We start from the raw sequence: 144,179 nt of genomic DNA on the forward strand, positions 1-144,179 counted from the left end.
CAGACATCTGAGAGTGACAGTTGGATTTCTAGTCGCCTCTCTCACCAGTTGATGTCTCACTCTGATGTTGAGTTTTGAGGGACAGCCTGTTCTAGTCAGAGTCTGTGTACTTTGATGAACCTTCCACTTTCTGGTGATGAATGCAACAGTGCGCAATGGGACATTCAAACTCTTTTGATATTTTTATAGTCATTCCCAGTCTTGTGCATTTCAATAACTTTGTTTCTCACATCAGTAGAATGCTCCTTTGTTTTAATTTTTGCAGTGACTGTCCACCAAAGATTACGGCCCTTACAAAGGGGGCTGTTTATATCCAGAGAGACAGAAAGGACTCACAAGTAGCACCTCATCATGTTTAATTATGACTGTTAAACGACTGTCACCTTTGTAATTAATTTGTCATTGGTGTAATGATGGAGCTTCCAAAGCACAAAGGTTTAAATACCTATGCAAACATTAACTTTGGAGTTTTTCTTCTTCAGTTAAACGTCTACAGAAAATGGTTTATTTTGTCTTTGGAAATGTTTTGTCACAGCATAAGAAAAATACTGAATGAATAAATGTGTATAAATCTTTTGTCTTGCAGAAAATTATGACTTTCAAGGGGATTGAATACTTTTGTATGCCACTTAATGTTTGTGAAAGGGCTTGGTGATGATTAACGTTTAACATCTGAAATGATCACGGGACTTAAGTTAGGTACACATTCAGGTGGCTTTTTATTCACTCCTAGCTACACATATGCTTGTAGTCAGCTACTTATTCACAAACCAGCTTCTTCTTCAATGTTAAGTGCATGGTAAAATATTATACAGCGTGTACATTAATCTGCAAACTGATACATTATTTGAAAGAATAAATATCCCAGATTTAGCTCTTGAACGGGTTGAAAATGCTACACTCAACTTTAACAAAGGAATCTGTCCTGGACAAGATTATATTATGTCAAATAATATACACATTGCAGATGTGCAAGCATTGGGGCATTGTGGTAAGGGCTTTGCCCTCTAAATCCTACATTTCTCGGTTAAAGTCCTGATAGTGACACTGTGTGACCATGAGCATGTCACTTCACCTGAATAGGCGGCACGGTGCGGGATCGTTGGGCATAAGAAATGTAACCAGTAGTAACTAAATGTTATACTGGATAAAGGCGTCAGTCGTAAATGTAGAATATTTTGCCTTTAGAATAAGTAACTAGCTTGCAAAAGCTGTGTGAAAAAGTACAGTCCGTGGGTTGCAAGCGAGCATGTAGCTGGAAGCGAATAAAAAGACGACCAAATACGTACTTAACTTCAGCTTTGTGTTCATTAAACACTCAATGGCAGATTCTATTAAATAGTAATAATTACCACCAAGTCCTTTCCCAAACCTATTGTGTGGAAAAAAATACTGCACTGTTTAAAGTAAGCCCAGATCCGTCTCCTGTCAGCTTCTCTACACGCTCCATGACACTACCGGCCCCTGAGTTCCTGTTTCTTGCCCCGCCCATTTTCACTGAAGATCACGTGAACAACCAATATAGTTCGTACGCAGAACCGATATAGTTCATACACAGAGTTGCAATAGTGTTCGTTCGCAAACCAGTATGTTTCGTACGAGAAACCGACATGGCACACACATACAACCAATAGAGTTCAAGCGCAAAACCGATATGTTACCCACATGAAACCAGTATAAGACGTGCATGAAACCAATATAGTGCATACACAAATCCATCGTTAGACCGGCACAGAACGCAAGCCAATATAGTTCATACGCAAACCGATAACATACAACCGAAAACCAATAACAAACGTACTGGAACCACTGATATACACACGCGAATCAATATAGTTCATATGCAAACCAGTGCTATGCATATACAAACAGATATAGTTCACGCACAAACCGATAATATACGGACACGAACCAATATAGTTCATATGAATGAAACCAGTATTATACGCACGCAAACCAATTAAGTATGCACGCAAACCGATAGTAAATATTCATAAACCAATAGTGTTGATACGTAAACCAATAGATTACACACAGAAATATATGATTTATGGCCTGTTTGGCCCCTCATAGAAATCACTCTCGCCTTGTAAGTGTCGTTTAAAGCTTCATTGTTTAATGTATACTCTCTGCTATGTGTTGTTTTGTAAATCATTTTTTATTGTCTTTGGTTGTACACCTGTATATACCTGTAGGTTTCTTTTGTATATATTTCAGTTTACAACGAGGCAGTAAAAGCCTTCAAGAAAGCTCACCCCTTGTTGTTTTTATGTGGATGTGCCGAGATGTTTAAGTTCTCTGCAGCCACGTTGCACGGTCAGCGCTGAGTGAGGCAGAAAAACTGGTAAAATCAACTTCGTTTATTCAAGTGCAGTTCTGTTTTGCACGCATAGAACAATGGGCATGTGTGTACATGCAGACTTGAACACATTTACGTCAGTTTTACACTATTGTATGCAGGTGAAATAATTCAAAACTGCCGCACATTTAGAAAGGAGCTGGCTGCCTCAGGGAAAGTTAAGTTAATATCTCATGTACATATATGCACATTAGAAAGTCGTTATACATTTTCTCACTCTTCTCTTTTTAATTCTCGCAGAAGCACAAAGGCATTGTCGGTTAGTGTACGTGTGTCTTGAAACGTTTGGGCTTGCCTTAATCAACACATTCCTTAAATCATACAATAAGTATATTGTTTGATTACCAGTAAGCATTAGTTGATTAGTAATATGTAAAATAAGGAAAGTGCTCTGGGTTACCGATGGTTTGTGGCAATATGCGTTGTTGAGCAAATGCTAACAATGAATTTTCACGGGAGGCAGATGGTCAGAACAGAGGATTTTTTTGGTAAAACTTTAAAAGGTGTGTTTGACTCTCAACAGTTGAAGATGTCAGTTCTTATATTTGCAGCAGACTTAAGATTTAAACATGTAGTGACATTTTTTATAGTTTAAAATACTACATTGTCTAATACTGGTATTTTTTTGTTCTTACATAATAATATACTTATATTGAAATATATTTAAATATTGACTGTGTGCATAGAGAGCCTGTTTGGTTTTACCAAAAATTTTTTTAAGCATTTTGGTGTAATGACTAAGACATTTTCAATACGGAGACAGGATGTTGTCAATCAGTGCCCATCAGCTTCAGAACTGAAGGAAATATGATCAGCCCTGTTTACCTTATTACAGGTAAGATGTTTTTGTTCTACCCTTTTTTTAATGCTGACAGATAAATATTATCAATATTACAACATAATCTTCTTCCTAACCAGCTTATCTATGCCAGGGTCGTGGGGTAGCTGAATTGTATCCCAGCCATTCTAGAGCACAAGGCTGGAACAATCTCTGAATTGCAGAACACACACACGAGCCCAGTTAGCAGTGCCATTTCACCTACCCTGCATTTCTTTGGACTGTGGGAGGAAACCGGCGCACCCAAAAGAAACTAACACGGGAATGGTGAAAACATGCAAACTCCATGCAAGGAACACCCAGGAAACAAACCCCTGTCTCCATACTGATATGGGCTACAACTGCGCCACCATGTCACCCATATTTCAATATTTGTTCCTAAATTCATTAAACAGGGCTAATGCAAATTAAACAGTAGAAATATTACCAATTAAACATAAACAGTAAAAATATTACCAATTAAATAATCTATAAACTACTGTTTAGACATTGGTATGTTACCACCCCGGAGCAGTGGTAAAGCAAATATCCTGGCTGTTTATTTAAATATGTTCTTGCAGACACCTTAATCAGTTGATACTATTACATCATCAATATTAACCTAAATGACAAAGACATAACAAACAGGCTAATGGTTCACTCTTCACTTTAGTTCTACACAGTTGCCTGTGTTTGTTGATGTTTACTACTGTGTGTGTGTTTTTGTTGAAGCCTTTTATGATGTGTTTTACAGGTAAAGAAGGGTTCCAGAGGATAACTGCTTTGAAACTAGAGCCAAAATGTATGTCTTTTGTCGACAAATACACACCAAAGCTATTATTGGTTTTTAATGTCAGGGAAGGTGCTTCAGGCAAAAAGATGTGTGGCATTATAGACTGTCTACACAAGGAAAGAAGAAGCAAATTCTGAAAATTGAATATAATGCTCTTGCAACATGTGGAAAACGATTTTTAATAAAGATGTCTACTGTTTTATAGGATGAAAATGCAACAGAGCAGGGAAGAGATGTCTTCATTCGCTGCTTAATGGAGTTGTGGGCAATAGGGAGCACTATAACCCAACGCAAACAGACGCAGGAGGCACAAGTCCAAGCACACATGATTTATTTACAATTTCAGTGCCCCAACAAGCACAAACATACTCTTTTCTCTGTTTTCTTTCTTCTCCCTTTTCTCTTTCTTTCTTTCTTTCTTTCTTTCTTTCTTTCTTTCTTTCTTTCTTTCTTTCTTTCTTTCTTTCTCTCACCCAGCAAGCATAGTATTCCTTCTCCCAACTCTGGCTCCTGGAGTAGTGGCTGCTGGCTCCTTCTATAATGCACCCAGAAGTGCTCCAGGTGCTTGATGACCTATTTCTGGGTGTGGCTCATCAACTTTTAAGGCGAAACATGAGTCTTTTTGTTTTTCAATGAGTTGTTCTTCCAAGTCATTTTAAATATCATTTATGCGTCTTTTCATTTGACGGTGGGATAATCTTTACTTTTGAGGCACTAGTCTCATCCAGCCCAGATACCATATCTAAGGCTGGGATAAGAGAAGGAGAGAATTAACTCCTCTGTTACTATGTGTGTTTTCTTGGTTTGGTATTCATCATTGCTGCCTTTACAAAGTGACTTTGCTGCTCACACACTTTGTGAATCACTGATTTAAACAAACTTAAGTGGAATACAATGAAGAAAGCTAAGACTTATCTTGGTAAAAAGGTTGTGAATTTATTTTGTGGCATTCCCAATTCACTGAGAATAGAGAAGTTCACCTGAGCATTAAAGGTGATAAAACAATAAAGAGACCAAATCGCTTAAAGGTTAAATTAATAACTTTAGGTGTGTCTTTGTCTCCCATCCTGGTGCTCTCTAAAATGTTTATTCCAATAGCATATATTTCAGTTGGAGAATAGGAAGAAACGTAGCTAATATATAAACTTACAGTAACAACAACATCCAATCAGTCAGCTTTATCTTATGTAACCATGTAATGAGCACAAAATATACACAATGTAAGTAATTATAATAAAAGGCCAATGACAATCTCAAAGAAAATAAAATACTTTGGTACCTTTAATTCTGGTGGTTTTCTCAGCTCCTGTTCTTCTGCCTTCACTGTTTAAGGTAAAATAATAATGGCGCTTATTCTATTAAACAGATCAGGAAGTGGCACATGCCCAATGAAATCTGAAGCCAGTACTGTTCCTGTCTACTAATAATACTCTACACACTGTAATTCCACCCCTTATAGTAGATAGAAGGGGAATGAAAGTCAGTAGGCATAAGATGGAGTACGTGTGTGTAGAAGGAAGGTGGTGTAAGGGTGTGACTGCAAGGAGCAAAGGTGGTGAAGGTAGACAAATTTAAATACTTGGGTTCAACAGTTCAAAGCAATGGCAGAGTGGACTGGGTGGAGAAGAGTGAAAGGAGTGAGTTGTGATAGAAGAATATTTGCAAGAGTGAAAGGGAAGGTCTATAAAATGGTAGTGAGACCAGCTGTGTTGTAGGTTTTGGAAGCTGTGGCACTGACAAAAGACAGGAAGCAGAGCTGGAAGTGGCAGAGGAGACCCCTAAATGGGAGCAGCCAAAAGAAAAAGAACCTATGTCTATTTCAGCACAGAGGCTCTGTGCTGATTTATAAGCCTGTTAGTAAAAGAAGGAGAAGTCGCCTGAAGGAGTTACAAAAACTAAGATAAAGAGCCCGCCTTAAGGCAAGTCAGGGCATCTCCTCAAGTGATAAAATGTGAACTGGTTTGTTGGCAAGAATAGGCACGACTGTTTTTAAATTTTAGTCAGGCAAATCATAACCTCTCATTTAAAATACTCTCAGAAAACAGTACACCTGAAATATGAATTATGGGATCCATTTTAATAGTAAATGCTATAAAATATAGAGCTGTGTGTAACGTGTGTCATTGTGGCTCATTCTCTAGTGGTAGTGAGGCACAGCTGCAGCGAACAGATTCAAATTTCAATGCCCTGACTTTTCTTAACTTTTGTGTTGAGTTTGTGTTTTCTTCACGCTAGTCTGATATTTTCCCTCACATATCTTAAAGACATGTTCACTAGGTTAATTTGCAATTATAGACTTCGCAAATGAGTAACTTTGCGGGTACCATGGGATGGACTGGTGTCCTGCCTAATTTTGTGTCCTGTTTTATACCCTTTAGTTACAGGATGGGCTCTATCTCCTACAATCCTTATTTGGACAGAGTATTGAAATAATTTCAAACTTGTACCGTAGAAGTTCAATTTGGACAACCGGTTTGGTGTGCCCCTGGCATGTAATATGGGTGTGTCGACCAGACAAGAAAAAACAGGTGCATTGCTTACTGGGTTTATGCTGAGTCTGTACTCTTCTGAGCTTATGTTTATAGGTTAAAGTTGCTATAAGTTTAAGCAAAATATACATTTTAAATGCATTAATATACCATTAAATGTCACAGGAATTTCTTGCTGAAAACTGCTTCAAAAGTGGTAACCTGTAGCAGGAAGCATTCATCAAGTCTTTACTTAAGAAACAATTGCAGAATTTCTTCTGGTCAAGTTAGTTTACACCCTTTGCAGGGTTCTGTCAGGTCTACATAAACAAGAAGAAGCTTGTAGTAAGCTTGGGAAGAAGCTGTGTCCTCTGTACGAAAGAAACTGCAACATCTAATAAGTTCATTTCTGCACATACTAACCGAACTTGCAATTAAAAATGTTAAGACATTTAAGGTAACTCTGTTCTGTCATGTCCTGTTAGCAACTAGGTGTAACCAGTGGTATTAGAGCTTATGTTATGAGTAAGAACTAAAGATTTAATTTTGGAGTGTATAAAAGGATGCAGCGTGAAAACCTCTTTGTAACACTTTCATTTTACTGCTTTGCTGATTTGAGTGTTACCCTTGCAAGACATAGAAAATAAAAGAAGACGCTTCCTCCTGCCTGTACTTGTTTTCCTCAATGTAAAGGGAGAACTGGACACCCAGAAGGAATGGCCTGTACAGTTTCTTCCACAATACACATGCCTTATAGTGTGAGTAAATATATATGTGTGTGTGTGTGCATGCATGTGTGTGCGCACCTACAATGAAGTAGAATTCCAAACAGTGTTGGTTTCTGTCTTGACCACAATGCTACCTGGATATCTGAATATCTTTTTTTCTGTAGTGGGATAAGCAGTTCAGGAAAGGGACAGAAAGTGAATTAGGCAATTAATTAATACAGCAGGTATTTAATAATCGTATTAAGGACTTTAACAGTCAGTTAGTCAGTCATTTTCCAACCCGCTATGTTCTAACACAGGGTCCCGGGGGTCTGCTGGAGCCAATTCCATTGATGTAAAATTAAGATCATTGATGACCTCCAGAGCCAAACAGATCTGTGTAAAATTAGAGCTTTCAGCACAACATTTTGTTACTGATCCAGGATTCACGGACCATTCTATACAGTGCACCCTCATTCTCTGCAGTGGTGATGGAGAAACTAATGCAAGGAAGTTTCTTACTGAGGTGGTACGTTTGTATTACAAGGACTACAAAGGGGGCTAATTGGTGATAGTAGCAGTGGTTACAGGGCTGATGGTAGAAGCACTTGAGAACTGCTTAAGATAGGTCATATCACATTGTTTGATTTGTCAAGTATTATAACTATTTCTAACTTAGTTATCGCTTACCTGTGAGGTAAGTTTAAAAAGGCTCCCGGAAAGAATGGCTGAGCAGCATCATGAAGTCACAATCTGAATGGGGGAATGTTTGGTCAGTTGCTGCTTTGACAAGACCAAAGTGAGCTGTATGTACCTATGTATGTACCCAGTGTTACTTTGTGGCTGCAGAGAGAAGGACGTCCCATTAGTTCACTTGTGTCACAGAGGTTACTGGCAGAAAAGAGAGCACAAACATCAGTCATGTAGAGAGAGTTGTAAGAGAGTTAAGGTCTAAGAGAGAGTTTAGGAAGTTACTGGAAAGACAGATGCACATGCACATATGCCTGCAGGTGGCTTAACTTACACACACAAGTGATTGAAGAGGATTTGTAATGTAGTTGGCATTCACCTACAAGAGAGGGTAAGGTAAGGTAGATGTTGTGATAGCCTCACTAATTGGCTGTGCCAGGCAGATGTGAAAGAAGATTGGCCAGTTAGTACCATATAAACCTATAACAAGACCAGCAGGGGACATCTTTCAACCATCTGCTTTTAGAAAGAATAACTGCAGAGCAAGTGTTGCGGAACAGCTATAGGAAGCATTACATGTAAATAATTATTACTGTTTTTTTCCTTTATTTAGATTGTGAAAACATAAAAAGATGTAATTGAACAAAATGCATGTGTGTATAGAAAATAGGACAGAGTGATGAAACTTGTTTGTGTTTGGCGTGCGTGACAAAAAGCATGTATACTTTCTGGAAGTTTCTTTTGATGATGTGTGTGACAAGAAAATATACCTTTAGGGTAATGACTTTACAAAAACTGGAAAAGTACAATGAGTCAGGATGCTATTTTTTGCTTACATGGTCAACGATCAGGAGATTAGAAAGGTATAAAAGAACAAGGACATCTGCGCTCGAGGCAGATGAAGCGCGGTGTCCTGGGACTGTGTTTCTCTGACATTTTACCCTTGCCTGGTATGTATTAATAAAAGGTTTTGACTAATTTTAATTTTCTTCTCTGTCTTCAGTCACAAAAAGTGTCCACAGTTTTTGGCGCCCAACGTGGGGCAAGAGACGGCCGGTCGACTCCTCCAGCGAGACCATTTCAGTGATCCGTCTTACCAGCGGACTGCCGTTAACTTGAGATATCCGGCAGCAGAGCATGCAGCTCCGGCAAAAGTTAGGACTGCCCTGTCCTGAAACAGTTCTTGCGTGAGGAGCCCCTGGTCTCCTCTTTGCTACATCCACGGTGACTGAACGGATTTCCAGACAGAGCTTGCACACTTCCAGGCTGGGGTAAGCACCGGGGGATTTCCGAATATTTTTTATTTTCTAAATAACGGGAGGGCGAGTTTCCTGTTGACCGTCTAGTCATACTCATATCTCAACGGGTTGCTTAAGGTGATGGAGACTTGAACCGAATCGGACACGAAGTCACCTGAGCTGGAATCCGGGGATGTGAGCGGACAGGCTAACGGGACGAGTAACGGGGTGGTATGGAAATATAAACCGAAAAGAGCACAGATTGCAGGATTGCTGTTAGGAAGGAATAAATAAATCTACATACGGAAGAAGCAACAAAACCGTGTTCTCCTGGGAACTGGATCAGTTGATAGTTAGGTGTCTCCCCTTGGAACTAAGAAGGGAACAGTTTAGGTTTAGTGAGTGGCACACTTAATGCCTTGCTGATTCATACGTACAAAGGATTAGGCGAATCAGTATATAGTTGGAAAATTAAATACAGAACCCGGGAGGGCAAGGGAACAAAATGGGAACTTATAACAGTAAGCCTGTTAATCGCCGCACAGGGGGATCAAAATCATTAGTGCTGGAGGGATTATTTTCGGAGGATCAACAGACGCCCCGTAAAAATGGGTCTCCTAGAAAATTTATAGAAAAGAAGACAGGTTTAGATTTATCCTATTATTTTTTTCCCCTCCTCAGAACCGACCTCAGACACCTCTATTATCCCCTCCTCTATTCCCCATTCCGATTGCCCCCCCCTGCACTACAACTAGCAGAAGTTTCCCCTGATGATTCCCCAGGCACAGATCACTATGACCCCTCAACCCATCGTGATGACCCACCCTGTACTAGACAAACCCCCGTCTCCAAATGCACTCGAAGTCAAACCTCCACTCACAAACCAGCTCCAACTTTTTTCTCCTCTAATCCTTCACCTTCACTTACTTGCCCTTTAATAGAAGTTCCCAATCCCCATTATAACCCTGCCCATCCAGCTGGACCCCAAAATCCCACAACAGTTATGATAAATCGGAATTGGGACATCCAAGAACTAAAAGATGTCGTGAATGCACTTCCAGATCCAAAGGAAGTAGGAGGACTAAAATTTGTTGAACAACTTGATCAGTTAGATAGCATGTATAAGCCTAATGCTGCTGAATGGACCCAGGTACTTCGTCGAAAGTTTGGGACCACATGGGCCACTGTTAGCAGGGGTGTCCGCAATGACATTCCATGGGTATGGAACCCAGCTTTAACTCGAGGACAGGGGATAGGTGGAGAAGGCGAATTTAACCCACAATGGGAGGCGTTGAGACAAAATATTGCAGAAAAATATAAAAAAGGAACGGACTGGTCCCTTATTTCTGCTGCAAAACAAAAGAAAGACGAGACGGTTGATGAATGGGCACATAGGATTCAAGACCTTATGGCTAATCACTCGGGCTTGGGAAATGCTGATGACCGCACCCGAGCTGCAGTTCCACCTTTTGTTTCCGGTTTGCGCTTTGATATACAAAACAAGGTCTGCACTTCCTGTATTGAGTGGGAAAGTGCCACGTTTGATGAAGTCAAACGACATGCTGAACAGGCCGAATCGAACTCTCATGCCAAATTATTGGCAGCACAGATGAACTATTATACCAGGAATGCTCCTGACCAAGGTCGAGGATATGGCTTTAGAGGAAGGAGACGAGGAAAAAGAAGGGGACGAGGACGAGGAAGAGGACAAGGTGGTTTTAGAGCTCCTCCTGTTGACCACACTAAGAATCCTTTTATTCCCTCTCCCTTTAATCCCAATGTTAATTCCTACTCTTGTTACGCCTGTGGTGAAACTGGACATTTTCGTCGGGAGTGCCCTCACAGACAGCAACAGCCCCCACCTCCCCTTATTCCACCTGTTTCCTCTGACACCCTTGACTAACAATACTGGCCATAGGAAAACGCTGGGACCTCCAGCCACTCTTTTCAACTACCTTTGCTCACTCATAATTCAGAGACTGATCCTTTACTGACATTGTTCGTTGATGGCACTGAGACTGTTTTCTTAATCGATACTGGTGCCACTCGCTTGCTGGCAAAGGTCCCTGCTTCGAACGAAACTGTTACTGTGCTTACTGCTTCTGGACAACCTCACCTTTTTCAAGTTTGAATCAGCTTTGTTTTTTCTGTTCAACCCCCAAGTTGTTGTGTCAAATTACCCCTTATCCCAAACCCTCTTTTGCAGCATGGACTTTAGATATTTCCCCACACACCATTCTCCTCAAAGCCCTACACTCTTTTTCCCCTTGTTTTTTCCCAATTTACAGGCCCCTGACATTTTACACTGTACTGCCCAATACTTCCCTATAGAAGTAGACACCACCTGGCTAGAATCTTTCCTTACTTCTGGTACTTGCCCCGAAACCCTTCACATCTACTGTGTTTTTATTTCATCCACAAAGGCAGCTGCTTCTGTTCATTTTACATGCTCACAGCACATATATTATCTTGGCAAAATAGTGCCTCATATTTTTCCTTAGCTAAATCACACACTGTTAAATGGGGGGAAATAGGACCATGGGTGGAAAAATGCCTTGAAAGAACAGACTGGTTACAAGTTACTCCGGGTATTTTTGATACTCCTGACCATTTAATAACTAAAGTAGTGTTTCAAAGGATAGCCCATTGTGAGCCTCTGGTGATCCACCCGAAATCCTCCTTCCGCCCGCACCGTGCCCAATATCCTTTGTCTCCCGAAGCAGAGGCTGGCATCTCCGCCGTACATCCCGATCTCGTCAAACGCGGTACCGCCGATGGACATGGACCGTCATGCCTCAGGGATACAGAGAAGCCCTTTGTGTTTCTGGTTAAGCTCTTGCCCAAAAATTTGGACGGCGTCTGGCCGGAAGTAGTAAATTTAAACGGCGTTTGGCCGGAAAACAGTATGTAGATGGAAATCGCGACGGAAGAAAATTGTACAATAGACACCCAGAAATTGTTGCTGTTTCTGTGGGAAAATGGCCATAAAGTTTCTAAGGTTAAGCTGCAGCTAAACAAAACAACAGGTTATGTCTGTTTTAGGTATTCTGGGCTACTACAGACAGTGGGTTCTAAATTTTACTGAAAGAGCACAGCCGTTGCAACAACTGGCTGAGAAGGCTCTCTGTGACCTCAAAGCTACTCTTTTATCTGCGCCCGCGCTAGGTTTGCCTGATCATTCTCGTCCATTCACTTTGTTCGTGGACGAAAAGCAGGGATTTATGAACTCTGTACTCGCAACAACATGGAGATAAACAAAGACCGGTGACTTATTTTTTCTAAAAAACTGGATCCAGTGGCCGCAGCACTTCCTCCGTGTCTTCGTGCTGTGGCTGCAACAACAGAAGCTGTATTAGCAAGCACGGATGTAGTTCTCATGAAATTTCTTCTGTCCTTTTCTTTTTTCTTGTGACGTGTGTATTGAGTTAATAGTCCATTTGTTTCTGTTTCCTTTGCTGCATTGTTTCCAAATATAGTGTAAATATAGAATAATACTGGGGTGAAGTGTGTTGAAAATGGTTTGGGTGATTTTGTGTGTTATAGAGTGTATTAAAGGGATCCCTATGAGTATCAGAATGTACTCTGTACTTTGTCAAATGTTACAATTGAAAAATGGAGCACCCTCAACCAGTTACGCAGTGGTCCAAGGGGACCGCCTGCTGGAAGCAAAACAAATTTCATCAAGCTAAGTGCACAAAACAGCTGAACTCGTAGCACTCACTCAAGCATGTCAGCTGTCCGAAGGGAAGATCGTAACAATTTATACAGATTCCAGGTATGCTTTTGGAGTCTGCCATGATCATGGAACACTATGGAAACTAAGGGAATTTAAGACCAGTACTGGAGAGCTCTAACTAAAAACTGAAAAAGATAATTATCGATTTGTGTAATTGGTTTAGCGCAAATGAATGTCTCCACTTTTGTTTAAGGCTTGTAAATATACAAAAATATTTTTCCTTTTAAACCCTGATCAAGTTTGAAGGAAAAATACTCTTTTAATAATATTACATGAGAAGGGAGACAAGTTTTTTGGCGATAAGCGGAATGTGTCTAATTGTGATATGAATGTGTGTCTAATTGTGATATGAATGTGTGTCTAATTGTAATATGAATGGAAGTTGTGTATTTTAGGTACTATAAAGGAAGAGCATGGTGACGCAGTGGTCAGCACACTTGATACGAATAAAGGTTCAAGCACGTATGTTTTCCTTGTTAATAATAAGCATGAAGGAAAAGACGCGTTTAAGTATGTTGCATAGATAACTTTTAAGCACAACTTAAGATCAGTACTGGCAAACCCATCCAACATCAGAAATTGATCGAATCCCTTTTAGAAGTTATAACCAAACCATCGGAGCTAGCGATTGTTAAATGTCAAGCTCACACAGGAAAACAGGATCCTGCTAGCAAAGGGAATGATTTAGCTGACCACTTTGCTAAAGAGGCTGCATATAATAACACACCAATTTCTTTATTCCAACAGAGAAATGACCAGGACCCTGATAATCAAATTATTTCTTTACAGAATGCAGCCACGGATATCGAAAGGAGAAAATGGTCCAAAGAAGGGTCCCTCTCTGATGGAGTCTGGACTCATAAACACACTAACAAACCTTTTCTCCCAATGATTTTCTCTCTAGTCTTGCAGGTTTGCGAACCTCGTTGAAGGAAATCCACCAGCAGGTTGATCAAGCCTGGAGGACCAGCCCCCTTTCCAAGGATTTACCAATTCCTTTGGGCACCTGGATCCTGGTTCGAGATACTCGGAGGAAACACTGGCATCAGCCTAGGTGGAGAGGATCATTCCAAATTCTTCTATCCACACCACACGCCGTGAAAGTTGAAGGACTGCCTGCCTGGATTCACGCCTCACATTGCAAGAGATGGCACCCTTGATTGCTGTGCTACTATGTTTTTCTTTTCCCTTGTCTACTGCCCTGGTCACCTTGACTTTCCCGTTAGGAATCACCACATCAGTGCAGTTTGATTTCTGCTCTATTATCAACTGTGGGACTGGTCGACAAGCCCAGTGGACCGGATCTGACAAATACGTGTGTATGAGGGGAAGTGACTGCGACAACTGGCAATGGGTTTTTGCTAACACTGGAACTGAGGACTGGGGTTATCAACCTTTTGAGGCCCAAAAATACGGTTTGAAAAATCGGTTTTCTATCATAAAAGGACATGCCTCTCATTGTATGTGCTGACAACCATTGTAACTCAGGTATTTATGTATTAGGGGTATATGTATCTGGAACAGACCCTTTAGGGAGATTTCTAATTAAGATTGACAATCCTGTTACTAACACCCCTCATTCTCTGGCACACACACCCATCTCCCCAACTTTTGGTTCAGATTTTTCTCCTGTTAAGATTATGAATATTTCCACCTTTTCATCCATTTTTTCAGTAGAAACTGGTTATGGGGATCAGAATAGATGGTTGCAGTGGGTTCTCTATTCAGCTAAGCAAGTTAATCGTTCTCATTGTTATGCGTGCGCTGCAGCCCGTCCCCATTTAGCTACAGTCCCTTTCCCATTATCTAACATTTCTGACCCCGTGGGGTTGCCCTGCCTTCTGTATTTATTCACTACTTCCAAGAAACCCCTCTCTAGTTCAAAGTGTTCTAATCTATCTATTCTTTTTTCCCCACCCGTCACATGGATACCCCTATGTTTCAAACTCACGAAGGAAATTAATCTTATGGAACGACATGGGTAGGAGAATTACCATTTTCTTTCTGTTCTCAAACTTTTCAGGTTAACTTTTCTCTGAACACCGTTCTGTCTTCCTTTCTTCTCTCCCAAACCACTCCTAGATCAGATATTTGGTGGATGTGTCGTAGGTCCAAATTATTTGCCACCTTTCCCCCTAATTGGTCTGGTACCTGTGCTCCAATCCAATTAGTTATGCCTTTTAGACTTCTATCCTTACCTCCCTCTCCTTACATGGCCCTGGAGTATACATAGATGCTATTGGAGTCCCTAGGGGTGTCCCAGACAGATTTAAAGCTAGGGATCAAGTCGCAGCCGGTTTTGAATCTATCATACCCCAAATTACTATTAATAAGAATGTAGACTGGATTAATTACCTTTATTATAACCAACAACGTTTCCTTAACTTCACCAAAGACGCTATTGAAGGCATACATGAACAGCTTGATCGTACTTCTCTGATGACTTGGCAAAATCGTCTAGCCTTGGACATGTTACTTGCCGAAAAGGGAGGTGTTTGTGCTATGTTTGGTGATGCTTGTTGTACATATATTCCAAATAATACCGCGCCAGATGGATCAATAACTCGTGCATTGGCAGGCCTCACTGCTCTCTCTAAAGAACTTTCCACTAATTCTGGCATTACAAATCCCTGGGATCAGTGGTTTGCATCCTCCTTCGGATCCTGGGGACAATGGATAAGATCTGTTTTTATTTCTTTGGTTGTGACATTTTGTCTCCTCCTCCTGGTTGGTTGTTGTATTATCCCTTTGTTTCGCTATATAATATCTAAGTACTTTACCGCCTCTATGGAAAGGGCATATGTGCTACATGATGAGCGCATGTCTCGTATAGCTTCTTCCATTTTCTCTCCCCCTTCCCCTTCATCAACCATTTCAAGATAGAATTATATAGGCCCACATCATTTTTGTTCAAAAAGGGAGGAGTGTGAAAACATAAAAAGATGTAATTGAACAAAATGCATGTGTGTATAGAAAATAGGACAGAGTGATGAAACTTGTTTGTGTTTGGCGTGCGTGACAAAAAGCATGTATACTTTCTGGAAGTTTCTTTTGATGATGTGTGTGACAAGAAAATATACCTTTAGGGTAATGACTTTACAAAAACTGGAAAAGTACAATGAGTCAGGATGCTATTTTTTGCTTACATGGTCAACGATCAGGAGATTAGAAAGGTATAAAAGAACAAGGACATCTGCGCTCGAGGCAGATGAAGCGCGGTGTCCTGGGACTGTGTTTCTCTGACATTTTACCCTTGCCTGGTATGTATTAATAAAAGGTTTTGACTAATTTTAATTTTCTTCTCTGTCTTCAGTCACAAAAAGTGTCCACAAGATCTTGTGCTGTTTTTCACTTTTTATTTCAATAACTGTTCTTTTTTGTCATCTTTGATTTTTGTCTTGTGAAGAATTGTTTTCCTGTTTTTTATACACCTTTTTATTTAAGAGTCACTGTAAATATTGCATAGATTCATCTTCCCTTATTTTTGTTTCTTGTTGTAAATACAGTACATTCTGTATCATTGCAGAAGAACTATGTACATTTTTTGGAACCTTAATAAAGAAGAACATTTTTTTGACAAACACTTTGGTCTGTGTGTTGCTTTCATCCCATCATTGATCCATTTTGTTGCAACTCTAGGTGAGCGTAGTCTGAGAGAGTATGTGAGGATTCCAACATACTAGTATAAAAAGGAAAATTATCAAGGATATGATGGAGTCTCAACAAAATAAGAAAACATCCTTTCTGTCAGAAAAATGCAGTGTAACTGGAGGTGGATGACCCAAGATGTGCTGTTACTAATGGAGGCCCAGAATGTACACACACATATACAAACAGAATGTATTGTTCTCTGAAGTGTAACCTATGCATCTCTCAGTCCTCATACAAATCATTCTTAGTCTTCACTGAAGCTCCATCGCTGATGATATACTCAGGTGTCAGACTTGTGCTTAGGAATCTTGGGTAAGTTTCCTGAAATCAATTAATTTTACAGATTAAAGAGCAACTTTACAATATACAGTAAATATGTAACATGTATGCTACACTTCTGTGGTTTTACCAAAACCTGTCTTAATTTGCAACTTCATCAACTTTATTAATGTGCTATTTCATTAACCCTAATACTAAAATTTGCTACAAAAGATCATAAATTAGTGAGTATGTGTTGGTTTGGTGAAATGGTAGTTGGAAAAACTAACACAGAATTTATTGGATATTCGTCTAAGTAGGTTATTATTATTGCAGTCTCATATTCTCCCACTAAATGTACCAGGCTCCAATTTCTATCCTTCCTTTGTCTTTCTTCCCTGTTTCCTCCATAACCAATTGCAACACAGAAAACATCTCTGGCAAAGAATGCTATCTGTAGCCATAGAACTCTGATTGTTCAAACTTTAAAGAACATGAAAATATTGTTAGTTAAGAAATTTGTTATCATTAACAGTGGAAATTATGTAAATTAACTTAACAGTTTATCTGTACGTGTATTCCTTTGATGTGTTTTTTGTAAACAGCTTTTTCTATGAAAAATGTGCAATATAAATAAAACTTATTATTATTATCTAATAATAAAAATGTTGAAAAATACTCTTGTGACCACTGTCACTATGGTTGGCACATATTTAACTTATTCAAGAAAGTTTTTGTTATTAGGGAGTGGGTGAATAAACACAGATTCAGAAGGATTTAAAGTGACATTTTAGTTAGGAAAACTCTCATGACTCATCTATTGATCTTAAGGTGGTGTTTCTAGAGTTACAAAGTTTACAGAAAAATCACCCACGATATGTAATTGGGCATCTTACTGATGTCTGTCAAGCAACAAGTAAATATTGTGACTGAAAACTGGCCTGGTGTGAACAAATGTTTGATTGTATGTGAATGTGCTCTAAGAAAGACTATGACCTCCAACATCCTAGGAAAAGTTAAATGTGTTTAATAGTAGATAAATCGATAGAATGTTTTTAATCTAATATGGGTACACGTGAGACAAAATACAGAAAGTTTATATGTACAATAACGTCTCATGCAGTGGTCAAAATGTGTGCTTAATGAACAGTCTTATGTCCTGTGGATGAAAGACTAGAATCCATTAATTTGAGTGTTAATGCCTTTGCATCTTCTCAAAACAGAAGGGAGAAAAGTGACTGCATAGGATCACTGGGGTCTTCGATAATATGTTTTGTCTGTCAAAGCCAGCATGTCTTGTGTATGTCCTTAACAGAATGCACCTGTGTTCCAGTACTATTCTGTGTATCTGGGCTTTCCTCAGATGTCTAATAAAATAAGTGTTTTGTGAGCCATCTTGATGGTAGAGAAGATGTGTTGTGGCTACATGAAGTCTTCATTGATGTTAACAACAGTAAATTCGAAACTGCTTACTGTCTCAACAGCATCCCCTCAGATGTAGATGGGAGTATGGTGTACCTCCTGCTTCTTGAAGTCTTTGACAAGCTCCTTATGTATTAAAGGAGAGAGTGTTTATTCAGGCACCATTGGGTTAGTAGATAGACCTCTTCTCTGTAAGTTGCCTCGTCATTGATTGTGATCAGGCCTATAATTGTCGTGTCATGGTTTTTGGACAGTGAGTTTTTGTTTTTTAAATCCTCTTTATTGCCTCTTATTTCATACACAGAAACACTGAAGTATGAATCATGCAGTGTTGCAGAAACTTTCATGAGCATGCCTTTGTTATTGTGACCAAAGAGAGTTGAAAAAGCATTAAGATCACCTAGAAGAGAATATTTGGATGCCTTGAATTAAGGTTTACCTTGCAATCTATTTGCATCTGTATGCTTTGTCAGATTTTACATGGATAACGAGCGCTGCTGAAATCAGTGTGCAGTGAATCCTGGGGCCTGATGTACTGTATAAATAGTGTGTATGCACAAAAATGTTGTATACACCCGTTTCCATGCTCACATCATGATGTATAAAAACTAAACTTAGTGTAAAGCTGCACACTTTCTCAAGGCACCACAACACATTGCACACACACGTTTTCTGCTTGGTTTTGCAAACTGGTGGCACCCAGTGTCAAAGCAGTGCTACTGTTCCTGTGTGATTTCCCTTTCTTTTTTATATTCACATCCCTGACGCGGCTTTATCAAATACACTGAAATTAACTGCATATCGTTTATAAATTTAAGGCATCTGATTGTAATCAACCTGTAACAATATAATGGTGCACGGAATGGTCAAACTATTCCAAATACCATAGCTGTTTTAGTGTTGTTACTCTCAGTGCACCACTCAAGAGTATTTTAACCCACTGTATCCACTGTTTCCACTGAGTGTGCTTGTAAAATTTTGAAATGTTATACTAACTACTCTTCATTAATTTGAAGCTCCTTCATTACATAAGCAGGATAATAGCCATTCATTTTTGGTTATGTAATTTAGGGTATAAAGGGTTTTAAAATATCATCAAGTCAGGAGATTTCAACCTTTAAGCCAAAACAACTCTGGCTGCAATATAGCCCAACAAAAGCACTCTCTTCTAGTAGTAATTGAAAGCTCTTTAAAGAAATACTGAAGTGTGCAAAAGAATTTTACACTTTAGTAAGGTAGGCAGCCACCAGTGGGGAGGCTTGGGACATAGAGTCCAAATGGACATTGTTTAAAGACTACATTGCAGAAGCAGTGGCCAAAAGCTGCAACCCAAGGACCCAAAAGTGAACACCAGAGATGAGGGATTTCACCAAGCTGAAGAATGAGGCATTCCATGTAAAATTAGCAAGGGTGACTCCCAAAGCAGCAGAGGGGTACTGACAGGCTAAAAGGGCTATAGCCTTGGTGGTCTAATTTCAAAAACCCAGATGTTTGAGGAGTTCAGAGAGACCAAGTAAAATGACTATCGATCGGTTCAAAGAGATTCTGGCAGACCACTTGGCAGCACAGAAGGTAAAATCAGGGCTTCTCCCAGGCTGCTCTCAGGAAGGGTAGAGAGATGTTTTCCCAGACTGAGGATGTAATTCGGCAGAAGAAGGAACACTTTGAAAAGTTCCCCAACCCGATGGACATGGGGAAGCCTTCTTGGATTCCACAGGTTCCACTAGGGGATGCTGCAGGGATCCATGATCCCTACTTTGTGGTACTTCCATTTGATCCAGAAGTGGTTTCAAGAAGCTATGCCCTAGCACTGGAAGTACTCCTGGGACTAAAATAAATTAAGCCACTTAACCTCATCCAAGTGAGTTGGAGTTGGGAGGAAGAGAGACAAAACTCACCTGGAAGAGTGGAAGGAGAAAGAAAATATGAGAAGAAAAGAGTTTGTGTTTATTATCACAAAAAACAATTCTAGAGGTACCTTATTATAATAAACCTTTTATTTGAAACCGGGACTTGAGTCAGGTCGGCACGGTGGCGCAGTGGTAGCGCTGCTGCCTCGCAGTAAGGAGACCCGGGTTCGCTTCCCGGGTCCTCCCTGCGTGGAGTTTGCATGTTCTCCCCGTGTCTGCGTGGGTTTTCTCCGGGAGCTCTGGTTTCCTCCCACAGTCCAAAGACATTCAGGTTAGGTGGATTGGCGATTCTAAATTGGCCCTAGTGTGTGCTTGGTGTGTGGGTGTGTTTGTGTGTGTCCTGTGGTGGGTTGGCACCCTGCCCGGGATTGGTTCCTGCCTTGTGCCCTGTGTTGGCTGGGATTGGCTCCAGCAGACCCCCGTGACCCTGTGTTAAGATTCAGCGGGTTGGAAAATGGATGGATGGATGGACTTGAGTAATTGTGGTTGTATCTGGAGTCACACATTAATTAATTAATGAACTATGGCCAGCTGACTACAGGGGAAATTAAAATTGTAAAAATAGAAAGTCAAAAGTAAAGTCAGACACAGTCACAGTCCTTGTCCAACTGGGCATTTTATGTTGGAGAATGAATAGGGCCATCCAGTCTGATGAGAGAATCTTTTCATCCAGTGATTCAAATTCCTTTATCCGGGATGACTTTTCCATACGCAGTGCAGCAGTGGCACCAAGTGCCACATCCAGATACTGAGAATAGAAACAGAATAGATGAGGGTTATTAACAGTTCATAAATATTACATTAATTATATTTCTGTAAGAATAACTAATAAACAGAGATGCCATATGCATAGCTAATCAGCAGCTCTAGTCAGGGTATACTAGACCAAGGTAGTGAGTCTTAAGTCAGGATTTAATGCAAAAGCTAAGGCTGAAGAGGCATCTCTCATGTTAGTTGGCAGATGACAACTCAGGTTTGGGGCCCTGTAACTAAAATCTCAACCTTCCACTGCTATTTTGTTAACCATTAGAAACATAAGTTGGCTGGTATCTTGAAATCTCAATGTCTGCTCTGATTCATAAGTAATGATAAATTCAGATAAGTAAACAGAGCCTTTTTATGTTAAAAGAAGGTTGTTGATATCAACCCTAAACTTAACTTGGAGCTAGTGCAAGGCCTTGAGAACTGGAGTTATTTGTTCATATTTTCTGGTTCATGTAATAATTCTTGCAGCAGCAATTTGATTTAACTGAATGCTGCATAAGGAATGATTAGCACAGCCAGTGAATAATGCACTGTAATAATCAATCCTACTGGAAATAAATGCATTAATTCATGTCTCAGTATCCTGCATATTTAAAAAATACCTTAACCTTCAGAGGAAAAAAACAAGTTTAGATTGTTTTGTGATGTGGATTTTAGAAGCTAGCATCAAAGATAATACCCAAATTACATGCTGATTCAGTAAAACTAATAATGATTTCTGTTTTTTCAGTATTCAGAGACAAGTAGTACTTAGCCATTCACTCCTTTAACTCACTGACACTGTTGATTAAGGACAGCATCAAAGGTCTAAAAGAAAGTTATAATTAGATGTCATCTGTATATGAGTGAAAATTAATGTTATGTTTTCTAATGATAGTTCCTAATGGAAGCATGTAAAGTGAAAACAGTAACGGTCCCAATTCTGAGCCCTGTGGGACACCATATTTAACGTCTGAGTATAATGATAGAACAGTGTCAGCACATTTCTGGATGTACTGGAATCAATTTTATAAATAAGAACTAAACCAAGCAAGCACAGTTCCTGAGATCACAATGTAATTTACCAGCCTATAAAGTAAAATAGAATGGTCAGTAGTATCAAACACTGCACTTAAACTAACTCCATAATTTGCATCAGGGACCAGAGGAGATTTAGGGGTAATCACTGCAACAAACAGCAGGTTTTCAGTCTAAAAAAGCTGAAACCATTCTACAAATGTGCTGCCAACACAGAAAAGAGACTGAAATTTTTTAGGCAGTCCAGTTCGACAAACTATGACAAAGGCAGCAACTTATATTTTAAATAACAGGTTTGCTCATGGTCCCTGTGTCAGCAGTAATCAGCAAATCATTAGCCATTTTTACTAACACCATCTCAGTGCAATGACAGGATCAAAAATCCTTTACAGCTTGTTTCAAACAGATTACTTAAATGCACACAGTATGTGCCCACAACATGTGGGTTGCATGGAGGATGAAGTTGCCTGAGAAAGTTAGTGACATTAACTTCTGTGTATGTTTACAGCAAGTTTTTTTTTTTTTAATGCACAAATGTGGAGCACAGTTCTGTATTTGCATGTAGAAATAATTAACAATACCTCTAAAACATTAACAAACATATCTAAATACATGTAAGATATCTGGAAAATAATTTAATATACAGTGTAGTCACATCAAGCACACACTTGACTTATGAGATTGACCTTGAATATAAATGTGTGGATTTTTGCAAAAACAGGTATCTGCGCCCCAACTCAGCTATCTTTTGAGCCTAAACCACTTCTTTCTCAGATAACACAGACACATTTTGCCTTTTCTTGGTTAACTGTTTTCCAGCATGTGTTACTGGGCACACAAGTGGGCCACAGCAACAAAAATGACAAAGTAGCAAACCCTGTAGTGTATGCAAGCTTTGCCTCCACCAGAAGATGAGCTATGTTAAACAGTTAAGTCTGGAAATGAACTCTGCTGACCTTTAATGGTGCTGTAATCCGGGTCTTTGGCCCTGAAGTCTGTTATCTGGTAAAGTGGAGCAGCAATGAGATCACACAGCTTTCAGTCCATTGTCCAAGTTCCATCTCTTTATTTATATTCAATAAAGTCATCATAACCCTGTGTATATATTTCACCATTTTAGTCCCTGTGTTTTTTCCCATTTTTATTTAACAGCATAAATATCTATCACTTACTATTCTATATTCACATTCTCAGGTGTGTCCTCAATAATTCCTCATTTCACCAAGAGTCACAATAGACAGGGTCACATACATACACCCACATACATAAGTAATTCCTTGCCGCTAGGGTAATATAAGAAAATATTACAGAAATACTGTACTTAAAGCAAGTTATGTTAGCTGCCTGGCAAACTATGGGCCAGAACATTTGCCTTGGATTAGATTATATTCCGAGGAACAACTAGTTTCTTTAATGTAGAACTCTTTTTTTTAAATAACATTTCTGAAGGTAGGAAACAACAGTATGAAGCATTAACCAACAACTTTCAATTCAGCTCCATCATGTTTCATATACATACTTCCATAAACTAACCATTTCATATTCATACATATATAAAATAATACAGCTGTAATCACTCATCACATACATCTCCATCATTATATATCTTGTTTGCACTAAATGCAGTTTACAAAAGATCCATCTATCAAGAGCACCAAGTGGTTAGGAGCCAAGTGAGTATTTACAAAGCCAGACTCTTGCCTGGAGCGTTATTCACGTCTCCACCATCTATCTGATGCGAAGTGGTGGTCTTTACAACTCAGCAGCTTGAGTTTTAAACTTTGCATCTTCAATTTGCAATACTCCTCACCCCACTACATTAACTTTTCAAGATTCACATTACAGTATAACTTGATTTACTGTATAAAAGTTCAAATCTTCTAATTTATAGCATACTAACCTGTGGAATACAGGTAAACAGGAGCAGCAATGAGATCACACAGCTTTCAGCCCATCGTTCAAGTTGCATCTGAGAGGCAGGCAGAAGTTCGTCCCCTTAATGCAACCTGCCCGATGGAACCACTTCAGTGTCAAACGTTCCTACCAATTAATCCACAGTCAATTTTCACTGTCCACTCCACAAATAGGAACCAATTGTTTCCCGCATATCATAACGTAGGTGATTTATCAGAATACCCAAAAAAAAGAACTGTTGTGGCCACATATTTTCTCAATATTTTTTTAAGTGTGCAACACATCTCCAAAGGGAGATACAATAGGAATTTAAGAGAAATGCAAATTCATCGTTGTTTTAGGTCTTTTCAGCTGGCTATTAATTTATACATTTTTTAGTTATGCATTTATGGTTATTATTTTAATTGTTTATTTTTCCATATTTAAAACTAAAATTATGACAACACTTAACCAAAAACAGAATAAGGGTGTGAATCTCTTTATCTGACTTCAATTTATTAATAATATTTAAAGATTACTTTTACTTTAAGTTACGAATTGAGTATAAGTTACTGCAATATTTGAGTCAACATTGACTTATTGTTTGCAAAGTTTTAGGTTATACAGTAAACCCTTAGAAAGAAATATGACTATTACTAATACTCACCTTTTATATGTAATATCAGAGGTTAAGTTGCTTTCTTAGTGTGTGTTATAGGAATAACCAGTAACAGCGCACTGCACAATAACGTGCAGTGAATACACTTCACTTAGGCATTCATAGTTTTCATATTCTTTCACTGTACGTTTAGCATTCGTTTGCTCAGAGGTTGATGCACTTGCTGCTTCCGGAGCAGCTCTTCTTTTCTCCACCCTAGCGGCCCTGTTCTTCTCTTCTTTTTGTTGGCATCTTTTCGCGTTAAAACGGATTAAGTCAGTGTTTGTGTTGCAATCACTTAGTACATTTTCTTTAATTTTTCACTTAAGCTGGCACTTAAGTCTTCAATCTGCCTCAAGAATGGTTTCAGATATGAAGAGGTAGGGGAAGTGAAGGCAAAGGTGGTAGGGATAAGAATGACGCGCATACGCATGCGCCACAGAGCCGCCCTGCTGGACGCTGCCGAGAGTTGATTCTACAATAAAATAAAAAAAAAAAAAAGAAGAAGAGGAATAACCTTGGAGGTCAATCATCACCCTGAAAGCAGATAGTAGGCATGACATAGTATATGTGTACCAAATTTCAGGTCAATAGGTCAAATGGTGTGTGAGCTACAGGTGATTTAAAATCCTGGACAGACAAATGGACAGCCACGGTAGTGTATTATATAAGAAGATAGTTCACATGTAACCTCAGAGGCTAAGTGCCACTCCTTAGCATGTATTTCAGAATAAAACCTCAGAGGCCAGGCAGCTTAACCTAACGTGTGTTACATTTAATACAAAGCCTGCCTGACTTTTAAATGAATACTCAGCAATTATGAATATTCAGTCTGTGAACCTCAGAGACTGGGTTACCAGTGTGCGTCTACAGAGAAAAGGGTTATACCTTTACAGCATCATTAATACTCTCAACAGTCAAAAATCAGACATGGTTTACAGTAATTTAAAATTTTGTAACTATCAAACAAAAATTATGCACAGTAACGGGAATAATATTATATAATATTACATATGCACAGTATATGGTGGATAATGCCTAAGAACACACACATGTTCTGGGAGATTGATCTAGAATCTTCCAAATTCACCTTGGGTTCCAACCTTATTAAATTCTGTTGTGCAGCCTAAGGAAAGGCACCAATTGAAAACACAGACTGATACAATTATGAACAATTGGGAAACATGACAAGCTACAGAGACAGAAGTTGAGGATTGACCGCTCACAGCCATTTCTCTCCAGATGAGTTCAACAAATTCTATGCCCGTTTCAAGGCCTTCAACACCAAGTCAATGGGTAGAGAGGGGGCTAGCGAAGGTTCATCGACCCCATTCACAATATCATCTGCAGATGTGGAAACCTCTCTGAGGAGAATAAAACCCCAGAAAGCAGCCGGCCTAAATAACATCGCTGGACGTGTACTCAAAGCTTGCATTTCAACCCTTGCTGATATTCTGGCTGACATATTTAACCTCTCCAATATACAAGCCACAATCTCCACCTGTTACAAAATACCACAATAATTCCACAGACAAAAAAGGGCAAAGCTAACTGCCTGAATGACTACCGGCCCATTGCTTTGACTCCTATTGTGATGAAATGCTTTGAGAGCCACATGCAGACATTCATACCCGACAAAATGGACCCCCCTACAGTTTGCATATGGACCAAACAGGTCAATAGAAGACATAACACAAAATTGCATGAAGTTCTTACCTATCTAGAGAACAAGGATTGTTACACCTGATTGTTCTTTATTGATTACAACTCTGCTTTTAATACTGTGATACCAACTAAGCTCACCAACAAGTGCTCCAATCTAGGTGGGGTACCTTCTCTCTGCAACTAGGTTCTGTACTGTTTAACAGGCATACCTCAGTCACTCAGGCTGGGGAACAACATTTCCAAAACAATTATCATAAATACAGGAACCCCACAAGGATGTGCTTTTGTCCCATGCTGTACACGCTCTTCACTCATGACTGTGTCGCTTCCCAGCATAACACCAGCATTATTAAATTTGCAAAAGATACCACCATCAATGGATTGATTTCTAGGGGTGACGAGTCAGGAGGTAGCTGGCCTTGTGAGGTGGTGTCAGGGCAGTTATCTCTTTCTTAACACCACTAAAACTATGGAGATGATTATTGGCACACGGATGAAGAGAGAACAGCAATCTTAAATTCAATCTCTATGGGGCTTTTCAGCAGTGAGTAGATCTCCTTAGATGCCTCGAGCTGTCACCGCACAGAAGCATTTTAATATTCTCTGCCACTGTAGTACATGGCACCCCTTGAGTTGGATTGCTTATATTAATGAAATAATCTGTCGAGTTCTGTTCTTCTGTTCTATCCATCTCCTTTGCCTCAATTTGGTGTAATGCTGCCTCTTGATCTGACATTGTATCTTTATTTGGAACATGACACAAATAAATATGATTTTGATGTCAACATAATAGTTTCACATTTGTTAGTTTCATTACAGATGTGAGTGGCCTTTGCTTTTTACGGATGATGTCTGGTTTCCAGCAAGGACCACTACCAAAATCACAAACGAAAACAGTGTCATTTGGCTTTAAACACCACTCTTTAGCATGCTGATCATGCCTCATGTTTTGCTTCTCTTGGCAACTTACTATTTTTACCCTAATGTCTGGCAGAAGTAAGTCTGCTTGTGACTTAGATTTGCTCCCCATATGCATTTCTGCAGGTGTCTGTTGTTTGTGGTGTGATGCAGTACTTGAACAGGATTCAAGAAAGCCTGGTTTCCAGGTCTGTACTGCCCTTTTCACTAGACCATTTGCAGCAGAATGAAAAATGGCAATTTGTGTGTGTTGTGTCCCATTTTTAGTGACAAACTCACTGAACACATCATCAGTAAAAGTGGACCATTAATGGTTACAATGACATCTGGCAACCCTTGAATAGCAAAAATATGGCAAAAAGTGTTGACTGTTAGTGGCACAGTAATATTGTTATTTAAACCCTTATCCACGCCCCCCTTGAAGGGCCCCAATGGTCCTAATGCAATTTAGACCAAAGTTTATGTGGCTACTCCCAAGGTTGCAAGGGATCAGTTGGTGATATTTTCTGTGACTTCCGATACTCTGTATATAATTTTATCTTATCTTTCAAGTCTTGGTCAATATTAGGCCACCATACATAGGACCTTGCCAAACGTTTTATGTGAGAAACTTCTGGAGGAGCTTTACAGAGTTTCTCCAGTACTTTGCCACGGTCTACTAAAGGAAGCACAACCCTAGAACCACACATAATGCAGGCAATCTTGAATATTAAGTTCATTCTTTTGCTTTTTAAATGGCTTCAGTTGAATGTTCTCCCCTGATGATGGCTAATCCTATAGCAAGAACCTTTTAACTGCATCTCTCTCTGCCCGTATCTTTATCTGCGTTGAATTCACTGGTGAGCAAGCCAGCTTTTCCAGTAAGAATATGGTATCTGGTGGAAGAGGTGTTGCAGATGGTACATCAGGAAATGCCAGGTGACTTTATCCATCTGCATTGGCGTTATCCATACCACTGTCCACTGTTAAAACTGGACAGGCACTATTATGCATAGCTGCTGAAACCATTCAAGTTCTTCCTCTGTCTTACATTTTATAGCATAAGGCACTGCTATGGGTTTGAAGAATCTTAGAGTAGCCTGAGGATCCACCCAAAACTTCACATTCATACATTTCAAAGTGCCCAGTTCTTCCTCAAAAACTTCTCTATATTTTTTACTAACTGAGGGACTTATACTTAACTGCCCCCACCCTATCTTAATGAACTTTCTTAAGCCAATCACACCCTAAACGGCTCGGGCCTGCACCACTAACAATCTGCCTCCAATCTTCTTCTCCCTTATTTAATGTATACCTAGCTGTGGAACTGCCTCTCCAGTATATGTCTTCAGTTTGATGGGAGAACTGTTAGGAGCTTGTCCAGCAGTCCACATTTTTTTATATGTTTCTTCACTTATGATTGAAACTGATGCTTTCCCATTGACACTAACAGACACATAAAAAGGACCAGTTTGTGACTTTAAGCATTAAAAGGGGCCTCCTCTTCTTCGTTATCAGAACCTGCCAGGTGATGTGTGGCTGGCTGTAACTTGTTCAGGTATTTACATTTTCATTCTTAATGTCTTTTTGCATTACAGTAATCCCTCCTCCATCGCGGGGGTTGCGTTCCAGAGCCACCCACGAAATAAGAAAATCCGCGAAGTAGAAACCATATGTTTATATGGTTATTTTTATATTGTCATGCTTGGGTCACAGATTTGCGCAGAAACACAGGAGGTTGTAGAGAGACAGGAACGTTATTCAAACACTGCAAACAAACATTTGTCTCTTTTTCAAAAGTTTAAACTGTGCTCCATGACAAGACAGAGATGACCGTTCCGTCTCACAATTAAAAGAATGCAAACATATCTTTCTCTTCAAAGGAGTGCGTGTCAGGAGCAGTGACTGTCAGAAAGAGAGAGGAAAGCAAACAAATCAATAGGGCTGTTTGGCTTTTAAGTATGCGAAGCACCGCGGCACAAAGCTGTTGAAGGCGGCAGCTCACACCCCCTCCATCAGGAGAGATAGAGAGAGAAAGAGTTTGTTTTTCAATCAAAAATCAATACGTGCCCTTCGAGCTTTTAAGTATGCGAAGCACCGTGCAGCATGTCGTTTCAGGAAGCAGCTGCACAAAAGATAGCAACGTGAAGATAATCTTTCAGCATTTTTAGACGAGCGTCCTTATCGTCTAGGTGTGCGAACAGCCCCCCTGCTCAATCCCCCTACGTCAGGATCAGAGAAAGTCAGCGCAAGAGAGACAGAAAAGTAAGCCGGGTAGCTTCTCAGCCATCTGCCAATAGCGTCCCTTGTATGAAATCAACTGGGCAAACCAACTGAGGAAGCATGTACCAGAAATTAAAAGACCCATTGTCCGCAGAAATCCGCGAACCAGCAAAAAATCTGCGATATATATTTAAATATGCTTACATATAAAATCCGCGATGGAGTGAAGCCGCGAAAGGCGAAGCGCGATATAGCGAGGGATTACTGTATTTGTGACAGATTCCACAGCTTGTGTAGTTTCCAGAACTCTTTTAAATGTAAGTGTAGCTTCACCCTTTAACCAATGCTGAATTACATCATTGCAAATTCATCCTTTAATATACTGTATGTTCCAGTGCTGCTCTGAACTCGCAGTGCTCTGACAACTAACATAATTCAGTGAAAATCTTTGCTACACTTTCTCCTTGTTTTCTAAAATGACTGTGAAATACGAAACATTTCACTGTTACACACGGTTTTGGGTTGTGATGATTCTGAACGAGAGTGATTAAGTCATTGTTAACCAAGTCAGCCAGCCCAGTAAGCCTCATTATGGTGTGACAGTAGCTATGTGACTAAAAAGGCAAAATAATTGCAATCAAGTGCAAGTTAAAACAAGACATTAACTCCCTAAATGTTGTTCACAATGTAGCACATGTTAATGTTCATGTCAGAAGAAATGTTGAAGTCTTTAAGCCTTGCACTGTGGTAGTCTGCAATAACACATAGTAAAAATTTTTCTTGTTGAAAAAAATTCATTGTTTTTGCCTTGTTTTTTTAACATAACACTAAGGAGGTTAATGTAGTGATGCCCTGGAAACACTTCATATAACAGTCTGAACTGCCTATCATTTACCAAGTTAAGAGTTAATCAGTGTTCAAAACATAACATACACACTTGTGACATGTTTATGGTTACACTGAAATACACCAGGCATTTATTTTACATTTTGAGATAGATAGATACTTTATTAATCCCAAGGGGAAATTCACATTCTCCAGCAGCAGTATACTGATACAAAAAACAATATTAAATTAAAGATTGATAATAATGCAGGTAAAAACAGACAATAACTTTGTATAATGTTAACGTTTACCCCCCCGGGTGGAATTGAAGAGTCGCATAGTGTGGGGGAGGAACGATCTCCTCAGTCTGTCAGTGGAGCAGGACAGTGACAGCAGTCTGTCACTGAAGCAGCTCCTCTGTCTGGAGATGATCCTGTTTAGTGGATGCAGTGGATTCTCCATAATTGATAGGAGCCTGCTCAGCGCCCGTCGCTCTGCCACGGATGTCAGACTGTCCAGCTCCATGCCAAGAATAGAGCCTGTCTTCCTCACTAGTTTGTCCAGGCGTGAGGTGTCTTTCTTCTTAATGCTGCCTCCCCAGCACACCTCCGCGTAGAAGAGGGTGCTCGCCACAATCGTCTGATAAAACATCTGCAGCATCTTATTGCAGATGTTGAAGGATGCCAGCCTTCTAAGGAAGTATAACTGGCTCTGTCCTTTCTTACACAGAGCATCAGTATTGGCAGTCCAGTCTAATTTATCATCCAGCTGCACTCCCAGGTATTTATAGGTCTGCACCATCTGTACACAGTCACCTCTGATGATCACGGGGTCCATGAGGGGCCTGGGCCTTCTAAAATCCACCACCAGCTCCTTGGTTTTGCTGGTATTCAGGTGTAGGTGGTTTGAGTCACACCATTTAACAAAGTCATTGATTAGGTCCCTATACTCCTCCTCCTGCCCACTCTTGATGCAGCCCACGATAGCAGTGTCATCAGCGAACTTTTGCACGTGGCAGGACTCCGAGTTGTATTGGAAGTCCGATGTATATAGGCTGAACAGGACCGGAGAAGGTACAGTCCCCTGTGGCACTCCTGTGTTGCTGACCACAATGTCAGACGTGCAGTTCCCAAGACGCACATACTGAGGTCTGTCTTTAAGATAGTCCACGATCCATGCCACCAGGTATGAATCTACTCCCATCTCTGTCAGCTTGTCCCTAAGGAGTAGAGGTTGGATTGTGTTGAAGGCACTAGAGAAGTCTAGAAACATAATTCTTACAACACCACTGCCTCTGTCCAAGTGGGAGAGGGATCGGTGTAGCATATAGATGATGGCATCCTCCGCTCCCACCTTCTCCTGATATGCAAACTGCAGAGGGTCGAGGGTGTGTTGAACCTGTGGCCTCAGGTGGTGAAGCAGCAGCCGCTCCATGGTCTTCATCACATGTGATGTCAGAGCAACAGGCCGGAAGTCATTCAGCTCGCTACGACGTGATACCTTTGGGACTGGGGTGATGCAAGATGTTTTCCAAAGCCTCGGGACTCTCCCCTGTTCCAGACTCATGTTGAAGATGCGCTGTAGAGGACCCCCCAGCTCCGATACACAGACCTTCAGCAGTCGTGGCGATACTCCATCTGGACCCACTGCTTTGCTGGCACGAAGTCTCCTCAGCTCTCTGCTCACCTGCACTGTTGTAATTATGGGTGGGGATGTCACTCCTATGCTGGTATCAGCAGAAGGATGTGTGGAGGGTGCAGTAGTCTGAGGTGAGAGTGAGAGTGGGTTAGGGTGGTCAAACCTGTTAAAGAAGTTGTTCATTTGGTTTGCTCTCTTCACGTCTCTCTCGATGGTGGCACCCCGCTTCGAGCTGCAGCCAGTGATGATCTTCATCCCATCCCACACTTCCTTCATGCTGTTATTCTGCAACTTCTGCTCCAGCTTTCTCCTGTACTGCTCCTTCGCCGCCCTGAGCTGGACTCTGAGTTCCTTCTGCACGCGCTTCAGCTCATGCTGATCACCGCTTTTAAAAGACCTTTTCTTATGGTTCAAAAGGCCCTTAATGTCACTTGTAATCCATGGCTTGTTGTTAGCATAGCAGCGTACAGCTCTTACTGGAACTACAATGTCCATACAGAAGTTGATGTAGTCGGTAGTGCAGTCAACAACCTCCTCAATACTCTCACTATGTGATCCCTGCAGGATATCTCAGTCTGTAGTTCCAAAGCATTCTCTTAGAGCCTTCTCTGCCTCCGGGGACCACTTCCTGAATGAGCGTGTGGTTGTAGGTAGGACCCTCACTCTTGGTTTGTAGTGAGGCTGAAGCAGAACCAGGTTATGATCTGCTTTCCCAAACGCAGGCAGTGGGGTGGCGCTGTATGCGTCTTTAACGTTTGCATACAGTAAATCAATAGTCTTATTTCCCTGGGTGTTACAGTCCACATACTGGGAGAAGGCAGGTAATGTTTTGTCCAGCGTCACATGGTTAAAATCTCCAGCAATTAGCACAAGCGCCTCAGGGTGCTGCGTTTGTAACTTAGCAACAGCAGAATGGATGATGTCACTCGCTGTCTCCACGTCCGCCCGAGGAGGGATGTAAACGATAACAACAATGACGTGTCCAAACTCTCTGGGTAAGTAATAGGGACGCAAACTTACGGCCAACAGTTCGATGTCCCAACAGCAAGTGGAGACTTTGACATTAACATGTCCAGAGTTACACCACCATGTATTAACATAGAGAGCGAGTCCTCCTCCTTTGTGCTTCCCGCAGGTACTTGCATCTCTGTCCGCTCTAACTGTGCTAAACCTGGGTAGCTGCACGTTAGCATCTGGGACGGTGGTAGTTAGCCATGTTTCGCAAAAGCACAACAAACTGCATTCTCTGTAGGTTCTGACATTTTTCACCAGCGCAGCCAGTTCATCGATCTTATTTGAGATAGAGTTCACATTTCCCAGAATCACAGAAGGCACCGAGGGCTTAAAATGCCACTTTCTCGCAAGCCGCTTCATTTTTTGCTTAGGGCTGGCTCTGCTGCCACGATACCACCTTCTTACCTCATCGGGTAAATAGGGAACCACACCGGCACTGGCATTTGTTCTCAGCGCTCTAAGTTGAGTACTTGAATAGATGAGTCTCGGCGTGTAAAAATCCATGCCCATGTTGTAAAAGTAAGTGTGTCCAGGGAATGAATCCACATAAAATAAAGTGATAGGCGTGATCAATAAAAAAAGAGAAAAATAAAAGTAGAAAAATAAAGTCGTACACGGAGCTGCTGAAAAGGCTGCCATTCTCGGCGGCGCCTGAGTCATATCCTATGAGGTGTTGGCTGCTAATCATTTTGATACTAGCACTGAAAACATTGTTCTCCTCACTTCAGCATCCTGCACTCCTACTAAGGGAGGATTCAGGCTTTCCATTATGCAACTGTTTTAAGCTATGGCTACCAGAACAGACATCTATTTTTGACTAACTCAATGTTGCAGAGTCTACAAGTTGTAAGAACTTGTTATAAAAACCAATGATTTTTCATGGTATTAAGGCAGCAAAAATAAAAAGTACAACAATGAGAACAGCCATGAATTTGATTTAGTGGTTATATTCTTTTTTTAATTATTACAAAATACTTTTGTTTATAGTGTTTTTTTTTCTGCTGTTCTTATTACAGGTTTCAGTGAACTCAGCCACCTAGATTTCTATTTGTCCTTGTCTGTCACCACAAAATATTTAATGCCAGTGGTAAGGTTTAATGATTTTTATGTTGTAAGGCATAGCTACACTGAAATGTTGATGTGATTTACAGAAGCACAGAAATTTACTTCAAACAAATGTATTACAGGGAAAAGAGAAAGCAGAAAGTCTGTGGGGATGTGCAAAACAGAAGTAGGAAGGCTTGGCCCTGAAAGAACACAGGTCTTCACTGCTGTCTCTTCTGCAAGCTCTTCACTTAATGACACATTCCTTTTGGCTAGTTTTGTATTCAGAGTTTTGTATATTAACTGACTAAACAAACACATGTTCGGATAGATTTATAACACATTCAATCATTACAGGTAAAGGAAAATATTTGCTCAATTAAAGACAGAAAATTAACTTGAACTTTTGAAGCCAAATACAAACAGTATCACCGTATTTTTGTTCTTATTGAAAATAACTACATTTCACATATAAAAAGTCCTATTTATCTTTTTACAAAATGATGTATAGTCTTGGGATCTCTCAGTGTTTGTAGAACTCCCACCCAAAATGGCTTTTGATTCAAAGAAATTCGTTTTTTGTTTTATTTGTATGCAGAAGACTTAATTTTTAGGACATTTGGAATGAAACTGTGTAAATGTATGCCTACATTGCAGAATTAGTCCTGTATTTGTGAGGCAAGCAAATGTCTCATTTATTTTATGGAATTAAAGACACATCAAAAGTTATGTTTTTAGTTTTTGCTAAACCAGTAGATGTGCCAATATCTTTAATGCTGGAGCCCTCGCTGCTAAAATGGAAACGTCAAAACTAAAGGTGAACACATACACAGGTCTTGCAGTTTTGTCCTGCATTTCAGTTTGCGTTGGAACCCATGCAACACGTTATGATTGTGGAATATAAAAAAGTGGAAAAATATTCAAATGGCAGAAAACACAGTGTCTTCTTAACACAGCTGATAGTATTATTTTAGCTCAAACAAAACACACATACAAAAGAACATTTTTAAGAAATGGATGCTAAATTTTAGAAACGAGTAAAAAAAACAGAAAACTCAGTGCAGAGTGCATGCAAAAAAAATGAAAATGTCACCATTTTATCTTGTATATTTTAATTTGCACCAATATAATTTTATAATTAGCATTTGTTGTAAATAGCACAGATTATTCCTAGTTTTTGATAATAGTTTGGATTCACTAATTCTTTTTTTTTTTTATTGTTTTTGTTTTTTTATTTTTGTGCTGATCACTAATTCAATAACAGACATGCAGAGGGTGTCATAGCATAGGATTTTTATACCAAAGTACTGCATTCCTACAAGTGAAACCACACATCTAAGGCTAAGGGGGCCGTTGCAGCTCTGCATTCCTTCTGTTAAATAAAGAGGGTTATTCTGGTAACACTTTATAATTGGTATCCATTTTAAGCAGTGTGAGACGCTAGGGGTCACTGTTGCCCCTTTAAACCCAACAGACAGACAGACACTCTGGACACAGGTAAAAGCAACAAGATCTTTTAATTCTTTTCTTCCTGTAATAGTGTCCTCAAGCACCTCTGACACAATAAACAGGCAAAATCAATAATAATCACAGTAATAATAAACACAAATCTCTCCTCCACACTTCCCAGTAAGCTCTGTCCTACTCCTTCCGACTCCGGCTCACTTGCTGGGTCTTCAGCAGTCCTTTAAATAGTCCATGACCCGGAAGTGCTTCTGTACTTCCATCCATGTGACTTGCTAGTACTTCCAGGTCAGATGGAGAACTGGCTTTTTCTTTAGCTATGGATGAGGCATGGCTCCTCCGGTCCTTTCACAGCTCCTCCTGGTAGCACCCACTGTACCCAACAGAGCAGAGAAACCGAACTCCAAATCCCAGGATGCCCTGCGGGAATTTGGGTCACCGCTACACTCCAGGGGAGCTGCCATCTAGTGTTTTGGGGGAGGCAGTGTCCAAAAGTAGCTGCCTACCCCCATCCTTTCATCCTCAGGGCATCCCGGCCGGGTTCAGCTGCCGGCCATCTATCACAGTAGCTGTTAACAGTCTACATGTTATAACAAGATATTAGATGAAAATGACAGTAACATATTTCAAGAGTCTTATTTTAATTTTAATACATTTAATTAAAATGCATTTCAATATGAGAATTAAAATAGAATTGTAGAAAAAAAAATATTTTTAGACTAATTTGTAACTATTACTCCTTCTCTAATGTGGAATATATTTTTCTGGGTAAACAAATGTTAAAGAGATACTCTCAAATAAACTAGCACATGTGGAAAACAAACATACTGATAAATACTTCCTGTAGTCCATACTAAAAAGACAATGTATGTGAACACTGTATTTATTGATTCAAATAAAACATACAGAAATACATGAAAGTTTTTAAATCCCAATATTATTCTCGAATTCTTTTCTTTCAGGTTATTATGTGAATTTCCCCATGGGATTAATAAAGTATCTATCTATCTATCTATCTATCTATCTATCTATCTATCTATCTATCTATCTATCTATCTATCTATCTATCTATCTATCTATCTATCTATCTATCTATCTATCTATCTATGTACAGTATTATTTTTTATTTGATATCCACAGCTATAGCAAGAGGAGTTTCAAACCTATACTTAGAACAAATCTAAATTTCAGTCCACATGCTGTAGCCTCTTTTAAAACCAATTATTATATAATTACAGGATTGCCTTAAATCAGTAATTAGGAATTCTTCTATTCATGCTGGTACAATGTCAACAGTAAAAAAAAATGTAAATGATAAACTAATGGGTCCTTATTCTTTAGATGAAGACATGTGGCTTTGCTGGATGCTGTTGATTTTTATGCAACAGAAAGCTATACAGTGGAACCTCGGTTCACGAACGTCTCGGTACATGTAAAAATCGGTTTACGACCAAAAAGTTCGCCAAACTTTTGCCTCGGTTCACAACCACACACTCAGTATACGAACAAGCCAGTTTCCCTTTCGGTTTGTACATGTTCAGTCTCTCCCTGTGCATTTCCTGTGCAGCAAGCAAGAGAGAGAGCGCGTGACACACATGCACACACACAGGCAGCACGAGAGAGAGAGCAACGCACACACACAAGCAGTGCGAGAGAGAGACAGACACAGGCAGCGCGAGAGAGAGAGCCGCGCACACACACAGGCAGCACGAAAGAGAGACAGAGGCAACCACACAGGCAGCGCGAGAGAGAAGGGGCTAGACGCATAAGATAGGAAAGCAGTTAAAGAATGCACTGGGCTTGATTTTGTTTTCACTTCTGTTTACAGCGATCGGTTCGTAGCGTGCATTGTTGCAATGTTACTTTTCTTGGTGGTTTATTAAATTATGGATTTTTTCAAATATTAATTTTTTTCCCTGTGCTTAAAACTCATTAAAAAAAGTGTGTTTAGCCAGCGGTTGGTAGCGCTATAGCGCGAACTATTGCAGTGTTAGTTTTCTCTGTTGTTCAAGGTTTACTCAGTGTTTTTTAAGGTTTTTACATTTAGTTTACTATTACGCTGTGCATTCTATGGTTTAATAAACTATATTTGTGCTTAAAAACTAAAAAAAATATATATATACATACAGTTCATATGGTCTGGAACGGATTAATTGTATTTACATACAATCCTATGGGGGGAAATGCTTCGGTTCACGACCAAATCGGTTTACGGCCAGAGTTTTGGAACGAATTATGGTCGTGAACTGAGGTTCCACTGTACTTATAATATTAATGAGCTATCATAAAAAAATGACCACATGAATAGGACTCCATGAAAGGTTCCCGGTTTGATCAGAAATATTAAAAATTTTAGTAGAAATACCTCTGCCCATTTCAGATGTTATGTTAGCTGTCAATATACTGGCACACAGCAGAGTATGTGCAGTGATATTTCAGTTCTGATATTAATTGTAGTTTTAGTTTTTATTTTATTTTATAAAATTAATTTTTATTTCATTCTAGTTTTCGCTGGAGTCAACAATTTTTACTTTATTTAGTTCTGTGTTTAAAATTGTAGTTTTTATTCTATTTAGTTCTGGCCTTTTTACAAAATATTAGTACTTTTTTAGGTTTTTTTCTGTTGCAAGACCACAAATGCTGGCCTACACATATTTCAATGCAAGTTATGTTTCAGTTAACAAAATACACTCACAGTTCATAATGCCATTAAACACAGCTTGACTATCAATGATCAAACGGATTAAGTGGCCTAATAAGCATAGTCAGCAAGATCAAATGTTTCAACCCAAGAAACCAGTCTGTGCAAGCACATTGCTGTTTAGCTTTAAACAAGCACACATTTCGAGACTTGTTCATGTTGCAATGACATCCGTTGCACAGTTAACCATACAGTGAAAATATTCACTTGACAAGTACCTTTAATAAAGGTGCACAGACGAGCCAGCAGACTATATTTGGACGATTTCTGTTGCCAGTAATGAAGCAGTGACGTGCGTTAAGGTTCATGGCTGGTGAGGCACTGACTCCTTCAGAGTCAGATTTACAAATATATGAACCCAAAAGAGTAGCTTATTTATTATTCAATTGGCAGCATGCACATTGACTACTGGTCATGTTTCATATTTCACCAGCATTCTTTACACACACAAAGGTAAGGTACATATTTGGCTATGAAAGAATGTACATTTATAGAGGCAAGTCAGAGCTGCACCCTCCATGTGTTCTAAGTTTGCCGCTGCAATTCTACAATTCATGATGCTTTAATCAATTTTAATACAGACTGTTCAACAAAAGAATAAGAAGAAAAACAAAAGAATATTTTATTTAAGGTTAAAATTTAGTTTTTATATATTGGATATTTTTTCATAGTCTGATCCCATTTTTTACAAAATTGAAAACCATTTATGGTCTTACCTTAAGTCCATGTGCCTATTCTTCTCCACAAAAATATCCGTCACTTTCTTGTAAAAGTCCTCCATATTTTCCATTAGTTTTAAAAGTCTTAATCTTCCATTTTGGCAGACAGTCGGAACAAAAGATAAAAATAAACGGACCGTTGCAGTGAACTTGACTTCCTGATATTGCTAACTTATTGGTGCCTAGAGTGTCTGTGTAGAACAGCAGCAACAAGCACCTCTTGGGCTCACATGTGCCCCCCTTCAGGGCGGCACGGTACTGTCTGCCTCACCTTGTGCCTTTTCACTGCGGTTTGGTGTCCAATCAGTAAGACTAAATATGTCACACACATTCATTAAAGATATTAGCCAGACTGTGGAAAGTCAGGATGTATAATAAACGTGTCTGCAAACATTATATTAGTGACATACAGAGAGACAGGAACAAGTACGCGCCAATTGCAAGGACCGGCTTGTCTTGTCGCTGCCTTGCCTCACGTTTCTCCCCTGTATTTTATCAGGAAATGTACAAATTCAGTGATTTTCACTATAAAAATGATCAAAATTATTGGAATCATACAGAAAGCAAATGTATAGCACAGACCAGTAGACAAATTTATTTTATGTTATCATTATTAGTTTTTTATACTTTTCATGATGACAGGTGAGGCTCTGCCTGCCTCCCCTGACTGCACGTCCCTGTACTGAAGTGCAGTCATGGTGCCAGAGAAGTGCTGGACTTCCACTAAGTACTGATCCAGCACTGAAACTCCAAGACTCTTTTCTTCTCATTGCATACTACATTTGCTTTTATTATCATCTGCACTGCAATTAAAATATTTACGCACGTTACTTTCTCGCTTTCTACACATAAACATCTGTGCAAAACTCACCATTGTCAACCACAAGTGCTTACTGCTTCAACCCGACAAGCCAAATGTGCTCAACAAACAAACACCGGTCCTTTACGGAACTTGCGCCACGTGACTATAGTAAGCCCAAGGTACAAGGTCAAAGCATAGTGAACAGTGCAGGGTAACTGAACGCTCAGGACAACCTACAAACAACCCCTTTGCACGACTGAACCGGATTCGTTCTTATATCACTAATTTCTGTTTGTATTTAGTTTTAGTTTCTCTGTTTGCCTTAATTTCAGTTCTCATTCTTGTAAAATGAAAAACAATATTTTTAGTTCTAGTTCTCGTTTTTGTTATGAAAATATCACTGGTATGTGATATTCAAAATTCACTACAATACATATTATCGGACGGCGTACTTAATTATTACTTAGATAATTATAATGGTTTAAAATTCACATTAAGTATAATGACAAAACAAAAAAGGGAATATATATTTATAAATGGTAATCACATTTCATTTCAAACAGACTTGATAAAAAAAACAGTTAAAATAAAGTAAAATATCCAGCTAAATTGATTATCTCATTATAGTTGAGTTGAATTTGTCTTCAGTCTTCTTTGTTCCATTTAAAGCTACATCAGCCTGTAAACAGAGAAAGGTTCTGAATCAAAACAATGCAAATTTGTACTTTTAATAGAAATAGCAAAACAAAAAATAGTACTAATATATGTAAATTATGTAATGCAGGGTACTGTACTGTTGCATTTGTCCATGGCTGCCAAAAGCTTTAGAATGAGGAAGAATGTCTGTGACGCTGATTGGCATTGGCCACAGTTAACTTCCACAGGTAGCCTGTAGGTGACAGAGAGAAGGAACCACAGAGGTACAGCAGATACTGTGTTGAAACATAGCGACCACTAAGTATGTCATGTATGTTGTCTATGTGCCCTAGAATGATATTACTCAAAGCTTCAGCATGTGTGTCAGAGGGAGGTAGCCTAAGTGAATGTATATAACGCTCTCCTAATACACTAAAGGGAAAGTGACATAGCAGTGGGCTGGTTGCCTGGCCATTTGACTAGCAGGCAAAAAAGGAGAGTTCAGGTAGTAGACATCAGAGGTGTGCAACAACTCCATGTCTTGGCCAATACTGTACATGACACATTCCCATAAGAATATATCCAGAATGAGATCTTGTTGAGATTTAAAGCTGGTTCATGGCAATGGACTTTTTGAATGCAGAGAACTGGGATGAGAGAGCTGTGAACCTTTAGCTGGCCGAAGGGAGAGAAATAGAGTGACAGAGCGGATAAGAGATGGGAAGGAAGAAAGAGGTGTGCTTTCTTCTGTTACTGTAGCATACTTTAATCTATGGCAACCAGAATAGACTCTGGATTTATTCAGTTTAAAGTGCAATTTATCTCAACTTCTCAAAACTAATAAGTGCTGTTAAAATATCTCTTTTCCTTACTTATGGATAAAAGTACAAATTGTCAAGTACACTTTCTACTGCAGGTTTCAAAAATGCTACTGCAGCAGTGATCAATATTACAATACTTAAAATGAAAACAATAGTTGGATTTAAAAAAAAAAACAATGAGTATTGGCTTAGCCTGGATAATGACAATAAATATGAATATAAATACATCTATTTCTGATTAACTCAATGTTGCAGAGTCTACAACTTGTTAGAATTTATTATAAAGACCAGTGATTTTCCATGGCATTAGGGCAACAAAAAAAGAGTACAACGAGCACAGCCATAAATTCGATTTTGTGGTTATATTCTTTTTTTATTATTATAACAAAAGACTTTTATTTACAGTGCTTTTTTCTGCAGTTCTTATTACATTCGGTATCAGTGAACTCAGCCACCTAGACTTCCATTTGTCCTTATCTATCACCAGAAAATATTTAATGCCAGTGATAAGGTTTAACCCTTGAGAAATAATCAAAAGTTTTTTATGTTGTAGGGCATAGCTAAAGTAAAATGTTGACATAATTTACAGGAACACAGAAATTAACGGCATTCATACTTATTGCAGGGAAAAGACAGCTAAGCAGAAAGTCTGTGGAGACGTGCAGATCAGAAGTAGAAAAGCTTGGCCCTGGAAGGATGCTGGTCTTCAATTCTGTCTCTTCTAGCAAAGCTAACTGACGTGCACAGATGAACTCTTCAAAGACATGAGCAATAGCCACCCACCAAACAGACTGGAGTTCAAGACTTCAGGAGGTGTAGCAGAGTTTTGGTTCTGTTGAGTTTTAAATGCACTTTGAGATCTTCATTTACCTCCTTTTAGTATTTTTTATCAATAAAGCTATCTTTTTCTTGTTTGTTCATTTTAAGCCTATTTCATATTACTTTGGTATGGAGGTCTGCCATGAAGGCCCTCTCTTATCATACATTATTATATCACATTTTTTAAGCAACAACAGTTATGATTCCACAAATTACATAAAATTAATCAGGAAAACTTCTAACGAATTATTGACAAAGGCCATATATAAACTAAACCTGAATTTTATTTATGCTTAATTTTTGTTTTTCTAAACATGCTTGGGAAACAATATGCAGTACAATTTTAGAAATATCTACAACAGTATGTTTTGTGATCATTGTAGTTATCAAGCGTCTCAGAATTATTCCTAGGAATTTCACTAAAAGTCTGACTAGGATGAGAATTTATCCTAACTCAAAGTAGGACATTAGAAGTACTTATGAAGCATCCTACACACACTCCCATCAAGGAGTAGGAGGTCATTTTGAGAATAAATGATGTCACGATTTTATGGCACCCTGAGACGCAAAATGGCACTCATGATGACATTTTGTAGTTTTGTGATAGTAACCCTAAAGCTTTATCAAAAAGATAATAGTAATAAAAATAATATTCAAAGTAGTAGAAAAAGAAGACATAATAATGTAGGATACTGCACTAAGCTGCAAAAACAGTAATTGTTTGCATTTCGGAAAAGCATCAAAATAATAATATAATGAGCACGGAGATCAAAAGATTGAGATGCACCCACCAAATGAGAGTAAAGCCTGATAAAAAGCATGTTGATTTAACAACTCTGGCAATGTTCCATGCCTCTCTCCCTGATCCCTCCTTACCTTCTGCAAGGCTCTATTTATCCAATGTCTTGTGAGTCTCTGCCTGCCTTCTTAAACCTTCCAGGGCTTGTAAAGTGTAATGTAACGGAATGCAGAACTCAGTGTGTCTATGTGACATTTTGCTGTCAATCACCCATCCAGCACCATTTATCTTCAGGGTAATATGATGGCTACTACACTACAGTTGGCATGCATGACTACCGGTGTACTGATACTATGATATCTCTTGAGATTCACCTATGCATGTTCATCCACACTTGGGGCAATGATCTATATGTTCATGCCAATTTGTATGAATGCAGCTTGCTTTAACATTACCTTACATGGAGTTGAGGGGAAATGTATAATTCACATGCTGTAAGGGCATTCGGAGTTTGGTGCAAAATTCAAGAAATGGTTGGTTGTGACATACTTAAATCATCACTATTATGACGTTGCATTGTCACTGTGGTCAAAAAACATAATGATACAAACACTGACTTTGGCTGACAACTCATGGCTTCTCTACATAGATAAAACAATTACATAATATACACGATTTGTTACAAATACTGTATTATCCCATCTCTGTCAAATTGATATCTTTATACAAGTTAATTGTTTCAAAAACATTCAACCTTTCCTGGGATTTGCATGCTGATCTATGCCTAAACATCATCTTTTGGCAGCTGGTAGTGAGTTAGGCTGCGGTGGGTTGGCACCCTGCCCAGGATTGGTTCCTGCCTTGTGCCCTGTGTTGGCTGGGATTGGCTCCAGCAGACCCCCGTGACCCTGTGTTCGGATTCAGCGGGTTGGAAAATGGATGGATGGATGGATGGATAAAATTCTTTTACTCCTACTCCTAAGAGCAGGACCAAACATGGGTCATTCAGAGATTTTTGACTCACTTTTATTCCATTTTCCTACTCTGAGATGATTGATGGGCACTGGTCATTTTTAACAAAGCTTTTTAAAATAAAATTGGTCTGCATTCACAATATTTTATGCAACTTTTATAAATGTTCCATTTTATGACTGTGTCTTTACATGCATTTTATTTAAACTAAATTAATTATTAAGTTTTTTAAATTTTTCATTAATATGTGCCAAAAAAAGAACTGGGTGGTAGAAGTTTTGTACATACCAAGTGTGATAGACGGCCAGGAATCCTGCCCCACCGGGACGCCTGGAGGAAGAAGGGACCGGGAAAGCGGCATTTCTCTTCCCTGGGGGACAGCGCTTCTGGTACACCATGAAGTGCTGACGGACCAGAGATGGTGTACGTCCGGAGTGCTTCTGGGTGCAAGGGCAGCACTTCCGCCACACTGGGGAGTGCTGCCAGAAGTTCATCATCAGGCACCTGGAGCACATCCGGGGCGTTATAAAAGGGGCTGCGTCACTCCATTCGAGGAGCTGGAGTCAGGTGGAAGAGGACGGAGCTTGCGAGACAGGAGTGGAGGCGGCCCAAAGGACCAAGGGCTGAGTGCAGTTGTGTAAATAATCATTGTAAATAGTGGAATAAACGTGTGTGTTGTGGACATTGTGGTGTCGTGTCTGTCTGTGGCCAGTCTAGCTCTTACACAAAATAAATAAAAACATGTACAATTTAATAATTACCATTTTTATCATTTTATCCAGCTCTTTGATTACTTTTAATATTTCTTCTTTTTCTTTAGTGAGGGTCCCTGCCATCGGTTTCAGAACTGACATTGTGGTCTGCAGTAGCCTTGGTGTTTTATTATTTGATTTTGGATTAACTCTTCTATGAAAGATATTCCATCTAAAATGATAAAAATATTATTAACTCTTATCTACACACGTGACAAATACTTCCACTTTTTCTGAAAAAAAACACATTCAATTTTGCACACTTCAATAAATTTGCATTGCATACATTTGTTTAGGGAACATTATATATTAATGTTAATGATGTTGGGAATAGTTCTATACTGAGTAGTCAGCAAAGATCAGAATATGTATGCGTATGTAAGCACATGTTCTCTGTTTAATGTTCTATTCAGAGTTACTTGTGATGATCTTTGGGCATAGCTCAGATGCTATATAAATACATCATATACATGATTAAATGTATTATTATTACTATTATTATTATTATTATTATTACTACTATTATTATTATACAGATTTTGATTATACATCATATTAAAAAACAACAAAGAGAGATGATTATACACCTTTTATTCTGGATGGTTTTAACCCCTTTGCAAAAAAGTTATCAAAGCGTAAAACACAGGACATACTGTATCCCACAAATACGACAAGACTACATTACTGTACTGCTCACCTTGAAGAAGTTCTTGGAAAGTTATAATTGAAATGCGAGCATGCTTCATGGGCAAAAACGTTAATATACTGCATTATTTGCCAGGAAAAGGATACATAAAGAGCAGGGGTCTTATGGATAAACAGTGCACACTCACAAAAATGTTGCATACGCCCATTTCCATGCTCACATCACAATGTATAAAAACTGAACTTGGCGTAAAGCCACACACATTCTCATGACAGCATAATACATTACATACGCACATTTTCTGCTTGGTTTTACAAACTGGCAGCACCCAGCGTCAAAGCAGTGCTACTGTTCCTGTGTGGTTTCCCTTTCTTTTTTAGATTCACATCCCTGACATGGCTTTATAAAATACACTGAAATTAACCACATATCGTTTATAAATTTAAGGCATGTGATTGCAATCAACCTTTAACTATAAAATGGTGCATGGAATACCAAAGCTACTTTAGCGTTGTTACTCTCACTGCACCACTGAGTATTTTAACCCACTGTATCTAAGTGTGGAATCACAGCTGTACAGCAGCCGATTGGAAAGCTCTACGGTGGAATGTGTCAAGAGCACAGTAGATAATCGGGAAACAGCAAGCAGCCCTTGAGAACATTTATAGCACACGCTGCCTCTGCCATGCACACGGTCTGTTTGAACTTCTCCCATTCTGCAAATACTTCAGATCCTTTCCTGCACAAACCTTGAGGTTCAGAAACAGTTTTATCCCAAAAGCTATAAACACACTCAATTAGTCCATCAAGTGCTCCTGGTAGAACTGTTTGCACTTAGAATTACAATTACCTCACTGTAAACTTGAACTACAGTTGTAATACAGTAATCCCTCCTCCATCGCGGGGGTTGCGTTCCAGAACCCCCCACGAAGGTGAAAATCCGCGAAGTAGAAACCATATGTTTATATGGTTATTTTTATATTGTCACGCTTGGGTCACAGATTTGCACAGAAACACAGGAGGTTGTAGAGAGACAGGAACTTTATTCAAACACTGCAAACAAACATTTGTCTCTTTTTCAAAAGTTTAAACTGTGCTCCATGACAAGACAGAGATGACAGTTCTGTCTCACAATTAAAAGAATGCAAACATATCTTCCTCTTCAAAGGAGTGCGCGTCAGGAGCAGATAATGTCAGAGAGAGACTGAGAAAAGCAAACAAATCAATAGGGCTGTTTGGCTTTTAAGTATGCGAAGCACCGCAGCACAAAGCTGTTGAAGGCGGCAGCTCACACCCCCTCCGTCAGGAGCAGAGAAAGAGAGAGAGAGAGGAAGACAGATAAAAACAAACAATGAAAAATCAATACGTGCCCTTCGTGCTTTTAAGTATGCGAAGCACCGTGCAGCATGTCGCTTCACGAAGCAGCTGCACAGAAGGGAGAAACGTGAAGATAATCTTTCAGCATTTTTAGACGAGCATCCGTATCGTCTAGGTGTGCGAACAGCCCCCCTGCTCAATCCCCCTACGTCAGGATCAGAGAATGTCAGCGCAAGAGAGAGAGAGAGAAAACTAAGTTGGGTAGCTTCTCAGCCATCTGCCAATAGCGTCCCTTGTAAGAAATCAACTGGGCAAACCAACTGAGGAAGCATGTACCAGAAATTAAAAGACCCATTGTCCGCAGAAATCCGCAAACCAGCAAAAAATCCGCGATATATATTTAAATATGCTTACATATAAAATCCGCGATAGAGTGAAGCCGCGAAAGGCGAAGCGCGATATAGCGAGGGATTACTGTATTGCATAACCTGAGCCACTTTATGAACCATTTGCACTATCTGCACTATATGTACATGTATATTGTACTTATGCTTTCATATTATATAATTATCAGTTTTTATTGTATTATTATTATTGTTATTTTATCATTTTATAGGAAAATAAGTTAATGGAGGATTTGAATATTGAATCTTTTTGTACATACAATAACAATAAAGGAATTCAACTGAATTCAATAGAAGAGAGCACGTATTTACAGATGATGATGACAAGCTTCTAAGTCGATTTAGATTTCCAAGAGCTATCTTCTTGGAGCTCTTGTTATCATTTTAAGATGTAATGCAGTATGTAAAATATGTAAAGTGGTAGATTTTTAACTTTATTTAAATAAAGTAAACTGTTAATAATTAAACGTGTGGGCATGGTGGCACAGCGGTAGCAATGAGCTAGCTCCCCGTCCAGGGATTGTTCCTGCTTCACGCTGTATGTTTGCTGCATATTAGTATTTAAATTGTTCAGAGAGGTGTACTATCATGAATGTAATGTATTTTGTGTCCTGTCAGGGTAAGAGAAAGCCCATTTAAGAAGCACGTAGTGATTCACACACATACTGTACAGCACATAGAAGAACACATACAATATGAAGCATTTAACCTGCTACTTTAGTTACAATGGGATCTGAGAAACTCTAGTAAATTTAACACTGATATTAAGATTAACTTTATGATGTTCTACTTTAATGACGAAATAAACTACGAGATTAAAGTGGATATTTCAACCTTTTTTTTCACTGTGTCCATATGACACTGAGATGGTGGGCTATGACTCGCCTTTTCACAGCAACTTTGATATCCAGCAATTTCTTTTTTATTTCAGGTACTGTGCGACTTTCTGAACTTGAATTTCCGAGTTTCTCCACCACTCTGTATCACTCGATCAACTTCCTTTTGTTGTTTTTACCACTGTTTAGATCAACGAATAGTATGTTTTTCCTTGCCTCCACTGTGCAATTCTTTTTTTCATGTGCTTTTGCCATTGCCTTTTAACCAAATACTGAACAGGGAAGATGATATTTATATTGATTTGCATATTAAAATATCCTGGGGTGGGATGGCAGGAATGTGCATGTGTGCTACTTTTCATGCTGACAGGGATTTATGGAGCTAAAATGTGTGGAAGTTGGCTTACGCACGGTTTTGTGCATCTGATTTTTTTTGTGTGTATGCACATTTCCACATTTGTCCATTTACCATGTGTTAGTGTGAGTTTTACACACTGCATTTTGCATGAGGCCCCAGGTCCTCAAATTATTTTATGTGTATCATCTACATTGTAATCATTAAGCTATATACAGAAAAAACTACTTGAAATAGCTATTTCTTTAAAAACAAAATATTTCTTTGCAGTCCCGGGTCCTCCCTGCGTGGAGTTTGCATGTTCTCCCCGTGTCTGCGTGGGTTTCCTCCGGGCGCTCCGGTTTCCTCCCACATTCCAAAGACATGCAGGTTAGGTGGATTGGCAATTCTAAATTGGCCCTAGTGTGTGCTTGGTGTGTGGGTGTGTTTGTGTGTGTCCTGCAGTGGGTTGGCACCCTGCCCAGGATTGTTTCCTGCCTTGTGCCCTGTGTTGGCTGGGATTGGCTCCAGCAGACCCCCGTGACCCTGTGTTTGGATTCAGCGGGTTGGAAAATGGATGGATGGACAGTGTCATTTGTGAAGGCAACATTTTTTTACATGTCTGAATCTGATAAGCATCATCCCTCCATCCACCCACCTTTTTTTCTGGGCTTACTTAACCAGGTTGCAATACTGTAAATGTAATCCTTAACATATACCTCCAATACAAAGCAATAAAACATCAACCAACATTGCATGGGATACTAACTTGTTAAAACCACCCACATTTACTCACGCACTGTAGTTTTATTTTCTTTGTATCTTTCTATGTAAGTACTATTTACTGTTTTTCCATTTTTCTCTGGAGATAGAAAATATAAGTTGTAAGTTACACAGATATATTTATTCTTCAAATGTGCAATTACATGGTGCTTCCCCTGACACCACACACAAATACAATCAAAATTCCAGGTTCTGTTAGAAAAAAACAAAATAGACTTTGTTTTGGGAGAAGTAACAGCCTATATTTCTTTAAGAAATCTTACACATTAATTTGTCAATGGGCAAAAAAAAATATTGCAATGATAAAGAAACATTAAAAAACAGAATTTTGCAGTGCAGACAAACCAAATAATTCTTTAGTAGCTTCAACTATGGTAGAGTTCAATATGGATCTGTAAAATACTGTACCTTTGATGATGAAGTTTTTTTTCAATGTTTTCTTCAAAATATTTTCCAGCCTTTTCAACATCTGCTGCTATTTGTTTTGTCACCTAAAGAGTATAAACAGAAAATTAGAATGATATTTATGTGATTGATTTTATTACATTATTAGTAATGTAGATTTAACATTTTCGGTTTCTTTGAGTTTAAAGCATTTAGTTAATTACTAATTACTAATTAAAAGTAATGATGATGAATTATTAAGCCTGCCTGCCACAGGTTTATTTCTCCACCATTCAAATTTATAAAAACTTTTCAAAAACCCAAAGAAGAACTTCAGCATTCATGTTCATCTTTTTAAATGTCCAACAATATACTGCATCTTTTCATATTTGGCATTATAGTCTCTGAGTAACTAGTGTAAATGATAGCACACATGGGTTGGTGTCCTGGACGGGACTGGTTCTATTCCCTTAACCAGCTGGGAGGTCAATATAAGAGGGGGGGGGGGCTTTGGGGGGGGTATGGGGGCTCAGTTTCAAAGCTGTGTGTGCTGGAGGACCAAATTTGCAGTGATGTTACTGGATACCCATTGGCTAAATCTAGTCATGTGGGGAGTCGCAAAGCATTCTGGTAGAACCAATATAGCGTCCAAAGCCCAAAGCTATACCTGGAAGGTTAAGGCATTGAGGAGAATACTTTAAAACACTAGATGGTGAGTGGAATAAATTCTTCCTCCAAAGAAAATAAAGAAGGTCAGGAAACGTGTAAGATTTTGGCCAGATATCTATGTCGCTGAACCAGACTAGTCCTCACTACATCTCCCATACTGCACCTGAAGTTATGACTGGACATGCACAGAAGAAATACAAGCCTGTCGCCCCAGAGAAAAGTGAAGAAAATGAAGAGGGCACAACACAAGCAGTGAATCAACTTTGTAGACTTGGAAATATTATTAGCACCAATATGTATGCTGTTGAAGTTATTGAAATTCCATACCTTAACAATAACAGGGATAGAAGATACTGCAAAAGCTCCAGTCAAAGTGATAGAAAAGTATTTGCAAAGTCTTGGACTGTGGCCGGTTTTAATGGCCATTTCAGCTGGGTGATGAAGTCCTGTGCCATAAACTATAAAGAAATACAATGCGAAGAGGTCCCCTGTCTGATCCTCAAGTTGTAGAGGCTACTTCTCAGACTGCTGAGATTAGAAAGGGCATACAAAAAGGGATGCAGTGAGAAGGGGTCATGGACATATCTAAAGGGAAACGTGTACCACTCACTCTGATAAGGCTGAAGGATTTGAATCTGAAACATTCTCGCACTGTAATAAAGGCCACACACGATAAAGGCACCAACTTTAATCAACAGAGGGTCCCAAACTGCCAAAGGCCACAAAGAATAATGGGGAGTCTACACAAAAATAAAGACTCACCCAACAACAGGAATTTATCCAATCGTATAAGCCCATTGAGGTCATGTGACCTGCTCTGGCTATGTCTGTTTATGGCAAGCAGGAGCAAGTAGAAGAAACCCTTTAAAAAACTGTTAAAGTGCCAAAAGTAAAGGGGTGTGTCAAGTTCCCTCTCTGCTTCAAAAGAACTAAAAAGTGCACCGAACCCGAAGTTTTGAGTGTCAGGAATTGGAACACTACTGAAGGCACTGTTGCCTGCAGTGGAGGTCAAGGGTTCAGGTTTCCAGACAGACAACCTTCATGGACAATAGGCAGTAACAAGTCTCAGCAACCTTGTCTGCCAATTAATTGTACTTTTGTTTCATACAGGTAAAGGGTGTGTAGATGGTTCAAAAACCCTCCTCCTGTGACTCGGACTAAAACCCTTGTGGGACTGGCCGCTGGCCTCTATGAGGTTCTGCTGAGGGAGAGGTATTGTAAAGGACAGCATGCATGGGCTGGCATTCTGGATGGGATTGTTCCTATTTCCTTACTGGCTGGGAGGCCAATATAACAGAGAGATCGGGGAAGGCTCCATTTTAAAACTGTATGCTTCTCTGATACACCAGATGGCAGCACCCCTGGGCTTCAGTACCCATTCAGATACACGCAGAGAATGTTGGGAACTGTAGTGAACCTCTTTATTACAACGGGACTTGTGTCTGTGCAGTTGTGTCTGGGGTTTGGGGTGCTGCAACACCCGCTAGTGTTCATACTAGCAAATTCGGGTCATCATCTTTTTGTCTAATTTATATTTATTTAATAATGTATGCTCAGGTTATTTTAGATCAGTCATACGACTACTCTGGATGAATATGAAAAGAGTATAAAATTAAACTGACATTATATCTGAATTAATTTTTGCAAAATTTCAAGCATTGCAACTGAAATTACTATATGTATAGTACATGGGATTTAGATTTACATTATTACTTTGTTTTATAATAACTGTCATCTCAGAAAAATGCAACAGTGTGTATTTCATATTTTAAGGAATTATGCACATTTCTGTGTACTTTCCATAGAAGACTGTCTCTCTGGAGCTTCATAAGATTTTAAAATTTATTATTTGATAATTTAAAACATCTATTTAACATCATAAACATGTAAGTACAATTAGTGTTTGCTGTTAGATCCTATTAATATTGCCTTATCTTATAACTGTTAATTATTTATTATTTTGCCCCTTTAGATGTGCACACTTTCTTAACAATTGCAAAATGGAAAGTGTAAAACTTCAAAAAAATATTAAAAACTGTATAATACAAGTTTCAACAGCAATGCAATATATGTGTATATATATTTTGCTACTGCACATTTATTACAAAATAAGAATGTGCAGTTGTATTTCTAAATAGAGAGTAACACCAGAAAAAAACTATTAAAAAAAAATCAAACAGAAATACATTTTCTACTGTACTGTGTACTAGAAGGATATTGAAAGTGTACCTGGGGGATTTAAATGTTACATTCATTCATTTTTCATAACTTACTTATCCAGGGCAGGATCTTGGCACAGTTGCGGCCTAGCCCAAAAATAATTAGACATAAGGTGTAAACAACATTAAAAAGAAAGCTATAGTAATCTAGTGTGGCTACAGTGTAAAGTTATAAAAAGGTAAAAGTAACAAAACAAGAAACATTGATTAATTCTAGGGAAAACTGTAAAAGCTCACTGGCCACATCAGTTTGCTGTAATGTGGAAGTGACATACAATCTCATTAAACTGGTCAAAACATGGAAACGTATAAATGAAGAAACAGAAGTTAATATGCCAGAGGGAACAAGTATGTCTAAGTCTGGATATGAATGTTAAGACATACAGTAGGGCACAGAGCTAGATGAGTGTTTACGGGAACCTTGAGGCCCCAATGTTAAATGAGCATTTGCTAAATGTTGTGTAAAAAGTTTCTTAAATAAAAAGATCAGTATCAGAATATCCCCGCTGTGATGTTCTAAGAAGTTTATACAATGTAAGAAGTATAAATAAATATTATAGAATGTGAGAAGTAAAGCACAATAAGTCAGTATCAGAATTTTACACAGCATTTGTAAAAGTTAAACTGTAAGCTAATACAAGTGGTATCTTTAATTAGTTCAGTGAATGTTTATAAGTTTTACTTTACTAAAAGTTTACAACATAAAATATGCACACATACCTGTATATAAATTAAATGTACAACAACTTACCATTTCTTTAGCATCTTCAATAGTGATTTCAAGAAAAGCGTTTTCTAGGAGATTATATTTCAGACAATCAACCAGGCTTTTCTCAAAAAGTTGTATTAACCTTTGTTTGTCAAATAGCATTTTTTTCTTTCCCATGTACCTAATTGAAATATGTATATTTATTCAAATTAAACACTTAAATAAAATTAATTTAATTCAAATATCAACACATAAAATCTTGTAGCGATAACAAAACTGTGAAACTTAGCAATAAGTAAAATATATTTCAAGGATTTGTCATAATATTGCTCTGTTTATTTTCTTTAGCACTCAATCCCTTATAATAGAATATTAGTGCAATAATATCTATGTGCAGATAATGTAAGCAAAGAAAAAAACTGAAAGGATAAAATTTTGTAAGATATGCTAATAATTTTACTATTTAAAATGCTGCTAAGGGTGCATTTTTCTGAAGTTGTTTTTGTTCCTAATTTAGCTCATATTAAAATAAGATTAATTACGAATAAAGATGAATAGATGTATGTGTTTTACATGTTGAAATATAGTTCAGGTTCACTTTGTTAAAACTGAAGAATAAATGCTTTAAGCATGTAATACATGATAGGAAGAATGCTGGCTAAAAATTACATTTTATTATTTAGAAAAACAATTCTTTGTTTTATTATGAATGGTTTTACATTTCAGGCTCTACATCAAAGCACTTTGTTTTCTCATCCAATTGTTTAATCTCCACAGCTACGCCCTTCACTACATTTAAGCAGTTTAAGTCCAGTGAATAATCTTAAATGGTACAAAGGTAAGTGGTAAACTGTCAAAGGAAAAAAAAGTTTAGGTTACCAAAAACTGAAAAGTAAAGTTATATTATACACAAAGGCCTTTACAGAGAACAAGTAATAAATTAAAAATGTAAAGCTTTTCTACAGCAATGGAAGTTAGTTAAAGTTGATGCAAACAATTCCTAAAGGGGTCTCAACTTCTGCTGATTACTTAAAAACCCTGTGCCTCTATAAAAATCAGTGTTGGAACATTCTTTGAAGCATATTTGGACAGTATTGCATGGTATAATTCTATCATAATGTTGAAAAAAGGTAATTAGCAAAGGGAAACAGACAGGCCATTATAATCCTTGAAAGTGGAGGTCTTTCCTTTATAGAAATTCCAAAGAAAGTCAAATTGTTAGTGTTCAGTGTACAATTTTTGACACATTCAAAAGGAAATTGGAAACAGGAGGAAACAAATAGAAGCAGGTCTGGCAGGCCAAAAGCCTCAACACAATCAGAAGACAGTTTTGGACAATCAACAGCTTGCATGATAGGTGCCTCACAGGACAAAAGCTTCAGTCACAGTATAACAGCAGTATCCATATCTTCTACTGTTTATTTCTCCTATGCTTTTACTTCTGAGTACATTGAAACTGGCTCAGACAAGCCTTTTTCTTACTTTGCAATTTTAGCAGTGGCTTTCTAACTGCCATTCGACCTGTCAGACCTGCAAATCAAAGTCTTCTCTTCACAAACTTGTGCTTGCTTTGACTGCTGTCCTGTGAGGTGCTGGTCACTCTCAGTAAATTTTCTTCTGATTTTTGTGGCTTTAGATCTGCCAGACTTGGTCCTTTCAGACTTTCCTCTAGTTTTTAAGTTCCTTTTGATGGTGTAGGAAACTGTACTCACTGACACCTTGGCTTTTTTTGTTATTTCTTTACAGGGAAGACTCCCACTTTTATGGGTTTTAATGGTCTGTCTGTCTTCCTTTGCTAATTGCTCTTTTCTTGTGATTATGATAGCAATAGACTACTTCCTGCAGTGCCCCTCCTGACTTCACATATGTATTTAATACAATTTTTTATTTTAATTTGAAACTATAAGCTTGACCCAAGGGCCATTATTGTACTGTAAATGCTATTAAATGTAGCATAAGCAGAAAGGCAGTTAGTGTCTATAACCATATAGTATACGCAATTGACAATATTTAGCAATTGCATATTTCTGAGAGGTGGTCACCACATACAGTTTGGCATCAGCAATGTGGGCGATAAGGTTACTTCTGGCCTCCAATCATTCCAAAATGTTGTTTCACTTTGGTATTTCTTCCTGTCACTTTTTCTACTCTCTGCCACTTCATTCAGTACTAAGAGCTTGTGGGATCCCATTCATATCTCTTTGGCCCATTTGTCTTCTTTTCTCTGTTCTTTGCTGAATAAGTACTCAATGAACAAATTCCACTCCTTATACTTGAGTATTTGCAGGATACCATTTTTAAAAATGCTGGATATTCCATGAGAAACCCTATTCATCAGTTTACTCAATTTAAATATATGCATATTTAAGTGTAGCAAACTACACCTAATTGGTTTTTGGTGTTAGCACCAAGATGAAAAGAATGGTAAATCTTAATCTTGGTAATGGTAAATCTTGCGATGAACTGATACCCCGTCCAGGGATTGTTTCTGCCTCGTGCCCACTGCTAGCTGGAATGGACACATCCCTGGAGTGATGGATTTAATCATTAAACCATATTATCACCGTGATAATATCTTTCACTGCCACCTGGTGGATTCTTCCAGCTTTATGTAAAATACGCGTGCAAGTATAAACAGTAAAACGCTTGCGTAGCAAGAGCGTCCACTGGAGCATGTGTCGCGTCGCATAAAGTATAAACCTGGCCTTAGAGGATCTGTTCAAAACTTTAATAAAGAGTAGATAGATTTAATTAATGTAGTCATAGAATAAGCATTCATATTAGGGTTAAAAGAAATTTTCCTTTTAATAATTTTTGCCCATGCTTTTGGCTCTCCTCTCTTACTCTAAGGTGGGGGTTGAATTCTGTTTTATTAGGTTTTGCCTTTTTAATTTTAATTTATTCATTTAGTCTTTTTTAGTTTGAATATTAACTTATTTTTCATTTTTACTGGATTGAAGTCAATATTATTTTCTTTAAATAAAATAAATTAAAAAAGCAGGAAAATTTTGAACTTTAAGTATAATAGGAAATCAACAAATGAATTTATGTATCCTCTGTTGAAATCTGCCTTATTTTAATTTCCTGGAAAATGATTAATGCAGCCAAAGTTTAGAATTTTTAACTACTGGAAATGTTTAGCTTGAACACTTTTAACATTCAAGTTGTTACTGTCACTGCACATTAGTCAAGTGGAGTGGCTTTTCAAACTGAGGCTGTTTATACTAGAAAAATAACCTAGTATATTTGATTTGCTTTGAAGAGTTTCAGCATCATGATATTGGTGGACAAAATATTAGCCCTATGTATGGACATCCGATATTACCGGCTGAGCATTAAAAAAAAACCAAAGCATTTAACGTGCTACTTTAGTTACGATGGTATTTGAGAAACTAGTAAATTAAACGATTTTAAGATGAAATTTATGATGTTCTACTTTAATGACAAAATAAACTACGTGATTAAAGTGGAAATTTCGAGACTAAAGTTGACATTTCAAGCTTTTTTCCCACTGTGTCCCTATTTTTTTTCTTTTCTCTGTACCCTAATAAGCTTTCATATGACACTCAGACGGTGGGCTACGACTCGCCTTTTCACAGTGACTTTGATATCTGACAACTTCTTTTTTTATTTCGTGCACTGTGCGACTTTGTGAACTTCAGATTTCGAGTTTCTCTGGCACTCTATGTCACTCGATCAACTTCCTTTTGTTGTTTATATCACTGTTTAAACCAACAAAGTTTTTCCTTGCCTCCACTTGGTATTCGCTGAAATTCTCCTATTTCCCCTTGTGCTTTTGCCATTGCCTTTTCACAGAACGCTGAGATTAAGGGCTATTTATATTGATTTGCACATGCAAAGAGGCGTAATTCTGGGAGGAGTTTGGGGATTGGCAGCAGGCGTGTGCACTACTTTTCTCGCTGACCAGGATTTATGGAGCGGAAGAACGTGGAAGTTGGCGAACACACAGATTTATGTATCTGGATTTTTTTGTGCATACAAACATTTCCGCTTTTGTCCGTACGCCATGTTTTAGTGTGAATCCTACGCACGGCGTTATGCATGAGGCCACAGGAGATGAATGGATTGAGAAAAATGCTAGTGAAGGTCAAAATACAAGAAAGTCAATAGATGGAGCAACAGAATCAAAAAGGGACAAAATGAAATTGAACTTAAAAGAATACTGAAAGGAAGTCAAAACCGGAATAACAAAACCTAATGCTAAAGTATACTTGAAAATAAACCTAACTAGCATTAAGGACGAAAATTCTTGAAATGGTTCAAGAATTATGGTATTGAATTAAGTCAGTGTGGAGGACAACTTAGTTACCATTTTTAACTAAATTGTGTTTGCAATGACATAGAAAAATCCACATGCAACTAATTGCAACTACACCACCTGAAATGGTTACTTGAGAAAAAAGCTTACCTACCCATTAATTTATCTCCTTTTCATGGTGACTTTGATATATGACCTCTTCTTTCTTATTTTGGCCACTGTGCGACTTTCTGAACTTGAACTTTTGAGTTTCTCCGCCACTCTATGTTACTCAATCAACTTGCTTTTGTTGTTTATACCACTGCTTAAGCCAACAAATACTACTTCCTTGCTTCCACTTCACATTCTTTTTTTCACATGCTTTTGTCATTGTCTTTTAACCAAACTCTAAATGGAAGACGATATTTATATTAATTTGCATATTAAAATAAGCACAATTCTGGGAGGAGTCGGGGTAGGATGGCAGGCACGTGCATTACTTTTCATGTTGATCAGGATTTATGGAACAGAAGTGCGTGGAATTTGGCTTACGCACGGTTTTGTGCATCTGTATTTTTTTGCGCGTATGTACATTTCCATTTTTGTCCATAAGCCATGTTTTAGTGTGAGTACTATGCATGGCATTATGTTGTTTTCACCTTTCACTCACATACATTGGTGTCATTTTAGTGTCACCAAATCTACATATCTTTGGAAGGAAACCAGAGCACACTGTGGAAATCCAGCAGGAAAACATGTAAACTCCAGGCAGGGAATACTAGCGATGTGACTCCCTGCGAGACAGCAGCACTACCACGCTGCTCCCATATGTGTAATTTAAAAGTATTCATTATTTAAACAAAGTTAACGATTTATCTGTAAAATGTAATATACATAGTTTAATGCATTTCATCATGAAAGTAATATCAAGTATAAATATAAGGATTCTAAATGTGCAGAGAGTTAGAATATCATACATTTAATGTGTTCTGTGTGGTGATCCATTGCTGTTTGCCGCTGCTGTTAGGTCATTAGGAAGCCCCAGAAAAAAAGACGGCACAAAAGATGGTATGTGAGACTTTTAAAATATATTGTGTCATTATGATCGGGAATATGCGACGAGTGAATATAAAAGCACCACGAATGCATATGTATGTCGGCATTTTGCTTCACCACATCGAATCATTCATCAAACATTGAAGTGTGCACATTAATCCCATAGGATCTGCAAAGCGGCTTTCTGTCACATGTAGATAGTATACAGACACTCTGATGTCACATTACAACTTTTATCACACTGCACCCCCCAACTTTTTGCTGGTACTGCAACTGGCGCATGAGTCATGTTAATTTCTGAGGACCTGCTCAGAGGATGCGTCAAATGAATGCTGGGAATGCGTGGCAGCCATGATGCGTGCGCATATGCATTCTGAGAGTGAAGTATAAACAAGCCCTAAGTGGGAATTAGATTTTTTCCTATTTCAAATAGTATATAACATCAGTTACACACTGACTTAAAAGAGGTGGGCTTGGATTCTTCAAGCTTAGAAAAATAAGTGTATGTGCTAATAGTGAAGTAAAGGCATTTACAGTTTGTTTGTTTGACTTTCTCAACTTTAAGCCAATCTGGGAGTACATCAAACACAGCTGTTAGTGGATTAGGAGTGATTATGACACCAAGGCTGTCTGATAGACATTTAAAGATTTTGGTCCAGAATGATGTTAATTTAGTGCATGCCCAAAACATATGGCCCAATGAGGCGGGAGCTCGATTGCAGTGTTTGCAAGTTGGACCTTGCCTTGGAAACATTTTGGACAAATATAAACGAGATTGATATGCTCGAAAAAAGATTTTAAGTTGAGTAATTGTATGCTTTGTGCATATGGAGTTAGAGTGAATTCTGTGCATGGCTGCCGTCCACTCCTTTTCTGAAACGTTCAGTAAGAGATCCTTTTCCCACTGTACCCTGTGATCTTTGAAAGCAAGGAACTGTTTTTATACATTATAGAAATGCTATCTGAGTTCTCAAGACTGATCAGTATTTTTTCCGGAATAGAAGTAGGTCACAGATGAGTCCAATTGGGCAGATTTTGTTCAGTAAAGTTTCTAATTTGGAAATAGTGTAAAAATTGTGTTGATGGGAAGCTAAATTTAGAGTATAATTGTTCGTAGGATGCAAAGACGTTATCTATGTACAAATCTCTAAATAATTTAATCCTGTACGTTTTCCAAACATTTAAAATTGTGTAAGTTTGAGAAGGTGGAAAAAGGTGGTTATCGTGCCAGGCTTCTCTGTCTTGAACTACTTCCTACATTGGTTTCAATGAAAGTGAATGGAGCACAATTGCATTGTTATATTGACGATAACTTGTATTTACTGGGACACAAAGCAACTAATATAAAGAAATACTGCAGGATTTTATTTCTATTTTGCACCAAATCTGTGTGTGTTCATCTTTTTTGTGTCAATGTCCAAGTTTTTATAGCTTGTATATTTGCTGCCCAGTAGTAAAATTGAAAGTTAAGTAAAGCCATGCCACCTTCTGCCTTAGGTCTTTGTAGGGTTGCTCTTTGGATGAGTGGATGGTTTGAATTCCAAATAAACAAGGTTATGATTGAATCTGATTTCTTAAAAAATGATCTCTTAATCTGTATGGGGATGCTTTGAAATAGAAAAAGACACTTGACAGTGTTAATCCTCTCTGCTAAAGTGAGATGGAGCGTATACCATCTATACAAGTCTTGCTTAAGTTTTTTCCATACAGGCAGCAAAAGTTTGTTGAAAAAGAGCTTCATGTTTACCTCTAGGTATTTAAACTGATCTACAATGATAAAAGGGAAGTTGTCCAATCTAATATTGTGCGCTACACTTTTCACTAGACAGACCACACTTTTATTCAAATTAATTTTGAGTCCTGATTATCTTTTGGAATTCTGCTAGTGCTGTTAGGACTGCAGGCACAGTATTTTGTGGATCTGATATATATAGTACAATATCATCTGCAAAGATGAATATTTTCTGTTCAAGTCCTTCTCTGATTATCCCCATTATCTCAGAAGCATTTAGAAATTGAACTGCCAATGGCTCAATGATGATTGCAAATAGCAGTGGTGACAGGGGGCATCCTTGTCTAGTACCATGTTCTGGTTTGAAGTAGTCTAAAACAATGTTATTAGTACCAACTGAAGCTTCTGGACTGGTATACAGTAGTTTGATCCATGCACATATGTTTGGGCCAAACCCAAATTTGTGCAGTGTAGTGAATAGGCAATCCCATTCACCCATATCAAATTCTTTTTCTGCATCCCATGATAATAAGATCTTCGGGATGTTAGACTTTGTGGTTGAATATACTATACTAGCAAAATACGCGTGCTTTGCAGAGGAGAAGTAGTGTGTTAAAGAAGTTATGAAAAAGAAAAGGAAACATTTTAAAAATAACTTAACATGATTGTCAATGAGGCAGGAGTCACCAGCAGGAAGACGTGAAGGAAGGCAAACAATAACAGGCTTGAAGCGGTGGAGTAAAGAAAACGGGAGCAGTGAGCATGATGAATAGCTGTGGAAAGTAAGGAAGCAAGTGAGGAGGCACATGAGCGTGGGATGTCGTTAATGTATATAGGCAAGGAGCCAAGCACGTGGTAGGTGCGCGGACAGTGGCCTTGCGGAAAAAGGAAGGGGGACTGGGGGTGGTCTCTGTCATGAAATAAATCCTCTGTTTTATGGAAATAAGGAATGAAAATGCCAAAAGGAGAGGTTAGTTCTGAAAGTTCCTTACAGCATAATGGTGAGAACCGCCAAAAAGAAGACATTATTTTTGAAAGTTCGTTACTGGACATGGCACGAAATGAAACATACTTAACGTTTGTAAGTGCAATGTAAAGGATGAGAATGGGAAATCTGGGCTTTCTACGTTGCAGAAATAGTGACGAGGGGTTCCCCCTAGCTATATATACATTTTAGGGGGTACACCCATTTCCCCCCCTTGGGTGTTGCAGTTGATCATGAAACATGCCTAACTTTTGTAAGTACACTGCAAGGAATGAACAAGCGAAATTTCCACTTCCCATCTATATGGAAATTGGGAGAATTAGTGATGAGTCAGTGAGCGCTTTGCCTTTTATATGTATAGATTAAACAGGCATCGAAGATTGGTGATATTATCGAAGGAAACACTTTCTCAATCCTAGCTAGAACTTTTGAGAGTACCTTAACGTCATTATTCACAAGTGAGATTGGTCTGTATGATGCACATTGTAATAAGTCCTTATTTTAGATGGTTATTAATGCTTGACGAAAAGTTTGAGGTAAACTTTTATTGTCTCCTTCTTCTATAAATGCTGTTAATAAAAGGGAAGCTAACCTAACTGTTTTTTTTTTATAAAATTCAGCAGGGTATTCATCAGGGCCTGCTGCTTTCCCACTCTGAAGTGAGTTTGTAGCGTCTAGTAATTCTGAGAGTATCAGAGGTTTATCCAATTCCTCTGCACTGAGAGTATCTGGCTGTGGTATCTGTAATGCATTGAAAAACACAGTAGATTGTGTCTCGTATTCTTTAACCTGAGCAGAATATAAGAAGTTATAGTAGTCTGTAAATATGTGCATTATATTTTTATGGTCAATGATTTTGTATCTGTTTGTGTTGGTAATTACTGGTATTGCACTGTCAACTTCCTCCTTGAGGATTTGTTGAACTAAGATCTTATTGACTTTCTCTCCATTTTCATAGTAATGATGTCACTATTTAAAAATCAGTTGTTCCATTTATTTTGTTGTCAAGAGGTTGAGTTCTGAATGCAAAGCCTGTCTTCTCCTATAAAGTGCCTCATTTGGGAGTCTGGCATGTTCTTCAACCTTTCTGGTAATTTCACTGATTAACTCTGATGCCTTCTTGGTTTCCAATTTATTTTTGTGGGAGCAATATGAAATAATCTGTTCTCTTAAAAATGCCTTCAATTTCCCAAAGTATTCCAGCAGAGACCTCTGAGGATGTATTTGTCTCTAAAAAATCAGTCTGATATATAATTCTGTATAGTTCTCGTCAGCTAATAAACGTGGGTTAAGGCACCAGCTGTATGTGAGGCATATTGATTTGAGCTCCATGATCAGAGGGGCATTGTTGAAGATAACAATAGTGTTGTACTTGCAAGATTTGATCTTGGAAAAAAATTGTTATCTATAAAGAAATAATCAATTTTTGAGTAACAGAGATGTACTGGTGAGAACAAGGAATATGCTCTTGAGTTTGGATTTAGAAATCTCCAAGAGTCTGATAAGTTTTGATCAATTAGAAACCGTGTAATTGTTTTTGCATTGTTAGATGTTATCGCCCCTGTGGCTGAAGACCGATCCAGGTCTGGATTTAAAACACAAGTTGTTCTTGTCTGTTTCAGGAGATGGGCGTCTGAAGCGGAACTCTGTTAGCAGCGGTGTTATTTTACTTTTTTACCATCATCCCGAGGTATCCTGTATTTACTGAACCTGAGGTGCTTTAATTAAAGTAAATGCAATGAATATACAAGCATGAATAGCAAAAAAGGGCTCAGAGAGATACAGAAAAGACAGCTAAAGCTTCATCTTAGTCTAAACAGGCCTCAAGTTAATAATAATAATAATAATTATTAATAATAATTTATTACATTTATATAGCGCTTTTCTCAGTACTTAAAGCGCTATCCACACAGGGAGGGACCGGGAAGCAAACCCACAATCTTCCACAGTCTCCTTACTGCAAAGCAGCAGCACTACCACTGCACCACCTTCAAGGTACGGGCTGCCAAAGTCTAACCTGGAACACACAGGCGAAAGAACAGATCTCCTGGGACCTGATGCCACAGCATCGCCTCCAGCTGAGAGCGAAAGTGGGAGCAAAAGTGCAAGTGAGTTGGGCCAGGAAAACATGTCAATTCCAGAAGGTTAATTGAAAATGGCCTTAATGCCTGTGCTGTCAACTACCCCCTGCAAATCAGCATTGCTGACTACAACTGGGCTTGCTACTCCACGTGCGGAGCATGAAGATAATTAAAACAAACAGTTTGAGCTGAAGGTAATGATCACTGCAATAACTACCACACTTGGGGGGACAGACTAGCTGCAATGGAAAACAGATACAGAAGGAATAATATCAGAATCAAATGTCTCCCTGAAAACTGTGAAAGTCCAAATCCAATGAAATTCATAGCTGAACTATTCTCTAAAATAATTGAAGAGGACATCAAATCAGAGACTGAGATATCAACAGCTTACCAAATACATGGATTGAATGCCTCAAAACCTAGAAGCTTCATTATACATTTTGACAAATTACAATCTAAGTTAAATGTAATGTCACTTTTGAGACTGAAACAAGAGATTATATTTGAAAATAACCGCATTCATATTTTCCCTGATTACTTATCTTCAACAGCTGCTAAACGTACCACATTTTACAGCCTTAAACAGTGCTTATGCAAAGCCAAAATCAGATACAGCCTCTTGTATCTCTCTAAATTGAAAGTGGATTTTCAAGGCAAGTTCTACATTTTTAGTTCTCTGGATGAAGCAGAAAAAGATCTAAGAAAACGGATCCCAACACTTTTTGAAAACTATTATGACTTAAATTGTTTCTTGGCAAGGCAAAGAAGATTTTACCTACTATTTGGTCCATTCACAATGAGACCTTTGCCATAAGTATACATTCTATTTCCAAAGGGGACTGTTTAACATCATACCCTTGGTTTTTGTATTAGGACTGTACTATTATATGTTATTTGCTTATCTATGGCTACTGTTTAACATCATTCCCTGGGTTTACTCTTTCGGGACTGTTTAAGATTATATTCTAGATTTATAGCATTTGGACTATATTGCCAATAGATATCTCTACTTTAATCCTTCTACACCGCTGCTGGGGGGGCTTGTTTTGCTTCGGACGTGCTCTGTCTCTAGATATGTCAGAGAACTGGGACTTTGTGAAGTGTGGTCTAGCATTACATGGGGAGGCAAAATCAACACATTTCTGCAGTTGAAAATCAAAGTAGTTCCAGAGCTTAATGATCAAGAAAGGAAATGGCACCTCGCCTCTTTAACAGAGCTACTAAATGGTTTCAACATGCAGCTTCAAGGGAAGGAAAAACTCATCAGTGGCATGCATTCACATGTAAAAGCATTTGAAGTAAAACTGGGTCTCCTTCTTAAACAAGTAAGGAAAAGTTCTGCCATCTTTCCAATACTCAGACACGATCAGCTGAAAAAGCACCAGTTGCATTCTCATTTGACCAATGTGTAGAAGCCTTAGAAATGTTACAAAATGAGTTCCACAAACGATTTTGGGAGCTTCATGTACATGCAAAAGAGATTCAATTGTTTCAGAACTGTTTTGCCACAGACATTGAGATTGCTGAACCCATTTACCAGTTGGAACTGGCAGAATTGCAAAACTGTGACAGCCTGAACAACTCATTCAAACCAATCAACCTAATTAATTTCTATTCTTCTTTCCCATCTGAGACTTACCAAGCAAGCAAGCATGCTTTTTATGTTTCACACATTTGAAATTTCCTTGAATCATGCTTAACATGCCTATGTCACTGTTCAGAGGCTGCAGTCAATGCTGCAGAACTGCTTGTCTCATCAGAGATTCTACCTTTGTTAAGAGCGTCTGCCTATGTTAAGGAAGGTTCTTGTTCTTTTTATTTTTAACTTTTATTATTAACTAGATTTTCTTTATTCAGGTTTATATGGATGTCATTATTCATATGGATTAGTTATCGTGATGGATTGCACACGTTGGTTTGTTGGTGGATAGATGGCTCAGGGTGCTGTTTTTCCATGATGTCAGGTCAGCACAGGTCTGGTTTTCAGCCCTGTTTGATGTGTCTAGAAGTTTTATGTTATTTCTTTTAATGAAACTGATATCAGACCTTCACAAAAACTTATACTATAAAAAATGATTTAGGAAGGGAACAAATACAGTTAACAAGATTGTAGAATCTTTCTTTGTGCCCAAACATATCTGTGGAACTGTTATTCTGATTAACCAGAAACTTCATTCTAAAATACTAGATACTTACTGCAACAGCAGAACTAGTAAATTATTTTCACTTTTATTTACTTGTTTCATCCAATCCTTGTTTTAATTCCTTTAAAATAAATTGGTAACTTTTTTCCTAATTAAAAAGATGGTATTGGCATCAATGTTAACACTGTTTCAGATTTTAATCTAGACTCAACTAAAGTGTCTCTATTCTGCCTTGTAAAAGCAGCCCCTAAAGCCATGCAATTTTTGCACCAACTTTTCTCTTAAGGACTATTTCTTACTTATAAGGCTAACTATCTTGACTTTGCATGTGCATGTGCATTTGTGTGTGTTTTTTTTTTTACCATATGTAAAATATATATTTTTGAATGAGGTAATGTTTAACTAAATACAAAAAATTCACTGCAATAATTACCAGACAATAGCTTCATCTAATTCAAGATCAGCTGCTTTCATAACCAATGCTTCCATATCTGATTTATCAATTTCAGTATATTCTAGTGTTCTTTTGAGCAACTTTATTGTGTCCTCCTATAAATAAAAAAAAAAACATATGCATAAGACTAAACGGAAACAACCTTAATAATAGGACACAACCGTGAATGTACATTTCATTTGCCTTATTTTCAACAAGTCAGATAAAGCACATGGTAAACAAGGAACAGATTGAATATCTGCATAAATTAACTTAGGTTTGAATTAGAAAAACAGCATGACAAGGTCGATTAAAACTAAGTTGGAGAGAATGATAACTTGGTTCAAAATGAATAAGACAAAAGGTGTGGCTGTTTTAAAATTGATTTTAAAATACAAGTACATTACACATGTTAAGATTCAGGTCAGGTCAGGCTGGGGAGCATGCACTGGTACAGTGTATTGCCACACCCACCACATGACGAAATACCTTGGGTTCCCAGTTGGCAACCCCCCACGCAGATATGTGGTCCAGTGCCACCCTCTGGAAATGACCATTTATCTGCCACAGCCATGTGTTACGTGGATGGCCCCTTGGCCTGGCCCAGCTGCTCGGGTCTTCAGTAATGATATTTCTGTGAGCCGGATCACCCTCAGGGAATCCCACCACATGGATGTAGTGCGGTAACTGATGCTCTATCACAATGCAGATAATGTGCCTCATTTGGGACTCCATGAGCAACTGCTCTTTCGACACAAAGGTACCCAAGGAGTCCAGTCTTTGTCTCAAGTCACTGGATACTGTCCATGTCTCGCAACCATATAGCAAAACAGGAAGCACCAGGACTTGGAACTTCAGTCTTCTGCAGAGATATCGGGAGTGCTACACACCCCTTTCCAGGGACTTCATGATCCCCCATGCTCTCTCAATCTGTCTACTGACTTCATAGGAAGAGTCACCAGAGACATGAATGTCACTGCCGAGGTAAAGCAAACCTCTCGACGAAGTCGACATTCCCTCCAAAGACAGACACACTGCTAATAGCTGTGCCCAACAGGTCAATAAATGCAAATAAGTAAGGCAAATATAAAATACATTAATTACTCCATCCAGTCAATCATATTTAAGTATCCCTTCTTCACCAAAAGGATACAAAAAGAACAAAAATGAGTATAGTGTAAAACCTTATTTACAAGATGTGGGAGTAAAACAAGAATAACCAGAGAAAAATCCAGATAAATGCAACTTGCAAAGTCTGTGCAGAAAATTAAAGGGTATAGGGTTAATGGAGCAGTGCTAACTAGAGATGAGAATGTCATCAACAAGGGGCTATGAAATTTGAAAAAAACACTGAATTGTTCCTTGCAATATACAGTTAATTTCAATACTATTAATAATAATACAGTATATTTAATAATAATTTAATTGTAATAATATTTAATAATATATAACAGTATTTTCCTATCATCTAATAAGAGACAGGTTTGTATTCTTGCACTGCACAAAATAATGCTGAGTGAATAATGTTGTATATGTTGTCATGACAGTGTCATAAAAAAATTTGCATGCAGTGTTAAAAAGATTAAATTAACATATACTAACTAATAAAAAATGACATTGTAACAGTATATTTTCACTAAATAAAGCCTAAAAAGAATAATTAAAAATCAAGCATTGCCAGACAATTGGTAAAAATCTATACATTTGTTAGTCTGTATAACATTTACACTAAGTTGCCAGTTTATTAGGGTCACTGACCGCCTTTACACAGATTCAACATTCCAACAAGTCTTATATCATGTGAGTGTGGTATATGAAATAATTCATGCAGACAAACATTTTTAGAATTAGTTGTTGTTCAATTGAACTTAGAAATGGGCAAAATGTGTAATCTTAGTGATTTTTAAATGTGATATATGAGTTCACTGGAGAAAAACAGCTGGTGGATTAGGGGGTTCTGAAAGAGAATGGCAACAGTCATACAAACAGATGAGTCTCAACCATGCAAATTACATCAGAACTCAACACTGGTGTGCACAAAACTATCCAGAAAGGGTTACAACAGTCAAAGGCTATGTTGATGTTGTCATTAAAAAATAAGAAATCACATTACCAATGGATACAGAAACATTAAAGCTGAATCTTTGGGAAGTGAAAAATGTTGCTTGATTGAGAGTTCCAGGTTTCTTTTGCATCATCATTATGAAAAGGTCAGAATTTGGAGTAAGAAATATGAGTACAGGGAGTTATCAGTTATGTGTCAATAGTACAGGCTGGAGATCTTAGTATGATGATGTGGGGAATGTTTTCCTGGCACACATAAGGGCCTTTGATACTGAGTGAAGAATGTCTGAATTGCATTGCGTATCTGAACATCATTGCTGTAGCCTTCATGGTTAAAGTTTGTCCTACTAGGACAGACATTTAGAGCAAGATGACACATCCTGTCACAAGTTGCATATTGAAACTGAATGGATCTGGGAAGAAGACAGCAAGTTTTCATTGTTTCAGTGTCCTGAACCATCCCTGTACCTTCCACCCTATCAAGTATGTTATAGAGGTATTTGTAGCAAGACTCTGCAGGCTTCTAGTTTGCATCAACTGCACCAATTGCTATAATTTAACATTGAGCCTCCTTAACAATGTATCCCGCATCTTGTAGAATTTATGCCCAGATTAATTCATGCTGCTCTGAAGGCGAATGTAGACACAAAATGTTATCTATTAGGTAGGTGTACTTAATAAAGTACCAACTCACTGTAGGGGCTAATAGTTAATGTCCTCTATGACTCTTCTTTAATATGAATAAAATACTTCATTCACTGTTCATTCTGTGTCCAGTCTTTACTTAGATCAAACTTGTCTAATTTTAAATAAAATTTTCATAATCTCTGCAGTTTTCTGTAAAAATAGATGTGTCTAATTGCAAGTGTTACTTTAAGTTTCAGCCAGATAAAGTCCATATGTATTTCTTAACTTTTACAAACATGAATGCCATGATCTTGAACCCATCATCTTCATAAAGAAAAGTTCTGTTCTTTCTGATGTAGCACAGTACTTTATCTCAAGGCTGATAACACACGTGCCACACCAGAAGTACTCTTGATTCTTCCATGAACAAGGCATTGTTTAACAGGTAAATAACGAGTCCTATCAATTTCCATAATCTCCGGAGTGTTGTTTTCAGGTTTACCAGGAAAAAAGCAAAGTAAGATTATTACTTTAATACATTCCAGAATATCAATATTTTGTACATTATTTCTAGAGTGTTTTCCATATCTTTAACTTGTTTCCTTCACAGCGTTGATTTTCTATTTGATATTTTGTTTGCATCCATATCCATACCTGCTCACTCAAGTACCATGATACAAGTTAGTACAGAATTCTTGAAACGCATCAACTTTTGCTAGCTGTAACTGTTATTAGTTTTCTATTTCTTCCATTCATTTTCTTTTTAGCTCCATTTTAATCTACAGTTTTTATGGCTGAGCTGGAAAATGACAAATCAAAAAGACTCTAATTAATTTTGTTTTTATTAACAAACCTGAAAATGACAAGGAGTCTTAGAAGCGAAGCAAAGAAAAACGTGGAAAAGTGGTGATCACAATGAAGTTGAGAAAAAACTAAAATGCAATGATGTCAATTAATAATAAATTAAATATATATGCAAATAACAATACTGATATTAAAATATTTCCATATGGAAAATTTCCATATTTTAATGTCTACCTTTACCAACTCAAACTGTACGTTCTTAGTTGTAAGTGGCACTTTAACATTCATGTGTTGTTCTTTTATCTATCCCCTCTCTGAACTGCTGAAGTTCCTTTTTACACTCTGTATTGAGCACAATTTATGGCTTAGTGAAGTAGATGTAGCAGGGTCCAGCTCCTAACATTGTGTCACCAGATTCCACAAGGCTTCCAAAAGTTACCTTAGAGTTTTTTCCACACAGAATTTTCCTTATATTAAGACTATATTGTGTTCTGAAATGTTGCTGTTTGTGTCTCATTTCTGAATTTTATGTTTTCCATTTTTCAGACTTTGTCGTTGTTTTTTTCTGAGTTATTCTCATTTATTTTGAAAGTTGTTAATTTACTTTCCATTAAACAAAAGAAGATTAAGTGTTTAAAATCATGAAGGGAAAATTAGTTCATCAAGAACAAGGGGACACAGTTGGAAACTTGTTAAGGGTAAATTTCACACTAACATTAAAAGATTTTTCTTTACACAAAGAACCATAGACACTTGGAATAAGCTACCAATTAACGTGGTAGACAGTAAGACTTTAGTGACTTTCAAAACTCAACTTGATGTTTTTTTAGAAGAATTAAGTGGACAAGACTGGCGAACCTTGTTGGGCTGAATGGCCTGTTCTAGTCTAGATTGTTCATTATTTTTCCCTGTTTAATTATGTAATTGATTATTTAGTTCTTGTTGATGTCAGTAGGATAAAGCCCATAAATAGACAACAGGCCCCAGGTGCTTTAACAAAAAGTTACATATTTATATTTTCAAAGAGATGGGACTCTTTAGCATGTGTACGAGCCATTCAGATGACCTGTTATACTGACAGAACTTACAGAGGTGCTATGAAAGAAGGGCACAAATGAATAAGACAGTATTTTACAGAAATCCATTAAAAAATGAAGTAACCAGAAGATTTGACCACACTAACAATAGTGACTATCCTGAACCAGGAATATGATAGTAGATGGTTTAATGTTTTTTCTCCTTCTTCTTTCAGCTGCTCCTGTTAGGGGTTGCCACAGCGGATCATCTTCTTCCATTTCTTTCTGTCCTCTGCATCCTACTCTGTTACACCCATCACCTGCATGTCCTCTCTCACCACATCCATAAACCTTCTCTTAGGCCTTCCTCTTTTCCTCTTCCCTGGCAGCTCTCTCCTTAGCATCCTTCTCCCAATATACTCAGCATCTCTCCTCTGCACATGTCCAAACCAAACTGTTTTTCTCCTCCAATACATTTTTCTCATTAATGGCTATTTTATGTAATCTTTGTGCTATGGAGATTAGCATTTCATTTGCCCTTTGCTAGTATTTAATTTACTTATGTAATATTTGATTGTTAATAATTTATACCATCCTGCCTTAATGCCATCTTGGAGTTGCGGCCATCAGGACACAATGATGGGTTCACTAGGGACAGATATAAGAAGTTGGGTTGGAATGAGATTGAAAGGTATTTAAACTAGTGTGACGTTACTTTTAATCATCCGAGTTTCATGGTTCAGCCAGAGCTATTGACCTGGATCAAGTTTACTATTTATTTAATCTTTTTGTTATATTTAAAATATCATTTTTATATTGTGATAATAATTCTGTCCAAGCTGTGTAAGAAAAGCTCAAAAAACAATTATTTGAGAAAGACTCAGTTATGGCTAATATTTTTAGGGATATTGTGGAATTTGCCATATTTTAGAGGTAATTAAATAACACTGTCAGGCTCTTTAATGGAAAAGAAATGAAACTATGTAGAATGGCACAGACAGTTAAAGGAGAGTTGTTGTTTTTACTCTAGTGACACTTGCCATTTCTGTCCTAGGTTGGCTATTCTAAGATTTAATTACAACATTCTGATTAGTTTTTCTAAGAGTCATGGTGACTTAAATGAACAAGCAAACTCTTTGCAAAAAGCATTATTAGTTCCAGTTAAAACTAGTGCATTTAAAACTTATGCATTTATTGACTTGGATGCTGCAAAAAACTTTATCAGTTCACAAACAATATCAGACCATACAATAATATATTTTCCATTGCAAATTAGCCAAAAATTATTTCAGTGGCTGGAAAATCATTGGGAGGATAGTAATATAAATTCTGTCTTAACCTGTTAACTTACAAAATAAAATTATCATTTAAAAACAATACATGAAATGTTGGATGAATTTTAAAGTGAGCAGGTAAGTTCAGTTCATAGGAGAAAGAACTCACCTATCTCCAAATATCATATTGGGAATATAATTTACACAATGGAACTCTCAGGTGATTTCCTATTTCACTGTTGGGTATATATGTGTTTTATTGTTGTTTTTGAATAATGTTTCATATTTATATTTTCTGTGGTTTGTAATTACATACCATTCCTTTAATAATCCTGTTACTCTTTGTGCTTTGTAATTGGAACCCCAGGAGATTGGGCTACCCTGAAATCATTATTCTAGAGACCTTGCTCCAACTATTTAGCCAGAGCCGGGCAGACTTAGTGATAGAAAAAATTGTTTGTGAAAGGAGTTTTGTGAGTATTGCTGACATTGCTGCATTGTCTGATTTTCATGAGTTACTTTGCTTCTGTCCTTCATTTTCTCTTCTGGATTGTGGACTTGGACCTGTTTGCTCAGAATTGCCTTTTAGGCACCTCCTTTTTGCCTAGTTTTGCTCCTTTGAGCATTTGGCTGGTATTTTTTCTATTAAATCTTCCATCCATCCATTATTCAACCCGCTGAATCCGAACACAGGGTTACGGGGGTCTGCTGGAGCCAATCCCATCCAACACAGGGCACAAGGCAGGAACCAATCACGGGCAGGGTGCCAACCCACCGCAGGACACACACAAACACACCCAGCACACACTAGGGCCAATTTAGAATCACCAATCCACCTAACCTGCATGTCTTTGGACTGTGGGAGGAAACCGAAGCGCCCGGAGGAAACCCACGCAGACACGGGGAGAACATGCAAACTCCACGCAGGGAGGACCTGGGAAGTGAACCCAGGTCCCCAGGTCTCCCAACTGCAAGGAAGCAGCGTTACCCACTGAGCCACCGTGCCGCCCTCTATTAAATCTTTCATTTAGAAATATTATTTGGTTGCCCTTTGTACACAAATTAAGGATTTATGGTTATCCTTTCACTTTTGGCTTCTTTGCTGTATTTTGGGACATTTCTAGTTTTTTAATCCAACTTCCTATTTTTGAGGTCTGCTTGGTCGGAAGCCTGTAGTTACCAGTTTTGAGGCTAGCTGGATCTGGGGTGAATCTCCTTGGACTGGCTATTTAGGTTGTTGCCTTGTATTTATGGTCCATTTAGGAGGCCTCACATCCATTTTGCTATGTTTGGGACTTCATTTCATAACGGTCAAGAATCAGAACTGAACTAAACAAAGGGGCCACCGTATGGTCCACAAACCGATTGACAGAGATTTTCATTGTCTTTTAATTACTATGTGATAACTCCCACACCACTTTAAATGTTTTTAAATATTTCAACACTCTGGGTTCTGATTAACTAAATTCTAGTAAAGGGGCTTTGCATACAGATAAACTGCTAGATACCTATCTATAGATATATCAGCATTCAAAAGGGACCACACCAATAACTGACTGGAACATATCATAATCCGCCTAGTTCAATTGGCAAGAATCAATAGTACATCTGAGATGTATCTCTTCATCTTAGTTAGCCCTCTCCAGTTATCCTTTGGTCTTCAAGTGAGAAACCAATGTTACGTTGACCTCACAACCCATTTTGGAACAAAAGAATTGTCAGAAACATGACAAAAATTAGGGCCCATGATCCAATATCATAGAGGAAGGAACACCGTGCCACCCAACTCTTTCCTTAATAAATATCAGCCAACTCTTTGGATATGAGGAGCTTAAGTAGAATTTTAAATTGTGCACAACACGAGCATTTATCTACTACCGTTACAATGACTTTATTTGCCTTTGAATTTGGGTAAATCTATAATAAAGAACATTTTTAATACCTCCCAGGAACAGCTAGAACATGGAATTGGTTCTATGTATTGGCAGTCCCTAGCTGGCTCAGTCCTATTACAAGCCTAACAAAAATATGGCACTAGTAGTTCCAATGTTTGGGTAAAAACTGCTTGACCAAACATGATGGACATGTGAGTCCAGGAAATGTGAGTGCAGCCTAAAACTTGTGTCTTAAGTTCTGGTAAAATAAAACATTTTCCCTCAGGCAACTTATCATGGTTGGAGATATGTGACTAAACGTCCAGTACTTCCTCCACTAAACTTTCTGTACAGTCTATGACAGTAACTTCCAAAATTCTATTAGGTGGAATACTATTTTTAGTTTCCTTTGCAACTTCATCCCATCTCCCATTTCTTCTCCTTGTACTGTAAGTTACGGAAAAAAATGAATCTGCTAAATCTGTTAAAAAACAGAGCCTGTCTTGCTTTGTCAGACATATAAATCAGACATTTATAATCTGTTAAGATCTTAATTGGATAATTGTTGCCAGTTTCTCTGTTCTTCAAGTACCAATTCAATGATCAGTATTCTCAATTACCCACGCTGTACTTTTAATTCACTGGATTTCATTTTTTTGAAAAATAGGTGTAAGGGTTTCAGGGAACTCCTGACTTAATATGGCACTTACCCCAGTATTATATATGTCTATATCCAAAGTAACCTACAATGATGTATCAGGATGTCTCCGAACTGTCAGTATAAATTGTAATTAGAACTGAGAGATCTAGCAAAGTCAGAAAACTACCTGAAGTTGTTTAAGAAGATAAAACAAATCCTTTGAACAAACCCAGAGATGTGATACCAAAGTTGAAGGAAAGAAACAGTCAGATGGTAGATGAATTTCACATAACCAAAGCCAAAAAAGACATAAGTCATAGTCAAAAAGGAAAAGGACTGTAACCAGAAAAATAAACAGAATAACAACAAACTAGCGTTAAGTACTTTAGTGAGTAGCCACAAACTTGGACAACCAGGAAGTGCATGACCCTGACCTTTATACTTTGACCTTGCAACGTCATTTGCTGCACACTTTCGGTTAATCTTCCCTAGCAACTGCTGGGCAACAAGACCAAGCAAATTGCACAAAATGGTGCCATCTATATCAGAAACAAAATGGCACTACAAGGAAAACATTGTGTTCCTTGGCCTCTTAAATCTCTAAAACAATGCCTTGGCTATTTTTAAAGACCAGGGAATTACTATAGAAAATGAACAAATATGAGCATCACAGGTAGCAGCGAGAAATATTAGCAATCAAGTTAGTACTGGTGTAGTGATGATACTAGTTGGTGGGAGTCTAGTTCTCCTTCATCATAGTATACTAATCACAAAAACATCTTGTATATTAAGATCACAAACAGACTGAATACTATTGTTTTTCCACCTGCTTGCTTTTGATATTTATTTTTGCTCTGGGAGTAGGAATGGCAATGCAGAGGCTTTGTCTCAGCAGTTTCAACCACATGAGGTCGCAAAAACACCAGACAACACAATATTCTCAAAAAACTTTTATATGCAACATTCAATGGATTTAGTTGGAAACATCTTGCATAAGGAATACAGGAAGCTAGATGGGGCACCAGTCTTTCACAGAGCTTTCACTCCACAAACACACACCTATTTGTACACACTGTATCAGGGAAACATTGAGTCACTAATTTAGCTAACGTGAACACTTCTATAATGCAGGAGAAAATTTGAAGAAACACCATACAGACATGATGGGAACGTGCAAACTTCCTATGGTAACTGATCCAAGCAATGAACCCAAGAGCCTGGAACTGAGAGGCAGCAGCAAAAATTTGCCCTACTGTGCATTTCACTTCAAAGATTAGAGGCCTGAAAGATCAGGAAAAAGGAAATTGTAAGAATTTAAAATGTGTTTAGGCAGGCAGTGTTATGGTGGTTAAGGATTTGGTCTGCGGTTGTGGGTTCAGATCCCCCCACTAATACTGTGTGACTATGAGTAAGTCAATTCACCTGCGTCTGCTCCAACTGGAAATGCAAAAGAAATGTAACCAATAGTATCTCAAATGTTGTAAGTTGTCTTGGATAAAAGCGTCAGCCAAGAATTAATAATAAACAATAATCTGTGTATGTGGAGACACATGGAGAGAACCAAGTTACAGAGCTACATGTTAAACCTTATACAGTGGATAACAGTCATTAGAAGTCTATTTTAGACTTAAAGAATAAGAAATAATAGCCAGTGAATAAGATACTCAGAGACAAGTCAGAAGCTGCAAGTTCATGGGGGTAAACAAAGAAAAATATAGTTAAGTAATACAGAAGAAAATTACAAATACTATACACAGCCATTCATCAAAAGCAATAATCAGATGGAACCTGAGAAAGTTGAACCTTATTCCATCAAAATAGTAAATAATAACAATGTATGACTTCATTCAAGTACTTTATCTAAAGTTTGTAGGTGGAGTTAAATATACTGAAATATGTAACTTACCTTGTACTGGATCATTACTTTTCTTGTATTATCCAGAAACTGATTCATGTCAAGCTCATCAGATTTTCCATAAGCAATATTGTAGAGATTTACCTTTCAGGAAATAATAATAAAACACTGCTAATATATGAATGCATTTTTGTTTTTTTACAGATTAGGCTGGTCTGGAAACCAACTGGTAAGAAACAGTCACAAAATTAAATGCAAGTTTCTCCTGGATAAAATAAGAAAGAAAAATAATCTACCCGTCATATATGAGTATGAACTACTTTCCTGCTATTATTTTGTTTCACAAAAGAATAGTGAAGTTGAATTTGTGGAAGGCTGAATTGTGGCTTACTTCTAATGTAGTATATTCATTTTGCTTAGTGATATTGTTCTCTGTGTATGCTACAAAATTAAGTGTTGACTTCCCCATTCTTGCCTATGATGAAAAGCTCTGGGTAACCTCCAAAAGAATAAAATTGTGAATACATATTGACAAAAAGGGGTGCTGGCTTCACTCAGTAATAACATAAGGGTGTTTTTGTCGGGCGTCTCCTGAGGCCAGCAGCAGGAATTTAGATAGGATTCGAGCTGAAGATGATCAAATAAACAGCATAGGGCTTTTAAATATAGCTGTTATCTGTAGCAATTCTTACCCATGTATTGGGCCTTCATAGTTACATGATGGTAAAAGCGACTCAATACATGACAAGCAACCACTTAGACCAAACAAGTGCTGGAAAGCACTGCTCTACCTTTTCCCACTTTAAGATGTAAGCCACACTTGAAAAGCTTAAAAAATGTTAATGATTTAAAACTTTCACATTCTAATACACACCCAACATCACAGCACAAGAGAAAACTGCAAATTCTTAAAAGTATATTGCTTTAATGTTTAGCACATAAAGTAAACAATTGTATATATAGGAAACATACATCATCATGCAAATTATTTTGTGATTTAATAATCCTTAAAGAAACAGAAGTCAAGATAGTTTATCTGACCTTCACATAAAACAGTTAAATGGGTGCTTATGAGGGATACCGGTCTGTAAATTCTGTTTGTTCCTTAATGCTTTGGGAAAATACAGCTATATGCTGGTGAATGTTTAAGTTATAAATTATCAGTTTAATTTATATTAAGCTCAATCTCAATATATACTCATAAATTACAGCAATTGCTTCTTTTTTACCTGAAGAAAGAAACTGATCTCTGCTAGCAACTTGTGTGTTTCATTCATTTGTGTCTAAGGTGTATATTTGCTAATGTGTGCAGCAAATTCTTACTAAAGCTTAGAAAAGAGCAAAATATAAATGTATTGCATTATGTTCATGTACTCTGTTAAGACAAATATAAACAGAAAATACATACCTTGGGGTGTTTTCCATTGGAGTAAGGATTAAATATATTTAGATTTGTCACCTTATCCTTATTTTCTTTCCACTTTTCTGAAGCACCTCTTCCCCATTTTTGCAGCAATTCTGCAACCTAAGAAGTTTTAGAATTTAGACAATTCATGTCAAAAAAGATTTATATGAGTGCTTAAAATATTATGACTCATATTCACATACCTGTCCATTAATGAAGCCTTTTCTTGTCACTCGAAGCCTCCATGTTGTTGCTTCTAATATTTTTTCATGTTCTTTGGAGAATCTCTCAAATAGAGGTTCCTTTAGTCTGTGACAAATAACTTTAATGTAGAATTATCAACCCTAGATCACCATTGCTTTATAATATCAATAGTCATAATATAAACTATAGTTCACATTGTCATCACTATCACTTGATTCAATTAGTGGTACAGTTACATTTTGTTCTAAAACTAGCTTTATGGTTTTTCATTTAAACACAAATGAAAGGATTAACTGTTTTTACATAGAATTCCAAGCCTGAGTGATGCTCGGGGTTAATGCCAAGAAGGTTAAAACACCCAGTAAAATAGAATGAATCGTAATCATTACTGCAAAAAATCATGGCAACATACATCTTGCTAACATTACAACTGAGATATAGCCAGCACAGCATTTCTGAAAAGAAAAAAACCATGGAGGGAGCATGGTCAGTTATAACAGTCAAAATAACACAAAGTGGCCACCATCCCAATCCTGGTCATTCAACAACATCATAAGTCCATGCTTCAATTCATTGCTGTAAAAACGTTTGTAGGATATCGTTGAATCTCAAGGCTCCCAGTATCTCTGGTGTCACTTTCCATTGGTTATAGGTGTTATAGTTTGGCAATGCAGAAGCAAAGATTTTTGTTAAAGTATCTATATATTTTTATGCACTGCTAGGGCAGAAATAATGTAATTAAGTAGTGATCAGAGATAATCTAATTTTTACACTTTTCACATCAAAGCCACGAGTGTTAGGTTTGAGGGTGAGGGTAACATATTTTACAAAAATCTACTGATATCAGTATGGATTAAAGGATGTGCTAAAATTGTCTGTTTTGACAACTATTTATGTATTTTTTCATTGATTTCAGGTTCTTTTTGTAATATAAACAAAATGGAGAATCAAAAAGTAAATAATTATTTAGTTGTGGGGCTTCTAAATGTATAACATTACCCAAACTGCTTAAGTTAAAGTTAATAATATTAATAGAGCTCATACATTTTTTGTTTAACTGTTTGCAACAATTGCCGTTTGTGGTGCATGGTTATTTTTCACTTTCACAGTCAATATCATATTTGAAGATAATTAAAACTTTTGCCATTACAATAGACACTTTTTTGGGTGCAGTTACAGATAATGCAAGCAGTACCTACTGCAATAGCCATGGTTTTCTTTTGTTCTGTCTGTCCATTTGTAATGGAACTAGTAGTCTAGCATAATAAATATTTTTATAGTTTGTCTTTATTTGTATTTGCCTTTATACTTTTATGTTTAAAGAAATACTCCACCCAAAATTATATATTTTTTATATTGTAACAACCTGGGTGGTGTGAGAAATGGAGCAATGAAATGAACCTCTTTATTTTATTACTGATGAGAGGCCCTAAAAAGAACCATTGGTGCATTTAATGTTTCTTCCACAATGCTGCACAGATGTCCTGCAGCTAAATGCATTCCTAGCTGCTACTGTATGTCCCTCTGTCTGCACACAAATGCCAATTGTCTCTGACTCAGCCCACTCACCCATAGTTATAAACAACTGGTATGTCACACTATCCTCTGGCTTTGTGAGCTGACACAAGGCCAGGGTCCACAGCCGAGGCTTGCCGGTGGCCACACCTTAGGGCCAATGGACTTTATCAGCAGGGTAGCATATCTGAAGTGCTTTCTATGTGCTTTGATTGCCCCTGCCCTAACCCCGCTGCTTTTTCTATCAGGCTTCTCCAGGTATTTCTGCTTCCTTGCACAGGTCTTAGCTAAATGAAGCACATATCCTTCACAGGTCCGGACCCAAAATCGTTACGCTTCCCTCTTCTCAGAGCCCATGTCCTTGAGGGTAACACAAACTGCATTCACTGGGACTTTCAAGCAGCTGTTTAAAGTTCCTTGAAATGACTGTTTATTGTCTCTTTAAGGAAGAACTCTCTTCAACTACTGCTTTCAGCCCCTGGAGACCCCACTCTTGGTCATCAAGGGGGCGATCATTAACCTCATAAGCCTTCATTCCACACTTCTTTTACCAGGTTCAGGCTCCTGCACTGTTCATCACATCTCCTTTAAAGCTGCATTAGCATACACAGCTCCATATCTCCTCTACAGAGTCTCATCTGCCGATGTGGAGTTTCGTCTGCCTGTTCTCTTACAGGCTGAGTCACTATGCTATGTTACTTACCCATGGAAAGCATGCTTATAGTGGTAGCGAGACATCTCCAGGCAGAAACAACATGTCATTCCACCCTCACTTTTCGCCTAGATTTCTCAGATCAGTCCAGATGCCTTCCCTACCATCTGACCCAAATCACTACCAGATGGTGATCAGTTTGCAGCTCATGCACTGCTTTTCACCCAGATATTCAGAATATACGGCCTCAAATCTGATATAGCCACTAGAAATCGGATAAATGGAGTTTAAATTAATTTAAATATACCAACAAAATGCAATGCATGAAACCAGGGTTTACCTGTTTAATGCATCACTGTGATTGTGACTGCTAAGTCAGAAGTTTTTTCTTCTTTTTGTTTTATTTCTTTTTTAGTCATTCTGATGTGTGTTCAGACTATAGTGTGTGTGTATATATATATCTATCTATTTTTTTTTAAAGAGCATCTGTACAAAGCTAAATTTCCCCCTGGGAACAAACCATGCCTGGCAATAACAAAACACCACTCAGGCAGGCTGTTCCTCTCAGTGATTTCCAACATTATCCACATTGGTGTTGTAATTGCCCAGCAGAACTATGGAGTCCCCAGTTAGGATCCTTTCCAGGACTCCCTGCAGGTGCTCGAAGAAGGCCTGGTACTCTGAGACACCATTTGGTATTTAGTCACATATGGCAGTTAGAGATATGACGTCCCGAGAGTCAGTTTATGTGTCTAATTCTAGTCTGCTGAAACCTCTGCTTTTAACCACTACCCAGGCCACATCTCGCTTGGCCCCTATTCTTCCTGGAGGTTGTAGGGCAGTGCCACATCATGATTTTGGGCTCTGCCATCATGCACTCACCTGAGGGCACTCCACCCAGGTATGCCTCCAGGCAGAGGCTCCAGTAACCACAAATCTGGAGGGATACTCTTTTTATATTTGTAGATCTGCATTATTAGGGACTGTGAATCGATATTTGTCTGACCCCTAACCTGTGATTAACTTGCTTTGGAAGACCATACCAGGAGCTCCTGTTCTGAACAACATAGCTCCAAGGATCACACAAAATCTCCACCATTGTAAGTTGGTGATTTCTGGAGAGGATCTTCTAATTTAATACAAAATAAAAATAAAAGAAAATGTTTGGTTTTTTTTGGCCATAAAATAAGTATTTACCTATCATCAGGTAATTTGTTTTTAAGAACGAGTTAGTAGCAATGATACCTGAGCTAATTCCCCAGTGTAAGTCAGCTGTCTTTTTATTACTCAAAGGCTTATTAAGCTCCCTCAAAGCCTCAAACCCAACCTCTGCACCCAAATTTTCTCTCTATGGTGCATCAAAAACAGGAACTGAATCATCCTCACAAACTTAACATCCAGAACTGAAGCCCATTATCAATGGATTTTAAATGATTGCTTATTTTCATCATTAAATATTCTGTATTTAATCAGTAAAGCAATAAAACTATTAATTTTCAAAAGCGGACATGAGAACAGAGAATAAATAATTAAAAGCTCATTGTGCAGTCAACCTGATGTACTAAATCACCCTTGTTGATTTTAGGTAAACCGAAGTGGTCCATTTTGCAAATGTCCATCACAAAAAGTTGTTTGTCAAATCCAAAACTTTCCACCTGAAAAAGAAACTGAGTGCCAAATTCCATCAAATCAGATGACGAGAAACAAAATTTGAAGCTTTTGAATTACTTGAGTTACAAAACCAGCAACTTTTGAAGGAATATCAATGGGCCCCTGATCTTCTTGTTTCACTGGATAAAACTTTTGTTGCAGTAAACCGTCCAAAAAAGTAAACCAGCAGTTTCTGAATCTTATGTGAAATGCCTGGAGGAGGATCTCCACATTTTAACATCATATCAGATTTTACAAATATGGCCACTGTCACACACGTGCGCATGGGAGGCAGCTAAATGGAGCAGAAGTAGGTAATTCCACGCCAGGCCAGAGGGTGGCAGGGTGCACTATACCTTCCTTTTTTATCTCTGCAGACCAGACACGGGAAATTCTGCCTGATTTCGGCCTGAGGACATCACTTCCGGTTCCAGGGCCAGAAGATGTCACTTCCAGTTCAGACATCAATGACATCACTTCCACCTGCCTGCCTTAAATACAAGACAACTTCCTCTTTAACTTCAGTTCTGTTTTGGAGTCAACTCTGTACACATCTGTGCAACTTATTTTGCCTTTTTGCAACCAGGCTTCAAGTATACGGGTGGCTGCCCCAAACCTTTCTTTGTGTGTCAAGACTGTTCTTTTTCACACCACATTGTCAGCACAGGCCAAACATTTAACAGTGAAATTTGGGCAAGATGTAAATTCTACACCCTGTAATTTCTGGGTCATTTGATTAGGGAATGGCTCAATTGACAAAGAATACAGCATTGCTGGTAAGGCACAACCCTGTTGAATACCTCTCTTAACCAGGAATGGGGTACCCAAAGTTCCATTAACCTTTAAAACACTAAAAACAATGGTATAACATTAGAAGACTTTGATGAGAACAGGCCATCCAACCAAACAAAGTGCGCCAATTCTATCCTCCAAAATAATATCAAGTCTAATTCTTTAAGCAATGTATTTTTATGGTTTAACCCTCATTAATATATTATTACTACAAATGAATCAACCTGATTTCATACATTGCTTAAACTTGTAACAAGTCATGTGTTCTTATGTCCTTTTCTCTATTCTGCTCCTGTAACACTTGTAAAGGACAGCCGGGCAGGGACGCCTCTGCTGCATCTGTTCCGGGGGAGCCACCACGGGCAGCTCAAAACCTCCCCCGGGACGCTTGGTGGTAGCCTCCCTGGCGGATGATGATTCCCCAGCCTGGCACATGGCTCCATGGGACACAGAGTCCTCCACAACCTGGTTGGGGGCTTGGATGGCCGCCAGGGGGAGCTGCGTGGACTTTCCAGCCCGGCTGGTCAATTCCTCAGCCCCACCCGGAAATGCAATTAGGCCCAGGTGACCAAGCACCTGAACTACGTCTGGGTGGGGTATAAAAAGGCCAGCCACCACCACTCGAGAGAGCTGGAGTCGGGTGAGGAGGCGGATGAGGTCAGAGGAGGCGGCAGGAGAGGCCCTGAGTGAGGTGCTGAGGTGGATAGAGAGAGTAATTGTGAGTGTATTTGGGACTGTGTTGGGCCTGTGGGACACGGGGAAGGCGTGCCCCACGGCTGAAGAAATAATAAAGCGTGTTTTATTTAAGTACGTGCTCTGCCTGAGTCTGTGCCGGGTCGGGCGCTATATAGCGCCTTTTACACACTCTATGTATATAAATGAGAGTTTATGGTAAGCAGCAGTATGGCCCAAGTACAAGAAGGGGTGGAGCCTATTTAGGAGGCCCCCTTTCAAAAAGAAAGCTGGGTTACAACCTAGGTTGCAAAACTGCAACCTAGTAATTAATGTGTTTAGTATGGTGTATTTTGTTTTCAAAGTAAGATGCATGCTACAATCTCATAAATAATTACTTCAATTGGGACATTTAAAGATGAAAAATTTGTTCCTTGTGAACTGCATAGGTATAGTAAGTCTAATCACATTGTCAGAAACACCACAAAAACTTACTCTCTCTTTCTCAATGATCTCATTGCTTCTTCTGCTTGATTTGTTACCCTTTCACACATCTTTAAATAATGTTCTGCTCTTTCTTTAAGAAGAATTAAAGTATCTTTTGCCTGAAATTAAATATTAAAAATATTTCACATAATTGCACAGTAAACACAAAATAATAAAATACAGCCAGTAGTCAGTAGCTTTTGCAAATGAATTATAAAGTCTTGTAATTAAAGGGATTTACAAGACTAAATTAAAAAGTAAGATTTATGTTTGCAAGCATTGCATGGTGGTTAAATGGTTAGCAGTAGCAGTGCTTACACTTCATAAATCAAGCATCCTAGATTTTCTATGGGTACTCACACTTTCTACCCACACTGAAAAGACTTGGTTATTAACTCGTCAGATGATTCAAAACTGGCCTAGTTCAAATGTAAGAGTGTGAAAAAAAGGGCCCTGTGATTGTCTAACATGTTGTTCAGGTTGACTCCTGCTTTCCACCTAATACTGCCAAGATGGCCCCTAGCCCCATTGTGACCCTGAATTAGATTAAACAAATTGGGGAATGTTATGCTAGATTTTCTTGGCAATAAAAATTGTATGATTGTATGCATAACCTCAGTATCCAGATATTGGCATTAATTAAAACAAGCACACATCAATATTTGAGTGTACTACTGTATGTCATGTCCGTCATTCTCCAACCCGCTATATCCTAACACAGGGTCACGGGGGTCTGCTGGAGCCAATCCCAGCCAACACAGGGTGCAAGGCAGGAAACAAACTCCGGGCAGGGCACCAGCCCACCACAGGGCACACACCAAGCACACACTAGCGACAATTTAGGATCGCCAATGCACCTAACCTGCATGTCTTTGGACTGTGGGAGGAAACCAGAGCACCCGGAGGAAGCCCATGCAGACACGGGGAGAACATGCAAACTACCACGCAGGGAGGATCCGGGAAACGAACCTGGGTCTCCTTACTGCAAGGCAGCAGCGCTACCACTGCGCCACCGTGCTGCCCTGCTATTGTATGTTTAGTTTGATATGTTTTTTAGAATCTGCCTCATAAAATGGGTTTAGCACATTTGTAGAAATCACCCAGTTTAAGCAGTGATAAATGTAGACCTTGAGTACTGTTGCTTCATACAGAACAAAGGGAAAAATAATAACATTAAAATAATAAATCATAATAATAATGTTAATGAATTTATGTTATCCAGTCACTTGGAGAATCCCCTATTACCATTTTTACATTAATTTTACAAATAACAATTACCAACCATGAAACTTGTAAATCCTGTTCCTGTCTTTGCATATATTCCACTATCTTCTCTATTCAATGATTCTAACACTATTACTTACCAAGCTAACAGTCTCAGGGACAAGAGAACATAAACACCTAATTCTGAGAAAATCCTGTTGTCTTTAGTGTTGTTAATTATGGTGTAGGGTTCACTGAAAACCGCTGTTCGCAATTCTTCACCCTCTGAACTAAACTTTAAATCGCACACTAACCAGATTATTAGGACTGAATTTTTCCATTTAAGGAAGGACTGTCATTTAACTGTGTTGACATACTGCTAGTGGTGCACTTATCAATAAGTTTTCCAAAAAAAAAGTGAATTATAAAATATTATATGAGACACAATCTAAACTTACTTCATCTATCTTTGGCTTCAGATTTGTAAATCCAAACTGATCAAGTGTTTCCATTACTTTATATACTCCAGTATGCTGAAGATTATTTTCAAACGCTCTTACAATTTCAGTGGCATCTCCCTGTAAAGAAAAATGTGAATTGTAATTTTGGAATTAACACAGCAGTACTTCAAAAAATAACAAGATTACAAACAATTAACCTAAATTTAATGTATATTCAGGTAGTCAATAATTAGTTGATTTACTGAAGCCATGAGTAAAATTGCCAGAAGTCTGGCAAAAGGAGGAAATGTCCGCCTTTTAAAACCTCATGTCCTCAGCCCAGCAGAAAAAGCTAAAAACCTGGGAAATGCCTGGTTTTGCTTGGCATTCCAGCACTTTTCTGTTAACGAGGCGTGGGTATCGGCAGTAAATGGTTGTGTACCAATACTTCAGGGTTTGTCAGTGTGCTCAAAAATGTAAATGGAACCAAACAACCTTGGCACTCCTCTTTTTGATTTCTGCACAATTGAACCAGAATGGGGATGGGGACAGGGCATGGATGGGCCAGGGATCCCCACTCCACCCAACCCTTAATCTTGCTTTCCACTGTTATGAGACCTCCTGAGTAAAACTTTCTTTGCTCCCTCCTTTGTCCTTCTTTCCTGTGTTCTCGTAGGTATCTGGAAACTCTAGCCATGAGCATCGACAACTAAAGGTATTATTAGCGGTTCAAAACTGCATTCTTTCACTTCTGTGTGTATGTATGTATGTGCAAGAGACAGAACAATGGAATTAGCCTCTTAATGGTGTGTTTCTGCCTACCGCTCAGGTCTTCAGCAGCGCAACATGCTCCCATGCTACATAGTCAAAGGCAACCTGTATGCCACACTATTCCCCCATATCCCTGCAAGCCAAGTCATATTCAGGGTCCAGTCTGAGGCTTGCCATCAGTGAAACATCTGAATTAATGGGCTTCAGCGGGTGTGAAGGCTTTGCTATGCCCGCGACCCACTTAACAGCTGCTCATGGGCTGCTTAATAGCCAGCTTCTCAAGGTATTCCCAGCTATAATTACAAAAGTCTGCTAATTTAAAGTGAGGTAAATGATTGCTTTTAGAACACTTTTTTTTTATTCTTAATACAGAAACATAGTCTGAAACAAGAATTACTACATATTTGACTTTTTTTTAATTTAATAAGTTTGTACATTGAGGAAAAACAATATGTAATAAAAGAAAGTTGACAATTAAATTATAAATATGTATATAGTAATGATAACCTTTAATAATGTTTAGTTACCTCTTGCATAAGAAGTGAACAATGAAAAACTGGAAAAATCACAGACGAGTTTACACTTTTTTTCACATTCTCTGGTAGTTGTTTCTGTAAAATTAAAAATAAATGACTATAGCAACACTCTGCTAAAATGTATTAATATAACCTGATAAAATATGAGAAACAGTAACAGAAATGCATTTCAACACAAATTTAGACACTTGTATAAGAATTACTTCATCCAAAAATTATATTTTTTAATCTGTTATTTACCCCATGTAATTTGTAGCAATGGGCAAGGAAAAAATTAATCTGTTGTTTTCATTCAGAACAGAGATTACAAAATCTATGGTGACCAACACTGGAGGGCAGCAAACAAAATCAAAAAGTCCCATGAAAAAAAATCTCTTATTAATCGTGTCACATAATCCACATGATAAGTCATTCAGTTTTATGATCACAACATCCGAAACACATTTATTGTTACTAACATATTGTTAAATATACCACTTCCAGAATAAAGCTGTGTGAAATAAAATAGAATACCAATACACTCAGACATGAACAAGAACTGAAACTGAATACCAGCCTCCCTCCTTCATTCACTGGTTACAAGTCCAGCACAGAAACAGCTTATTCTTGCCTAACATTGTGCTTCATGTTATACCAACAATGCAAAGTGTTCTGATAGAAGAGTACAACTCAAGATTAAAAGTTAAAGATAAAACAAGAGAGAACATTATCAGGAAAAGAATACTGAGTGCCTTGAACCCACACATATGTGAGATGCTTCAACAAGCAGGTTAATTCACCCATGCAATTTTATAGACAGTGAGTAAATAATCCAGAGATACTCAAATTGTGAACGTAAATATAAATGTAACAGTGGGAGGTGGGGGTGTACAATTTAAATACTCATTCATGTTTGAGTGTGTTCAATTTTCATTCACAAAAGCATTTTTTATAATTTATTTCTTTAACAATATTTTTGTAAAAATATATTTTTTAGGAAGTGATGAGCATATGACTGGATGACGTGACATGAATGTTAAACAAAATTATTAGAAAGCTAAATGTTCTCTAAAATTGCAGTCATGACGATGTAAAGATTAGCATTTTTTTGTATTTCTAGCAAAATAATGATTATTGATTGCTCCTTTTTCCTCATTTTAGTACTTTTTAGGCATTAATGTATGCATACATACTGTAGATGTTACAAAGAGGGTCTTATTATTTGAGCGCATACCATAGGACAAAAACAAACCAGTGTTGGTTTTTTAGAAGTAACACACACTGACAAAATCAACCAGTCAGAATGGCAGAGAAAGAACGAAGAAAAGTCTTTTTAAAGCGATGAATCCAATGTTGCTATACCTTCTTCAAAGCATCTTGCTCCAGATTAAATTAGCTTTACTGAAATTACTAATGGAAGGTTACTAATGTTAAATTTGTGTGAATGTGTATACCCCTAACACATGAAAAGAGAGGCTCAGTTTTTTTTATCTGCGTTAAATGATGTAATTCTGCAGTGTAAAGATGAGGAGCTGGTGATAATTGGGGGGATGAAATTTTAACTGTACAGCAAACATACGTTTAGATTGGAACATGTTGGATCCATACTTTGAATCAGTTGAAGAGCTCGTGTCTACTGTTACAAAAAATCATTTCACTAACATTTGGAGGACTTTGCATCCTGGCGCCAGGCAGTACATGTATGTGATGGGTTCTGCAGGGTTAATCTAATGTAAGGCTCAACAAGTTCTACGTTCTGAAACACCAAACAAATCTTAGCTAACTTCTATATTTATCCAATTGGCTTTACTGATCATAGGTGTTGTGCTTTGAAATTTTGCATACAAGTTGATAAATAGAAATGGAAAAAAGGAGTGCCAACCGGCCATGGTAAAAGTAAGGGCAGTAATAACAGGATCTGACTGGAACTCTAAAACATGTGTGGGTGACTTACCCGAGACCAATGAGACCTCAGATAAAGAGTGGGAATGTGAGAGTGTGCAAAAGGAGAGGGTTGAAAGGAAGGAAAAATAGCAAGGGTGTTTCCTTTCATTATTCTCCACTGCACTGCATTCTTCATGTAATTCTGAGGTATGCCAAGTATTTAAAGAACATGCAACACTGATAGCTATTTTGCTACTGTTGGGAACGGTAATCAGTGCTGCACTGAAATTTGATTTGGAAAAAGTAAATCAGATAGAAAGCAAAGAAGCTGGTGAGTTTGAATGGCCATTGTTGACTGCAGGGCTGGAATTGGATAATGGAATATGGGAACTGAGTAAAGAAAGTGTGGAATTAAAACAAGGAACAGTGCAAATGAAAGAAATTCAAGTGCTTGTGTGTGAAAGGTCTAAAAATGCTAGTGAAAGAATGAGTGAGTTGGAATGAAGTGCACTGATTCAGCAGCAGTTTGAATGAAAGAAAGTAAGAAGGCAAAAGGAAAACGGGTCCTGTTTCATGACTGAAGGTGTGTGCTGTGGTAGATGATATAAAGAAGTATTTAAAGAACATGCAATACTGATAGCTATTTTGCTACTGTTGGGAACGGTAATCAGTGCTGCACTGAAATTTGATTTGGAAAAAGTAAATCAGATAGAAAGCAAAGAAGCTGGTGAGTTTGAATGGCCATTGTTGACTGCAGGGTTGGAATTGGATAATGGAATATGGGAACTGAGTAAAGAAAGTGTGGAATTAAAACAAGGAACAGTGCAAATGAAAGAAATTCAAGTGCTTGTGTGTGAAAGGTCTGAAAATGCTAGTGTAAGAATGAGTGAGTTGGAATGAAGTGCACTGATTCAGCAGCAGTTTGAATGAAAGAAAGTAAGAAGGCAAAAGGAAAACGGGTCCTGTTTCATGACTGAAGGTGTGTGCTGTGGTAGATGATATAACCAAGTTGAAGGATTGTGTGAAATGGGCCTCTTTGTCAAAGAAGCAGCAGCTTGAAAAACTCACTGCAACTAAAAGGGAGAGAAGTGAGATAATGCTGAACAAAGAACACAGGTCAGTTTTAGGAGAGATGCTGGACTTGGCACTTGGAATTTGGAGAGGTTTTAACCCACATTTTCAGGTAGCAGCTACAATACAATAAAAAAAATAAAAGGATACACAGGCATTGAAAAAAATGGAAGGATAGCACAGGAATACAGGAAAGGAAAAAGAGTTGTTTCTAACTATTTCCATTTTCTGATCTTTTGCAATAATGTTACTTTTGTTTTGAGTGTTTATGGACTTTGGCTTAGTGCAGGTAATGAATAGTGAAGGTGATAGATAGAGTAAAATCAATGCAGGAGACTGGGTTACAACTGGAACATTGGAGTGGACTGGCACTAGTGGTCAAGCTGTTCCAATGAATGCCCAGAAACAAAGTTGAGTGTTGGCACCAGGTCAACAACCAAGAAGATAAGATGGACAGAAACTGCTTTGTCACTTTCTATTTTGCAGACCTGCCCACACAGCAGAAGAAAGACAAAGAAAAAGACCAAAGGCAAAGACTAAAGACAAAGACATGAAGAAGAACTGTCGAGAGAGCAAGAAAAAGACACTTACAGGGGTTCAAGTGAGTAACAAGTCCACAAGTCGTACAATAATAGGACGAGTCACAATAGCTATGCAGTTTGGCACTCAGGACTATTCCAGTATAAGGTAACTGCAGTAAATTTATATTCCAAGAGGTGGAAACTGTGCAAACAAGTTAGGAATGCCAAAAATGAGGGCATTAATTTTGGGCTCATAAAGTATAGAAGTTGGGAATTAATTAATTAGTCAGTCAGTCATTCTCCAGTCATTAGCACTAGTAATATCCATCCATCCATTCTTTATCCAACCCGCTATATCCTAACTCAGGGTCACGGGGGTCTGATGGAGGCAATCCCAGCCAACACAGGGCGCAAGGCAGGAACAAACCCCAGGCAGGGCGCCAGCCCACCGCAGGGTACACCCATACACACCAAGCACACACTAGAGACAATTTAGGATCGCCAATGCAACTAACCTGCATGTCTTAGGACTGTGGGAGGAAACTGGAGCACTTAGAGGAAACCCACGTAGACGCAGAGAGAACATGAAAATTCCACACAGGGGGGACCTGGGAAGCAAACCCAGGTCTCATTACTGCGAGGCAGCAGCGCTACCACTGCGTCTCCGTGCTGCCATTAATTAATTAATTAGGATAAATAATATAATTAATACTATCAAGGAAAAGGCATACTGAGAAAATTAATGAACTTTTCAAGTAAGCAAGTACAGCTGGTACATTTGCAAGTTCTATGGGATCCGATGTTTAAGTATAGTCTAATTGGGAAAACAACGAAGCCCTGTTGCAGTTGTCAGCTGTGGTACAGGCACAGAACCAGTGGGACAATTCTGAACCAAGGTGTTTAGCACAGAGAATATGCATATGGTGATTAAACGATTCTAGAGGCAGTTACCGCTATATGTACTGTAATTCATGCAAGCGCGTTTTCATTGCCAGAAGCCTTAGACGGTGCAGTTAGTTTCGGCGGCGTCTTGGAGCTTTAATTGTTAAACTGCCACATACTTGGGGTTAATGCATCCCTGGACCCCAAATACTTTTTTGCTGCATTTTAAGTAAACGTCACAATTAAAGAAAATGTGAAATTTTAATGGAACATGTTTTTTTCATGCAAAGAGCATCACAATTACTACACAATTACACTGATCATTATACACACTGCTAATGAACTGTAAAAACTATTTTAAAAAACTATTGGAACAATATGTATAAAGTGCAACTGACGCCATAGATGTAAATCACTGAGCCAACTGCGCTTAAACTGGCTGCACGCAAGCACACAGAGGTAAGCGTCGATGCTTGCAGGTAATTCTTAGTGCAGCTGGGGTCACAGAATTGCACACAAACACAGGAGATTGAATAAAGTTCAGGTCTCTACAAACACTTCAAACAAACATGTCTCTTTCAAAAGGAAAAGGTGCTCAGCAGGCAGTTAGTTAACAATTAAAACAATAGACAAACATCATAGGAGAATGTCTGGGGGAGGAGAGAGAAAGAAAGCAATCAGCCAAAAAGGACAAGTACGTTCAGGCTTTTAAGTAAGCGTAACGCGAGAAGCGGCAATCGAGAAGACAGTGATTTATTTGTTTTTATGGTGGAAATTCCAGCCTTGACCTGACGCGTGCACAAACAAACAGAGACAAAAACAAAGCAAACCGGTAATCAAACAGCAAATAAAGAATGTAATGAAAACAAATTAAATAAGAAAACAACGACACCACCCCTGTTCCCCTTACAGCGATTACACATTAAATACAACAAAGCGCAAACAAAACACACACAGTAAATCGTGAAAAAGTTCATGAAAAATGGCAATGGATGAAATGTAATGATGAAAATAGATAGTCCAGAGATCCGCACGTTGAATGGGAATGTACAGATAGTACTACCGGTAGTTCCGGAAAAGGTGAAGAAAGGGTGGACAAGTTCAGGAGCGCTCCTTTCTTTGCAGGATGGCCATGAATCCGCTTATAGACCTCATGTACATAGGCAGACGGCAGACAATCCAGACGCACGAAACGATCCAGGGCAAAAGGAATAAGTACAGGTAACCCAATAGAAGGCAGACAGACAGTAACTTGAAACACAAATTGCAAAAACTGTTTTTTTTTTTTTTTTTTTTGTTTTTGGTCACCGGCCCCATTTTTAAAAGCCGCACTGAGATCCTTTGACCTCAACAGCCCCAGCACCATCAGCAGAAGACCAATCAAAGCCACTGCAGGGACTGCTGGGAGTTGCAGTTTCAAATTCTATTGGCTACTTTCACCATCCCAAGTCGTGGTTTTCTCTATGGCTGCTTCCTGTTCTCTCTACAGTACAGTATTGCCACGAAAAAAGGCATAAAAATTGCGGAGGATATTTGTGGTTTCCGCTAACAATTATTAGTTAGGTTCTAAGGAAAAATCCATGAATGACTGAGGCTGCGAACTCTGAACCACAACTTCGCGGAAGTCTACTGTATTAGTGTTTGTTTTATTTCATTGATAAGCTTTCATGTCTAACTAACCCTTGAGTGTTTAGGACTGACAGGGTTATGGCAGGGTTGGGGTAAGTGCCTCAAAGTGGTTTGGCAATTGATTCTCTGCAGGACATACTCGCTGGCAAGCTTCACTCAACAAGTGGTATTTGAGGTTAGGTGTGAAAATAAGCCAGTAAATGGGGGATATGTTGCATCAGAATATTATTGGTATAAAGTTGACTGTTTGGTTTTGAATCAGAAGCCATTCTGTACTACAATGCCCTATTGGCTGTAGGATTTGAACAGAGAATGTATAAATTCATTTGCTTTACCCCTCCCCCCCTCTCTCTCACACCATTACCATGAAAAGGACAACCCACTAAAGAGCACAGCTCAGCAGCCATATTGAGATAGGCATGTCCTGAAGAAAGCAAGACATGATGATTTAACTAGCAACATTTAAAGTAACTAAGACTGTGTGCTGCCTGAAAACTACACATCAGCATTTATCAGGTTGTATGTTGTCAATATTCACATGTACTTAGCTTATTGTTATTATTTTATGAATATTATCAATAATACATTATGTAACTTGATTCCTACTTGTCTTTTACTCTGTATAATTGCCTGAGGTTATAAATGTAGAAAGGAAGGTGTGGAGAAGTTATAAAGTACAATAAATTATAAACAGTGGTAAGTCTATGGGATTCGAGGCATTCTGACTAAGGCTACACAATAAAGAATACAAAAGGGCAAAGTAGAGTAATATCAAACACTACCGAGACAAAAAAATAGGCTTGCCTCTCTTCAACTTTCTTTTCCCTTTGCCACTTTAACACTAGACCACTTAAAGACTTCCAGTTCATTAAATGCTTTGATCACTTCTGTAGCCAAGGGAGATGAATGAAACAGAACTTTCTTCACTATGAAAATATCAGAACATTTCTAAAACAGAAGTATGAGTGCTATTTGAACAATGTACTGAAAAGCCCACAAAAAGAGTAGGAAAGAGACATTCATGCGCTTCATGCAACACTGACCACAAACTTTGAGTGGTGCATTGATGAGACACTGAAAACAAAAAATCAACTTCTGATGGACCGGAAAGTCTATGGTGCCCTCCTCTGCTATAGGACACAAACACTTTCTCAGATGGATCTGTCCACTCAGTTCTTTTCTGGATTAGAAAGAAAAATAGGACAGAGAATGAAAAATCACAAGAACTTCTGCATAAAGCACCAAGGATTTTTGAGGCATTGAGTTTTCTTAAAGGATTTGCCACAGATTCCTGCTGGGGAGAAGGACCTTCAAAAAGTTAGCCTCACTCGGGAAGAAATGACTGCAGCACTAAATGGTCTCAATACTGAAAAAATACTTAGGACTAATGATGTATTTGTGGAGTTTTTCAAAGCCTCTACACTCAACAGCTGCAAAAAGCAAGCGCTGCAGTATCTTTTTAAATTATTTATCAAATAAATAGATCATGGTAGCTAAACAAACGATATTACAAGTGCTTATTTGAAAAAGATCTTATAGCCGTACTTTACAAAATATAGGTACACTAACAAAAAATGTAACATCATCTCTTTGTGTAGATGACATTTAATATGTAATACATGAAAACTTTGAAAAATTCAGACCTTAAGAAGCCTTTCAAGACCTTGAATTTCTCCTTCCTTTTTTTTTTGCTCTTCTTTAACAAATTCCATGTCCATAATTTTGTCTTCCTTTGTAAAGTGCAAATTCTTATTCTACAAAATCAATAAAAAGTCAGTTAGTTTATATGGAATTAATAATTTTATAAATTTATAGTTTAAAATTATAAATTAAATGACATGTTCCCTTAACAAAAACTGGAAAATTCTCCCTTTTAGTAGTAATAATAATGAAAAAAGTTGATGCCAAAAGCTGTAGTAAATGTAGCACTCCAGGAACCAGTCTTGTGACTGTCACACACGTGCGCATGGGAGGCATTCTGTGGGCTTAACTAAGGGTAAAACGCTGAGTTGGGGGTTAATGAAGTGCATGCCTCCTCTCCCTCCTCTGCAGAACCACAGAAGAGAAGACTGACTACAGCCTAACTAATTTCCAGTTCCCTCTCCAGACCACGCCGTCCTGCTGACCTCACTTCCTCCGGTGCCCTGTTGGACCCTCCTCTTCCTTTCCACCACCTATAAAACCAGTCAGTTCCATTCAGGACTCAGTCTTTTGACATTACTCTACAGAGATCATAATTTATGACAATACTGTATATGGGGTGGATCCCTAAACCTTTTTCTTGTTTCTGTGTTCTCTTGTACAGACAATACATAAAATGAATACATAAATCTAGAAACTCCTATCAAATTCACTGAAAATCCTTACAAATCATACAATATACTAAAAGATATCTTTCATGTACTTTACTATGATTTCACATTTTATTTGTTGCTCAAAGTTGACATTTCAGCAATATCTGCATTATTTTTCATAAATATATCAAAAAATATGCAACACATTTATTAAAATATATATACTGTTCAATAAAGTGAACACAAAAATAAAATTAGTTTATTACAAAAAAGCTTATTCAATACAATTATCAATTACTTAAAATGTCCCTAATGAAATCCAAACAAATATTTACAAATGCAACTCATAGTTATATCCATATTACTCATAGAAATATGTGCATTAGACAAATTAAATTGTCCTGATTTTCTCCTTTTCCTGTATCTCATGCCCAGTTTCCAGTGATACGTCTATTTTATTTGTACAATTAGGAGTTAACCTTTCTAATTTGGTTTTCAAACTAAGTCCAGGATAAACAAACAAAGGTAACTATAAATAAGCATATTTAAATATTCTAATTTTAAAGTAATATCACATAAAATTTTAATTTAAAAGGAAAATGAAAACCTTCTCCTGATAAGAGATGAACATCAACATGTATTCTTCTGGAGATTTTACAAAGTTGTGAAGGAATTTACTGTCTCGAAGAATTGCCTTTACATCAGCTTCTCCAATATTGAAGGAAGAGTCTGAGAAAAGTAAGGTACCATTCGCCTATTGGAAAAAATACAAAACTCTTTATCTTCAGGTGTGCTACATAATTAACATTAAACCACCCTTGTAGCTTCTAAGTCTAAATGCCTAAAATTAACAGCTTATTTTATTTGAAAGTTTTATATAGATATACTACGGTGGGCTGGCGGCCTGCCCGGGGTTTGTCTCCTGCCTTGCGCCCTGTGTTGGCTGGGATTGGCTCCAGCAGACCCCCGTGACCCTGTAGTTAGGATATAGCGGGTTTGATAATGGATGTGTATACAGATATATAGTACCTAAAAAAGGTATTCATCTCCTTGGAAGTTTTCACATTTCATTGTAATATAGCATTAAATCACAGTGGATTTAATTTGACTTTTTTGTCACTGACCAACAGAAGATGATTCTCTAATGTAAAAGTGAAAAACAAATCTCTGCAAAATTATCTAAATTGACCACAAAAACAAAGTAATTGATTGCATAAGTATTCAAGTCAGCTTTTAGTAGATGCACCTTTGGCAACTATGAGAGCCTTGAGTCCACATTCACAGGCCACTCCCAGGACATTAACATTGTGTTTTTTAAGCCATTCCTGTGAAGCTTTGACTTTATGCTTAGGGATATTGTCTTGCTGGAAAACACATCTTCTCCCAAGGTGCAGGTCTATTGCAAATTTCATCTGGTATTCCTCCAAATTTCCCTGTGTTTTTCTGCATTCATTTTACCCTCACACCTTCACCCTCGCCTTTCCAGGGCCTGCTGGGAGAGGTTTCTGCCGTTTCTGCGGGCGGTGGGAGGATGGGATAGCAGGCTACTTGCTGCTTGGGCTTATCGACACATTTAAAAGACAAAAGATGCTGACGGAGAAGTGCAAACGGATTTAAGATGGGCCGGATTTACGAGTCTTTTCGTAGGCTTTGGTAATTCTGGTGGTAATGAACTACTTCTTTGCATGTCCCGATCAACATGCGAAATGTCTCAGCTCTACATCACCATTATAAACAAGAATACATTCAAATACACAGCTTAATTTCATTTAATAAAACACACAAATAACATAAATTAATAGGCAGGCATAATGCATCTTGTATTATTCACTTACTTTATCTCAGGAAATCATTAACATTTCAATTTACCTCATTTAGTATGTTACCAATGTCATGAAGAGCAAGAGGGTCAGACTCATCTGTCCCAGGCATTTCAATTAGTTCTTTTTCACCACAGAGAAGTTTGCAGGGAGCAAAGACTACTATTTCCTTTACTGCCGCAATTTTCATTTCTTGAAGTTTCTCCTGGTCAGCAGATACATTTGTCAAAGTAATCAACTCTCGCAGTTTCTCCTTTATGAAACATTAAAACAGACAATGTTTTAGCATTAATTTCTTATCTACGTTAATAATACAGTCTTAAAAGTCAACAAAATGACTGTAATGTTTATTTTGTAATCATCATCATCACCACTATTTTAATGGACAATTTTCGGGTTGTCTCAGGTTAGCAGGTTGCATCCAAACCTTTCTCCTCTACTCGCCACAGTCTTGAGCTTTCTTTGGGATGAGATGCATTCTTTTCATGTTATCTGACACCACCTCAAAATTGTCCTGTTTGGCCACATCTCTTCTCCACCTCTATGGTGTATCTCTACACCCAATAATTTTCTGCCTTTTGCTCCACATATCAAAACCCCCTTACTCTTTTCCTCTACAGCACAACACCTATGGTTTCTCTTAACTCAGCATTCAGTTTCCTCTCACTCCATGACACTTCACCCATCCTTCTGATCATTTCTGTCTTTGATCTTCTTGTTTTGCTTCATGTTCCAATTTCATCTACCACATTTTATTCCCACAGCATACTTTTCTCACACAGCTTTCAAAATATGTGCCTTTCAGGGCCAGAGAAACTCTCTTAGTATTCACAATATGGGACAGATGCCAGAATTTCTTCCTTTGACCTCTCACCATTGTCCATCACTGCTGTACTCACACCTCGGTCTGCACTAAATGTGTCTTCTAAATAGCAGAACTTCCACAACTTCTCTGAAACAACTCCACAGTTGTTATCTAAACTTACAATTACTGTATCAACATCCTGCACCACTTTCACACACTTTCTACAAACAAAGTGAGTGTGTCCAAGATGTGAACGGTGATTTTCTGGTAGCAATTGGAACCTTTATTTGTAAAGAATTTGCTTTATTAACCGCATACAATAATTTGTTTAAAATATGGTACAATACCATTTGACTAAACCATGACCTGGTACCCTATTGTATTTAGTGTGTGTGTGTATATATGGAGGCGAAGGACTGTGACACAGTTTGCATATTTGTAGCTGAAAATCCAAACACGATTAACAGACATTTGGATATGAACCCAGGAAAAAAAGTTGTAGGGAAACAGCAAATGTAAATATGTAAATAAATAGACAATGAATGTAATAATTAGATCTGTCCTGGCCTAAGTGATTCTCTCTTTATCTCATCACTAATACTTACATTATTAATATTAAATACTATATATATATATAGATGTGTGTGTGTGAATTCACAAAGAAACAGATTTTTTTTTTATTGAAAAGCACCCTTCTTGTAATCATGATTATGTTGTTTGCCTAGATTGGTTATGTGCTGCTGGTGGTAACATAACATTATATTAGGAGGTAGCTTGTGCAAAGTTGTTAATGTAGATCATTGATAATTACGTAGCAGAGTGCATTGTTTTTGAAAAATTACCATATGGCTATTAGAAACTGCTACTAAAAAACAACATTGGAAAAGATTCTGGCTCTTAATCTGATATTACAGCAAAGATTCCCACCCTGAAGTCATTGGAATGTGGTTTATGCTAGTCTTAGTCATGAAAGAAGCACCAGACAGAGTCAGACTAAACTACAAGTGCCGAGTTTGTTCACTGTGGATGAGGTGCACACAGACAATCCTAAACATGTTATACTGAACACATAAATGGGAGGCTCCATACCAGGAGAGTTACCATTTTCTTTTCTCTCTGCTGTGTTGCATGTGTGCATGACCTGCAAATGCCCTGGGATTTGTACTGCTTATATTGTACCTACATGTTCTCTCCCACTTGGTAATGCTTTAGTCTGGTGTCAAGGGCAAAGTTATTATAGAGTATGGTATTCAAATAATATTTAAATAAATCATTTTGTATATTATGCCTCCAGCATCAGCTATGTGTTCAAAATGTTTAATGTGTTCATTTGTGTTCTGCTCTTTAGCTAACTCTGATATACCTTCAGATCTAATCTGTTGATGTTAGATGTTGTATGTATTCAATATATATTCCTCTTTTACATGACTGATAGCCACTCTTGTCTGAAACCAGATATTCAGTAGTGATCTACAGAAACATCGAAATATCAGCAGAGTCGCATGCATGTCTGTTGCGTATTCATGAATGGGCTGTGTTGTTTAACTAGAAGTGTGGTGGTCTGAACAAATAGTTCCTGAATTCTCCTGAATGTTACACCAGGCATACATTTTCAAACTTGTTTTAAATATAAGAAAACTCTTATTTTCTGACAATTACAACAAGTAGGCAAACAAACTAAAAATGTTACATTTCCTGTCATTTAAATATCATTACTGGTATGTGTGTATGTTTCTGTAATTTCAAAGTTTTAAATGTATTCATGTAAGTGGAATTTAGTTAAAATTGTAACTTTAAATTATGTAGCAGCATGGTTGTAACGGTAAAAAAATGCAATTATTTTATTGTTTTTCTGGCCCCTACAAATCTGAAAGTCAATCTCTGGCAATGCTCTGAAGGTTCATTTAAATTTCATGCAAAGTGGAATTTTGAATATCCCTGTGCAAAGAAACTGATGTCATGAAAAAAATAATAATTAAAAAAAAAAAACAGACAAGGGCACACGTAGTACTAGGATTGCCTTTCTATCATTCTACCTGTTGTGCAAAGTTGGGCTACAAAACATTTAGCACAGAAGAAACCCCTTAGCATAATCATACTTTCAAGTCCCATCAGACGTTTATTTTCTCCAAGGATGCAGCTCCACGGTCAACTGGCCACAGTTCAGTGATTAACTAATAGACAGATACTGCTGGGCTTTATTTATGTATGTTTCAAACTACTTTGTCTTTATTAATTCACTAAGTAATTTGTAAAGTTTATAATTGCATTTTCCTTGAAAACTTTGGAGGTTCTCTGCATTAAATGAAGAGCACTATACAATATATATAAGTTGAACTGAATTGAATTGAAAACTGAAAATATTAATAATAATATATAATATATAATATATGAAATATTCTAATTACAGATGCTGGTTGAATCTCCTACTACAAACGTTAGATTTCATTTCACAAGGCATTACTCTGAGATACATTTAGACAATGTATGGATGTGTGCATGTGTTATATACTAGACTGCTAAGGTACTTGAAACTTACTTTATTTGAATAATAAATTACTATATTTCACAGTTGAATTACAAACTTAATAAATTGTGAGGATGAAAAAATTTCAATTTTCTTGCATCATATCCCTAGTATCTTGATAATATTGCATTTTGGGATCACTTGAAATTTAGTTTCAATAATTGCTCCAAAAGGGTAATAAAATTGCTCTCTTTTGCTAAACATTTTTCTAAATATAGCATCCTTAGTAACTCAGCATTATAATTAGTGTCAGCAAAACATTACAGTATGTTTGCCTTTTTTTAAAAATGTTTTCAGTTGGTCTCAGGTAGACCTTTAAAGAAAGACTACCTGTATGACTAAACATAATGTGCTTTTCCTCTGTCTGCACTTTCCCTGCTTCTACTAACCACTGCTTCAGTCTAAATCATTCAAATTAGTCAGAATTATTCAATTGTCGTTCTGGTGGGCTGCACAATATTCTACTGCAACCATTCACCTAATCTGAGACTGATGTGTGTCTTTTATTGAACTTTACATTTAATTAACTTCCCTTTCCTAAGTTTCTGCACTTCCTAGATGTCATCTCTATGAGCCTGCGGAATGCATTATGTGCTGTTTTGGTGCATTATCTCGTTTTATGTATTCATTTTATTTATGCTTTGTTAGCTCACTGTTTGCATTCTGAATTGATAGTTTAAAGGCCTACATTTTTCAGTATGTTTTTTTAATGTATGCTGTTTCCCCATATTACTGCCTCTTTTTTGACTGGTTATTTAGAGAATTTGACTATAATTTAATAATGTCCTGTTTTTCTTCATTAAAATTATAATTTTCACTTTCCAGTCCCAATATTGTCTGCATGGAATTTTTATATTTTGCTTGCATTAATGGGAGTTTTCTCAGGTCTGATATTATGGGGACAGTCTTGAACCTTTCCCAACTCCAAAATATACCAAAGAAGTCAAAGCATTAAAAAGTGAAGATATCATTGTGCAAAGAATAAACACAAGGGGGAGATAAACAAAATGTACCAAAGCAATGAACAGAAAGGAAATACCACTGCCTTTCTGAACATTTCTAGCAGTCATCTAATGCAATCAAGAAATTATTTTTTGATTATTGTTGCACAAATTTAATATTTAATACAGCTGTTTATTTTATCAGTTTTCCAGTGACACAATGTTGAGTTGTCTTTTGCACAATCACCATCATTTTGTGACTTGTCTTTGCAGGACCATGGCCATATTGTTTGCTGATGCTAGTCCCATATTGGTTAGGTTATGAGAGGTCAAGTGACACATTGCATCATTAGGCCCTCCTTGAAAACGTGATGGCACAACAGAGTCTGTACCCTAGCTCTGGGATGATTTACAAACTTTTCTTGCATTTCAGAAACTATTTTTGGTTAGGACAAACTCCCTTCTAGTATGACTCTTTTTTATCCAGCTACTCAGGAACAAGGGCATGTTTTTGAGTTTGCAGTCTGACTACATGTGTGAGCCAAAAGTGGCCATAACTATGATAGGCATAACTCAGCTCAGCAGTAGGACAGTAAGTGAAAAATTAGCCAGCTTCATCTTTATTAGTAGGAATAAAGCAAGTGAGGGACACATAAAGAACTAGTCAATAATATCGGACAAATATCTATTGCCAAACAAGATAAAAGATTAATTGTAAAAAGTAAACTAAGACAAAAATGCATTGCCAAAGTCATTAAATTTGACTAGAAATTGCTTTCCCTTACTAAAATCTGATTTTTAATTTAATATATGTTTATCCCTATTTCCTTGATTTTTAACACACAGTGCAGCCGCCGAAGTATAAGGCGAGTTCAAGCATGGGCAAAATGCGTGCCGAAAGAAATCTCTCAGTCCAAAAGTTCGTTTTAAAAATATCTTGTGAAAATTAAAAGCAAATAATCCACACAAGAATAAAGAAAGAAGTTGTTACACACATAGAATAAAAGGCAAAAAAAAGGAAAAATATATCTTTTCTAAACTTAGCTTTTCTTGAGAAACTTTAGTTGTTTCTGTACTTAAAACTTATTTACTTCTTCTTCTGTATGCTTTAAGCGAAGGCTCAGCACTTAAATAAGCGCATTGTCTTACATGTTACTTCACACACTCAAAAGGCACATAGGCACAGTTTAAAACCATGTGCCCTCTACACCTTACACATGGCAAGGCTGATCACTAACTGAGAATAATGTTTAGTCAGAGCTGTTAGAAATGGCTAGAATATACCAATTCAATTCAACTGATGGCGTTATAGGAACCTCCCATAGATTATGCGCTATCTTCTAGTAAAATATTTATGAATCTTATGTAACTAGGAAATGGCTCTTACACACAGTATGTCCTAACTTTATGCTTTGGATACTGCAGCATATTCTCTCATACACCTGTTAAACCTGCAAATTCACGTACATACATCCTAAGGGTATAATGTGCATCAGTAGTTGGAATTTTAAAAATAAAGTTTGTTTACCCTAATGAACAGCCGATCTTCAGTTGCATTTTTTCCAAGTCCCATAAAATATGCTGTGCTCCCTTCAAAACTATTTACTGCTTCATTCAGTAGTATGCAATTTGGGTTTTCAATTTTCAGTAGATCCTCCTAAAAAAAGACCACTCATTGAAAATACAAATAGTAACAATTTTCTTCATAAAATGAATTTGTAATTTATTGCAATTCCACACTTTTGATATAGGTAAAATACTTCACATTCTACACTACATTGCGCAGATAAAAATGAATTAATTCTAATTAAAATAGTTTTGAATATTTCGGTCACTCATCCACATTAAAAGATAATGTTTAATATTAGATATTATTTATCTGTAAAGGCGAAAATGCCATTGTCTAAAGTGCATTTTTCCAATAATGTTTAAAATTTCTGAAACTGTGACTTGTTTAGCTTAATAACTTTAATATTTTTAATTCAAGATTTTGAGCAGTTACAAGGTACACTGAATAACATTTGGCAGCGCTGTTCTTTCTGTAAGAGGCATGGTTTGACTTCCTGGATGATGGAGACCTCTTGTTTTTTAGATGGGATAGTCTGCAGTCAAGGCTTCCCTTAGATAATAAATAATAATAATAATAATAATAATAATAATAATAATAATAATGCATTTTATTTATAGATGACAAAAACAACAAAGTTAGAAAGTGTTTTCGACTATGTAACTGTGCCGGCACCATCCTGAAGATGCAGACAAGGTGATCGATTCACAAAAACCAGGAGACATAAGAGAAAATGAGAACTAAAAACAAAATCATGGTCAAATGCTAGTATTCTAATACTGAGCGCCCAAGCCCAAAGCACAAACCAGAAAACAAAGTCAAAAATAAATACATGAAAAGTCCAGACTTCCTAAAAAGAGTTTGAACAACTAAATACACAATAAGTTGTTTAAAAAATATGAAAACTTGAACACAAAATGTAGCACATTATCATATGATGAGCAACAGGCACAGAAATAGTGAACACTATGTGCACAGCCATGCTAAAAAATACAAAACTGTGGCAATTGCTTATGTGGCCTGCAGAGGATGCACAAGCTCCCCAAACCTGATACAGACAGACACAAGGCACAAGTTCAGCACAAAAACAGGTTTTTATTCAGTGGGAAACATTTTCCAAATCATTTTCCACAACACAGTCATGGTACAAAACACAATATAGCACACAGCAATGCCTTTCTCTTCTTTTCTTTGTCTTTTTTTCTGCCTCCACTCCTCCTCTAGCAAACTTCGTCCCTCTTCATCCTGACCTTGGCTCTCAAAGTAGTGGCAGGCAGCTCTTTTTAAGTAATCCCTGGAAGTACCTCCATTGTCTCCAAGGCTTTGCCCAGGATCACTAATCACTTATTATTCATTTTAGAGCAGTTGTGTGTAAAGGTGTGTATGCGTATGTGTGTGCGTGTGTGTGCGTGGGGGGGTGGATTTTGGAGATGGGTGTAGGTTCTGAGAGAAGAACATTCTGACTGGCCTGTTTGTCTCCTACTCCAACAGATTAGATTTAATGAGCCCAAGTGCTTCAAGCCTCTGGATGGGAATGAAATATATTGCCCCTAGTCAGTTACATGAACCTGGCCACATGACTTGAGTATATAGACCCTCCACTTCCTTTAATTTTCATAAACTGATTAACATAAAGTTAATGAGCCCAGGAAAAGATAATAATAATAATAATAATTCATTTCGTTTATATAGCGCTTTTCTCAGTACTCTCTGGGACAAACAAGAATTAAAGCTCATTAGTCCAAGTCAAACGAACTGGGTGTAGTTAATAGTTAAAGGGTGGCAGAGTGGTATCACTGCTGCTTTGCAACAATGAGACAAGGGTACCAGGTGCTCCCTATGTGGACTTTTCATGTTATCATCATGTCTGTATGAATTTATTCCAGATGGTCTGGGTGGTCTTCCAACAGTTCAAAAACAAGCAGGTCAGTTGGATTGACAATTTTATATTGGCTTCTGATGTGTGTGTGTGTGTTTGTTTGACCTGCAATGGGCTGGCATCTTGTCCATGGATTGCTCCTGCCTTGTGCCTGATGCTTGCTAGTACAGGCTCCCGTTTCCCTGTACACACTATTCTGGATAAGTGGGGTTAGAAAAAGGAAGGAAGGATGGATGGATAATAGTTCAAAAATCATACAATTATCTGAGGAGAAAGTGGATTCATGCAGACAGATGCCTGCAAAAGAACACTGAATGGCATGTTATTATAAATGACTGAGTTACCAGATTTATCATAATGCAACACAAGCTCTGTGCTGCCTGGACAAATGACATTGGGTCCCTGCCTATGTCCATATTGTATTCCATTTTTGTCAGCTTTTGTGTATGCTATATATCTTTAAATACCACATTTAAATAAAAATTAATGACTGTGCAGATTCTTGTCAGGGGAATAGGAGAATCATTGGCTCTTGTTTGGAGTCAGTAGAGGACAAGCAGTGGTACACCTCTGAGTAGTGTCTATGTATGGCCATCCTGGCTGATGTCCCCATCTTGGGTAATAACACCAATGAGTAGTAGTATTGTGCCTTCATGAGTAGACTATCTGTTTCTAGAGGCCATAGAACCAGCTGCTTCAGTACAATACTTAGACCATCCTCTAGTCTAGTAAGTATAAACGTAACACAGGGTGAGTGGAATGTTTTTTGTTTGATTGGAGAAGTCACAGCCTTTTAGGAAAGAACCTTTGATACATGGTACATTGGGGGGCTGACCTCCTTCCATGATAATACAGCAATCTAGCTCTGTTGTTATCATATCAACACCAGAGTGTAGCATTTAGCATTACAGATTCGAATAAAACAGAAAATTTGCCGTTTTCTGTAGCTAATTGAGGGTAATAAGGCAGACTGAATCTTAGCTTTGTTTCTTTTTGACTTTCAATTAACATTTGGGTGTTGATTATTGAACTTCCTTACCTTGTTATTTTGACTTTGGTTCATTTAAAGACATAATTTTAGGCTTGCCCTGTTTGTTCCTATTCCCCAGTTCACGTTGCTAAAATTAGTCCTTTGGGATATGATTTATTTCATTAAACCACACAACTGTGACTTACCAGATATACTTTAATGTGTAAATAGGTATGAACTGAGAACACTAGCAAAATTATAAAGTTAACATTAGAATTAGGGATAAATAAAGCAGAATCAATACAGTACACTGTATTTGGAACTCACTTGGTCAAAGTTGCGCTGCTGAAAATGTGTTGTAAGGATCTCAAACCTTTTTTTTTAAAGCCATATGATGCCTTTCTTCTTGTTTATTTTCCTTTTTACCACTTCTTTTGTTTTCTTCACCTTAAATTATAACACAGATAAACAGGGGATCAAGTGAAAGAATAATAACCAAAAGCCTCTTTTGTATTCTGGAATACAGCAGTTTATGTCTGAAAATGTATATGAAAATACCAGAAATTTTCAATAAGTAATTTTTGATATTAAACATGGAGAAGAGTGGGAGTAAAACAAACTAAAAACATGCTCTTCAATAATGTATTTAATCAGCTTTAGATCTACCTCTTGAAATGATGCAGAAAACCTTAAGGCTTTTCCAGTCGTTAGCAGGGTATCTGCAGAATAGTCTGACAGACAAATACAAAGTTCTCCTGCTCCTTTAATTTATTGCTTACATGATCACCTTGTACTGCTCTTGAATTGTCAGAAACTCCTGGAATATATTAATGCTATAAATGAAAGTTTCAATGGTTGTTACAAGTTGCACATTTTTGGGGGCAGCAAGTTTAATATTTATTAACTGCATCAGATCAAATTTGTGATTGCTTTGGGAAACATGATAAGGGCAAAAGGCAAGGCAAAGAGTTAGTTACTGGGGTTGTGCATATGTAATTGAGAGAGGGCTTAGGAATACAGGAAGATGAATCACTCAGTGTTTATTTATTTTTAATCCTTTGAGACCTAAGCCTTGTGACAATTATAACACCACACCCATACATTTATCGGCCATTACAATGTATAGTAGATCAATTATAACAAAAGTGAAAAGCTAGGAAATATTGCGCACAGCAGTAGTATTATAGTAAAAGGTAGGTGCTGGCATGAGCAATGTTTTTTGTTTTTGGTGGGGGGACTGACGGTTAATTGAGTGATGGATAATTGAGGTTTTACTGTATATGAAAACAGAGAAAAAAAAGAGAACAAAAAAAATCACTAACAAGAACTTACTCTTAGAAAACAAATGCCATTGGTTATTCATAAAGCTTGAAACTGCAACAGTTTAAAATCCAGTGTTTCAATTTGCTCTACAAGCTTTTCTCTGATTAGTAGTGATGGGCATTTTGGTTCATTTTAATGTTTCAATTTTTTTGAACTATCGGATTAAATGAACTGATTCATGTGATTTGTTTGATTCATCAATAATAAAAAAAATAAACCATTCCTATGTCCTGCTTCAATGAATCACAAATTTTAATTATTATTAATTTGATTTTAATATATAATTAATACTTATTAAATTATATATTTTTAAACATGCTGGTAATTCATATTGTATAATATTAACCTTTTTGAAAACAAGAAACATGATAATACAGTAAAAATGCATAATTAAAACAAAACAATAAGTTTAAGAATCGTAAGTGAACAAGAATCATGTGACTCATTCTTGGGTAATGATTAAGTGATTCAGATTATAAATTAAATGAAAAAGAATTGTGTGACTCATTCTCAGGTAATGATTCAGTTTGAACTCAAAATAATCAGTGAATGGTATATGCTTGATGCATTCAATTAGTCAAAAAAAGTTATGATAAGCTGAAAGCAAGTAATTATTATAAATTACAATGCCATTTTTATATGGCTCAGTTTTGTGTGACTAACTTGTTGAAAATGCCAAGGGAAATAAACAAATGAGTTTACTATTAGACATATGTAAACAAAAAACCTGTGTGTGTATGGAGCAGTTCACTTTGCTTATGCTCAACCACAACTACTAGATGGTGCATGCATACACTTTTACATTTTTTCGGCACTTGTATGCACTTCACTTCTCACTGCAAAAGACCAAAAAAAAAACATCAATCACAGACTAAAACTATTTTCCTTGAGCTAAGAATACATTTCCTGTTCACTTGTCTGCTCACAGTGGAGTGGGTGAAGTTGTTACAACCGTAACAAGCCCCTAGCTCCAGGTTGCATTCGGCTAATTTCTACTTAACACTATACACTTGACACTAGAATTAGCAAAGCCTATGAAAAAACTCGTAACTCCATCCCTCCTTAAATCCCTTCGCACCTCTCCGTGCATCTCTCTCTCAGTGTCTTTTGTCTTGTAAATGTGTCGATAAGCAGCAACAGTAAGTAGCCTGCCAAAGTGGAAGTTTCTTCTAAAATGTTATTGATTAGGGCAAAGAGCAGGGAATATAAAGAAGTACAGCTATATTTTATTTCTATTGCAGACTAGGCTTTTGTAAATTGTAAATTGATTAGTGTCATTGTCCAGTGGCCTCATGCATAACGCCGTGCGTAGAATTCACACTATAAAATGACGTAAGCACAAAAGCGGAAATGTGCTTATGCACAAAAAAAATCCAGATGCATAAATCTGTGCGAACGCCAACTTCTATGTTCTTCCGCTACATAAATCCCGGACAGCGTGAAAATTAACGCACGTGCACGCGCCTGCTGTCCCGCCCCAACTCCTGCCAGAATTGTGCCTCTTTGAATATGCAAATCAATATAAATAGCCCTTAAGATCAGCCTTCTGTGAAAAGACAATGGCAAAAGTACAAGGGAAAATAGAAGAATATCAGCGACTACCAAGTGGAGGCAAGGCAAAACATACTATTTGTTGGTTTAAACAGTTGTATAAACAACAAAAGGAAGTTGATCGAGTGACATAGCGTGTCGGAGAAAGTCGAAAGCTCAAGTTCACAAAGTTGCACAGTGCCCAAAATAAAAAAGAAGCTGTCAGATATCAAAGTCACCGTGAAAAGGCGAGTCATAGTCCACTGTCTGAGTGTCATATGAAAGCTTATTAGGGTACAGTGGAAAAAAAAAAAAAGGCACACAGGGTTTGCGTGTCCCAATGATCCTAGGAGCTCTGTTGTCCGGGGCTTTATGTCCCTGGTAGAGCCACCCAAGGCAAACTGGTCCTAGGTGAGGGATGAGACAAAGTTCGGTTCAACAGACCTTCTATAATGAATAAAAGATTTGGACGGCATTTTCCCTCGCCTGGACACGGGTCACCGGGCCCCCCCTCTAGAGCCAGGCCTGGAGGTGGGGCTCGATGGCGAGTGCCTGGTGGCTGGGCTTGCACCCTTTGGGCTCGGCCGGGCACAGCCCAAAAAGGCAACATGGGTCCCCCTTCCCATGGGCTCACCACCTATGGGAGAGGCCAAGGAGGTCGGGTGCAGTGTGAGTTGGGTGGTGGCCAAAGGCGGGGACCTTGGCGGTCCGATCCTCGGCTACAGAAGCTGGCTCTTGGGACGTGAAATGTCACCTCTGTGAAGGGGAAGGAGCCTGAGCTAGTGCGCGAGGTTGAGAGGTTCCGGCTAGATATAGTTGGGCTCACCTCGATGCACAGCTTGGACTCTGGAACCAATCTCCTTGAGAGGGGCTGGACTCTCTACCACTCTGGAGTTGCCCCCAGTGAGAGGCGTCGAGCGGGTGTGGGCATACTTATTGCCCCCCGACCTGGAGCTTGTACATTGGGGTTTACCCCGGTGGACGAGAGGGTAGCCTCCCTCCGCCTTCGGGTGGGGGGATGGGTCCTAACTGTTGTTTGTGCGTATGCACCGAACAGCAATTTGGAGTACCCACTCTTTTTGGAGTCCCTGGAGGGGGTGCTAGAGGGCATACCTTCTGGGGACTCCCTCGTACTGCTGGGAGACTTCAATGCTCATGTGGGCAAAGACAGTGAGACCTGGAAGGGTGTGATTGGGAGGAATGGCCCCCCCCCGATCTGAACCCAAGTGGTGTTTTGTTTTTGGACTTCTGTGCTTGTCACGGATTGTCCATAGCAAACACCATGTTCAAGCATAGGGGTGTTCATATGTGCACTTGGCACCAGGACACCCTAGGCCTCAGTTCGATGATCGACTTTGTGGTCGTGTCGTCAGACTTGCGGCCACATGTCTTGGATACTCAGGTGAAGAGAGGGGCAGAGCTGTCAACTGATCACCACCTGTTGGTGAGTTGGCTTCGATGGTGGGGGAGGATGCCGGTCAGGCCTGGTAGGCCCAAACATGTTGTGAGGGTCTGCTGGGAACGTCTGGCAGAGCCCCCTGTCAGAAGTAGCTTCAACTCCCACCTCTGGCAGAACTTCAACCACGTCACGAGGGAGGCGGGGGACATTGAGTCCGAATGGGCCATGTTCCGTGCCTCTATTGTTGAGGCGGCTGACCAGAGCTGTGGCTGTAAGGTGGTCGGAGCCTGTCGTGGCGGCAATCCCCGAACCCGTTGGTGGACACCGGCGGTGAGGGATGCTGTCAAGCTGAAAAAGGAGTCCTACCGGTCCCTTTTGTCCTGTGGTACCGGCAGGCTTCTGTGGTTGCTGAGGCAAAAACTCGGGCATGGGAGGAGTTTGGGGAGGCCATGGAGAACGACTTTCGGATGGCTTTGAGGAGATTTTGGTCCAGCATCCGGCGTCTCAGGAGGGGGAAGAGCAGTGCAGTGTCAACACTATATATGGTGGGGATGGTGCGCTGCTGACCTCGACTCAAGACGTTGTAGGTCAGTGGGGGGAGTACTTCGAAGACCTCCTCAATCCCACTAACATGCCTTCCAATGAGGAAGCAGAGCCTGGGGACTCGGAGGTGGGCTCCCCCATCTCTGGGACTGAGGTCACCGAGATGGTCAAAAAACTCCTTGGTGGCAGGGCCCCGGGGGTGGATGAGATACGCCCAGAGTTCCTCAAGGCTCTGGATGTTGTAGGGCTGTTTTGGTTGACACGTCTCTGCAACATCGCATGGACATCAGGGACACTGCCTCTGGATTGGCAGACCGGGGTGGTGGTCCCCCTCTTTAAGAAGGGGGACCGGAGGGTGTGTTCCAACTACAGAGGGATCACACTCCTCAGCCTCCCTGGAAAAGTCTATTCGGGGGTTCTGGAGAGGAGGGTCCGTCAGATAGTCGAACCTCGGGTTCAGGAGGAACAGTGTGGTTTTCGTCCTGGTCGCGGAACAGTGGACCAGCTCTACACCCTTAGCAGAGTCCTGGAGGGTGCATGGGAGTTCGCCCAACCAGTCTACATGTGTTTTGTGGACTTGGAAAAGGTGTTCTACCGTGTCCCTCGGGGAATCCTATGGGGGGTGTTCCGGGAGTATGGGGTACCAGACCCCCTGATAAGGGCTGTTCGGTCCCTGTACAACCGGTGTCAGAGCTTGGTCCGCTTTGCCGGCAGTAAGTCAAACCCGTTTCCAGTGAGAATTGAACTCCGCCAGGGCTGCCCTTTGTCACCGATTCTGTTCATAACTTTTATGGACAGAATTTCTAGGCGCAGCCAGGGTGTTGAGGGGGTCCGGTTTGGTGGACTCAGGATTGGGTCACTGCTTTTTGCAGATGATGTTGTCCTGTTTGCTTCATCAGACCGTGATCTTCAGCTCTCTCTGGATCGGTTCGCAGCTGAGTGTGAAGCGGCTGGGATGGGAATCAGCACATCCAAATCCGAGACCATGGTCCTCAGCCGGAAAAGGGTGGAGTGTCCTCTCAGGGTTGGGGGCGAGATCCTGCCTCAAGTGGAGGAGTTCAAGTATCTCGGGGTCTTGTTCACGAGTGAGGGAAGAATGGAGTGTGAGATCGACAGGCGGATTGGTGCGGCGTCCGCAGTGATGCGGGCTCTGCATCGGTCTGTCGTGGTGAAAAAGGAGCTGAGCCGTAAGCCAAAGCTCTCAATTTACCAGTCGATCTATGTTCCTACCCTCACCTATGGTCATGAGCTATGGGTAGTGACCGAAAGAACGAGATCGTGAATACAAGCGGCTGAAATGAGTTTCCTCCGCAGGGTGTCTGGACTCTCCCTTAAAGATAGGGTGAGAAGCTCAGTCATCCAGGAGGGGCTCATAGTAGAACCGCTGCTCCTCCGCATCGAAAGGAGTCAGATGAGGTGGCTTGGGCATCTGATCAGGATGCCTCCTGGACACCTCCCTGGCGAGGTGTTCCGGGCACGTCCAACCAGGAGGAGGCCCCGGGGAAGACTCAGGACACGCTGGAGGGACTATGTCTCCCAGCTGGCCTGGGAATGCCTCGGGATTCTCCCGGAAGAGCTAGAAGAAGTGGCCGGGGAGAGGGAAGTCTGGGCATCTCTGCTCAAGCTGCTGCCCCCGCGACCCGACCTCGGATAAGCAGAAGAGGATGGATGGATGGATGGGGTGTGAAAAAAGCACGAAATGTCAACTTTAATCTCGAAATTTCCACTTTAATCACGTAGTTTATTTTGTCATTAAAGTAGAACATCATAAACTTCATCTTAAAATCGTTTAATTTACTAGTTTCTCAAATCCCATCGTAACTAAAGTAGCACGTTAAATGCTTTGTTTTGTATTTGATCTTCTATGTGCTCTGTGTGTGTGAATCACTACGTGCTTCCGGGCTTTCTCTTCCTCTGACAGGACACAGAATTCATTACATTCATAATATTACATCTCTCTGAATAATTAAAATACTGAGAAGTATACGTGATATAATTTTCATGATGATAGGAGATAAAGCATGTTACTAAACATGGGAACACGGAGGCGCAGTGATTGTTCATGTCTCACGCAAGATGCTTGCTGCGCCATGCATGACCTTCGATGAAATACTTTATTACAGAAGTACTGTCTCTTTCAAACGTACTAACACCCAATTCCTGTCCTTACTTTTCCTTCTCCAAATACCCAATCGCCACACAATCAGCTCTGTAATAGATGTTAAGCCATCTATAAGCTTAGAACACCGATTCTTCAAAACTTTTAAGGAACACTGAAATATCTTCGTAATGTTTAATTATTCTATCCATCTATCCTTCCAGTGTCTTGCCAGCCACAGCAAGAATACAGCGCGAGACAGGAACAATCTGTGAACAAAGTTCCAGCTCCTCTCTAGCGCTGTGGCACCATATAGTTAAAGTTTTATCTGTTTAATATAATAAACATATTTTGCTGCATTTCATCTTAAAAATGATATTGTCATCATATGTAAATACGCGCTTTATAAAGTGGCTCAGGTTGTGCAATATTATAACTGTATCTCAAGTTTACAGTGAGGTAATTGTACTTATAAATACAAACAGTTCTACAAGGAGCACTTGATGGACTGATTGAGTGCCGTTTAGAGTTCTTGGGATGAAACTGTTTGTGAACTGTGAGGTCTGTACAGGAAAGACTCTGAAGCATTTGTCGGATGAGAGCAGTTCAAACAGTGCATGGCTGAGGCAGCGTGTGCTTGATGCTGTACACCAATAATTCTCTTTCCGATCAGCTGCTGTACAGCTGTGATTCACACTGAGTTACAGTAGGACAAATACTCCGAGTGGTGCAGTGAGAGTAATATGGAAAAAGATGATCCGCTGTGGGAACCCCTAACGGGAGCAGCTGAAAGAAGAAGAAGAAGGTGCAGTGAGAGTAACAACGCTAAAGCAGTTATGGTAATTGGAATAGTTTGACCATTCTGTGGACCATTATATTGTTACAGGTTAACTACAATCAGATGCATTAAACTAATAAACAATATTCGGTTAATTTCAGTGTATTTATAAAGCCGTGTCATGATGTTGATCTAAAAAAGAAAGATAAACCACACAGGAACAGTAGCACTGCTTTGACACTGGGTGCCGCCAGTCTGCAAAACCGAGCGGAGAACTTGCGTACGACAGGGTATGAGCTACCGTGGAAATGTGCGTGGCTTTATGCCAACTTTAGGTTTTATACATCGCGATTTAAATGTGGAAACTTTCTTACACAACATTTTTGTGTGTTCACAAATGAGGCCCCAGGTCTTCATTGCTTGTATATTTGACACCCAGTAATAACACTGAAAGTTATGTAGTGCCATACCCCCTTCTGCTTTAGGTCATTGTAGAGTCGCCCTTTGGATCCGTGGATGTTTCATATTCGAAATAAATAGTTATAATGGAGTCTAATGTCTTAAAAAGATTTGCCAATGTATATGGGGATGCTTTGAAATAGGAAGAGAAGCTTGAGAAGGATGGTCATGTTTGCAATTTTGATTCTCCCTGCTAATGTAAGACCGAGAGTAGACCATCTATTCACATCTTGTTTAAGTTTTTCCATGCAAAATTTTCCAGCAAAATTCTGTTGAAAAAGAGCTTTATATTTGCTTGTGATATCTACCCCAAGATATTTAAATTGATCTGCTAAAATAAATGGGAATGTATCCAGTCCGACATTGTGAGCTAGAGAATTTACTGGAAAGAGCACACTTTTATTTAAATTGATTTTGAGTCCAGATGTCTTTTGAAAATCTGCTAATGTTTTTAGGACTGTCGGCACAGAATTTTGTAGGTCAGATATATACTGTACCATATCATCTGCTTATAATGATATGATGCATTTCATAAGTAGACAGCCAGTGGTTCACTGGTGATTGCAAAAAGCAAAGGTGATAAGGGGTATATTTATCAAGCATCACTTTCTAGTTTGAAGTAGTCTGAAATAATGTTAACACAAACTAAGGCTTCTGGACTAATATAAAGTAGTTTGATCCATGTACATATGTTTGGGCCGAACACAAATTTGAGCAATGTGGTGAATAGGTAGTCCCATTCAACCATATCAAAGTTCTGGCTAGAACTTTGGATAGTATCTTAATGTCATTATTCAGAAGAGAGATTGGTCTATATGATGCACATTGCAATGTCCTAATTTTTATTAGTGAAGATGGTAATTAATGCTTGACAAAAGGCTTGAGGTATAATTTTGTTGTCTTTAACTTCTAGAAATGACTTATATAATAGTGGAGCTATATTATTTGAAAATTCTTTTTAAAATTTCACTGGGTAGCCATCAGGGTCGGCTGCTTTCCCACTTTGAAGTGAGTTTATAGCACCTAGTAATTCTGAAAGTGTCAGAAATTTATCTAGTTCCACAGCACTAAGAGAATGTAGCTGTGGTAGCTGTAATGAATCAAGAAACTCAATAGATTGTGTCTTATTTTCTTTATGCTAAGTAGAATATAAGGATTTACAGTATAGTACTCTCTGAATGTGTAGGTTATATTTTCATGGTAAATAATTTTTCTCCGTCTGTGTTGTTAATTGCTGTTATTTCATTATGGACTTCATGCTTGTGGATTTGTTGTGCTAAGATCTTATTGGTCTTCTCTCCTTGTTCATAATAATGATGTTGAGATCTAAAGATAGGCTGTTCCGTTTCTGTAGTAGTCAGAGGTTAAACTGTGATTGAAAAACCTGTCTTTTCCTGTAAAGTGCCTCATTTGGAGATCTGCCGTATTCTACATCTATTCTGGTAATTTCACTGATTAACTCGGATGCCTTCTTGGTTTCCGATTTATTTTTGTGAGAAAGATATGAAATAATCTGTCCTCTTAAAAATGCCTTCAGAGTTTTCCAGAATGTGCCTACTGAGACCTCAAGGGATGCATTTGTCTCAGTTCTCATCAGCTAATAACAGGGGGTTAAGGCACCAGCAACGAGATGAATATGTAGGACATTGTAAGCTAAGCTCCATGATCAGAGGGGGATGGCTGGAGATTACAATAGCATTATACTTACAAGATTTGCCTTTTAGATTTCCTAACAGCCTTTTTAGCTGTTTGTCTTTTAAGCCCTACATTTGGAACCTCAGCTATACGCATTTTTACAAATTAGATAGCTGTTTTTTTCCTTTGCAGCTTCTGCTTTACCTCCTTATTTATCTACAGTAATGTGCTGTTTAATTTCCTATTGCTTCTTAATTTTGGGATAAACTTTATATGTATATGCATTATATGTAAAACACTTTTAAACCTGCTCCACTGCTTCTTGGCTGTCTCCACACTTAAAAGGTTTTTCACTTTTCATCTTTTTTGGCTTTAATATATCTGCTCAAAACATATTCTTCTAAGGATAAACTTCAAAGTTTTAGTCTTTACATCTGCACTTTGTCAAAACAATATCATGCTATAGCCACTTGACCTATACACACTGAACTTCATCCTGATTATTACAAAATACTAATTTCATACTTGCTTCCCTTCAATTGATGATTTAACAGTGTGTTAAAAACAGAAACTGATTACATCTAAAAACTGCTGATGTTCTGCTTGACCATTTCTAAGATTAGTTCAGTTAATATCTGGGTAATTAAAGTCCACAGTGGCTATAATCCCCCTCAAATAAAGATGTACATTGAAAGTACATTTCCATTATCTAGCCTATATCCATGCTGCTTTCTGGTCAAATTCATCCATCCATCCATCCATTTTCCAACCCGCTGAATCCAAACGTAGGGTCACGGGGGTCTGCTGGAGCCAATCCCAGCCAACACAGGGTGCAAGGCAGGAACCAATCCCGGGCAGGGTGCCAGCCCACCACAGGGCACGCACGCACACACACAAACACACACACCAAGCACACACTAGGGCCAATTTAGAATCGCCAATCCACCTAACCTGCATGTCTTTGGACTGTGGGAGGAAACCGGAGCACCCAGAGGAAACCCACGCAGACAGGGAGAACATCCACACTCCATGCAGGGAGGACACGGGAAGCAAACCTGGGCCCCCTTACTGCGAGGCAGCAGCGTTACCACTGCGCCACTGTGCTTCCCTGGTCAGATTCAGATATCCAAATTAAGATTTGTCTCATCATCAGATTGAAGAAGACAAGCGTTTAAATTCTGTTTCACATAAATGGCATCCTTCTCTTTCATTTTTGGCTATTAACATTAAAGGTATGTAATCATCTATGCTATACTCATCTCCATCTCTATTGTTTATTCAGTTTATTGCTGTAATATCAAAATTACGTTAATAGGCAGTGTGGTATAGTAGTTATGGCTTGGGACTTTAAATCCTGAAATTGTGGGTACAAATCTGTTATGTCCACAGGGCAGACAAGACTTGTAGTGATCAGGATAAGGATGTAAAAACAGAATAGGACAAAACTGGGAGATCAAAGAAAATGGTACGTCAAGTCCAAAGTGAAGAGCAAAAAAAAAAATAGAACAGTTTGTGAAAAGAACCCAAAAGCTGGCAAGTCCAGCCAGTACTGACTAACTGTCATTAACTTGCCATGCCACTTGTTTTCAGAATTTGTAGCAACTATAAACCTGGAAATACTATGCTGCATATGAATGTCACTTTGTTATGGCGTTCAACACATAAAACACTATAAAAATATTGTATTGGTTTTGTATATGTAGTATAAGATTGATAAACAAAGCAATAACTTACGATTTCTTGCAATTTCTACAAGTTCATAAAGCAGGTTTTGAAGATCTTCTTTGCTCATATATTCAATTTTCATTTGATAAATCCGCCCATAACGGAGACGCACAACAGTCTTCGTAGTTGCCATATAAGCTCTCTGTGTTCCTTTTCTTAATATGGACAGAACACCAATAATTTCAATTAATTACCCCTTACATAATATTTCAAAGAAAGTAATACATTACAGAATGATATTAAACATAATTATCTTCATACCAGTTATAGCAAAACAAATTTACATGTCACTGCTCAATTTCAGTGATATATAAGCAATTTTTCAATTCCATATGGTAAGTACTGAGAAAAGCATAAAACTGACCCACTCCAAGCAACAATCCAAGCATATAAACATGTACAGTTTATAAGCACACTTACATATTATAGTTCTATCTTGCAAATGTTATACTTACGCTAATAGAATTCTTGAGAGAGGTCAGGATTTTATAGTCTTAATTTCTTATAAGGATTACTTTAATTTACTTACTCAGGAAGTAAATAGGATTGAAAGTGTCTGAGACTATGACCATTACAATATTGTTTCAGAGCAGAAAATGACTTCTCTTCAGCTTTGATCATTTCTGACATCTGAAACATTAAAATTATAAAATCACAATTAGTTTTCAACAATTCACCAGTCAAATACCAGTTCACCAAAATATAGCATTAATCTTTAAATACAAACATAAAGAAATATGCCTTTACCACTAACCAAATCAATTATCTAGAAGATGTATGGCAAAACTTTAAGTGCAACATTTCTGTAGTATGAAGAAAGTTAGTTAAATAAATAAAGAAACAATCATTGGGGTGAGGGGAGAGGTATTCTCAGCATTTCATTTTTATTTGGTTAATTACATTAAGATATTACAAATTTCTGGGTTTAGCATTTCAAACTTTGCAATAGTTAATTGCAAGCAGTGTTTACAGCAAAAAGCAGAATATTGATGAACGCTTCGGCCTGAGGTTGCAAGTCGGTACCAATATGTAATTGTAACTTTGCCATGCTTGCTGAAAATGGAGTGAAGCCTTCACATCAACAATGTGCTTTTTTTCCTTTATGTTACTTGATATCTCACATTCTTTGAATCATCATTTTTTCAGACATAGTTTGTATACTGTATTTCATGTGCTAATAAGATATGTTACTGAAAAAACAGTGTTTCTGTATGTTTAAGGTAATCTTTAGATTTTGTTTCTCCTTTTACTTAGTTTTAGTTTATCAACATTTCCTAGCTTTACTTTTTCTATTTTTTAGTTTTTCAGCAATAACTTACTTTTTCTCTCATTTTATTAGTTTTCCTTTACTCACCAAAAAATGCTCAAAACAGACACAGCCTTGCAAGTCTAAAGACAGATTTCTTTATAGTTGCTAAATTGTGTACCTGTCAACTTCATACATGAGCACAGAATTTTACTATCTGTGACAGTCTCTGCTGTCATTTGCTACTTTAACCTGCTATATGTTTATGCAAATTGTTATTTGATTTTATTAACTCTTTCAACCTTACCTATTTATCGTTTGTGATTCTGGTTTAACATTTCTGAAACATATTCCACTTAAGGTAATTATTTTCATTTGAATACTTGCATCCTTTATGAACAGATATAGTCACTGCTCACCAGTCACAAAAAACAAATATAGAATGAAAGCTCTGCTGTCTTTTGGAAGCCTATGAAGACCAGCTAATGCTCATCAAGAGGCAGCACTACAAGAGTCCTTAGTTATGTCCAGAGGCCTTTTGGAACTTCTTTAGAGATGGTATACTGTAGCTTGAAGCAAACAATTAAGCATCAGAACAAGGTCCGATTTCATTTTCTCAAGAGTCATCATTGCAAACACGAAAATAGTAATGGTGTTCTCCAGTTTCCTTTTAAGAATATTAAATGATACATTGGGTATTTTTCAAGTCGAAGTTGTTTGTTCACAATCACGGTATATATTTGTTTGCCACATGAAATTGTGTTTTAAACTGAGGCATTTAATTTACATTGTAAAAAAAAATACCTAGCCTGTTGTTGCATTTTAAAATGGAAGACATGGGACAGGAACCCAAAAGTGGAAAAAAAGGCTTATAACTTATTGAATACATTCATTTATCAAGCTAAGAGTGTTACCGAGTATTGAGCCATGTCTTGACATTACACATATTGAAAAATGTATTGAAACACAAATGAAAAAACAGTGTCCATGTAATTTTAGTAAGGAAAAAAAGCAAAACATTTTTGTGAAATTCAGCTATTTTAATAGGAGACTGGCTGTTGTGCTTCACCTTGGTGAACGTCTTCCTTTATGGCAACTTTTCAGCCCCCAGGAACATTGTTTCACTTTTGTTTCATTTGAACATTTGTTTCACTTTTGGAGACAGATGTCTCCAAGCCCTGTTATTGATGGTACTGTTGATACTCAGATCTGAATTACTGTCTCTTTCTGTTGACAACCAGATAATGAAAAAAAAATCCATAAAAATTATTAAAATTTATTGAAATTGCTACAAATCACTCACAACTACCTATTATATTATAGGCTTAAGTTTACTGTGAAGAAACAGTGACACTTACTAATTATGCTTACTCACTCAAAAATGTGCTTTAATTCAATAACTGGTTTATAGAATTTCACTCTGTTTCATGTTATCTACTGTATGTTGCGTAATCTCATTTCAAGTATTTTTTAATTGTGTGTGCACACAACACACCATAGAAAGTGCTGAATGTTGCTTGACCCAGTGAATTTAATATTGGTGTATAGGTGGTCTTTGCTCTTTTATTAATCTAGGGCTTTTATAAAAAAAGTAATGTAATCAGGTTTTTTAATGTGTACAAAATATAATGAAACTCTTATGCTAATGCTTCACCATCACACACTACACAGCCACTCAACATGAGTCTCTCACTGTAGTCTGTGGATGTGATTCAGTATATATGCTAGCATTGCCTATAAAAAATGATTTGACTACATATGGCATAAGAAAAATAAATAACAATTTAAGTAGCATGTACCACTGGTTGCTGGCTCATGATTTGAATCATTGCAAATATATATTCAAATCAGGATTTTAGGGCACACTGACTGCTCTGCTGTTATATCAGACATGTATCGTGGAGTTTAACCTAAACACAAGAAAAAGGCATCAAAAATTTGCAATAAAATGCATTACTTACTGTTTCTTTTGCTGTCACAAGCATGTGTCAGAAACCTGGAAGGCAAGTTTTTCCTAAATTAAAATCTTTGCTGCTTCAAAGTGAATATATTCAGTAAGTTTTAAGGTTTTTGTTTTCACATATGGATCTCTGTTCCATGACTTCCATTTTAAAATGAAAGAACATGCCTGGGATTTTTTAAAATTAAAACAAACAAAATGCTTCCCTTTAGAATATAATTGCATGTGGCAAATTAACATAATTGTGAAGAAATAATTTTTCATTATTTATTTTATAATTTGATATGAATTTTGATTTATTTGATTTCACAGCAATTTTGTGGGTACCAACATGTTCTTGCTGTCATCACATATTGTGACATCACGACAAGGAAGCTATTTAAAGTGGTGACGTGATTCTCCTGTGGGATACTATGGTATGGTGGGTCCACAGCTCATGTCAAAAGGGCCAGTTTTAAATAAACAATCGCCGCGCTCACGGCTTAGAGAGGGGGCATGGTAAGTGTGGCGAATAGTTTCCCGGGGTGAATCGTTGATGCAGGCGATTCTCACTTAAGTACACAGGTGAGGAGTCGTCCGCATCCGTAATTGTTCCCGGGAACTGTTGATTGCCACAGCTGATCCACATCCCCGTAATATGTAGTAGCGCGAGGCGGCTAGCAGGGAAGAATGACAAAAAGTAAAAGAAAAGGAGGTTGCAGGAGTGAGAAAGCAGGAAGCAGTGTGGAGGAAGCCGGTGGGTGGGTGTGTATGTGTGTGAGAGAGAGAGAGCGAGCAAGCAGGCAGCTGGACAGTTGAGCCCTACCGGGGTGTTTGGCCAACACCGAGGGCAGTTGGTAGTGGTCACTCCCGCTAAGCATTGGGAAGAACGGGAGTGACCAGCGAGAATGATGGCTCACCGTGGAAGACAGCGGGAGTCGGGAGGCTTGTGTGATGGATTCCCCGATGTGAGTGTCCTGGTCGTTGGGGAAAAACCTAAGTCTTGGTCTGGATACTGCTAAACTGAAATCTGTTATCGGGAAGCCTCCAAACCAGATGAGTGGAGAGAAGGTCAGCTGCAGGAAGGGCGACTTCCCTGTTGAGAAGCCCGATGGGAGAAGCAGGGGAGCCGCCAGGTAAAAGAAGAAACCGGGCTTTGTGTTTTCAAAGGACTGCTTCCAGCCATTGTTTTAACCTCGTTTTAAAGGATTTATTGTTTTTTTTACCTCCACGTTTCAAATTTTATGGCATTGTTTATTTAAGGAAGAAACTGTGATGCACTGCACTTTATTTAATTTGGACACTGTTTTTGTTGTTGTTTTTAATAAAAGCACTTTGAACTTTTTGCACCATCCCCTTGCTCCATTTGTTATGCCTCACTGCCAAGCTCATCGGTGACATTACCGATGGTGTCGGGTTCTGAGCTCCCGAAAGCAAGATGGGAGCGTGGAGAGAACCCGCATCGTCACAGATACCAGATTAAAATATAATTTTGCCACATTAGTAGTTAGTTTCTTTACATATTTCAGAGCCAAAACACATTCTGCATGTTCTAATTTGACTGTAAATTTTGGGGAATGTTTCTGTTTTTTTGTTTTGGTTTTGTTGTAGATTCCCATCTCCTCTGACCCTTGTTCTCTCTCTTGATTTGATTATTTTCTTTCTTCTTCTCTTGGGGCTGTCCTGTTGTTTCCATCTGCCTTTTTTCCAGGTGTGGCTGAACAAAAAATACATTTTGCTGAAAGCACATTAGCATTCAAAAGGAACAGTAAAGGAAATCTTAAATCCTTAATATGATTAAATAATGAAATGGTGGACACCATCAGTATATCTTAACTCGAGGGTTAATATTTAACTTATGGTACATAACTTAAAATTCAAGTAATTATGAAATGAATCACCTTATTATTTGAAACTGATGATGTATAATCGCAGTTTTGTATCATTTTTCTAATTATCTCTTTCTTCTGGTCACTGTCAATTTCATCTTCATACTTTTCAAGTTCTTCTGCAAGCTATTAAAGAGTATAACTAAATGTAACAAATTATGAAAAAATAATTTATTTTCATTAATCATCTTCATAGTAACAGGCTCAAATTAACACACCCAACTTTAATGAACTGTCAGATCATTATATGTGATTACTAATAGTTTAAAATTGATCTCCGATTAACATTCACACTGGAAAATATTTTACCTAATAATCAGCAGTATTTCTACACTTTCATTTTAGGGTGAACACCCAAACACACATTAGGACCAATTTAGCATTGCCAATTCATGTAAACCTGCATGTCTTTGGACAGTAAAAGAAAGCCCATGCAGACTCAGTGAGAACATGCAAACCCCATTCAGTGTAGACCCAGGACGCAGACCCTGGTCTCCTTATTCTGAGGCAACAGTGCTATCACTGCACCACCCTGCCACCCAAAGCTACATAATTTTACAGGTAATTTCCAGCTAGGGTTCAAAGTAATCTGAATTGCAAATATTGGAATAGGCTGTTCAGGTATCTGTTGTACTAGAGGTGATCAGGGGTTACAAACTGAAGGTAGATTTATTGAAGTCGGCATACCCACAAAGAAAAATTACATAAATGTTTGTAAATTAGGGCTTACTTCTTTTGCACTTGGCCATTGCCAGTTCAAAATTTAAAAACTCCACAGATATATTTTAGAAAGAGCTTTTGAAATACCATTCCCTGTTCTTGCTGTCTTTAATTGTTTTCCACCGAGATATCAACTTCATTGCATTACTTTATTTGGTTTTCAGTCCTTCAACATACAATGCCTATAAAAAGTATTCATCCTTTCGGATGTTTTCATATTTTATTGTTATACAGCATTGAATCACAATTGATTTAATTTGGCATTTTTACATGATTTCTACAGACCATGCATTATGAGGACCAGGTACACGGCAAGGAAGGGAATCAGCCATTCAGTAAGAGATTTTAATCAGTCAGTCATTTTCCAACCCGCTATATCCTAACATAGGGTCACAGGGGTCTGCTGAAAACAATCCCAGCTAGCACATGGCGCAAGGTAGGAACAAACCCCGGGCAGGGTGCCAGCCCACCGCAGGACACACACACCCACACACCAAGCACACACTAGGGACAATTTAGGATCGCCAATGCACCTAACCTGCATGTCTTTGGACTGTGGGAGGAAATCTTAGCACCCGGAGGAAACCCACACAGACACGGGGAGAACATGCAAGTTCCACGCAGGGAGGACCTGGGAAGCAAACCCAGGTCTCCTTTCTGTGAGGCAGCAGCGCTACCACTGTGCCACTGTGCCGCCCCAAGGGTTTTTATTTTAGAAATATTTTTATTTTTTCTTCTACATTCTGTTCAAATTTATAGATTATCCTACTTTTTATGGGTAGATATTGTGATTTGCCTTATTCTGTTGATTTCATCCAAGACCTGGAAGTGAGGTGACCAACTGTACTGATATACAGTCGACCCTTGATATACGACCGGCCTGACATGCGAACAAATTGCTTTACGACCAAAATTTTTGTTATGAATTACGACCAACATCTTGCGTTACGACCCGAATGCGGTCACGTGTATCCGCTTGTACGATTGTAAACAAACAGCCGAGAGCGTTTGTAAGTGTCAGTCGGAGCCCAGATACATGTGTTTGTGGACGTAATTTCGGTCAGTGCAGTGATTTATATAATTTATTTCGATAATTGCTAAGGAAGAAAGCGAAGGTAACGAAGGTAAAGAAAGCGATCACAATCGAAACGAAGAAGGAAATTGTGTGGAAATATGAGAGTGGCGTTCGTGTGACCGATCTCGCTAATATGTACAGCATGTCGAAATCCATCATCTCGACAATTTTACAAAGAAAAGATTTGTATAAGGAAACTCCTTCCAAACAATAACCACCTTCCATTTCATTCTCCTCCTCCTTCCTTCCTGCAAGCCAAAGATGTCAACTTAAATGGTGAGTACAGTATGAAATTGTTGTTTCTGGTAGGCTAGGCACTTTTTATAACTTTTTGGTTAGTACATTAGAAAAATTATTGTTGTTTTTGGTAAATTATGCACATTATACAACCCTTTTCTATTAAAAAAAGTTAAGTAAGTGTTTCTGTGGGTGGTTTGGAACACATTAAGGGCATTTCCATTATTTCTTATGGGAAAAATAGTCTTGAGTTACAACCAACTTGAGTTACAACCAGCCCTCGTGAATGAATTGAGTTCACAAGTCAAGGGTCCACTGTATGTGTATGTATATAAATGCTAAAGACTGAATGTCTGTCAAGCAAGCAATTACTAGTGAATCATTGGGGCTAAAACCTTGATCTTGGTCTTATTTAAAAGCTTATAATGATACATACTAGTGAAGCAAAAATGTAGCTAGCATCAGCCTCCACAAATTTATCAGGGTTTGCATCTTTTCAGCATAAGGAAGCTAATCAAGAACATGACAGAAAGAAAAAGAACAGCAACAAATTTTACTAAGTGTGAGGTACATTGCAGAGATCAGCAACTGCAGAACTAGGAGGCCCTATCCTCTGAGCCCCATATTTAAAGGAAAAATAAGAAAGCAACTAAACAATAATAAGTTGATATATGACCAGGGAAAAAGTATTAAACAAGGTGATAAATCTAAATAAATTATTAAGATCCAAACAACAAAACGAAACTCAAGTCAGTGGTAGAGCTCCACTGAAGTCTTGACAGCCATAGGTTTAGATACTGTATATCAGGTTATACTGTAGAAAATTAATCAGGTTAAATGTTAATTATACAATGTCTACTACCATTTTTAATTTCATTACTAAAGTGTCAATGTAATTTGAAAGCTAGAGCAGGAATCTAATTATGATCCAGGACATTTTGAAGGAAATCATTAGATAATTCACTATCCAACAAACGCATCAGCTGAGAGAAAAACAAATGTAAATTCTGCTACCTTAACAATGAAATGTGACATATCTTTATTAATAAACACTAGGTTATGATAAAACCTATGACATTCAGATGATTATATGCTAGCAACAGTAAGCAAATCAAAATTAAAACACTTACAACTTCTGGTATCATTTCTGCATTTCCCATCAGATGCTCCTGGTAGAGGTGAGGATTAGTGAGACAGAGGGAAACAAAAAAACATAACATTGACTTCAGTATTAAAGATAGTGGCAGGCCTTAAATAATCTTTCTGTTTTATTTTTTCCTCCTTTGTTAGAAGTCACTTATTTTATAAAAAAATATAACAATATTTGTAAAATTTGTATTATTTTTATTGTTATTGCCAATGCAATTTACTACAAAGCACACACAATGCCTACACATTGAATTTACAAGTAATGTGTGGGGCTATCACTGTTCACTATTCAATGGCCAGGATGTTACCAGCTGCAAACAAAGTTCCCTGTACCGCTATTATCCCACATGATTTGAATGAAAGGAAGAACAGGCAGACCACAAGCTACAGTAAGATGGAGGGCTTTAAATTGTCTTTGCCACCAGTCACTATGCAATGTATAAATTGGGTAAGCTAAGAGCACTTGCACAACATCTTGACAAATATTGTGAAACCTCTCTTAAGTTCTTTATTGAAACTTGGATTAGGCATACAACCAGGGGATAAAAAGTACTGAAATTGATATACTATATTTGTCTGTGAACGACAAGACAGGACTCTGATTCTAATAAGAAGATAGGTGCCAGTGTCTGTCTATATGTGAAAGAGGATATTTTCTTTGAAATATTAAAAATTGCAAAGTGATGTGGCACCCCAAAATGAAACAATACAAAACCTGGAAAACAAATCACCCTGTCAATTTAAATGTTTTATGACCAATCTGAGGATACTTTTCAACATCACTGAATGAAACATTAATCCCGTTTTGTATCAAGAATAGTTGTGCACAAGAAAGCTATACCATCTCTTGAAGCCAAAGCATAATGAGTCATTCAGGCAAAGAAACTTTCTGTGTTGTGATGACCAAATCAAATTGTTGACCTATTCTTTGGAGAAAAGCAGCAATTCAATTTACAAAAATCTTCTACTATTCAGAACTGAAGTAATCTGACATTAAGAAATGACCAAGAAACAAATCCACAGCATTGGAAGGGAGAGTAATCAATTGTAACATCAAAATATTATTGTCTATTTAACAAGCAATAATATTTTTCCACATTGAAATTAGATATTGGATAACTAAATCTATGAAATGAATGTGAAAGTAAGTACACCCTTTTAAAATTCACACAACTAAAAGAAGGTGCACTTACTTTTTCACATTTGGCCTAAGGGATGGAGCCATATATTTTCCTATATTATATGATGGACACAGGTTGCTGGTCATGTGTTGGCTCGTTTTGTATCTTATTATTGTTTGGCTCCAAATTAAGGAATAAATTAACAATTAAGGGCCATGGATTTTAAATAGCAAATCAATTAAAATTATGGCAAAAGAGTTAGCAGAAAAGCTGATCTCTAATTTAGACAAGTGTTAGAATGAAAACCTGTGGTCACTGCAGCCTTCCAGGATCAGTTGGAAACCACTGCCATATTTCATAGACCAGACACTAAGCTTTTATATTAGGATGGAACATATTATTTAAAAAATAAAACAAATGAATATTGTGATTCTCTTTTAAAAATTAAACAAATGAATATTGTGATTCTTTTTTAAACAGTGGAAGACTGCCATTGCTTTAAGCCATGTCTGTATTTGCACAGACATGGTAGTTTGCTAATAATGCCTTTCCCTTCTGGGATTGGAAAAAAATACTTTGTGGTATCTTGTGGGAGGTGGTACAAATAGGCTGGTTTTGGCTCTTCTGTGTCCCTCTATATTTGCAAAGCAAGAGGTGTGACTGCGCTTAAGTCAAGCCCATTGATTGTGGACATGGGTGTGTTTGTCATTTATCGTATTTTTCCTTTTCATAAGTAGATTATGAAGGTGCAGATCAGTATTGGGGACTATCTAGTTTGGAAACCTAAAATTTACATCTATCCTGTTTGCTGAAGATGTTGAATTCTTAGTTTTATTAGACTGGTTTCAAGTTCACACTGGAGTGATTTACAACAGAGTGTTTTTAAACTTATCCTTTGTGCCCTATACTCTGCATTTTAAAGCACAAGAACATAAAAAGATATTTTAAAAATGTATAGAAAGTACTAAACTTTATAACACAATTTTGTGTGCCGAATGCATATATACCATGTCTGCAAAGAAATAACTTTGACTTGAAAAATACCAAACTCGTCGTATAAATTTGGATGTCAAATGTGACACTTTATAAATGTCTCTCACATTACTAAGGATTCTGACAGTATTGCTATGTAATTTACGTGACAAACATTAATTCTTAAAAAATGGTAAAGGTTAATTCCATGATGAAAAAGCAATCCAAAATCAAGAAATACTTTGCCTCTACTGTTGAGCCATTTATCACGTAAGTGCGTGGAAGTAGTGCAGTAGTAGTAGTGCACAGAGTAGACTGAGAATTTAGAAGGTGTTGAAAATGGAATTAAAATTAAGTTACAAGAGGGTGGAAGAACAGTGTGGATGAAAATAGTTCCCATCAACATAGACAAAGGGTGAAGTTTTGGATGATCAGATGTTGATGTTCTTCATTTTTAAATTTTCATACATTTTCTCCACATTAATTAGATGTTTTGGGAGTACTGGAAGCTAAGCATTTTTTGAGATGGATTAGCTGTTGCAAGTCACCACTCTAGTAAAACTGTCTGTATAATAAATGATCTTTTATACAAATAAGGCATGCCATAGAAAAGGGATATTACAACTGTACAAGTTCTACACCAAGGTGTATTCATTTCTGCAAATAAAAATTGCAATTTAAATGGTTAGTTTTTATTTCAACATCCCATTCAGTATGTTAATGTCTAAATTTCAATTAAAGCAAACTGCATTTTAAATACATACATATATGTACAGTATATATATATATATATATATATATATATATATATATATATATATTGTATATACTGTATATATATATACTGTATATATATATATATATATATATATATATATATATATATATATATATATATATACACAGTATATATATATATATATATAGGTTTCTTAATTCAGTATGTTTTTCTCTTGTGAGAAATGCATAAGGTGCTTTTGGAAGGAAAACTTTTTACAGTTAGATAGCATACCTGTGTTAATGGAAGGATGCCTTCATTGTTTTTGATATATTCCTGATATTCTTCATCAGTGTCTGCAGTCATAAGCAGTAAGAGATTTAGAATGAAACTTTTTCCCTTTCCTGTGAAAATGAAAGCACAAATAGTTTTCTTCCTGTAACTCTATACCTTTAATAGTTGGATTAGTTGGAATAGTTAAATTCAAAATACACACAAAGAGAGCTCCAATATGCATAGCACTACTAAGTAAGCTTTGGGTCATGCATATCATGCTTTATTGTTTTCTTTTAGAGCATTTCCAAACTACATTTCCTAGAAAGGTACAATTTTTGGTCAAGCAATAATGCAAAGATGACTGATAATGTCATTCCTTGTTTGCAGTGTCTTTGTGTAGTGAAGTGGTAGTTCTCGTTTCAATAATAAAGCTGATTTTCCTGAAGCCCGTGGACTCAGCCTCGTTTTTCAGGTGCAACACAGCTACTCACGTGTCACATGGTACCAGAAGTGGGGTCTTGCACAAATGGATCCCCAAGAGGCACATTGTGTCCCACTTCCACCAGAGCAAGATGAGGTTTTTGCGGATGCTCCTGCCCTTGCCTGTCCCAGAGATGTGCTGGTGAAGATGACTCCCTCGGACGATGTACAGTGTTTCTTATTCTGCTTTGAACACACAGCCACACTGATGCACTAGGACAAGGAAGGCTGGGCAGCAATTTTGGCCCCATTTTTGACCAGAGAGGTCCTATAAGTCATACAAAATCTCCCTCCCAAAAGGCCTGATGATTATGACTTCCTGAAGCAAAAGATCCTCATCCATACAGCTGTGAGCCCCATGACCAAGAGGATCCACTTTTGTCTATGACAAATTGATCTGGATCACCCTATATGGGGACAGGACCAGGACTTAGTAGACCCGATTCAGAGCTGGTTTTGCAGGGATACCTCTGAGCTTTGTGGAGAAGCTTGCTACTGATGCAGTCCTGTCAGGGATAAATGAGGAACTTTGTGATGAGATGGTCTGGAACAATGTCCACTTGCTGCTAGACTTGACCCGTAGACTGGAGGAAGCTCAAGCCTGACTTGGTACCGACTTCGACCCACCAAATACGTCCCCGCCAGATGCCCAATCACAGGAGCTATGAGTCCCAGCCTCCACCTCCAAACCGTCCTTGCCTCTCCTCAGGACAATGTCTGCTGCCACTCCTTGCTCCTCGTGTTACAGCCCAGGCTACTAGAGTCACCAACACCATGGGTGGGGCCACATGACCCGATGTTACTGGTGGAAGATGCTATCATAGGAACGCCACAGCGGGGATGAAGCACAGGTGCTTTCGCTGTGAACAACTGGGGCATTTGGCTTGGGAGTGCTACCTTTCACCTGTACTGTCCATGGACATCAGTCTGGCCCAGGGATGTAGTTTGCAAGTTTCCCACAAGATCCTGAAGAAAGACAATTTTAAGGTCTCTATTAAGTTGGCCAGATGTGAAATCCTGGTGCTGCTGGACTCTGGTAGCGACCTCTGTGTAGTCTGCCATGACTTGTTCCAGCAGACCCTTTACACGACCACTGACTGAGTGAACATCCTTTGTGTCTATGTGGACTTTAAAACGTATTAGATTATACTACTCCCTCTGAAGTTCAAAGGGAGTAACTTTAAGGTCTGGACTGCCATCTCAAACACTTCACCCTGGCCTCATTTAATAGGGAAAAGGATTGCCCTCTTCCCACATGTCTTGGCCACCTGCAGAGCACCTTCCTGTTGTGATGTGAAATTTTGCATACAAGTTGATAAATATTTTGTATGTCTTTATTTGTAACTTTGGCAAAGCAATGAAATATTAGTGTTACATTAGTGAGAAGCATTCATGTCCCCCCCGCAACCCCCCGCAGGACTAAGTCAGGAAAGTGAATTTTATGACAGAGTTGGGGGAAGTGCCTCAAACAAGTTTGGTAAATGTTTCTCTGAAGTCTCTCAACCCCCATATGAAAGCCAGGCTGCCTAACTGCCAAGCTTTACCTTAACATATGGTTTGGAGGGCAGGTGTGAAGGTGTTCTATCCACGCATTGGTCTGAAGTATGGCTGTTTTAAACTGGCTTGTATCAAAAGCTTTTAAGTACCATGACATCCTATTGGCTGTAGGGGTTGGACGGAAAACCTATAAATTTGCTTGCTTTACCCATCTCTCTCTCTCTCTATTACCAAACTGATGAAAGACCATCTCACACCATGAACTGAAAAGGACAACACAATGAAGAGCACAGCTCAGCATCCATATTGAGACAGGCATGTGGCCTGTTCTGAAGAAAGCTGGCCACAAAATGATGCCTTAACTAGAGACATTTTTAAGTAACTAACAAGTCTGTGTGCTGCCTGAAACTATGCATCAGCATTTATCAGGTCGTATGGTTGCCAATATTCAAATGTACTTTGCTTATTGTTATTATTTATGAATATTACCAATAATACATTGTTTAAATTGTAACTTAACTCCTGCTTGTCTTTTGCTGCACCTAATTGCCTGAGGTTATAGATGTAGATGGGACGGTGGGGAGAAGTTATATACTATAATACCTTATAAACACTGGTAAGTCTGGGAGATTTGAAACATTCTGACAAAGGCTACATATTAATAACACAAAAGGGGAGAGTAGAGTAAAATATTACTCTACCAAGACAAAACACTCCCTCTGTAGTAGATGGAGAGGGGCTTACCGCTGACAATGTCAATCAAGTAGCTGGACTTGAAATTGTACTGGAGTTATCCAGTGATGTAGGCAACAGATCTTCACTGGAGGATCCGGCACAACTGGAGAGCTCCACAACCCCGGTGCTTGCACCTTCTGCCTTCACAAGCCAGACACCCGCTATGGGCCCAGATGAAGTGATGGCAGGGGAAGAGGGGGATGCAGGGGTAACAGAGACAGACAATCTGATAGAGTTTGCATGTCTGCAGCAAGCCGACCGCAGCTTAGACTTTGCATTTAAACAAGCACATATTACAGATGTTTCTTACTATATGGAGAGGGAGGGCCTGGACTTTAAAACACCACACTTTTTAATTAAGGATGGCTTCTTGTATCGGGTGATTTATGATTACATAGATGAAGGACAGATTCACACCAGTGTGAACAAAGCTAAGGGGGAATGTGAGATTTTTTAACTCTTTTGAGACCCTTCCTGACAGCATGCCAAAACGCAATTGACACGTCTATTGGAGGGTTGCTCGTCCGTTGCGGCCAATGGGTGGTGCAGGGAACATTATAATCTGGCCACTGACCTGGCCCCATCCCTGCTTGTCTGCTGTGTCTGTGTGTATTGAAGTGGTAGCTCCCATTTCAATAAATAGCCTGACTGTTCCTATTTTGATTGGAAACATTTGTTATGTGCTGTATGTTTATAATTTAATAAATAAAGAAGAGGCATTTTTAACAATGATATGCAGTGTATTTTTTAATCTTGTAAAAAAAAAAAACAAATTTCCAAAATCACATGCACGATTGTGGTATGTATGTCAGAAATAAGCATCTCGATCAACTCAGTGCAATTCCACTCATCAGACGGATTAACAAGACTGTAGGCATACAATACCTAGCAGCTGTGGAGTTTCAGCCCTTGAACACAGACAGACAGACCTCAGATGTCCATTAATCACATACGTTTAATTTTCTATTCTTCCTTTAAAGCAAACAATACACAGTAATTCCAAACAGCCACAACTAACTCACAATACTCAGTCCTTTTTTCTTTTACTTCTGCCACCTCTCCTCGCGCTCCGGGTATACATGGTTCCTGTTCTGGCAACACTTCCAGGTGTGGCAGAAGTGCTGCAGTCTGAGGCTCTGTAATCATCTGGGCACCCCCTGGTGGTGACCACAGGCCCCAACAGGGTTGAGCTTCTAATTCTGATCCAGTGGCCCCGATGCAGATCAGGGCAGCTGCCCTTTCCTGGCCCAGGGAAGGTATTGTCCCTCTCCTGGTCCTTCCACCTTCCAGGCATCCCAGCTGGGCATTATCCCCAGCTGCCTGCCACACAACATAGTTGATAACTTCACTCTACTCCTGTGCTATTGTCTGTGTCAGTATTTTTGGGTCTCCCTTCATAACTCAGATTCAACAATTTACTTTGTATGTCCATTTCTGGAAAGTGGGAACTTTAGCTTTTATACTTTTACAGGTGGTTGGAAAATATCTGCATGCATTTCATCACTAACAATATTTGTGATGTGCCATCTGTTAGAATGGAAAATTCTATGCATTTTATTACTACATATGTTTTCTTAAGTTCAGTATGCAGTATAAAAAGTTGTGCCACTATATAAATAGTTTCAATGCTTACAATGTTAAGTCCATGCTTTTCCTTTTCACTTTAACGCCAAATGGCTTTGTGTTTAATTCCTAAGGATGATTAGCCTCATCATGTACTTAACTTGTTGTTAAAAGCTGTTTGGTTTTCCAAATATACAGTAAAACATGTGCCAATATTTAATTTTCTCTGCAACAGGACTGTATCCAGGCAAATCTTTTATCACGTGTGCAAAACAAACAGTGTTGACAACAAATTTTAATTCACCACTTTAATAAATGGACAAGTGTCTGTATGTGTCTGTCTATTGTGGCACGCGGTTGGGGTGACGGGGGCGTGTGCGGTCCCGTCGGCTGTCCCAACACAGGGGGCACGGAGGTCTCGGAAGGGGTGCCTAGGTGGCAAACGCCGGGGTGCCGGTCAGAGGGGGAGCGTTGCCTACATATGAAATGAGGGGACGCCGAGTGGTAGCGTCAGGGCAACGTCTCCGCCCCTTCTTCTGATTTATATCTTGCAGGACTGGGCCCTGGAGTGGAGTGTGTCGGCTTCCTGCCATGGAAGACCTGCCCTCGCGGGACAGGCCACTGGCCATTAGGGGTCTCAGCTTGTGGTGGGGTACTGTGGCACGCGGCTGGGGGTGGTACCCAGCCAGGACACCCAAGAGGACTGGAGGAGGGCTTACCATGAGGGGCGACCGCTCTGGTTGCTTTGGGGACCACGGATACAGAGCTTTGGAGCTCAGCCCTGAAGGGGCTCGTGGTCACCGCCAGGGGGTGCCCCGAAGCCTACGGAGCTCTGGACCTCAGCACTTCCGCCACACCCGGAAGTGCTGGGAGGAAGAGGAGCAAGTTCACCTGGAGTGCTTCCAGGTGCGGAGCCGGTACTTCTGCCACACTGGGGAGTGCCGGTGGGACCTCATCGGAAGACACCTGGAGCACATCCGGGTATGTATAAAAGGGGCCGCCTACCTCCATTCGGGGGCTGGAGTCGGGAAGTCGAGAGAAGAGGTCTTGGAGGAGGCAAGAAGGTGAGGAGGCAGCCTGAAGGGAAAGAGGCATAGTGTGGTGTTGGCCTGGACTTTCGGGGAGTTTAAGGGTTTTTTTGTGCACAGTGTTGTAAATAGTGACTGTAAATAAACGTCTGGTGGTACTTTTAACCATGTCAGCCTGTCTGTGTCCGGGGCACGTTCCACACTATCTATGTGACCATCTGGGGCCATATCCCTATTAAATGATGTTTAGTATGGGATTTGTGAGAGTGTTTCAAATGTTTGTGATGTGCCATCTGTTAGAATGAAAAATTCTATGCATTTTATTACTACAAATGTTTGTGATTTTCCATCTGTTGGAATAAAAACTGCAGTGCATTTTATTACTACAAATGTTTGTGATGTGCTATTTGTTAGAATAACAAATGCAATGGATTTTATTACTACAAATGTTTATAATGTACCATCTCTTGGAATGAAAAATGCAATGCATTTGAGATGGAGACGTACGAACGTGCTGACAAGCTGGGAGTTGCTGTGTGAGAATTAATTAAAAAATACATTTTGCTCCAGTAACCCTGGGTTTTGGGTATCGTTAAGGAACCTTACAGTAACTTTTAAAGATTCTTTCCCTTTAGAAGTGCTTTTTCTTTTTTTTCTTGCCTGCACAGAAGCAAAACAGTTAGGTGTTTGGGGGAGTGCTTGGAGAATTTACATGTTGCGTGTACTCGTTATTTGTATTTGAACTAGAGATAACAAGGCAGGGCAGAAAGCAGCATTAGCAATAGCATATAAGACAGCAGGAAATTAACTAACAGCAGATACTCACTAAGCAAGTTTTTTTTTTTATTTAGGTTGAACAGTTCTTGGGCGACACGGTGGCGCAGTGGGTAGCGCTGCTGCCTCGCAGTTAGGAGACCCGGGTTCGCATCTCGGGTCATCCCTGAGTGGAGTTTGCATGTTCTCCCCGTGTCTGTGTGGGTTTCCTCCGGGTGCTCTGGTTTCCTCCCACAGTCCAAAGATATGCAGGTTAGGTGCATTGGTGATTCCAAATTGTCCCTAGTGTGTGGGTGTGTGTGCGTGTGTGTGGGTGTGTGCCCGGCGGTGGGCTGGCGCCCTGCCCGGGGTTTGTTTCCTGCCTTGCACCCTGTGTTGGCTGGGATTGGCTCCAGCAGACCCCCGGGACCCTGTAGTTAGGATATAGCGGGTTGGATAATGGATGGATGGATAATGGATGAATGGATGGATGAACAGTTCTTAGCGGTCAGAAAGTATAGAAGTTAAAGAGGGTGACAGCGAAATGGTTCATTAATACGAAGACGTACACACAGTGCCAGTGGAGAGCTTTTACGTAAGGAATAAGAGAAGTGCTAAGTTGGGAGAATAGACAGAGAAAAGTAAAGTAACCTCACAGAAGAACAAACAGCACGCAGTCGAGAGTTGAGAAGATTACAGGAGCTTAGGGGGCCAGAAGTTGCAAAATAGCTGTAGCAGCTCTGTAATCTAATTTGTTTGTCTTCATTTTTTTTAAGTTAAATAATTTAATCCATCCATTCATTATCCAACCCGCTATATCCTAATTACAGGGTCACGGAGGTCTGCTGGAGCCAATCCCAGCCAACACAGGGCGCAAGGCAGGAAACAAACCCTGGGCAGGGCGCTAGCCCACCGCAGGGCACACACACACACCAAGCACACACTAGGGACAATTTAGAATCGCCAATGCACCTAACCTGCATGTCTTTGGACTGTGGGTGGAAACTAAATAATTTAATTTTAATTAAAAAAGATTAAGGCAGTTTTAGTGATCTAAATCAAATTTTAACAAAGAGGCCAGTGAAATGCAAGTCCGATTGGATGTTGGACTTTTTAGATGACAGCTTGGAGGAGCCAGTCTTCTATGATTGTTACATCTGCAGGAGATGACAGCTAATCCAGCACTTTGAGCTCAGGATAATTGAACTGGAGGTGGAGTTGGCTGGCCTGCGTTGTAGTAGAGAATTGGTGGACCTAACCCAGGTGTCCTTTAGAGAGTTAAAGTGCATGTGCACCCCTAAGGTAGCGTGGGAGTCCAGACCAGACAGGTAGAGATTGGTGGGTCACAGTCACAAGGCATAAGGTAATGAGTGCACAGTGTCTAGAGGCATAAACACCAGAATTGAAAATGTCAAACTGCTTTCAGGTCCTTGCAGAGCTGGATAGTGTCTCTGAAAATTCTGAGGTGGTAGGCAGGGATGAGGAGCCCCAATGGGCCACCTCAAAACCATTTCCCAGAAAGAGAGAGGTAGTGATAGTTGGGGACACAATAATTAGGGAGATTGAAGTGCAGGTTTGCTCCAGAGACAGAGAGAGTCTCGCATGGTGTGTTGCCTTCCAGGTGACAGGTGTGAGACCTCCCTGGAAGGGTCGATAGGCTCTTGGCCAGAGCACGGGTGGATCCACTTGTCATTGTCTAAGTTGGAACAAATGACATACATAAGGGTAGTCTGTCAGTTCCGCGATCCAAATTTAAAGAGTTAGGTTCCAGGTTGAGGAGGAGAACTGATAAGTCTCCTCTTAAGTTCTTTCTGTGCCACAAACCAGTCCAGGTAAGACTGAGGAGATTAGAAAGCATAAGATGTGTCTCAGATCTTGGAGCAGGACAGAAGGGTATAGCTTTATGGGGCATTGAGACTACTTTTGGAACAGATGGGACCTGTTCCACCATAACGGGTTACATCTGAATTGGAGAGGCACCAATGTGCTGGGGAGGCATATGAGTAGGTTAGTCAAGGATTAGGGAGTTCATGACAGGCCAGGTTTAGAGCTGTACATGTAGAATAAAACAATAGTGTAAAAATAAAAATGCATAGCGGTGGGGGTTGATTTGTTTTCAATCTATTTGTATGGAATGATTACAATAAAATCAATAAAATTAAAAAAAAATGCATGTAAATTCTAACCCATCATTTAAATGTAAAAGTAAATGGAGTAACACATTAAAAATAGCTTTCCTTAATACCTGAAGTATCAGAAATAAAACAAGTGAGTTGGAGTTGTATGTACAGGGGGATGGGGCTGAGTATAACATAGAGGGATACATGTTTATTAGGAAGGATAGACAGAACAGAAAAGGAGGTGGGGTTGTTGTTTATGTTAAACAGAATTTAAATGCAAGAACTCTTCAATTGGATGATGAGCCCCATCTTAGTGAGGACATGGGGCTTTGACAGGAAGGCATTAGGGATAAAGGTCTTATTTTTGGAGTGTGTTATAGACTGTATAATGCAGACAATAATTTCAACACACATCTTTTTAGTAATATTAAAAAGGCAAATTTACAGGGGGATATTATAATCATGGGAGACATTAACTACCCGAATATTAATTGGGATAACCTTGCAAATAGCGAAGCACAAGAACAACAGTTTTTAGAAGTAATCGGTGACTGTTTTATAATACAGTATGTTAAAGCACCAACATTTATATATATTAAAAATAACCACAGCCCTAGCACTGACCCCATAGAACACCATAACCCTCTGCTCCCTGTGTCTGAGCCAATTCTGTACCCATCTAAAAACATCACCCTGTACTCCTACTTCTTTTAATTTGGTGCCCAAACTCTCATGTTCCTCCTTATCAAATGCTTTCTGAATGTTAAGATAAATAATGTCATATGCTCCACTTTGTTGCTTCCTCACCGAATTCCAGCATGTTAGTAAAACATGACCTCCCTCTTCTGAACCCAAGCTGACTGTTCAGAAAAAACTCGTGTACTTGCCATGTGCTGCTCAATCTTATCCTTAATAATTCCTTCCATTAATTTTCTTGTGATGCACATTAAGCACACTGGCTTATAGTTGCTTGGAACCAGTAAGTTCTCAATGTCTGGTTGATTGTTGATTAAGTTACTTTTGGATAGACACAAAACATGTTCATCTAAAAGTCCCAAGCTTCCATTTACATATTCTTACAAGCACACGCACACTGGTCACTTTATCTAAGCTTAAACATATAAATTCTAATAACCAAGAACACTGTAGTAATTTATACTTATTTTCCCAGAATTCCTGTCTATGTCTATTTTGCAAACACACCAGAATTTTATCTACTTCCAAAATTTGTCAGTCTTGGGGAACTACCTCATAAAAATGAGGTCATTTGTACCCACCTGCCTTTTCAGTTATAGAACATTTCCCACATGAGCTCTGAGGCCAGAAATTCCCCCCCAAAAAAAAACGTACCAAATAAAACACACAAATTAAATATTATGAGTCCTATTTAGTTTACTGTAAAAGCTCAGTTTTCCAACAGCATTGCACTAGTAGTTCAGAATGTACTTTAAAAAATGAAATCAAAACACATTACAACTGAGCACAACTAAGATGGAGAACATCAAAAATATTACCATTTTGTGACAAAAGGCACACTTTTGTAGAGGAGTGCGATTCTTTTATAATCCGTGATATCATTTCCTCTGCATTATGAAAATCCATCACCTCGGCTATCCTTGAATGTTTCATTCTGCCAAGTTCCTTTTTCAACATGTGCAAGGTATAAAATGCAAGGTCCATTGCTACAATAAATAGAGAGTCCATGATAAATAAAATATGAAGCTGATACATGTTTTTACAATTTTCATTTGTACACCTGCTTTTTTGTTCTAAACATCTAAGTGCTTGAGAGTACAGTACATAATTAAAGACAAATGTAAAGAGGAATACTTGTATTATTAAAGGGGAACAGTACTGCAACTTAAAATTATACAAGATATCCAAAACATTTTTCATCTGTATAAAAACACATATTACTATTAACAATGCTTATTTAAAAAATATTTTCATACTTTTCATAAATAAGGAAAAAAACTATCACAAAACTGCATTCAGATCAAAATGTGAAAATGGGTTTCGAAGAATTTATCCACTTTATAATGTGACATTCTTTCGACTTTAATCCACCTCTCATGCTCCATAAATGTAAACATAACCTATAAAAAGAATCCTATAATTTATGAAAGTAACAGAAAAAAGAACATTGGTTTATATACTGGATCTTTCAAACTCTTGCATGTCTTAGTTTTAGAAAAATGTTAAAGCAGCATGAATAAGATGCATCATAGGCATACCTTGAACTTTAGGCTCTGGATAAGGATGATATTTTTCTTTTATTTCTTCAATTACACAATTTCCAGCTGGCATTATTGTTTTCATTTCAGACTTCAGCTTCTGTATAACATCAGCTATATTTAATGCATAGGGCTGTTGTAAAAATTCAGCATCAATGATAATGCTCCCTGGGCGAATTTGTCTTGTACATACCGAAAACAGCCTCAGTACATTTATAAATGTTTCTTCCAACTGAGCACCTATAAATGTAGATAAAAAGGTAAAAAATACACTGCAAATTTAGAACTTGCAAGCAGTATTACATGCTATTTTTAAGTCTTGAAAAAAAAAAAAGCTGTTACCACACAGTGATTTAGCACCTTCTTCTAAATTAACATTGAGTGTTTAATCATATAATTAATCATATGTATATTAGATAGATATTTCCCTTTTTAACAACACTCTAGGTGATCTCATTAGCTGCCTTGCTCCTCATTTCCAAACTAATTGTTTTAAATGTTTTCAGTAGCTTGTATGAATCCACCCTGTTTAGCCCGTACTGGTTAGGGCAGAAATACTCTCACATACATACATACAACCTCACTAACTCATAAAAGCTCCAATTCATCTAACAGCATGTCCTTGGACTGAAGGAAATAAATCCTAGTTAACATGAACAGAACATACAAGTTTTACTCATAAGGTATCTATCTTCAAATAAGAAGTGTCCCAGCAAATCTTAATACATAATTCGCCAGCCTCCTCACTCACTCACTCACTCACTCACTCACTCACTCACGTCCATCCGAAGCCGAATGCGCAGTCACCTTCTGTGCAGCTGCCCGAAAAACATTACAAGACCGACATTGCGGCAGGCGGCGGATTTACGGCCACGAAAATTCAAAGAGAAAGGTGACTTCGACCGACATCCAACCCCAACATCGCGGCAGGCGGCGTATTTATTAAAGCTCTAGAGGCCTGAAAGGCGATTTCGACTACAGCTCGAGGCCTAATTATGCATTCATTCAATACACCTATATCAGGTTTGTGGTGCTTATACTTATTACTATTCCACTCGAGCCCGTTTCATCTTACGTTGTCAAAATGGGCTCTTTGTCTAGTTAAGACAATAATGCTATTCTCTATTGCGCTGTTTTTAAAGAAAATATTCTGTTTTTAAACTCAAGCTAACAAATACATTTAAAATGGGCCATGTGCATTTTTTTATTTAATAGGAATGGGCTTCTACACATTTTAGCATTTTGCAATAATTAAATGAAAAGCCACTCAATAACACCAGGCATTGCATTTGGTTAAAATATCCCATTGCATAAATCTTCTTCCCAAATCAACTTTTCACCACAGTAAATCTATATATATATAAAAGCCAAATACCACTTACTCACTCATCACGAAATCTCCCGAACCATGAGGACTTGAAATTTGGAATGTAGGTTACCCTTGGCCAATAGGTGCTGACTAAGAAACGGTTTTAAAAATTTCTTGGTCCAAGCGCAAAATTTCTTATAGTTTTTTAGACCCGTTTTTATGTCTGTCCGCTTTTCACGAGAGAACTACTTAACGGATTTAAATCATTTTTTTCCATAATTTGCTTGAATATTCTGTTGATTTTGTGACTTTCTCATCGCGCTAAGTATCATAGTTCATTTGTGGTGCCGATTTATTAGCACGAATCTGAGCGAGACTTATCGGGCCGTGGGGAGGGGTCAGGGCCCTTCTCACTCACACATCTGCCTTGGGCATAACCTTAACTCCGCTTAGTTAGCAAACGAGAGAACTACTTAATGAATTTAGATCTTTTTTCTATAATTTGCTTGAACATTCCAGTTTATTTTGTGACTTCTCTCGTTGCTCTAAGAATCATAGTTTGCTTGCAGGAGCAATATGTTCGCGCTATTCCGAGACAGACGCATTATGCTGAGGGGATGGGGATGCGTGATGTCAGGATTAGAGAGCTGGGCAGGCTGTCCTGTTTCACTAATACACGGGTGAAGCGGCAGGGGACGGCTAGTCAAAATATAAAAGGTGCCTAAAGACCTGACTACAGAAGCATTCGTAAGGTAAGAAAACTAGACTGAACCAACACTCTATAATGTCACTCAATACCACTTAAGAGTCAATTAATAACAAGCAACTCATTTATTTAATGAATTAAATGAAATGTAATTCAGTTCTATGCAGTTAGATCATAACTATTCTCTATCAGATGCAACCTTGTGCCAGAATAATACTTGTACCCTATGATATTAAAAGCGCTTTCCATTTGCTTTCTAAATGTTTTATCTCATTTGCAGCAATTCATGCCCATACCTTGTTGCACCAGCTACATTCAGCTGCCCACCTACCTGCTTAACTGACCGAACGGGTGGACTGTATTCCTTCTTATTCTAGTCAACACTATAAACAATATCTTAAAAAAAGAAGTATTTTGAAAATAATTATGTGTTTTGTTCTCTGAAATAAGAACTATAAATACAAAATATGGTCAATGACTTTGAAGATTTTGCTGTCTTCTCTATGCCCAAAATTGAATAGTCACCATTAACTAATAGGTGAAGTCTATCCAATAATTGCCATATGACACATGAGACCTCAGTTGTAGCTGCACTCGTACACTGCAGCCCCTTTGATTATAACTTAACATCATGCTAGTACTGACTAATGGCGTGTTTTACAAGTGAGTTTGACTCTGCTGTGAGAACTCGATCACTTTTATCTTTTATTTTACCAAAAAAACAGCGTCTTCCTGCCACAAGCACTTCCCTCGCCCTTGCCCCTCCTTCTCCCTTTTCCTGTCCATACCACCGCCCCCCCGCTAACATTCCTCCATCTGCAGCCTACATTACCTAACACTTAACATCATTATACACAAATTATCACTCAACTAAGAGATCCTTTTTAGAAAACTAAAGAACAATTTCTCTGTAGAACTCAGCGAGTGGACCTCTTGCTATGCAAGATCTACAGTTTTCCAACTTATATGAAAGGTATCAATCACAGTCAATTGACACTCTTGCAAACCATGCAGTGCAGCACACGATAAGGCACTTTAGTTGGAGAGACAGGAGGCAATAAGTCAGTGCTCCTCCTGATGCAAAAAAAAAAAAAAACTGCACAACAATCACAATCAACTGAAAGGATGGGTCTTGCACACAAGAAACCAATGGCAAAATGTCACTCCTTCTTTTATAATAAAGTGTCAGCACTAGCTCCCTGCTCTATCTACATCATCTCAGCCTGAGAAAGCATCTGCCCTAGGGCTGCCACAAACAACTATTTTAAAAACAATTAATCCATAAACTATATTATTAATTGTTTGACTGATTTTGTCCAAATAAATCACATATGAATGTTTTTTGTATTTGAATATTTATTAAGTAATTTGATATACAGAATATGAAAACAACTTAATTAAATAACTCCAACAAGAAGAAAAACAAGACACTACTGTCATTAATATAACAAAATCAAAAAGCCTAAAATTTAAAAAAATATTTTTATTGATAACAGACTTATTAACATAACTTGGTGTCAGCAGTTCAGCTTGAAACAAGACCAAATAATTAGGTTTTTGGGCTTTATTAGACTTCAGTATTACAATGGCTACTCTCTGACTCATTTCATGTGTATTTAAAAAAAAAATCCATCAAAGGAAAGTAGTGTGGTAAGCAGGCACCCGCTTTGGTGATTGGCACAGGTATAGCTCAGGTCTGGAGACAACCATTTGGTCTGCTTATGCTGAGCTAGTAAGTCTCGTTGCTTATAGTAGCTGTCCAGGGGCAGAGAAGACTGTACAAGATGTTTAATAGGATTGGTATAAGTTGGTCACTCCATCTCTTTAGTTCTGTCTTGCCATGAAGAGAAGATCACCCATCTCTCTTGTCATTCCTCCATCAAGAAAAGACAACTCTGTCTCAGCAGCCATATTGAGACAGGCAGGCAGACTGCTTGGACCTGTGCAGATGATAAACTAGCTAAGAAGAAGAATCAAATGTAACTATAAGATATTGCGCCACCTGAAGCAGCACATCTGGCATTAGTATATTGCATTGGTTTGTAACCAACACTTACATTGTCTGCTTTCTTATAATTTGGGCATATCATCAATGATACATAATTGAATATGCACTGTTTGATTTAATAAAACACTTAATAGAAAAATGTTAACAGGCTGAAGGTTTAGGATTCAAATCATTTGGAGGATATCCTTGGAAAGGAAAAAAATCTACGATAGAAAAACCTAACATTGCAGACTGGCAAGGATTGTTTTCTAATTAAGCAATTGGGTTGGAATGAAAACCTGTAGCCGCTGCGGCTCTCCAGGACCGACATTGCCCACCCCAGTTCTATGCAACCACAGAGCATTAGAACATTTTAAGTTAAACTTTTCAGTTGCAGTTAATTTTTGCACTTCTCACTTTTGTACAGCTTTACACTTTGTTCTGAATTGCGGAGAGGCAATGCCTACATAATGTTTTTTTTTAATTCCTATTGCTTATTAGTGCCATCATCACATTTAAGCATTATTTATTTATAAAAATGATGATGAGCAAGGCTGAAAATATGCACAAAAATCCATTTGTTTGTTTTACATTCACGACATTAAGCACTTTGAACAAGGGAAATGTGCTGTATATATTTTTTAAAAGCAACTTATGTTAGATGTCTTAATTAATAGGTTACACTATAATTGCACAATAATAACTGATTAAAAATCCTGTGCAAAAGGTCCTGTGCACTGAGATTTTTAAATGCCTTTCAAACAGCCTTGGTGTCACAATTCCTCCTAATCCACTAACAGTTGTGTTTGGTGTCCTTCCAGATGGGCTTAAAGTGGAGAATAACAAACAAACTGTAATTGCCTTTACTACACTATTGGCACGTAGACTTATCTTGCTCAACTGGAAGAATCCTAACTCTCCCCTTTTAAGTCAGTGGGTAACTAACTGATGTTATATATTATTTGAAATTGGAAAAAATAAAATTCTCACTTGGGCGGCACGGTGGCGCAGTGGGTAGCGCTGCTGCCTCGCAGTTAGGAGACCTGGGTTCACTTCCCGGGTCCTCCCTGCGTGGAGTTTGCATGTTCTCCCCGTGTCTGCGTGGGTTTCCTCCGGGTGCTCCGGTTTCCTCCCACAATCCAAAGACATGCAGGTTAGGTGGATTGGCGATTCTAAATTGGCCCTAGAGTGTGGGTGTGTGTGTGTCCTGCGGTGGGTTGGCGCCCTGCCTGGGATTGGTTCCTGCCTCATGCCCTGTGTTGGCTGGGATTGGCTCCAGCAGACCCCCATGACCCTGTGTTCGGATTCAACGGGTTGGAAAATGGATGGATGGATGGATGACAATTCTCACTTAGAGGATCTGTGCAGAAATTCTTCCAAACCTGGCAGGATTTAATCTATAACATTTTAGAATAAACTTTTAAAGCAGTGAGGAAGCAGATTCTCTCCCTATTCTCTTTTTCTTCTCCATTTATCTATATTCACTTATTAATTTATCTATTTGCTTATTTTTACAAGGTTTAAGTTTTATTCTGCTGCCCATGCTCTCTTTCTCAGGGGTGGGGGTTGATTTGTTTTCAATCCTATTCTTATAAAATTGATGTATTTGTATGGAATGTTGTGTGATTTCAATAAAATCAATAAAAAATGTAAAAAAAAAACCTCAAAGACTGTAGATGCTCTGTTACCTTCTCCCTTAATTTCTTTCAACTATTTAGAGCGTCTCCTATTTTCCGCAGTTGTCATCTCTACATCAGCTTTCCACAAATGTTTTCTTGTGTCTTGGCAGTCATTCATTGTTTCCCACTTGCAATGTGCAACTGATTTTTTGAAACTTAATTTGCTCTTACTATCAAAGTTAATCCTCAGACTTCCTCTTACTTTTATTCATACCTCTGAGTAAAAGATCTCCTACAACCAAGAGATACTGATGCACTTTGCAAGGGATCACATTAATATTTTTCACCATCTCCCAATCAACTTTACTCACTAAACAAACAGCCTACCATGCTGCTTACTTCACCAGATTCATATACTGTATCACCAACTTGGTGTCCTTCTCCCTAAATAAATTTCCATTACATTACCAAACACCAGAACCTGTGGGCTCCTTTATAACTATTACCACTGGTTCCAAAATTCCGATTTAAGTCTCCAAGGAACTCTAAATGTAACTGCCAATAACTCATATTTCTCCTCATTGCTTCTACCAACCAATTTGACATAATATATATATATATTAATCAGTCATTTACTAACAATAATCTCAACTACTATAATGCACATATTCATCATCTTCACCTCCACCACTTTTTCTGCCCATTTTTTGCCATACATACACCAACTTCAGAATTGCTATCAGCTCTCCTCCACCAGAAAAGCATGCATCTTCCACTCTTCCCACTAAGCATTCTCACCCATTCACCTTTCCATCTTGTCTCCTGTACACTGTAAAAATGTTCATGTCATACTCGCAGTATTATAGGTCATAATCCTTATATTTTCTTCTTTACACCTCCAAGTCACCTCTGCCTCTCCTATGTCTTGGACCTGCTGCACTCAAATGTTAAAGATGCCTTT

The 144,179-nt window shown here is 38.4% G+C and overlaps 2 protein-coding genes across 4 annotated transcripts in view; both read right to left on the reverse strand.

Annotated features, from left to right (window-relative positions):
- The window catches only part of LOC114652763 (uncharacterized), a 363,527-nt gene extending 357,778 nt beyond the window's left edge, over nucleotides 1-5,749 (reverse strand). For 2 of the 3 annotated variants that reach the window (XM_051927768.1, XM_051927767.1), the window contains exon 1: nucleotides 5,249-5,749. The gene's annotated coding sequence lies outside the window, so the exon portion shown is untranslated. The remainder of the gene's footprint in view (nucleotides 1-5,248) is intronic. The other variant, XM_051927766.1, reaches the window with a different exon arrangement.
- A 34,057-nt stretch (nucleotides 5,750-39,806) lies between these two features.
- LOC114651776 (uncharacterized) lies at nucleotides 39,807-104,727 on the reverse strand. Its single transcript, XM_028801740.2, has 16 exons — nucleotides 104,683-104,727; nucleotides 101,468-101,596; nucleotides 95,716-95,919; nucleotides 94,454-94,600; nucleotides 93,196-93,306; nucleotides 85,578-85,661; nucleotides 84,298-84,417; nucleotides 82,646-82,755; nucleotides 76,869-76,974; nucleotides 76,669-76,785; nucleotides 75,312-75,404; nucleotides 65,107-65,222; nucleotides 52,457-52,595; nucleotides 48,842-48,924; nucleotides 44,123-44,285; nucleotides 39,807-40,053 (listed from the first exon to the last, which is right to left on the reverse strand). Exons 2-16 carry the CDS (start codon nucleotides 101,510-101,512, stop codon nucleotides 39,988-39,990), a joined length of 1,704 nt encoding a protein of 567 aa, XP_028657573.2. The 5' UTR covers nucleotides 101,513-101,596; nucleotides 104,683-104,727; the 3' UTR covers nucleotides 39,807-39,987.
- Between the last annotated feature and the right edge of the window lie 39,452 nt (nucleotides 104,728-144,179).

The sequence above is a fragment of the Erpetoichthys calabaricus genome, chromosome 5 (genome assembly GCF_900747795.2).
Source record: "Erpetoichthys calabaricus chromosome 5, fErpCal1.3, whole genome shotgun sequence".
In the NCBI taxonomy this organism is placed as follows: domain Eukaryota; kingdom Metazoa; phylum Chordata; class Cladistia; order Polypteriformes; family Polypteridae; genus Erpetoichthys; species Erpetoichthys calabaricus.

Excerpts from the sequence above, each read along its gene's own strand:
- LOC114651776 (XM_028801740.2), bottom strand. The coding sequence starts at position 101,512 with ATGGGACTTGGAAAAAATGCAACTGAAGATCGGCTGTTCATTAGG. Across the intron at positions 52,596-65,106 it reads TTAGATGAAGCTATTGTCTG|GTACATGGGAAAGAAAAAAA; the intron begins GTAATTATTGCA and ends TATTTCAATTAG. Across the intron at positions 44,286-48,841 it reads AAAAAACTTCATCATCAAAG|ATGGAATATCTTTCATAGAA; the intron begins GTACAGTATTTT and ends TTATCATTTTAG.